The 143,490-nt window shown below is 45.9% G+C and overlaps 3 protein-coding genes across 15 annotated transcripts in view; 2 read left to right on the forward strand and 1 right to left on the reverse strand.

Annotated features, from left to right (window-relative positions):
• Window positions 1-29,058, forward strand: part of LOC146197272 (uncharacterized) — a 296,134-nt gene extending 267,076 nt beyond the window's left edge. The window contains exons 19-28 of one of the 3 annotated variants that reach the window (XM_084599070.1): window positions 1,088-1,177; window positions 1,683-1,748; window positions 4,284-4,384; window positions 4,753-4,821; window positions 5,053-5,070; window positions 8,967-9,130; window positions 10,722-10,751; window positions 19,049-19,215; window positions 20,213-20,667; window positions 27,209-29,058. In XM_084599070.1, the coding sequence (XP_084455196.1) occupies window positions 1,088-1,177; window positions 1,683-1,748; window positions 4,284-4,384; window positions 4,753-4,821; window positions 5,053-5,070; window positions 8,967-9,130; window positions 10,722-10,751; window positions 19,049-19,215; window positions 20,213-20,667; window positions 27,209-27,452 (1,404 nt within the window). In that variant the 3' untranslated portion in view covers window positions 27,453-29,058. The remainder of the gene's footprint in view (window positions 1-1,087; window positions 1,178-1,682; window positions 1,749-4,283; window positions 4,385-4,752; window positions 4,822-5,052; window positions 5,071-8,966; window positions 9,131-10,721; window positions 10,752-19,048; window positions 19,216-20,212; window positions 20,668-27,208) is intronic. The other 2 variants (XM_084599072.1, XM_084599071.1) reach the window with 2 other exon arrangements.
• An 18,570-nt stretch (window positions 29,059-47,628) lies between these two features.
• Orai (calcium release-activated calcium channel protein orai) lies at window positions 47,629-58,542 on the reverse strand. 9 transcript variants are annotated; one of them, XM_084599080.1, is made up of 3 exons: window positions 58,488-58,542; window positions 54,176-54,319; window positions 47,629-49,990 (listed from the first exon to the last, which is right to left on the reverse strand). In XM_084599080.1, exons 2-3 carry the CDS (start codon window positions 54,287-54,289, stop codon window positions 49,484-49,486), a joined length of 621 nt encoding a protein of 206 aa, XP_084455206.1. In that variant the 5' UTR covers window positions 54,290-54,319; window positions 58,488-58,542; the 3' UTR covers window positions 47,629-49,483. The 9 variants fall into 9 exon arrangements, with proteins under 9 accessions (XP_084455206.1, XP_084455203.1, XP_084455201.1 ...); XM_084599077.1 differs by having other exon boundaries at window positions 54,176-54,366; XM_084599075.1 differs by lacking the exon at window positions 58,488-58,542 and adding an exon at window positions 54,799-54,954 and having other exon boundaries at window positions 54,176-54,366.
• Window positions 54,968-104,442, forward strand: Kdm2 (Lysine demethylase 2). Of its 3 annotated transcripts, none has more exons than XM_084599069.1 (18): window positions 54,968-55,175; window positions 59,636-59,774; window positions 60,420-60,498; window positions 61,146-61,192; window positions 62,253-62,425; window positions 62,813-62,919; window positions 65,349-65,442; window positions 71,529-71,682; window positions 73,065-73,180; window positions 73,793-73,945; window positions 74,837-75,040; window positions 75,111-75,203; window positions 75,561-75,641; window positions 78,245-78,478; window positions 79,319-79,573; window positions 87,715-87,912; window positions 100,134-100,244; window positions 100,832-104,442. In XM_084599069.1, exons 1-18 carry the CDS (start codon window positions 55,140-55,142, stop codon window positions 102,125-102,127), a joined length of 3,570 nt encoding a protein of 1,189 aa, XP_084455195.1. In that variant the 5' UTR covers window positions 54,968-55,139; the 3' UTR covers window positions 102,128-104,442. The 3 variants fall into 3 exon arrangements, with proteins under 3 accessions (XP_084455195.1, XP_084455192.1, XP_084455193.1); XM_084599066.1 differs by lacking the exon at window positions 54,968-55,175 and adding an exon at window positions 58,844-58,963; XM_084599067.1 differs by lacking the exon at window positions 54,968-55,175 and adding an exon at window positions 58,844-58,963 and having other exon boundaries at window positions 74,840-75,040.
• The last annotated feature ends 39,048 nt before the right edge of the window (window positions 104,443-143,490 follow it).

Genomic DNA, 143,490 nt, shown 5'->3' on the forward strand with positions numbered 1-143,490 from the left:
CTGCGTTCGACTCGGATGAATTGGTGGATGTTAGGAGCTTCCCCTTTGAAACGGGGTGGTGATAATCACCACCATGCTCAACATTTCGTTTTTGTTTTTGTTTCTAACTTAGATAACTCGTCAACTTTACCGACTTTTCTTTTTTCCCGGGTTATCTTTAAGTACCCGTCTTTAATTTCGATTTAGCTTCGATGCGTCCCCTCTTTGCTATTTATCCACCAATCTTCCAAACGTATCTTGCTTACCTCTACCACTGACTCATTCACGCTTCTTTTGTTACCTCTAAACCTCAGTGCCTGTTTCCGCACCGACATCTGTATGGATACTGTCACACTCCAGTATAAGATGTACAATTGTTTCTGAGCATCTACCGCACACAACACAAGATTCATCTTCTTGATTAAACTTCCTTCTGTAGCCTCGGGTTCTAAGGCATCCTGATCTAGCCTCAAAAAGAAGGCCGCTGCATTTTGAGTTGTCTAGAAGTTTTACTTCTTAATCCGATTTTTCCGCACGTATGTTGTTACAAGCGTTCGAAGGCCTCTCATTAAATGCGTTGTGAGCAGCCAGCGTTTTTTGTTTACTACAAATGCTATTCGTGACTACTCTTCACTGGTTATACATAAATGCGCATATTCTATGTGCTTGTCCGGACACGCACATGGAAATTTATAGTTAGAAAATTATGCATGGCTTGAAGATCTCTCTCGCTTTAGAACACACTAATACAAATAAAATTGAACTATGTTTTACTCTGCCGATATCTCTCGCAGAAAGCAGCTAACGAGGTAAAAAAGCAGGTTCGCACTTTTTCGTAGATTTCGCATCGTTTCTTCTTCAATACACCGAGTGCGCTCTGTGAAGAGCTGTGCTCAACGCCGGCAAATTTATTCCGTGTATTTTTAGCGTATTCAGGCAGTCCGTATGCAGCGTAATGCGCTTCGTATAGACCGGTGCTTCAGTCTGGAGTTCAGTTTTTTTACTGAGAATGCGGTAAGCTGTTGCGTTAATTTTTGTGTAAATTACTGGTTCGCGTGAAATCACGTTTCTCTCCTCCCATTTCCCCTTCGCCCGTGTGTTCATCAAGGGCGCATCCGTCAAGCCGTTGGTAAACTTGCTCAAGATCCGACTGCAGCAGACTGAGGGCGAAAAGCTTATTAGAGAAATCAACAGCAAGGTGAGCCTCTTTTTACGTTCCGATCAGCTAAGCTTGTCTAGTTCCACAGAAAAACGTGGTGACGTTTTACCGTGAGTGGGTTTTTGTTTTTTGTTTTTTTCGCCGGCACGTCGTACAAAAGCGACAAAGCCACGTGTAAGTGCATCATTTCGGAACTGCTTCACCTCTAGCGGAAGCTAGCGAGACTCAATGCTCTTTGTTTTTCTTGATCTTTTTTTTTTTTAATTTTCTTTGTTGTCATGTTTACCCGGCACTCTCCTCCATAAACGTGTAAACTTGACTTACTGGCATGCAGACACCAGGAGCAATTTTTCCAGAGGTATGTTTTTAGCCACCTCCAATCGTTCGATAATTAACTTGCATATCTCTTTAGCACTGAGTTTTACCACAATTGCCACATTTTCTTTTTACCACGTCATTTAGCATGAGTGCTTTTTTCCGTGTATAACACTCACCGTGCTATTTCTCCTTTTCTTTTTATTTCGCCTTGCTCATGTTCTCAAAGCTGGTGGACAACATCATGCTGGGTATTGAAGAAATAACCGGTCATCGTGGCGGGAATTACTGGAAGGTGAGAGAACAGCACCGTGTGACGAAAATGCTGCTTTATAAACTTCGCGACACATATAGTGGGACCAATTCCTATTTCACAATTCGTGCGTTGGATAATCCGCAGGCATTATATTCAAACGAAGTAATTTTACCAATCCTTCAGCACGAGCCCGCTACGGTGGCTCAGTGGTTATGGCGTTCTACTACTGAACCCAAAGACGCGGGTTTGATTCCGACCGCAACGGCTGCTTTTCGATGGAGGCGGAAAGCAAGGCGCCCATGTACTGTGTGATGTCGGCGCATGTCATCGAAATTTCCGGAGTCCTCCACTACGGCGTCTCTCGTAGCCCGAATCGCTTCAGGACGTTAAACCTCACAAAGCAAACTGAACAAATCTCTTCGGTACGCCAGCAGATTGATTGACGCCATAATTTTTTTTTTTTTTTTGACATGGAACTAGAGCTTTCCTTCGTGTTCTGGCTTTGTAAAAGAGCAGTAACCTTTGCTTCAATGCGCTCAAGAGATGCGCACCCGGCAGGTCTCCTCTCTTATTTATTTAATGCTAGCATTAAAAGCCCTATCAGAGAAAAAGCGTGGCATCCGGCGTCGTCTGTCATAGGATTCGCTGGTTGGTCGACTGAGTGTGACGTCATAAGACCACATAACATAACCAATTGGACATATAGGCTGATCCCGTGTTGTGGCAGATCCTGGCGGTGGGCTCGGCGGCTGCTGGCAGCTACGCTTCGTTGTGAGCAAACGTGTCTGAACAGCTTCCGTGTATCATGGTGGAATGAAACCGAAATCAATTCTTATGTCTAACATATAGTAGAAAATCCCGGTAAGCGGAGAAAGCACTTAAGGAAGTATGTGGTTGAAGATGGCGTATCGGCGGCTGCACTGGTTCAGCGTGTGTTCTGCGAGCAACTGTGACGGAGGAGGAGAAACCCAAACGGACTTCAGTGTTTAATTCTATCACATGCTCGACACGTAACGTTATTAAGCGTCCCTTATTCTTTAATGAATTATGAACAAGCTCAATCAAGTGCTTTCTCGACAAAAACTATTACTGTGCAAGTGATGCGCACTTTTTTCCTGACCTTTTTTTTTTTTTTGCCGTGTTATTTTTGTATAATGCACCGAATTGTCTCTGTCTTTTTTTTTTTTTTTTGTCGTATGGTCCTGTCTCATTGACGGCGTGCAGGGAAAAGACGACGCAATAAAGGGGGAAAATTAGCCGTGCTTCCCTCGAATAGTCACTTGGTCATTTAATTGGACTTTCGATTTCACAGCGGCGTGACTGGCGAGTACGGCGTGACGAGCTTGGTACGCTAAACTTTAGTTCCTACTCATGATGATTCGATGCGCGCTGTAGGTAGTATATACCGGGCATTCCATCGAGCTCTATACAATTCCTGAAATAGTGGGTCCAGAATAATATGTATATATTTCTAGGAAACAACTCTGGCGTGGTGGACGTAGTATGTCGTAAAACGCCTCTAATTATCCAAATAATTAACTAAACCCACTAATCAACTGTTTAATTATTGCAGATTAATGTATAGGTCCAGAGGAGAGTTCGAAGCCATAAACAAGGCAGTGCCATACGAGTCTTTGAAACGAATAATAACTCATATTCTAAAGCTTCTAAGCGCTAGCGATTCCGACCCTTTTTCCGCGCGAAACCGAAACTGGGCGCAAAAGAAGCGCAGGAAATTGGTTATAGAAGCGACGTCCGGTGATGACGTCAGAGTGGATACGGCGCTCAGTTCAAGCTGTAATCGCTGTAGCGCCATATCACGGGTATTCTTTGGCACTTCATGTACATCCTTTTTCCACATAACGAAGGGGCATAAAACGTCACAGTAGAGCAGGCAGTTCGAATTTGGCGCCAGTGTTACAGCACACATCATCACCGAACATCGCTCTATTCCGCGCTTTCTGCGCTTCTCTTGTGCTCAGTGCCGGTGTTGTGCGGGGAAAAAAAAAGCGCCGGATTTCTTCACGTTCCAGCGCTTTAGAGTTTTTCTTTGTTTCAGGAGCTAGCACGGCATTGTCTTGTTAGCGGCTCTGATCTCACCATTGGGACTAGCCACCCAACTGCGATAATTAAAACTTAATTGGTGGACTGTAGTTAATTAGATGAATCATTAGAAGAGCTTTGCAGCATATTGTGTCCGCCGAAGCAGAGTTTGTTGCTGCAATCTTTTTTATTTCCTTTTTCGAGCCCACCCCTTGAAGGAATTTTTTAGAGCTTTCGCTGAAACAGCCAGTGTATCTTTTGGTGCCCATTTCTCTATATCTGTCTTACGATGTAACAATCAATCACGCCCATAAGTGCACCGCGTTAGCGGCTTGAGTACTGCGGGCTTTTTTCTTGTTTTTTTTTTTTTCTTTTTATGCCGGCTGGGAAATGTCGTCCTCCTAATCAGTCACTTCTTCCTTCGCGACACGTTTCGATAGCACCGTTCCCCTTTTCAGGCCATTCCTTCCCGGCCTTAATTTGTTTATTGCGCTTTTTTTTTTTTTAACGTGGCTTTCTTCTCTACTGCAGCAAGTTATGGAGCAAATCGACGAGAAGTATCTCAAGCCGTTACTGCAGCACAAGTCGGCACAGGACAGTCTTACCAGGGTCTACACGAAGGTGGTCCTCGCGTACGTATGTCCCTGATCTCCAACCACCAACCAACGACGTTCCTTAAATACGCGACTGGATTCAGGGATTCGCGCTCATGGCTATCTGTTATTTCATGGACATGTTAAAATTATTTGCTTATTGTCAAGAAAGTAAATAAGCAGTTTATATCCAGCAGTCATCGTGTCGGCCATTATTATCTTCAAGCCTTTGTAGCCATTGCAGACCTTGTAGCCATTTTCGCTTCTTATGTAGCCATTGTAGGTTCATCGTTATGTATTTCTTGTATAACAAAACATGTTGCCGGGCTAGTTAGTACTTCTAGTTAGCTGGTTAGAACTTCTTGTAACAACCAGCTGTTCATTCGCATGCTCTCCGGATCCCACAGTGACCATTATGCCCATCTGTACGGCCCAGCGGCTGCTCTGGAAGAAAACATACCCCTGAACATACAGCAGTAAGTATACTTTTGTACTTGTTAGCTTTTTCTCTGAAAGTAAATGTCAGTGTATGCAAGCATCATCGATATTATTTTGACAGGTCTGATTGCGGCCTGCGCTGTATGGTGTAACTCTTATCTTGGTATTTGTTTGCAACTGTATACAAGAAAGTGCTGTTCAGCTAACGTAATAGAGTATGTAGTTAATAGCGACATGCTCATGTTCTTCCCTTCTTTTTTCTTCGATAGTTGTTCAGATATGGGAAGGTGAGTACCAGCTCTTCGGTAAATCGCACCTCTCGCTTAAATAGCACGCTTATAACAGTTGTTTCAACGCTTAACGCGCACCGTAAAAGGCTTCTGTAGTTCAACCAGCTCGCTATTCGCGCTGAAGCTTGGCGCACAGATAGCATGCAACCACTTATCGTTTTTAATATAGTTTGGACGGTGCACTTGCCTGATTCGATGAAAATTAATTCGATATCCGCGTCGTCTGCAGAATCGACGACCCAAAAGAAGGTCGCCGAGGCTGCAGACGACGCGGACTTCAAATTCTCATCGAATCAGGCCGATAAATAATTGAAACTATATTAAAAAACGATCAACGGTTGTATGCAATCTGTGTGCCACATTTCAGCGCGAATATACGAGCGGTCTAACCGACAAACATTTTACGGTACGCGTTTAACGGCAGCTGTTTGTATGTATAGTTAGCCTAAAAGCAGAAACGCCGTAGTCACTGTCAAGTGCGCTCTGTCCGACGACATTTGAAACTTCAGATAGCGCACTCCTGCTTTTTAGTTGCGCCTGCACCAACATTTCTCGCCACACCAGGTTTTTGGTACCGCGCTTCACAATGAACCAAATGGCATCGCCATCTGCTCGCAGTTTTTTTTAGTTATGTCCTGTTCCGTCGTTCTGCAATACCTCCGGTTCATGGGGTTCAATATCGCGGCAGGTAAATGAACCGGGTTCGCTGTCCGCGCTGACCGTCTGTTTGATGAAAACCTCGAATCGAACGCCACCTGCAGAACGCTTCGCTCCCTTCAATGGCTGTTCGGCGTGTTCATCTAATTTTTTCTTTTTTTCTTTTTTTTTTTTCGCTGTCATAAATAACAGGAGCGGGTGCGATAACGCTCATCTGATCGCAGCAGTATATGGAAGGCATCAACGTCGCGTGCCTATGTAGCGTTTTACAAAAAATGAGGCTGGCAGAATTCGTCGCACCATGTGAATCACTAGTACAGATCTCCAAGGTCCTTCAAGTGCGGTCATCAAAGCCCACTCTTGCTCGTAAATCTTTAGTAGGACATTAAGTAAGCAACGCGCTTAGAGTCGTTTTCACCATCGAGAGGTATTCATGTATATGCACACTGTCGCACGTAACTTGAGCCAAGATTTCAAAACTGAAAAGCACTTCGGGCGCGAATAAAACCGGATGCAAGATGGTGACGTTAGAACAGAGTTACTAGGACTGTTATTATTTTCTTCTTACCTTATTAATTATGTTTAATCATTCAACTTTTCTATAAGGTGAATGCAGACCTTTAGTGTGATATGCAAATTTGTATAGAGTACTTTCCGAAAATACTTGTTTTCTGTACCATATGTCTCACGAAATCCTTTTGTTCCGCGTTTGAAACAAATCCCACGAAATATAAAATCAAAAGCCACGTGACGAGGTGCTTGCGGATTGCTTTTGTGCGGCGCTCAACCATGTGATAGCTGAACTAAGTCGGCTGCAGCGTGACTGTAGCCACGGAGAAGCGACGGGACATTATTCCGGTTCACCGTACTCCGTGTAACGGTTGTAGGTATATGGGCCTCACTATTTGTGTCGTATGACAGCTCAAATGAGTGTCCCTGGAGCAACTTACGTTCGCTGAAGCAGGATCAAAGAGATTTCGTTTCTTTCGAAGTTTCGAACGTTTGATCGCTTAGGCAATCGTTGGCCAGCAGGTGGTGGTGGTGAAAAACTATATGCAATGTTGGGAGCCTTAAGTGATTACATCCTAATGACGGGTCGGCGTGTTGTGGCTGGAAGTTGTTTGCACCGCCATGCGACACGAGACCCTCGCCCGAATAGCTATACAACCGGCATAATCCATCGCTTCGGTATGGCATAGTCACACCATAGAGAAACATAACTGACAAGAAGGAACGTTCTCGTAGGGGCCCCTGCAACCGAGCTCCACTCCTCCGCCAGATGGCGATTCATATACTTGGCCTCCGAAATATGGCAGCAAGAGCAGCTATCTTTAACAAGCTGGTACGCTTCGTCGCCTCCGCTATAGGTTCGCCGAGAGCAAAAGTTGCCCGCCGGGGTCCACGGGAGTGTCCCCTCTTGTCTGTTATGTTACCGTATGTCCACACTACAGCCGGCATTGTTCATCTCGTTCCCAGTGCGCAAGTGCCGCAGCACGTGTCCTTTATATATATATATATATATATATATATATATATATATATATATATATATATATATATATATATATATATATATATATATATATGTGTGTGTGTGTGTGTGTGTGTGTGTGTGTGTGTGTGTGTGTGTGTGTGTGTGTGTGTGTGTGTGTGTGTGTGTGTGTGTGTGTGTGTGTGTGTGTGTGTGTGTGTGTGTGTGTGTGTGTGTGTGTGTGTGTGTGTGTGTGTGTGTGTGTGTGTGTGTGTGTGTGTGTGTGTGTGTGTGTGTGTGTGTGTGTGTGTGTGTGTGTGTGTGTGTGTGTGTGTGTGTGTGTGTGTGTGTGTGTGTGTGTGTGTGTGTGTGTGTGTGTGTGTGTGTGTGTGTGTGTGTGTGTGTGTGTGTGTGTGTGTGTGTGTGTGTGTGTGTGTGTGTGTGTGTGTGTGTGTGTGTGTGTGTGTGTGTGTGTGTGTGTGTGTGTGTGTGTGTGTGTGTGTGTGTGTGTGTGTGTGTGTGTGTGTGTGTGTGTGTGTGTGTGTGTGTGTGTGTGTGTGTGTGTGTGTGTGTGTGTGTGTGTGTGTGTGTGTGTGTGTGTGTGTGTGTGTGTGTGTGTGTGTGTGTGTGTGTGTGTGTGTGTGTGTGTGTGTGTGTGTGTGTGTGTGTGTGTGTGTGTGTGTGTGTATATTTCGCGGGCTTTCTTTGGAACGCGTCAAAAAAGGGCTACATTAGAGATGCCGCGTAGGAAATAATAAGTTGTTTTTTTATGGTTCCCTACAACTTTTCGATCACACTTGGGGTGAGCAGCCAATATTTAAGTTGTTCAGTAGTTAAACAAATTAATCAGTAGAGTGAAAAATAGAAAATTGCTTGTTATTCTAGCCTAGTGCCAATATCATGTATTCGCTTCAGTTTATGTCCGAAACGTCTTTCATTCTCCGAAGCCTTGGCCCAAGCTTCTTTGGACAATCTGTACATGAATGGCTTGCAACAAAAATGAAAACTTCTGCCTTGAAATTCAGCCTTTGGCGACCCTAGTTCGTTTAGTGGCCCCATTGCACGAATTTGTAGCAAATTCGCAGTCTTGTTTATATTCCGCTCTTCTTAACATTGGCTGCTTCACCAGTCACTGGTCACCGTTTTTGGGGAAGTAAAAGAGCAGGCTCCAAAACACTCTCCTTTGTTTAACGACAAAGTTTTAGTGGCCTTATACTTGAAAGATACCAGATATAGACCGAAAATTGAAGAAAAGTTCGCTTAATGTGACTCGAGTTTAAGCCGATGCTGATGAAGGGCACCGTGGCTTCGAGGTAATAAAATGTACAAGGGTCCTAATGAGCAACGTGACCTATTAATGTGACCAAAGTGATGACACTGGTTTTGGTCGCCTGACGGGCGTGACGAATACGCCATTTCCTGCGAACGACTGGTCTCCGCGTAAGGATTTAACCACTGCCGCGGTAATAATGCTTTCTGAATCCTGGCTCACATTTTTTTGCAGCCGTCGAATCCGCCTTGTGCCTTGTCTCGTTCGTTCAAGCTTATGTCTGTGTAGGTTATTTGAAAGATAGCGATTTCACGAAGATGTCGTCATCCAACTGTCAGAAGGTGTCATCAGGTTGTTGTCAGCGACAAATATGGCGCATTTTGGCAGCCTAGAATAATCATGTACGATCCTTTTAAGTTTTATCACAGCGTGCGTAGCCGTGTTTGCCGAGAACTAAACGATGCATTGGCTCCTGTCCGCCTGGCGCGCGGGCAGGTCTTTCGACGAAGGCATGCTCGACGCTCTGACCGAAGAGCGCATCGAGGAGCAGGCCGTCGCCGATGACGAAGAGGAGAACGCCGAGGACGAAGACCGGGGCCTTCTCTTCCACACTAATACGGACCGCAAGCCATCCGTAGCCATCGGACAGAACCAGATAGGTGCGTCCGCAGTACCATTTTTTAATCTCTCTCTTCCTCCTCTCTTCCCCAGCCATGTCTTCCGCACGCTTTCATCGCAGATTCGCTCTTGCTAGCGAATGACCACGAAAGTTCGGGCTTCTTTGTGTGTTGTGTTTCGAAACCCGAAGAACGCAGCTCTCCTACCAGCCAAAGGAAATTGCGCTGTGTTAGTCCGGACTTCCCCGTGCGTGTCCTCCTATGCGCTGTTTACTTCAAACATGTCCTTCCTGGCGACGGTTGTCCCTTCGTAGTCTAGATCTAGTTTATACTGAAATGAAAGAACCCGATGTGGGAACTCGTCTCCATTTTTCGTCGGCGCTCTTTGTTATGTCCACTAATTTTTATTCCTCCTAAGATCAGATCGCAGTTGTCTCTCTTACCACAGCTCTGTTCAGCGCGTCTTCTCTCTGACGCTGTATGGGGCATATATCTCTTGTACAAAGTAGCAGCCTTTTTAGCGTTCATTTCCAGCACCTTGTCCGGACTACGGTGCGTAACGCACACACACACAAAAAAAAAATGAAATTCCATGCGTTGCCTTTCACGGTTTCCTCCTTAGGATAATTTTACATTATGTTTTTGCTTTAGAAGTTAAACTGAGATTGATCCGCATCAGTTTATGACCCACCTCGAAAACTTGTGAAATTTACCGCGATATGTAGAGCACGATGCGTAACACGCAAAGACGCTCGTTTGTCGTTCTTTCTGTGTGGCGCTGCATTTTGCCTTCGTTATGAAATACGGGCGGACCCCCTCAACCGCCTTCCTTATAAAATTTAGGGCGGATATTAAAAGAATATAAGATAAAATTAGAAGTTCTACACAAGCCTCCGAGACAAACCTCCCTTTATTCGAAATACGAATTGGGTTCAAAAACTCTACCGTGCGGCAACAAAATCAAGCCCCTGCAGCAGCGGTTTAAGACAAATGCGTATTTTATTTTTGGAACGGAGGAAGGGGACGTAAAAGGGTGTGTGTGTGTATGGGGGGGGGGGGGAGGGGGTTGTTAGGGAGGACTGTGATAAAGCTATAATAAAGAGAAGCTACAAAACATGACACATGTTTGTAGATCCTTGTATGGCGGTACCACTGTTGCGACACATGCTCCCCAAACGTCAAGAATGGGTATAACTGGAGTGTGTCTCTGATGCGCTGCCTTTTGTTTGCGCTTTCGCCAACTGCCTTTTCTTTCGCTGACGCAGCTCAATTATTTGTGCATTTTTTCGCATTTTCTTTCGCGGGGTAACCATGGTAAACGTTTCTAGTAACTGCGTCGCGATGAGAAAAAAAGAATTATATAACCTAGCAGAAATACTAACGCTGAAGGTTGAGTATTAAATGAGGCTTGAGTGACATTTGTCGTAAAAAAAAAAAAAGAAAAAGAAAAAAAAAAAGTTTGGTTTACGCTGGACTTGCTGCCTTAGATTTAGTAAGACGGATAAAATTTCTTGACGCGATTTATTCATGATGCGTGGCGGTGTTTGACACCCATGCACGACACAAGTGCTCTTTCTTTGACTATGTCTTTATCTTTTCCCTTTGTTTTTCTTTCGTTCCTGCCTCTTCACAGCCCCCAGGCGCGTGCGGTTCTCACGATTCGGTAAGCTCCTACAGCTGATAAGGTTTAAATGATTCCAAAAATGAAGTGTTTTTGTGTCATGCAACTTTGTTTCTGTTCAGTGAACACGGGCGGGCACACGAATCACATCGTTCGTCGTCGCGCTCAGCTTTAATCCGTTGCCTGACAGTGGCACGCAAATGTTCCCATTCGCGCACTGCGTGTAATCCGCTGTCAAATCTTTTCTCTTTAACTGCGCAGAAAGCTATAGCCACCAGACGAAATTATAAGCTCAAGAATGTTGATGTATCTGGCTTATTTGATATAATCTAAGCGTTCATTTCGATTGATTACTGTTGTGAAGCGGTCAGCGGAGCATTATAACGAAAGATAAACCACGCCGAATGTAACTTACACTTTACCGAACGCTGTAACCGAGCCAGATACGAAGTTTGCAATTTCTGGTCTTTGCCGTAGTTGATGAATCGCTCAAAGAGGCGCATAGATCTATTTGTAGATAATTTGCGACATTACGTACAAGGCATAAATAAATTAATCTCCCTTACCGAATTTCAAAGGAGCCGCGAGAGCCCTGTAACACCCCATATTTGACCACAGGCCATGTCGAAGCGCGCACGTCACGGCGCTCACGTCACGCCCGCGCCTTATCGCGCGTGACGTGCGCGTTTCGATAAGACATGTGGTCAAATATGAGGTGTTACAGGGCTCTCGCGGCTCGCGCGCGTCGTACTGCTTCAATGAATACGCTAATCGTTCAGAAGATTATCTTATTATTCATAAATGGTTATCTTCGAGCACCAAAGGCTTCCAAACGCGAAGTCTTGATGGGTTTGGTGCAGTGCTGTTCAGAACGATGCAGAATTGTTTTTATACCGACTATTAATGGAATTATTTCGGTGGCGCCGAGATTCCGAAACGACATTGTAATTGAGATTATGATTCGTGGCGTAAAAACGCCGCAAATCCTACTATATATCGCGGTCCACCAGTACGACGTCCCCTACATTCTACCGCACAGCAGCCCTAGCTGGTGCAGGATACCTCCGTCATTGTTTCCTTGCGGAACAATTAAATCGTGTGCACTAAAAGCAGGAAGTGTCGAAGTGCCCGCCCGCGTGCTGTGTGATTATTCAGCAGTGTGTGCCCGCCCGTAATCACAGTGTCTTCTAACACCAACTAACCTGGTCCCGCTTAGTAAAATTCTAATCCGGAAGCATACCTCAAAACGTGTGCTTTTAACGCCAGTAACTCTTGCCTGGGCATAACACATCCAAAAGCGTATTTTATTCATCGGGACCACGGAGGCCAGTTCCCAAATATAACTCGCCGTTTCGCGCCTGACATTCATTGTCTTCTTTTTCTCCTGTTCCTTTCTACATTTCTTGGTTTTTTTGCTGCCAGTATTGCAGCGGAAACGAAACACCTCACTAAGCGAGGATTAAGGCTAAGAGAAAAAGTAGATTCTTAAGAGGACGAAAAGACTCATCTGGCAGTAGTAGAAAGCGCGTTGTCCCTCGACTTATACTGCTCAGGGGATTATACGAGCCATTCTGACATGCTATTATAACTTAACTTTCAGCTTAGGTCCCAGGGGCTGGAATAAAGACGTTATTTATGCAGGGCCACATTCAAGTCTTACGTATACTCCAAATTTTCTCCTGCGAATTGCTTTTCTCCTGCCCAGCCCTACGGAGCATACGTTTTCCCGTAGATCCCACCCTAAAAGCTGGCCAGAGCTGTTTTGTCTGTACGCTCTATTGCCATAGCTTCGTAGAGTGCTCCTTGGTGCTCGGATTAGTTAGCCACGGGAGGCAGCAAGGGTTAGTTCTCGTTCTTACGCTCTGAGTTTTGTTTTGCGTAGTAGCACTTACTCCGAGCTGCACTGCGTTTCTAGGAAGTGTCTCTGCCTTTTGTTTTACTTTTCTTTTACTGTTTCTGGCCTCGCCTGTCAGGCGAGTGGTGGCGGTTCTTTTTGGTATTCTTCTGATTTCGGGTTAGCTGCCTGATGTGCTCAAGCTGCACTCCTTTTTTTTTTTAACTTTGTATTTTGCTCTGTTGGCTGAATCGTGCATTGCGCCAAGCTTTTAGGTTTGTGTTCACTTGCTCGGCAAGAGGTTAATTGAACTAAGCAAACCAGGAATACATACGCTCAATTCAAGAGTCTTCGTCATTTTGTACCGTTGAGTAACTTCTATTGCTAAACGAAAAAGGAACTGGGCCAGCAAAAAAGGACGCGGAAGGTAGGGTCCGGTGATTCCAAAAAGTGGAAAAATATCTGCATATTTTCAGCTTAGGGAACACTTGCGTCGGTGTTTTACGTGCTTACTAGATTTATTTAAAGAAGGAATGTGGCGCGACGTGCGATGTAACCGCGGAATGTAAACGATCTGTTAGGTATTTCTCATTGCTTGTTATGTTCTCTTCCGATAGTAACTGGAGTTAAAGTAATTTTTCATTGGAACAATAGAGGCACAATTCTGTGAAGTAAAGGGCAGGCGCAGTACTGCAACTTTGTTCAGTGAAAAGTAATTTATTCGTAGAGTGAAGAATTTCGTAAAACTTGACTTCAAATTGCTGACATACTGAGTATATCAGGACGCTCCTAAAACGGATTTCTCATGTGTGTGCCTGGTACTGGTAACGCACGCGATAGCAGAAGGGAGAAACATTTAAGGTATCTTTGGTCGGTCATATGACTTTTCTGTCTCGCAATGTATGATTCAGCCGTAAAGAATACTAATCAGTTTAATTCTTCATCAGTCTCACTAACAGTCCTTCAATGCTCGATGTTATCGAGTGACGTCATTCTACATCTCCGTCGCTGATTGGTGAAGCGTTTAGAGCGCAATTTTTGATGTCGTATTTCTGTTTACCAAAAATATGATGCCATTTATACTGACAATGCTACAAAATTTTCTGAGCTCATTGAGGAATACTTGATTAAGAAATAATAGTCAGAGCATTCAAGGACTATACGAGTGCGTCAGTAAGGGTGTGCAAAAAAAAAGCAAAAAAAAAAAAAGACATTCGACACCTTGGGGGTCTGCACTTTGTCTCCTTTTTGTTGTCTTTTTTTTAATACATTCCCACCATGTGAATAACCCTGTGGTCTTCTCTTCCCTTCTCGAAAGTCCCCCGGCTGACAAAAAGTTGCAACGACGGTAAGACACGCGCCGATACCCGTTCGGTGTCGCTGTGCACTCCTGTCGCGCCGGTCGTTGTCTTCGCTCACGCAGTTGCATGAGTGCCCCCGTGTGACACGTTTGCAGTGTTGCGGTATGCTCACGCGCATGCGCGAAACTGCTCGTGAACTGCGAAAACCTAGAACGCTGCGCGAGGACGTTGACAACGGGGAGTTATGGAGCTAGCGGAAAATAGGTCGGAGAAGGCCGCACCAGTGGAAGAATAAATGACTTTCGCAGGTTAGTCTACGTGGCCTTTGGGGCATCGGCGAACCTACTATTACCAAGACACATCTTTCCGGCAACGTTCTTGTTTTTCGTAAGGACTGGGTGGCGGGCTGGGGTGCCTGTTGGCCTGACTGTTGTGTGAACGGCCCGACACACAGGCGGGTGCACACGCACGGTGCATCGTTTCGCGCTATCCAGACATGTCATAAAACGTTCGGCATAATCTGTGCACGAACCTGGTAGAGCTTTGTTCGGTTTTATTTAGATATTTTTAGACCAAATCGTAATAGCACAGCACTCTAGAAACGTTTCCAGGTATCATCCAAACTGTCCCGCAGACGTACAATGCACCTTGCTTCTGTTTGCCTTAGTGACGCCCCGAAGGCTTTATGCAGCGGTCGAATGAACTGCCAGCGTATCGGTAGGTGCCCGATAAAAGTCCTGCAGATAAAGACAATTAGCATAGTGCCTACCACGACCGCTACCGCGCACCGTTAGTGCGCATGCTCAGATTGCCCTGAGGGTCATAGATGGCGCCACATGCCCGTTGGCTGGCACCGCACCCGCCGAGTCGGAGCCAGTTGGGCCAGTTAACGCGTGCGCGCTGACGACGCGTGGCGCTTCCGCTTACCACAAGCCATCAGCAGCGCACGCGCTTATTGGCCCCGGCGAGCCGGGTGCTTCGACGTATGGCTAATTTTACGTATGGCGGGCCCGCTGAGCCATCTGGCGCCCTCTGGACGATTTGAGCATGTGTACTGACGGTGCGCGGTAGCGGTAAATGGTAGCGCTATGCTAAACGTGTACAATAAATGCTATTAAACGCTCACGCGCGGCCGCCATGGCACATGCGCAGATTCAGCCTCATAAAAGCGGAATATGGAAAGTATTAAGAAGCCAACCTTTCAATTTTATTATCATTTTACTGCATCGCCAGCCGTAACGAGGGGCAGTTGAGTTTACCGAGCGGGGACATTGGTCTACCTGGAAAATAATCATTGTGGTTAGCAACTGCGCGCTAAAAGATGCACCGCGCAAAGTGGCTTCCTGGCGGGTCCGTTGCGACTGCGTTCTACTGTGCATTGCACCAAACGCACGCTATCCTTGTTTTGAGCATGGCTGTGACTGTCATGGAATGCAGTATGTTTGACGGTGGTGGATATGGGAATGTCTTTCCTATTCTCTCGTTCAATTCTCTCCCTTTCGTTGTTTGTCTAGTCGCTGCGTTTTATTTGTTTATTATCGCCTACATGTATCGCCATGTGTTTTTCACACCAATCGTTTGTACCACGGCAAGGCAACGCGCGAATACACGATGTGAAAAGTGTCAGTGTTTGTAGTGTGTTTGTGCCATTTGGAAACAACATATGTTATCCGGGCAGGGGCATGTCGCCCAGTATTTGTTATCAGAGTGACCAGACCGATTAAAAATGTTTGCGAGAATTGCTGATGCGTTCGAAAACAGAATGACGATATATTCAAGATAGCCGACCAGGCCGCGAGAATGGCTCTGTTACCTATCGTGGATAGTAACTAACCAAATAATTGTCCATGCAGTGCAGTTGACGAGCGTTGTGTCGTACAGTTTATTGCGATTTTGTCTGTAGCTAATTGGCTTATGCTGTAATAACTTCATTTGCATTCTGTTCAAGTCTACAGCCTCCTGTATCATCTCAAGCATGCAGGAGGCGATGGCTTAAGTTAGCGAAAGTTCCTGCAAACCACCTTACCTATAGTACGAATGCGACGCGCTTATTTCATTGTACAGGGAGCGTAGTATGAGAAGAACATATGCTCTAAGTATTGAGACTTTCGTTACGAGACAATGATCATGCTTTTGCTTGAAAAGAAAAAAATGAATCGTGTTGGTAACTGCAGCCATGGCTGTAACGCATCGACAGACACTGGTCTTGCATTCTGTTGTGTTTCGATTTGGCAAAGAGATGTGCACGCCCACGTAGTAAAAGAAGTGAAATTCCCACCAGCATCACCTTCAGCAAATAAAAAATTCGTGGTTTCAAGTGTCGTGCGTCTTAAAAACAGTGACTAAATGCGTCGCTACGTAAAGTAGCGAAACAGTTAAGGCTATCAGAAAAATTCTGTCTGACCACAAGACATCATCAGCATGTGAATGACTCCTAGTCCTCTGTGACACTGAAGGGCCAGGTGAGAGTGCAGGGATTCTAGGAGTAAAGTTGTTTTTTTTTTTTTTTTTAATGTTAGTTCGTTCCTTCAACGCCAACCGTAGGGTGACGTGGCTTGGAGATATCTCAAGTAGCAGAGCTTTTGCGGCAGAGGAGCACACGTCAGAGACGGAACTTGCCAGCGGCAAATAAGTCTCGCGGACGAAGGAATTCGGTTGTTACAGGAAATTTATACAAAATTTATTTACAGGCAAGGATAAATTAACAAAAAAGGACAAAACATACCTATCTGTCTGGGGAGAGACTCCCGTCTTTGACAAAGCCGATGGTGCAGAGCACTGGACCTTAGAGCAGAAAGCTGAACTGTGACATCACACAACCCGTCGTCCAATCAGTGTCCGGCCATGTCACTTGGTAACTACCGCTATTTCCGGAGCCTTTAACGCTTTCGCGTTAAAACTACAAACACCGAATAACTTCTTCGCACTTGACAAGCACGTTGCCATAACACATAAATAACGGTAACCAACCATCAAATGCATGGTAGTCTTAACTGAGCGTTAGCAAGGACAAAACACCGAAACTTTGTTGTGTGGCTCGAGTCTGTCGAGGGACTGATCCGCAGGAGCAAAGATGAGGCATGGGCTCAGGAACAGCAAAGCATTAAGAGAAGCGTATTAACATTTTTGTACTCAAGAGAGGTACACGTCAGATCGAAGGAGACAGTAAAGGAAAAACACATCAACAATGGGGCCAGGCGCTCTTTTGCAAAGTTCAGTCCTTCATTCCCCATCATTTTTGACCAATGAACGCGCTTGTTCGTCGGCGCTGTCTTTGGGAAGAGTCGAAGAGGCTGATAGGTCCAGGCTCGTTGCTAGGGCGGAGGGGGGTCTTTTGAGTTAGTTTTTCACACACGAACACAGACCAGTGCGTGTAGTTTTCTTTAGCTTCCATTATTGCACGCCTGGAGGCAATCGCAGCTCGGGCAGGTGTCGGATGTTGCCAGGATCCAGACGAAGGGAGAGGGGACATGTGGTCTACCGCTTCCGTCGCGATGGCATTGTTCGCTTCGACATTGGATACCCGTCTCGAATGCCGTTCTGGTTGCGTTGTAGAGGAACGCGCAACTCACAATGGGTGCTACCGCCGCACCCAGGCCGCTGGCGCCACGACGTCGCCTCGGGATGACGGCACGGTACCGCTTGCTGGGGACGCTCCGGTTACTGGGTGGAGCTCCGCCGGCAAACAGCGAGCTCGAAAATCTGAACAGCGCCCTTCCGCGAACGCCGTCAGGAATGCCTGTCATCCGCCTTTCCGATGACGCGGAAGTGCGCACACTCGAGTTGCCTGCACCAAGCGCTGTGTTGTATTGCAACATAATCTCGCAATATAATCTTTGAATAAACTAACTACCATTTTACAGTCGCCCTGGTCTATTCTCGGAGTACGCAGAAGGTCAACTCGTCCCGCGGAGGACAGGTAGCTGACTCACGCGCTTGAAGGATATAGCGCAATTAAGCGTAGATTCATCGATCACGGATGCAATATTATAGGCACTCTCAGTTCGCCAGTTCTTTTGCGTGAATGTACCCTAAATCAGCTACAGTGGCGAAAGCATCGTATGCTTAGAAGCGTCGTACGAAATTTAACAAAGAACGTGTCCACTGCTTTCTGATTCCTCTATGTGAGCATTGTTACGCGCGTTTTATCAAATATACTTTCTTGCCACTGACACTGTCTTTGTTTGTTGGTACCCAGCAACTTCCTTCGTTTTATCATATCTCGATTTTTGAACGTCTCGAGGCGCCCTTAGTGTCCACCTCCATCTCTATCTTCAGGCTCGCTGTTCTGAACAAAACAGTTCAAATCGCGGCCGCTCTACTTATCCATGCCCCCCTGCCTTGTCAGATAAGCTTACGTCAAACAGAGGAATCGCTCCCGGAGACATGGAAGATACACCACCACACAAAATTTGGAGCATGAGCCGCGAAACGAGGGCGCTGATACGTCGACAGAGCGCGACACGGAACATCCATGGCCTTGTGCAGCGGTCGCAGCCATATGACCACAGCCCAGAAATCATTGGACGAGCTAAGTAAAACTGTTGTTCAACGCAGCAAGCAGGAGGATGATCGAGCTCAGTCGCCTTCAAATCTGCGATGATGCCGGTAAAATTCGAACCATAGCGTTAACTGTTAACCAATTCGCAATGCCTTCGAAGGTATTAGGGCGCCTCTGTACTGGAAAGCGGAAGAGTGTGAAACAAGACTCACCGCTGAGCCTTTCTCTGCGCGGGCAGCTGTGCAGTGTTGTGATATATCGCAGAGAGCAATATGTAGCAGTGCTCACCCGACCTATCAGGTATACATGAAGTCAGGCTGCGGGCGTCTTTAAGTTACATTCGCACAGTTACCTGCCAGGCTGTTCATGAACATCTGTCATGCTGTAAGGCGATGTAAGCATAGTGTTTTTTTTTTTTCCGATTGAGGGCTCAGCTTTTACCTTTATGCTGGAAGTGAATCTATTACCGAGTTACATCTGTATTCTGTGCAGCACTAAGGTTTCGCGTGCAAGAGTCAGCGCCGTTTACATATCGCTGTCATTTCTAGGCTGTCTTGCAGTGTCTCGCTATCGAAGCGTTACTGCCGCTGCGCAGTACTTTTGAACGGACTAATGGTGTTTTCTTTGTCATGCTAACTTTGAGGTATTGGAAATAAATAAATAAATAAATCCCTTTGTGGCCCGGCGCCCCCGCCTCTTCCAGCGGATCAAGTTCGCGCCGCGTCGCAGAGCGCCGAAGGGGGCGGGCCTGAGAAGCGTCGGCACACGGTGGGGGCAATGTTCTCGAGGTCCTTCCACCAGGACTCGGTCGAAGCCGAGGATCCAACCAAGCTCCTGGTGAAGGCACTCAACGAAAACCCCTACCACAAGGTCAGTGTCGCCTGCGTACATTGCTAATCTGGGCCTTTTTTTTTTTTTTTATGCCACAAGTGCATTAATTACCTTAGTCCTGGCTTCTCGCTGGACACTGGATGCTCCCACTGCTTTTGCGGTTTTTTTTTTGTTTTGTTTGTTCAGCCACTCACTCTTGCAAGGATGAAAAGCAAATCCTTGATAAATATTTTTCACTGTTAAAGGAATCAACCGAGCCTAAAACTTGCAATTCTCATGAAAGTGGTGGCTTCCTGCATCCATATTGCCATTCACGTCCGCTCGCACGCAAAAAATATGAGTGTGAGAGCCGACCTACGCTTTAATGCGATTCTTAAAGTGCAAACTCGATATATATGGTTACCGTCAGCCGTTGCAGGCAACCTCAAGCGCTGTTGTGCACTACTAATGTGCGCCCAGTACGTTCATGAGCAGCAGGTTCCAGATGCTGGAAGCAATTCAATAACTTAGTCAGTGGGCGCCCAAACAGAGGTGCAGTCTATGAAGAGAAACATATGTGGAAGCTGAAGCAACTAATAACAGACTGCGATGTTGAGGCTCCTACACCAATGCATAAACGGAATAGGAGCGGAGCGTGCAAATTTGTGTTATTTTTTCCTCGTGCAGCGTCTTTTCTGAATGAATTCGGTCCTTGCTTCTCTTCTGCCTCGGTGGAGCGACAAAAAGCCCACACTATATCACATCACGTGGGCCTGTCAAAAATAGACGTGGTCCCCAAAAATTCGAAACCCGAGTGCGGAGCAATGGGAGACTGCTATCCAGCGACCGCTCCGAAGACCAGCAAGGTATGGTACAGCGAGCTCAACGGGCGGCAGTGGCTAGCGGAGCCCTGGACTGAGGGCAACCGACCATTGGGTAGAAGAGACGAGGTCGACGGAGAAGACTCCTGGGGATGCAACAAGGAGACACCTCTGAAGACGCCCAAAAATAAAATAGCGCTAAATAATGTTTTTCCTTCCTTCCTTCCCTCGTGCAGTACCACCAACGCTACAACCCGAACCTTGTGGACGACGAGCACCAGGAGCTGGAGGCGCACTTGCGTGCGCGTCGCCGTCGCGCGCACCGCCTCACGCTGGCCACGATGGCAAGCGAGATGAGCTCGGCCGAGATGAGCGTCGAGGGCAGCCGTGGGAACCTGGCGCCGCCTTCGCCGGGAGCCACGGTGCTGAGTCCCGTGACGCTGACGCCGGGCGCCACCACCCCCGGTGGGGGCGGAGACGCTGCCTCCGTGGCGGCCACAGTCGCCGCCGCCGCCGCGCTGTCGGCAGGCGTCGAGCAGCTGGCCGACGGACGGCCCCTGAGCGCGGCCCAGTTCCGCCGCGCTTCCACCACGCTCCAGAAGAGCGCCTACACTTGGCTCAGCCTGGCGCACCGTAGACACTCCATCATGCGCCGGAACAAGGCCGGCTCCATAGACGGCCGATCGCTCAGGTGGGAGCTAAGGCCAACGCGAAAGAGTCGCGTTTTGTCCAAAATATGAGGAAATGGTTCGTTGGTCCATATTGCAGACCCTGGATGACGTCATCTGTTACAATGACGTCACCCTGTGAGCGCGAGTAGAAGGCTTCCACCAATGTGCTAATCTCGCGGCTCTCGCACGTCGACTATGCAAGTGACTCCTAGTTCACCAAAATAGTACGCGGCCACACGTTCGAGGCCGTAGCGACTCGAGCAATATGGCAACTCGGGGGTCGGAGACCCCCACCATTATTTAGAGGGGCCTGAGAGAAGCAAGCTGCCATCTTTTATTCTTGTCGGTCCGGCAGTTTCTCATTTAGTTTTAATAAGAGGGCATTAATATATTTTCTAAAACCCGAGGAGAAAAATCATTTCTGCCCTTTGTATATATGTGCAAAGCAGGCACCAGCCGCTTTCTTTCTTCCTCTTTATCTCCCTTTCCACTTGTTCTTGAAACACTGGAGGCCCCCCTTCGATGGCTTTCAACAGCAAACTGGTTTGCCTCGTTAGAAGATCGACAAATTTAATCGTAAGTATCGTAAGAACAGCTAGAAGCATTATGAAAGGGGAGCGCATGGCCTCCACACTTTCAAATGCCCTATCACCAACAGGTAAGAACCAGTGGTAAAGACACATCCAAAGTTGCTTTTGTAGCCTTGGTGCCACCCATTCTCGTCTTGTGTTGGTTGGTGGCAGCGCTTTGCAAAGCACAGAGGCCAAGCGCTCCCGTTCTAGCTGTACGTACCGGCCGGGCTCTCAGCGAGTTAAACGGCGATTGTTGCTGAAAGGTGTCTCTGAACGCAACCTAAAGGTAACATGCACTCACTGTAAACGGCGATTGTTGCTGAAAAAGGTCTCTGAACGTAACCTAAAGGTATACACTCACTGAAGGCAGGAAATAATTACGGTGAAGGCAATTGGAAAAAAAAAATATTTAGAAAAAAAGTTACAACACAGGAGTCGAACATATGTTCCAGTGGCATCAGTGCAGAGATGGGTGGTGTTAATCCATTGCGCCACAGAAACGTTTTTTTTATTGCATGGGAAAACTTCCGTAAAAAAAGGAAAAACTCCACTTACTTAAACTTGTCCATGTCTGAAGTTACCGGGCTGCTTAATACGAGCCTGCCATATCCCTAGCCCGACAATGCACCATCATCAAAACATCAAAATTCTCGGAGGCAAACACATGCATCTAGATACGGCGTCCAGTTTGGAGGTTCTTCACGTGCAGCATACACACTCCTCACCAAAGCACACTGCTCCCAAAACTCTGATTTGGACGATCTTGGTGGTTCTGCATGCCTGTCCATCATGCGGCTTTTCCAAAGACTGAACATCAACACAGATAGATCGTAAGGCACAATATTGTTTTTGTCAGGAAGCAAAAATCTAATTGTATATGGTGTAATTTCAAAGGACATTGAAATTGCGCCACAGAAACAACGGGAACAGTGACCTTTAAATGCGTTCTCATTCGTTTAGACAATATATCCATAATTTGTCGCCAGGTGACGCTGCTCAAAGGAATCACGTAGAAACACGCGCCAGAGCGTCGTCTGCTCGAGTGCTCCTGCGGGATATGGTTTGGTAATACGCACCCGGGCCACCCCAAAGTTCAACATGGCTCACCTGAAGATTGACGTTAGCCAAATTGGACCCAAACTGATGTTCTAATTATAACGAATCGTGTTTCGCCATGTGATGTTGCAGACCACTTACCATTCACGTAACCATTCTCTGATGTCATTAGTCCTTGCAATTCTTCCTATCACATCATAAAACCTTAGGTGGCTCCATGCTAAGGTCATCATTTTATCAGTACACTGTTACCTGCAGTTCAAGTTTGCTCATTCACTATAGTTACTTTTTACTAATGCGAGTTCGGTAATCAGATGTCACTATTTAGTCCTTTACTACCTCCATTTGAAGTACTGTTAATTTGATTAATTTAGAAGCATTTTGTACACATAATTTACTAATTATTATTTATTAATTAGTGTCTAATTAGATACTGACGTTTGTACTTTATTTTCTCTGGTTCAATACAGCTCATCTGATTACAGGTGGAGTATTTTTGGCCTTTTGCACTAACTGCACTGACTAATAATGGTCACTAGTTACTTCTTTATAATCTCCAGTTCCAGTACCTTTCGTTTGATTATATTTGGCACTCTTTAGTCATCAAAATTCGCAATTCTGCTACCACCATTTATGAAGATTTGCTAACTCAGCAAGTCTTCTAGCCAGTGCAAAAAATCGCTAAAATCGCCTGCATTCAAGTTGCGGATGGCTTACGGGCACATGGATGAAAAAGCATGCCGTGTGCAGCGTATAGTAGAGTGCCGGCGCGCAAGGAGGAAAGGGCCATGTAGAGGACAGTGTCGCTACTTTATATTATCTAGGGATTCTAGGTACTGCCCAGGCCCGGGCCACCAAAGTCAACATTGAAGTCATGGTCAGGTCATTGCTGAAACTGGTGATGGCTTATGCTTGGCTAACTGTTACAGCATCCTGTGCAACTGCTGATATGCTGATACTTCACAAGTAAGCAAAACAAGATTTACTTGTGATAGCAGCATCCAGATTCTTTTGCATTAAAAAGCGGACAGAAATGCTTTCCCACCCCGAGCAGAAAGCTCTCGCACACTGCATAATAGTATAGGTATCAACTTAAAGCCTTTGTAATCATGTTACAACTAAACAACATAGTTTGTAACTCAACACCCAATAATTCACGGCTGCATGTAGTATTTCAAGCAAATGTAACAATAGCAGTAGTAGTACAATGTGGCCTAGCTAGCACTCATCATTCCATTACTGCATGTGAGGGATACAGATATCAGAGGTCATTGGCTTCTAACATAATTCAGAATAGATGCGATCAAGCTCACATATTCACACGCTTGCTGTTTAAAGTATAAAGCAGAATGTGCAGTACTACTATAATAATTGGCTAAAATCCAATGTGCGAGGCAAGGAAGACTCGGCAAGAGATTCAACACACTGAGCCCAAGCCTATTTTTAATGTAACACACATTAAAGGGCCACTGTACAGGTATGGCCTCTTAAGCAAAGGAGCCCAATGCTTCGATCAGGTACTGGAGATAGTCTGTGCAAAATGCTGCAGCAATACACGCGCCGCAAAGCAGCAAAAATAGAAATCAAAGCTCTCTCATCCTCTCCTTCGGAAGCCAGCTTGCCCGTTCTCTACTCTGGCCTGTCAAGCCGCGAGGGTGACGTAAAGATCGCAATGACATCCATTGGTCTATCTCGCTGACTGACGGTTGAAGGATGGGCGTACGCAACTAACTGTGTCGGCCGCTCACTGCACTCTTTGCCCTCGCCCGTTTCGTTTTCACGCACACAGGGCACAACCATCACCACAACTCCGTTCTACCCGTTCTCCCCAAGACACTTCCCGCCGAACGCGGAGGAGGAAAGGGAATTTGCCTTGCGAAGGCTAGACGACCGGGCAGGAAAGTGAAAAACCTCTGAGAGGGAACAGAAGGAGAGGGAAATGCAAAAATCAGTCGATTGCGGTGGCTGTAACTGAGTTATTATTTACTATTTTCACTTTTTGCAGCCTTGCGTTCTGGGGGCGAAGCCTCACAGTCACCGGGGAAGAAAATATTTTTGACCGGAGGACAGTGGGCCTTAACACTGCTGTTGTGCAGAAAGAATGAGCAGTATCACGAGTGACAAAAATGTACCATTAAGGCGACGTGCCAAAGCCAGAAAAAATTAGATGTTTTACCACACAAACAATGCTGTTCCTTACTAGAACGAAGTCATTTCTGCCAATATTGTGAAGTCACTTTTCTCCACATTCTATTGAGCTCTCCTTCTGGCATCATGAGTCAGTTATTCCTGGTAGTGTGCATGCATCCGATGGAGGAAAAATGCTGTCTCTTTAAATGCTATATCCCACCATCTGGCAAGTGTGTGGGAATGGCTGGCACTCAAGCTGCCACCACATCTGCGCTATGCTATGTCCAGTGGTCTGTATGCAGGACCCCTACTTTTGGATTTTATTTTCTAGACTAAGTAAATCTAGGCAATATTTTTTTACCTTAATAACGCAAATACTAAAGTTATTGGATCAGTGGTAATGAGCGAGCTGATGTATGTGCCTCAGCCGCTCAGAACGTCAACATAAAAAAGTAAGCATACCGCAAGATGTCCTACAATTCGTACAACGAAAACTGAAAAAGAAATGGCAGGATTTATGGGACAAGGAAGTAAGCAACAAATTACACTTAGTGAAGCCAGTGATAGAGGAATGTAAATCATGTACTCACCAAGACCATTTTATCAAAGTAGTTTTATGTCTCCTCTGGATTGGTCACACTCATTTAACACACAACTTCATATTCACAAAACGAGATGTACCTACGTGTGAACTCTGCGGAGAAGTTGTCACCACTAACCACATTTTAATTACATGTACAAAACTTGAGCAACTAAGACGGAAACACTTCCCACATAAAGAACACACCCCACTGCACCCAAGCTTCCTTATAGGAGAAAAGTTACTAATTGATATTTCCCATGTTTTTTTCATTCCTTGAAGAAGCAAAGTTTTTAAACCAGCTGTAAAATCTGTTTCATTTCAAACCTTGCTCTTGGCACATGATAGTTGCAGTAAACGTCAGGTTCTTCTCGTTTCTGCAAATCTTCAGCACCTCTCCAAGGTGCTCCTCGATTCGGCAGGCGACGTGCAGTTCACACACCACCACACAATGAGACGTAGGACGACGAACTTGCAGTAACAAAACGAAAATTAACTTCATATAACAAGAACACGAAGCACAGGGTACAGAAAACTTATTCACACGAGACAGAGAGGCGACACACTTCACAAAAGAGACTGAGCGAAAAACTAACTGCAAACTGAGCGCATCGCTCTTTTAACGACTTCTCAGTCCTCAGTCGGGGCCTGCTACACTGTCTTCGTCGATGGCTAACCTCAGCACAAGAACCAGAACCGTCGATGGCTGCGCGGCGCGCTCTTAAATAGCCGGCGCAGAAGCTTCTAGGCGCAGAGGAGGAGTGGAAAACAGCTTAGCGCTGCCAAAGCTATGCCTCCCCCCCTTGGCCCTCTGGAGAGGTCTCGAATTTACTCGAACATGGTCAGCACTCGCGGCCCTTTGGCGCGAAGCGAGGAGGAGGGCCGGGACCGTGCGGGGGAATGCACGCGCGTGACTCCGCCCATGACGACGAGGATGGATGGATGGATGGATGGATGGATGGATGGATGGATGGACGGACGGACGGACGGACGGACGGATGGATGGATGGATTATAGGAGCGTCCCCTTTGAAACGGGGTGGTAGCAGTAGCTATCATGCTTATTTTTCTCCATATATCTTAATTATTGATTTCGAATGGTTTACTAAACCATCATTCTATTTGATAAATTTTTGTTCCTACATTACTAACATTATGTCACTTCTCTGCTTTTAAGCCACCAATCTTCCAGTCGTTGTTTGCTAGTTTCCACCGCCGGTTTATTCACCCGGCCACTGGTATCTCCAAACCCCAGAGCTTCAGGGCGAGGAGGCGTAGCGCGGTGGCCGAGATTACGTAATCGGTCGCGTCGCGTTCTCGCAGCTTGTAGAACATCCAATCGCCGTTTTCTGCAGCGCGCTCGCCGAAACATTAAAGAAAGGGCCGCGGCCTTACAGTTGCCTATGTGCCATAAAACACAACACCCATCTCAGCATAGCACTTCCATATCCATGCATTATCTGCATGTGTTATTGTACACTGACTAAACAATCATTCAGTGTAAGAGATCCTAATGAATGCAGAAAAGGCTTGAAGCAGGATGTCGTTAACATGTACAGTGCTTTATATGGTGTGATAGTAAGAGGTCCAAGACCAATGCCCGTGTTTTGGCCTTTCACTTCTGAAGCATACTTTTCGAGCTTAACCTCAAATTAGGCCGTGCCAAGATTAAAACAGCACTCTGGGATAAGCACCACATGTTTACTTTTCTGTCCCTGATTTCAGCTTTGTGAGCCAGAAAATGTACTCTGTAAGAAGACGCATTTGTGGGTAGAAATCTGGTTCAATCTAACTTTTTTAGAAATCTATTCACGTATGTAGAACGAAGGGATGGGGGTGGGGATAAGGGGTAAAAATCGTTTAAGAGCAAACAAATGCGTTCTGTACGCTGTCCTTTGAAGTTATGTCTCTTGTCACATTTGTTGTCGTCGAGTGTTACGCAGGAATACGGTTCTGAAAATGAGTTTACTTATAGCCCCTGAAAATATTTTCTGGAGCTTATTACGCACTTGTATTGAAATTCTTTACAGGTAGGATGGTATATGCTGAACTCAGTTGTACGTGGGCTGAAAAGTACTGAATTTGTGCACAAGTATGCTTCTGCATTAAGGGAACTGGCAAACTGCTTGTATTTCCTTCTTCTCCTAACCTAACCTTTTCTCCTCACTCGTTGCTGAATAAACTGGCAACCACAGTCGATCCTGTACTCTCTCCCAAAACGCAGGCAAAGTCTCAAGCTGGAGAGGCAGAGCGCAGTGACGGAAGATGTGTCAGATGACAACGCCGACCACGCCAAGAGCGAGTCGAGCTCGACGCAAGCGCACTCTCGCGAGGGGAGCCAGTCATTGCAGCTGTCCATAGGGCAGCAGCCGCCTGATGTGCGTGAGCCCGAAGTCGACCCTCCCCCGGCGACTGCCCGCGAGAATGGCAAATCGCCAGATGAAAAGACTAAGGAGACTTCCTTCTAGTGCACACGGCCTTGGGCTGACAAGCCCTCACGTGGACTCCTTTGCAATCTTCTGGCCATCGCAGGACTCTCGCCTTCTGTTTTATCGAGAATCTTTTTCCGCTCTCATGGACATTTGCTCGAGTCTTCTTTTAGTCAGAAGTTGCCGCCTGTTCTTGAAGCATTGAAGCATTTGAACGGGTCAATCTTGTTGAAGCTTAGCTGGCTGGGCCAGTTCCTTCAGACGTATAAGGTAATGCAGTGAAAGGATTTGGCAGTGGCTGCACCTGGGTGATCTGGAGCTCAGGCTGCACTTTATATTGTATGCAGGTTTGTAAGACATTGATATCAGCTGATATGAACCACCCCTGGACTGCCATCAGCTTTGTGCTAGCCAGGAGCTAATGTGGTGACAGTGCTCAGGTGTAAGGAGTTAGCATGGTGTCACATGTAAATGAAGGTATGGCCCGTTCACTGTTTATCAAGATGTCGTGTTTGCATTTCTTCTTTTTTCTTCTTCAAGGCGGTATTTTTAATGTCCATATTTCCAGAAATTGGAATCATAAGACTGTGCGCTCATCATCAACTGTTTCATTTTTCCTCTCAGTGTTTTCATCTCCCTTCCTCACAGAGAGGTCCGTCACTAGGCCTGCAAAAACATGCACCCCAGGTGCTGCGCTACACAATCCGCATGACGTGAAGTTAGACTGCACCTGAGAATAAAACAACGAAAAAGCGTAAAAAGAAAGAAAAAGGTTAAACATGATGGATATTTCAGCTGGTACATGTGTAAGGCAAGGGCCGAAAGCCTGTGCCACTGAGTTGGATGGACACTGTAGACGCTCGAGTACTTCATTCTGGCTTCCAGCTAACTGCACCACTGAAGTGGAAACTTGGCTCTGCCCCAGAGCACAGAGCTGTCACATAGGTTTACGACTGCCCCTCCCAAGCAAGCTGAGAGGAGCAGTCCCCACTTCAGTTTGTTACAAACTTTGGCGAGCCTTTTCCTCGAGAGAGCGAGTACAGAAGCCCGGCTTCTGAAGCGGAAGACTAGGACCACTATGCGTGCGACAATATGCCTTGTCATCTGAGAACATGCGTGGCGCACGTTTGAACCCGAACTGAAATTGCGCACAGAACGCGTTGTCTGCCGTAGTTCAATCAAACTTTTTAATAGGAGCTAGCAGAGAATCTATAGGCTAGCTTAAATTTTTCCAAATCTAGGAAGAATGTATTTATCAAGCTAGGCTATATATAGGCATTCAGGAGCAGCCTGTGGTCCAACACAGAGGAAGAGGATATCTATACATATAATGAATACCACCAGCAATACCCCAGGAGCCCCGCATTTCTGTTTGCGCAAATTAATAGGTTCCCAGGCGAATCCGTGTTGGTGTTGCCCACCTCTTGTATGCCCACAGTCAAATCCTGTATAATCCCAATGCACACACACATGCACACATTTACACAGACTGTGTAACATTCCAAGTCAACTTTAACCCAGGTGGAACCAGCTGCGTAGTGTGCGTTTGTGCGTGAGCATGCTTACATATGCTTGTCACTTTTCAATTTTAAGTGTTGGTTTGTTATGTAAATAAAATCATTAAAGTTTTCTATATACACCAAGATGTTTCCTGCTTGTATGCCACTACAAAAGCCTGCAGAAACATCAGTGTAAGGTATTGAATGTGATGAAAACACCAGGAGGAATATCAAAGCATGCATAGTTGCAGGACTCTTCCTATGGATTGGATGCAAAAAATTGCAATGAACAGGCTCGAACTGGTACTAACTATATCTGTATTCATCTGTGAAGAAAACGATGGCAGCTACACCAGTTTTCTCTACCTTTATCATTTTGTAGCTGAAACATTTGTAAGTATGAAGCCTAATTTGTCAGAATGGCCATTATAATTATCAGAGCAAAGGCATACGGTCATACCGGAGACTGGAAAATTATGTGAACCAGAATGATCACTAAATAAATGTACCTACCTCTAAAATTGCACCACCCCCCCTCCCCCCCCAACACACACACATTTTTATTTTTTTGCTATGACAGCATTTCGCTGTGTTGCATGGCCTTTTCTCATTGGACAAATGTAGTGAGCAAGTGCTATCCACTTTTTGTCTGTAATATTGAATTGCTACCCTACATTTTATTCACACTATAAATATCTGGACTGAAAGCAAACATTTAGTCAAAGTATAGATCTAGCTTATTGATTCCGGCTTGGATAACAGTGTTAAACTGCTCTGAATGCGAGACATATGCCTTCAAGTAGACAACTATGAAGGTGAAGTTGCCTGTTTTGAAATGTTATAGGCCATACCAATCAATGGCTCGAGTCACAAAAATGCAAGTGCAGTGTAGAAGGTATATATTTATTTTAATTCGTTATATAATATAACACAAGCCATACCAGCTGCCGCCACTTCAGTGCGTGCATACCTGTTACACTAAACGCATCTAGACTGTAATGAGGCACCAATTAGAGTATAATTGTATTTTTTTTAATGTGTACATGCACACACGTGTAAAAACAAACACTCTTGAACTTTGTTTATACGACAACGAAGGGGCCTCGCCATTTCATTGTAGGCCTAGTTGACCTGGGGTGCTAGTGCTGCACTTCAAGGGGCTTCCAATCGTCGTTTAGACTAATGATAACATGACTGATGTTCAGACTGCTGCCAATGTGTTGTCGAACCTCAGACACATGCACCAAGTGTCCTAATGTTGCTGAATATGAATACACGAGTTAGTCAGCCTTGCCAAAACAAAAGTTTCTTCCTAGAAAATAAATCATGGAGGAATGACGTTGAGGATAAGGTGAAAACACCTATTCTGATTCTATTCAGCTGAGTATACTGATGAAAATAAAAAGTTAGGGTGGGCTAAATTGAGCCTTGGACCCTTGGGTTGCAAGTCAGACTTATGCTACTCCTTGTCCATTGAGGCATGTTCGTTCGTCTTGGCTGGTTAATGGGAAATCATGTGTTTTGAACTAAATAAACAAAAATGGAAAAAGAGAAGTGCCTGTGCTGGCAAAATGATGTGCAAATAAGACTCCAGTCTGCTAGAGAGACTCATTAGCATATCCTTAAGGCAGAACTTAAGTGTACCTTCGTGAATTCTTTATCCCCTTTTTTGTGGATCCTATGCCTTTGCTCAAGTACATAGGTTACAACAGTGCCATTACATAAATTCACCTCAAGGCAGCATTTTTTTTTAAGCGTAAGCTAGACCAATGACTATCACAGCTTTGAGCATGGTTGCCTTCCAGCGCCTTCGTTTTCCAGCATGTGAAACCAGTGGGAAGTCAATATTGTTAAGCGCGCACTCATGACCATGTCATGAAAACGAAAGCTAAGCTACATGCTGCACCTGAGAGGCCAGATGAACCTGCACTGGGCAGTGAGCAAATTCAAAATAAGAAAATTTGAATGAGCTTGGCAATAGTGCCAAGGCATGCGCAGGCTGTGTGCACCATATTGAGCAATATCAACCAGTGAGCCACAAGCTCCAATTTCTGCAAATATAGGTGCAGAATCAAAAATTTATTAGACAAAGCCGGCACTAATGGACTATCTAAAAAACATTCTCTAAACAGGTCCCTCACGGAGCAAGAAAATAATGTGCGTGCTTCACGTACTGCTCAACAGAGGGGACTTGCATGCTGATTTCAACCTGACACATCAAAATGGTCCTAAAACAGCAGCAATGAGTTACAAATCATTGCATTCAGTGTGAAATGGCCAATGAACTTCATTCGCAGCCTGTTACGTCCCTTTGAGGAGAATTTTATTTTTTTAGAAATGGAGACAACATCCACGTGACCTTCAGCAGCAGCTTCCAAATGGAACAGCTTTTGTTTCATTATATCCATTAATTTCTAATAAACCATTTCGGTATAGCAAGGTCTGACTGCATTCTTATTTGTATACACTGTGCGAACAGCAAGTGTATCGCGAATGACGCACGTGCCATGCCTGGCGCGACCGTTTATCATGTTCGTCAAGATTAAGATACGCGCCTTGTTTGCCACACCCCCTTCAGCTATAAAAGCACTGTACCTTCTGCAATAAACGCTTTTTTGGTTCACTGGCCGTCTCGACCGATACATGGTGTCAGAAGTGGGATCACGTCAGGGATCTGCCAACTGAGGACAAACCACGATGGAACAACTGCTGAAGCTTCCTGAACCATTGCGACTATCGGGGAATATCGCCAAGAACTGGGAATTGTTCCTGCAGAAATTCGAGCTTTTTCTGCAAGCGACGGAATCTTCAAAAGAGCCCCGATCCGAAACTGCTGCTCAGCACTGCCGGAGACGACGCACTGGAGGTATTTAACAACTTTTCTTTCCTCGAGAGCGAGAATAAGCAAGACTACGCTACCGTTGTTAAGAAGTTCAAGGATTACTGCCAGGAGCAACAGAACGAAGTTTATGAGCGGTACATATTCCGGACAAGAGTGCAAGGCGAAGGGGAGCCATTTGAGCATTTTTTGCGAGACCTAAGGAAGCAAGCGAGAAGCTGCAACTTTTTGGGGCTTGCCGATTCTTTCATCCGTGACCAAATAGTGTTTGGTACTAACAACTCGAAACTGCGTGAAAAATTGCTCAAGGAAAAAGACTTGACGCTTGTCAAGGCTGAGCAGATTTGCAAAGCGGAGGAAGCAGCTTCGCTACAAAACAAGGCCTGGGGGCCACAGCCTGATAAGCATGTAGCGCTCGTCAAGAAGCAGTCCGAGCAGGTTCACAGAGCGGGGCAAGCAGTACAAAACGCATCAGCCTGGGAACAGTCCGATAAGCAAGGACAGCTAGCCAAGAAGCAATCTCGAAAATGCGCCAGGTGCAACCGTTTTCACGCGATACCCGGCAGTTGTCCAGCGTTCGGCAAAACTTGTTTCGTGTGCGGGAGTGCTAACCATTTCGCAGCCTGCTGCAAAAAGGGCCCGCAAATCAGAGAAGTTGGCGAGGAAGAAGAAATCTTCGATATTCTCGATGTAACAGTCTCGAGCATTGACGCCAAGGCAGACTGGGTAGTGCAGGCAAAAGTGGCGGACCAGATAGTTCATTTCAAAGTGGACTCGGGGTCCCAAGCCAACCTACTACCGTACTCTATCTACCGACGGTGCAAAACGGCAGGCGATTTGAAACCGAGCTCTTCGGTGCTCCGATCATACAGTGGTGGTGTCATTTGGCACTTCAGTGTGGCAAGACTACCAGTGATCGTGAACAGCCAGTCTAAAGACATTAACTTTTACGTCGTGAAAAAGGGCAACCAAGCCATACTGGGACTATTAGCAAGCGAGTCCCTCGATCTTGTGTCGCGTGCTGTGGACGCTGTAAAAGCAGGAAGCACCACCGCCAGCAGCAGTGAGGACGCTCTGAATGAATTTCGCCAGCTTTTTCAGGGAACCGGCTGCGTGAGCCACCAGTACAAAATGGTCCTACGAAAGGATGCGACGCCTGTTTTTCAGCCAGCTCGACGGGTGCCCTTGGCACTGAGGGAGCCTTTGAGGGAGGAGCTGGAGCGCATGGAGCGAAGTGGCATCATTGAGAGGGTCCAGAAACCAACAGATTGGGTGAGCCCCTTGGTTATCGTGAAAAAAAAAAACGGGAAACTACGTGTTTGCATGGACCCTAGAAGCATCAACGAGTGTATACAGCGAGAGCACTACCAGATGCCGAGACGCGAGGACATAGAAGCTGAGCTAGCCGGAGCTAAGTACTTCTCGCTCCTCGATGCAAAGTCTGGGTTTCATCAGGTACCTTTAGATGACGCCACAGCAACTATATGCACGTTCGGTACTCCATTCGGCCGCTACCGATTTTTAAGGCTCCCGTTCGGAATCTCATCAGCCCCGGAAGTATTCCAGGAAATTCTGACAGAAATATTTGACCGCTGCCAAGGTGTAAGAATATACATAGATGACATTCTGATATGGGGCACATCTAAGGAAGAACACGATGCACGCCTACGAAACGTGCTGCAGGTGGCAGAAAAAGCCGGCTTAACTTTCAATGCCGAAAAGTGCAAGATTGGCGTGACGGAAATTGAATTCCTGGGTGATGTCATTAGCCAGGATGGAATAAAGCCTAACCCAGCATTAACTGAGTCACTGAGGGAGACTCCGTGCCCAACGGACAAAGGAGCGGTGCACAGAATGCTAGGAGTAGCCAATTATTTCATCAAGTACTTGCCCAATCTAGCGGAACGTACTACGCTTCTCGAGTGGACCGACAATCACGCTAGTGAGTGGAGGACAATCTGTGACATGCTTAGCAGTGCACCTCTCCTAGCTATTTTTAACCCAGCCAAAGAAACTAAAATTGTGACAGATGCATCAAAGAATGGTTTGGGGGCTGCACTCTTACAGCGTCATGGGGAAAACTGGCGTCCGGTCGCTTATGCGTCGCGTGTAATGACCAGCCCAGAGCAGAGGTATTCGCAGATTGAAAAGGAAGCGATGGGGATAACGCTGTGAAAAATTTCATCACTTCGTGTACGGACGCAAGATTGTAATCGAAACTGACCACCGCTTGCTGATTGGTGTTGCAACAAAAGGAATCAGTAATATGTCACCCAGGCTTCAATGTTTTTTTTGAGGCTACTTCCTTATGACTTTGACCTTCGGTATGTACCAGGCAAGAAATTCTTCCTCGCAGACATGCTATCAAGGGCTCCAAGGGCAGAGACCAAGGACTACCCAAATGACACCGAAGACGTTGAAGTTCACGCAGTTGGAGTCGTGTCAGACCTGGTAAGCGCAAAAACGCTGGGCCGTCTGGCCGACGCAACGGCAAAAGATCCGGACTTGCAGTCAGTGATACGCTATATTAATGGTCAAGGTGAAATTTTGGGCATAATGAAGCCATTCGCATCTGAGCTGTCATTAATTAAAGGAATTGTACTTAAAGGCACCAAAGTTGTAGTTCCGAAGTCAATGAGAAAGGAAGTTCTGCAACGCATTCATGAAGGACACATGGGCTTGAACAAGTGCCAAGCAAGAGCCAGAGGCCTAGTGTTCTGGCCTTGGCTGAACTCCGATCTAAAACAGCTGTTACAGAGCTGTGCAGTTTGCCGAAAATACGCTTACAAACAGCAAAGCGAGCCGTTTATGATCAGACCTACACCGGACCATGCATGGTACCGTGTAGGCGTTGACATTTTTCAACATGGAGGAAGCTCATACCTCTCCGTTTTTGATGCCTATTCCAACTTCCCGGAAGTAGAAAAGCTGACTCATACAACATCCAGTGCAGTCATTGAGAAGTTGAGCGCCATCTTTTCAAGATACGGGATTCCAATTGAAGTCCACACGGACAATGGGCCCCAGTTTTCGTCTTATGAATTTGCTCTTTTTGCATCTAGGTATGACTTCGACCACGTCACCTCGAGCCCAGAGTTCCCGCGCTCGAATGGACTCGCCGAGAAGGGGGTCCAGATAGTGAAAAGGATCCTAAAGAAAACGGATAAGACAAAGGAGGACTTCTGGCTCGGGTTGCTCGGCTACAGATCCACTCCGCTCGAAGATGGCCGCTCCCCTGGTGAACTGCTGCAGGGAAGGAGACTTCGCACGCGGCTCCCAGACTTCCGGCTGCAGCCAAGCAGGCCGGTGTTCAAACGAGCTCAGGAAGACACTCGAGGCAGAATGCTACCACCGCTCAAAACCGGCGATGTCGTGAGGGTGAGGGAAAGGACATGGAATCGCCGCGCTCAAGTAGCCGGAACAGTTGCACCGAGGTCTTATCAAGTAGTTACCGAGGACCACCGCGTGCTACGACGCAACAGACAGCATTTACTTCGAACTGGCGAGCTGTTCCAGCAAGAAGCCACCTAATGTGGCTACTCGGAGAGCGAACCACCAAGTGCAGCGCTGCAACCCACAACACCCGTTGCAACAGGACAGTCGTCTGTGAGCTCCGGGACCTCTCCGCAGGCACCGCCACAAGTGACAACGACTGGACCGTCTGTGAGCTCAACAGCTCCGCAGGCTCCTCCACTGCGCCGATCCACCAGAGATACCAGACCACCCCAACGCCTGCGGTACGACCGAAATTTCAACCAAGTGCTTCGCATCTATTCTGCACAGGAGGGAAGATGTATCGCGAATGACGCACGTGCCATGCCTGGCGCGACCCTTTATCATGTTCGTCAAGATTAAGATACGCGCCTTGTTTGCCACACCCCCTTCAGCTATAAAAGCACTGTACCTTCTGCAATAAACGCTTTTTTGGTTCACTGGCCGTCTCGACCGATACAGCAAGCTTCTCTTCCCTGTCTGCAAAACAATTTTCACAGATAAAATGCATGCAATGCGTGCCTAAAAACTGTTGTTAAAGCAGCCACGACAGTTTTTTGAACATGGTAAATAAAGTCACCTAATTGTTAAATTGTGCCACAATGAACACGCTACAGAAATCTGGTCTACAAAAAGTAGAAATCTGATGATTACTTGCCCTTCTGAAAGCACGAAGGACAAAATAAACTCTGCCTTCATTGAGAGATTACTGTGTTCTATTGACAGAGATGCTTTCACACTGAGGGTGGTTTGGCCAAATGCAAATTGGGAGCGCTGAAACTTTAGTTTCGGGTCATACATACTCATTAGCATTCGTAATCTATGACATTATAGGTAACCAAATCGGCGCTTCCTCAGAGTAGATTTCTCTCCCAGCAGAGAAACGCATCCCTACGTGTATCTTGACTGTAAGTGCAGCTCGTGCAGCGCAAGCACACGTGGAGCCGCGTGCAAAGGCGACGCTTTTCCCCAAAAAAGTGGGATTCCTCATAGTTGCATTTTTCAGCTGCTGGGCTAAGAAAAAATGTATTCGGAGACTATTTTTATCTGCGCTTTCGAAAGCGAGAAATAATGAGGAGTGTACACAGCTTCAGGTCCTAAAAAACGAGCCGCAAACACTCTTTTCAAGATGTGCATGTAGGCCCCATCAGCAATTGAAAAAAATGTGAACACAGCACCACTGCAAGAGATCTGAGGAATTCAAGGTGGTATCTCTTGAGTTGGACAGCCCAATGCAACCTCCTGCCTTGCTGAGACACCAGGGTGCTTATGTTCCTGTTGTTCAATGGGAGGAAAGGTGCAGTCTTTCTTTTCTCGCAGACAACCCATTGATGCGTGTGTACACAATGACGAGTGCTCTGGTGCCGGTTGAGGACTAGGTCACTAGAACTGCTCGTTGATTTCAGGCAGCAGCACCTTAGCAGTGAATTAATTTACACTGGCCACTGTTGCCGTGAGCCTAGGTGTTTACATACTACACCATTCTTAGGAGGACATCCCAAATCGTGCCAGAGGAATGTACTGCAACACCGGTAGCATTCTATGTGGTCGGCACCGAAATGAAGCGAGTGGTTAGTTGTAGGCGGCAACGGTCTCTTTTGTTGACCTTGCTAGGGCTGTTGCTTAAAACGCCTGTCAAAAAGTAAGTGGGCTCTACCCAGTGAATGGCCATAAATAGAAGCTGCCGCCTACTCGTCCATTCACTCAACAGCCGCTTGACACCAGGGGCTGACAACTGCCAGTCAAATTCTATAATTTCTCCCAGAAGTGGCATAAGAAAGACAGGGACTTGCATGGAAGACTGCCATCCATAGAGTCAAGTAATACCTCTGCGACATGGGCAATCTGAATGGCCACTGAAATTTTCGAGGGTCATCAAGATGCACCACTGCCACATGGCAAATTTCAATGACCATTGAGTAGTGAGAGTGCAATCCGAGAGGTGGCGCCACAGGTAACAACATCCAGTAAAAATATGAAGTGAAGCAGGATAAAACGAGGCGGATATCGCACTAAGACCTATTTTCAAATGAAAGTTCATTCGGATAAGGGTGTTCAAATAGCTTACAGCTCAACATAACCCACAGGCACCACAGGCAAGCAACAATGATCAACGATGTGCAATCGCCGCATTCATCTTGTGCGAGCGACGCTGCCATAGCTTGGCGGTCATCTTCGCTGCGTTCCTGGTTGCTATCGTTAAAAGCACATGTGGGGTTCTTGTTGTTGTTGTTGCGACTGAAGGAAGACGGAAAAGAAAATGCACGGGCCTGCTACTGGCTCTGTAGCTGAGCCACCTCCGCTGCCTCGCGCTGACAGAAGAAAAAATAGAGAAAAAAGAAAAGGAAGAGCAGGAGAAAGACTTGCGTCGCAACAGTCGTCGTCCACCAACGAAACGGTAGCGGATGCAATGATGGCTTACAACAAATAAAATATAGTGGCAGGCTAGCCCCCACCGTAAGCGGCACTGACCTACCAGTCCCAGCTCCGTAGGGCCAGGAGAAGCCACCCCCGGTTTTTGTTCTCAGTTGAAAAGCATGGTAAAAGGCAAACATGAGTGAAATGCTATAACATGTCGCACTGCCACAGAACAGTAGCTAGACACCCTAGAACAGCGTCAATTTGTTTACATCAGAATACCGCACATTCTCTAGGGCGATCATTTTGACTCCTGAAAACTAGTTGACGAACTGTTTAATGTAGTCGTGTAGAGTCGGACACGACTGAACGACTGAACTGAACTGAACTAAATAATTTAATCCAAAAGATGCTTTGTTTATTTTATGTTTGTCTTGTTTTTTCACTTATGACTGCTCTCAGTGTTCCTTGGCATTCCAACAGTCATTCACGAACCTCACTGAGTCAATGCCGATCGAGTTCAATCGTCATTGAAAACTACCGTGTGGCAGTGACCGATCCTCATTGAGTTTGACCTCAAGCGAAGCAATGGGCATTGAAACTGCCCATGCAACAGGGGTATAAGTCAATTATCACCTGCCGGCTCAACATCAGAAACACGGGGAAATCACCCATTCAAGTTTCTATGTTTCAGCCGCGGAATAAGCTTTCAAAGTTGGATATACGTATTCTTTAAACTGCACCATAGTTTAAACATACTCATTTCCTTCTTTTACTTGCGATACAACGGCATTGAGAACTGGGCAAAAAAATGAGGCGAACGTACACCCATAGCCTCCTTTATACTCCCTATGTCTGGTAACTCTGTGCTCCGCGACCGTCGCCGCCGCTCCTCCTCCGTTGAGAAGTTACGCCGCTAGCTGCCGAGAGGTGGCGACAGCGACGTAGGTTCACCGTTGCCAGGCGAGTGCCGGGTGCGCCGTGTTGCAAAGCGGTCCGGATTGCCACGCGCTTTTTCAGGGACTGTTTTGCAGTGTGCAAGGTCATGCTTCTACTTTTATCGGCCTTCGGATGCTGCAGGAATACAGCATTGCACCAACTGGTAAGTGCCAGCTTTGCTATACCCTTCCAGCAATCGTTGCGTAGTGTTCAGCTGCTTTGAGGCTTGTGAAAAATAGTGACAGCACCAAAAACTGTGTTTATTAAGCGTCAATGCTGCAATAATAATGTTAGATGTGCACATGTGCTTTCTGGACTGAAATGCTAATTGCTTCCTTGCCTAGCTCGTATGCGTAGTGTGTTGAATGTGCTCGTGCACAGTTTTTTTTCACAGTATATGCTAATTATGAAATTTTGTGATAAAATAGAAACACAAGCTTTACCTATTGTGACGATTACTTTGGAGTGAGCGAAACAGAAAGATGCAACGCTTATATTTGCCTTCCTCGTTTTTCATGTAAAAAAAAAAGTTTGTACGAAGCATTGGATCATTGAAAGTAACAGCTGATACCGAAATTGTTCTCCTTACAGATCTCAACGGCATACTGCGATGCAGTTGTTCCAATCATCTGCAAATCAAGCTGGCTTCTGAAGTGCCCTATGAGTGACAGCAGTCACCGTGAACATTTTTTCCTACTTATGGTAACTATTCATCACACCACTTCTGGTACTCTTGTAGCACAACTGCTGTTGTGAAATGTGTAAATAAATGCTGATGCCTTTCTTCTTAAATTTTGTTTTACCGCAGCGTAGATTAGCACTGCAATTTTTCTATTGCCATTGGCGCTAGCACAGCAGTCATGCAGTTTTTCGAGCCATGCGCAATTTCTTGAAACTGCCTCACATAAAATGTCATAGCGTTGGTGTCATTGCCTAACAAGTATCATGATCACTTGTTATGCTTAGAGGATGTTGGCCTTACAAGTAAATTTGCTGAATATGCACAATCCATGCTTAGGGACAGTTATTCCGCGAGCGAATAACAGCGCTCCCGCCCTCGCGCCAACGTTCGTACTCGTGCGCCTCGACCCCTACGTCACTGGCACCCTCAGCGAGGGGAGCGACGCACAACTTTACCGGACGGCGCCGTTGTTTTGTTCGCGCGCCATGTTGACAGGCACAGAGAGTATAAAGGAGGCTATGGTACACCATATACATGTAAGCAAGCCCCAAAATGCTGCGTGGAGAAAGCAACACGGCTCCGCATATCTTTCTGGTCTTTCCACGAAAGCGCACACTGGTGCAGTGCCCCCTGGCAGAGCTTGTTTTCCCGTTGTGAAGGCCACCTGGCACAGCTACAAAGTCCATTTTAACTAAGAAGTATGAATGTGCCTGTATGGCATAGGAGTAGCGTGTCCTATTCGGGTCCCAGGGGCTCCAGTGTGTTCGATTCTCATCTCAAGGGTGCTTCCCAGGCTGGCAGCCCCTGCCGATTTGGCCGCGACATGTACTCTCGTGACATCACACAAAGTGCCGACCAAGCAGTGCCTGGACATGTCGCCTACCAACTACCAAATACCAGAGGCATGTTCGTGAGGAGGACCAGTAAAGAAAAAAAAACTTCGAAATGCACAAATAGGGGCCTTAGTCCTAGGGCACTAAAAATTGAATGGAGCTGCCCTCAGTGTCCTTTTAGAACCTCAAAAAACTTTCACGCTTCTCGAACACTCCTTTTACTTCTCTGATGATGATGAATAACTTTTAAGGCGAAAGCCTTTATTGCCTCATCGTTGTCGGCAGCAGGTTGTCAGCAGAGGTGTCACGCTGTCGACAGCAAGAGTTAAAAATAATTTAATAAACCTTGTCTCCACTGGGAATTGAACCTCCATCCCTTGGATACCCAGCCCAGCACTTCACCAACTGTGCCATTCCCCGGATCGTGAAACGCTCTTCATAATTCCCCTTGTCTACCGTGAGGATGATAGCGGAATTCCGCGAGTGACAGATACTGCGCTTTTCCTTTCCTGTAAACGAATTATAGAAAGCCGGTGAACTTCGATGCGTTCAATGAAATGCTGGTTGTGTTCGACAAGGGGCGCGCGATGTACCGTCACGACAGGTCATGACATCACCAGGCGATTCATGCATATAAGAAGCTGACCCCGCCAGGCGTCCGATCCAGGCGTCCATGCCGTTCATTTGTCGCTTCCTTGAACACCGCACCACACAGCAAACAGAAGCAGACCCGGATGTCTAGAAGGCGTTAGTACAGCAGGCATCAGCGGCGTTTTAAACTGATTTACAGGATAGAAAAGGCGCAGTATCTGTCTTCTCTGCGGACGCACATACCACACCATAAAGGAAGGGAGGAAGGTGGGAGTGAAAGAAGAGAGGGAGATAGAGATGCTGCAGTGTAGGGCTGTAATGGCTTTTGCCTCATCACACTTTAGTGGTCCAAAGCGCCCTCTAGAATTTTTATTTGAGCCCATCAAAGAATCTTCCTCCCCTTTCAGTAGGTTGGCATCCCCTGGAATTCAGCAGTGCCCTGTGCCAGATGGATGATTTTCTTTTGGACGTCTTTGTTCTGGTTGATCATTAAAACCTCCCAGGACTCCATATTTCTGTTTGGTTCGTTGTAGCTAGGGCATGTCCACACCATGTGTATCATGTCTGCAATTTCGTGGCAATGTTTACACCGTGGGCTCCGGATACCATATGCTTAGTGTAAGTGGGTTGGGAAAAACCCCCACCTGCAACTTACTCCATATAAAGTCTTCCTTTCTGCTCAGATTATTGCCTGCTCGAGGCAGTGTCTGTCTTTCTTATCTGTAATGATTTAGAATATTGTGATATGCTTTCAGCTCCTCACTCTGCTTGATGAGACTGCACTGGTATCCCGGTGCGTGCGTTGTCTCATTTCCTCACAGGCCCTCGTGGGCCAGAGTCCAAACGAGGTTAATCAGCTCCACCAGTGGCGGTCCGGCAGCCAAAATTTTAACTGCTTCAGCAGATACCCCGCCTGCACTGTAGTTTTGGACAGCCGATTGGGAATCGGTTACAATCACTTTTACATTCTGTTGAGTTAGGACCAGCGCAATGGCCATCTCCTCAGCCATTGTTGCGTCCCTCTGTCGAATGCTGCAGCACGAGACTTGGCACCTGTCCTCCCTGGTTGCTAGGGTTATGAAACCCGTTCTGCGTTAGTACTCCACTGCGTCCATGTAAACCATATCCTGTCTGTTTGCTAGTTTTTTTCTGTAGAGCTTTCGCTCTGTCCTTTCTTCTACCCTCATGGTGTACCAGGTGCACGTTCCTTTGAAGTGGTGAGATTCTTATTACGTTCCTGATGTCTGTTGAGATATCCTCCATGAGCTTGTGCCTTGCTCCAGATTCGAAGCCTAGCTTTTCTAGTATTTTTAGCCCCGATCGGCTGCGTATGAGTCATTGCTGTTGTGCTACTTCGGTAGCCTCAATAAGCTTGTCTAGTGTGTTTGAAATCCCCATGTTGAGAATGTTCTGGGTGGATGTGCATGGAGGGAGGCTCAGGGCAGTTTTGACACCTTTCCTGATTAGGATTTCAACCTTGCTCTTTCCTGCTTTGGTAAGCCGTAGGTATGGTAGCATGTATGTAATCCTACTGATTATGAATTAGTTTCAATAGGTTTTTCTCTCTCATTCCCGCATATTTGTTTGCTATTCTCTTGATTAGCTTACACGTCTGGCCTACAGTCAGATTCGAGTTTTTGTATCGCTTTAATGTTCTTCCTGTTTCACTGTATTTGAAGACCCAGCACTCTAATCGTTTTGTATTTTGTTTCGTATTTTGTCCCTGTTTACCATTAGTGTTATCCCGTGTTCCCGGTGCTTTCTTAGTTTATTTTATGGGCCGAGGAAGAGCTTCCAATTTCCCGGCAGAGCATTTGAGTCCCATTTGGTTTAGGTACAAATCCATTTCCTCATGGCTGTTTGGAGGGTTTTCTCGATGTGCGCATCGCTACCTCTAGTAACTCAGAGGGTGAGGTCGTCCGCCTATATTGTGTGGTTTAGTTTTTTAAAACCTGCCAATTTGTTTGGTAGGCTAATCATTGCAATGCTGAACAGTGTAGAGGACAAGCGCACTTGTCATGTGGACGTTGGCCATCCTGCTTTCCTCATCTGTCTTCTTCCTAGCGTAACACACAAATTCGTCAAAATGTGAACAGCTCCTTCACTAGTCACACATGAACAGTGGTAGTGAATTACAAGTGCACACAGGAGCATTCGCAAGAAGATGTCACAAAGCATTGCAGAAAACAATGTCCGGCTTATGCTCAAAACCTCCAGTCCTCTGACATTTGTAAGAACTTGTTCATGGAGCCTTCGGACTGTTTTACTGCTGAAGCATCTTTGCAGAACAGCAATGGTGCCCATGTAGCAAGCCTCGGTTGTGGGAAAGCCCGCGACGGCTGAATCCGTATCACGCTTCAGAAAAATCCGCAAATAATGCAACTTCTCCATGACAGTGTGACCATCAATGCGATAAATCATGCGGCCAAACTATTCCCAAAACCTGCTCCAGAGGCTTAAGTCCAGAGTGAAGAGTAAGACGGCGGGCTTTGGAAGTCTTCTTTTGGAAGAAGTTGCAGCGGCTCAAGCAGAAGTTTCGGTGGGTGAAGTCATCGTGGAAGAAAGACTGCTCCGATGACTCATAAGTACAGCCAGCATACGTATTGCGTCGTCCCTGTATTAGGTGACCATAGCATACTCTTCTGTAAAGGTCGCTTTGCTGCAGATCTTCAAGCTCGTCGTTTCTCTTCTTCAGCTCGTTATTGTTTTCAAGTGCTCGGAGAGGCAAGCCAGCTGGTCAAGGGTTGCGGTGTCAGAAGACAAAAGAGCACTTGTCTCTTTGACAAACCGGGTGTTATGCACCTGTCAAGCTGTCCGCTTGAATTTCAGTCTATCCATGACAGGGGGTAGCCGCACTCCCAGCCCTCACGGAGTCTGGCCAGGCGAGGAATCCTGGGTTTCAGCCCCAAATGTTCAAAATGGGCCACGAGTGGGCACCCAAAGACTAAAGTCTAGGGCTTTCTATGCTTGCAGTGCACTAGGCAAAGATGGCGACCGAATTCAAGAGCCTGTGCTCTCACCACTTCTGCAGCCATTTTTCTCTTTGCTAGCATGGTAATAGCAGTGACGCGAAAGACTTAACACTGTGCTATTACACATACACAGGGTTCCCAGGGAAGCTAAGATGAACCAATTGTTTTAAAAAAATCTAAGCATTGATCCAAATCTGAATAAAGTGAATGTTGCTTAAAATTTAGATAAATCACAACCTTGTACTTTATTTTACTCTACCCACTTCAAAAATTACTCGACTTATGGCTTTAAATGCTCAGGTAAGAAAACGTCAGCTTCTGTGTTTGTCCTAGTCTTTTTGCACTGCTTTCTCTAACCATGCAACCACACCAACAAGCCGAAACTCTGACTCTAGTGAATAGGAAACCTGTCAAGTGCCATGATTACAGTGCACTCATCCGTGATTTAGTAATGGGGTGCCAGATTCTACCGTCTGCACTTTCCACAACACAGCTTCTCGGTGTTGCTGGCTCTGAGATAAGCGCCAGCGGCTGCAGTTGACATGCTCTTGACGGCTACTCATGCTTATCTCACTGCCAGCAGTAAATAGAAACTCAGTCTTGAGCAGCCCCTTACTAATCTCTTGAGTGTGACGCTCAAGCATACTCGAGTATGGCATTCCGTGCGGCAAAGCACTCAAATTCAGTTCAAAAATGGGAAAAGTACAGCAAGTACCTACATGAATACAATAGCGCACTGCAAAGTTCTAAAAAGAAACTTTTTCATGAATATCTTGAAAGCATCATGTGTGTTAACCTCCCAAAGATTCTGGAATCTGGTCACTCGAAGCAAAAGCCGTATTCAAACATTTCATTGGTCAACCAGGATGGCTTCTTACATGTCCCTGATGATGAACACACAAATGTCATGAATTGATATTTTTCCTCTGTGTTCGCGCAAAAACCTGCACTCAATCCTCCCTGAACACCTGCCACTATTTTTTTCCAACATGCTACCAGTTAGCACAACACATGAGGGTATCAGTAAACTCATCGACCACCTCTTAAGTTGTCAAGCGGTCCTAGGCCGGAAAACATAACTGCCAAAATATTGAAGAGAACTGTAAACATTTCTAGCCATTTCCTGTAAACCATTTTTGAATTTTTGATCAATCCATTTCTAATGCGAAATACCAAATGATTGGAAAACGAGTAAAGTAGCCCCAGGCAGGCAATCGATCCAATCCTTTTAATTACCGCTTCATTAACATCCATTCCACGCAAGCTACTGGAGTACATTTTATACTCGCAGATTGCATCACACCTGACCAATAATTATTTTTATAAAAAAAAACACCACGGCTTCAGGTCAGGCTAGTCATGCCAGTCCCAACTTTTTTAATTTACCACAGACCTTCACTTAAGCCTAGATTCTTTTTTTCAATCTGTCGTCATCTACCTTGACTTCCCCGAAGCTTTTGATCGCATTCCGCACAGGCATTTATTGACATAACCCTCGCGCTTTCACACTGACCCTTTAATCTTATTATGGATTGGCTGCTTTTTCTGCGACCGCTCACAATATCCAGGTCATTGGCAACCACAATCCGGAAAGTGCTAAAGTCATCTCTGATGTCCCTCAGGAATCGGTGCTGATACCACTCCTTTTTCTGGTATTTGTCAACAACCTTCCTAATGCCATATCATCTTGTATCTGCTTCTTTGCAGACGATTGTGTTCTTTACCGCCACACACCTGCTAACAATGATCAGTCTCTGCTTAAACGTGACTTAACTCTCATAGAAACTTGGTGTTCAACATGGTTAATACAACTGAATGTTTCTAGATGCAAATTCGTGCATGTATCAAGAAAGTACAATACCGTCGGCTATCCTTACTCATTCAATTCTATACCCCTCTCCGAAGCAGAACCATACAGGTATCTGGGCGTCAGTGTGAACAACAAACTAAACTTTGTACAGATGCTTCCAAGTTGCCTGATATCATCAGGTGCCCTCACCTTTCCCCTTTATTCTCTGTAAACTTGCCTATGAAGCGTTCATTAGTTCCAAACTCAATATACTTCGGCTGTCTGAAATCCCAATCAGACTTGCCTAATCAATCAGCTTAAAGCCATTCAAAATCGCGCTTAACATAAATATTTACTTGATCTGAACACCAAAGAGCGCTCATCTTAGTTGGGACAACCTGAACATGCATGCATGCACATAAATGTGCAGATGCACACCAGCTTGTTATGTGTGCTATTTTTTGCAGTTCATTTTCCAATATAAAGAGAGTGTCAGTTCTGAACATTAACTTTCTTAACATCAAGAGATGCATAGAGGGCTTCAAGAGCTAGCTTTGTGAACTTTTTAGCTAAAATACAATAAAACCTTCTTCAACCGGTATTAATATGCCTGACGCAATCTATATAGGAAAGGACTTTTCTGCTTCATTCATACTTTCATGCCCTGTTTTGGTCAGCTATCAGTCCCTTTACAAGATGTGTGCATCACTTTCTTGCTATGGTATTGTGGGTGGAACAGATTCACAATGTAGACAAATCAACTGCAGACGCTTCATTACAGTTTTTTTTCAAACAGCTTTAGTAACTATAACAAGGGCTGTACATCATGCATGTTTGTATTGTATACATATACATGTGTGTGTATACACGTAACTGAGAGATTCCCAAAGAAATCGAGTCTCCGCACGGCACAAAAGCACGATATATACACTTGTACAAGAAGTACAAGGAAGGAAGCCCCAAGGAACCATATACTATAAAAGCACGTGGCTGTCCTCAATAAATACCAGAATTAAATTTTTTTTTTAGTGGGGTTCACGTGGCAATCCTGACAAACACTTAGCTGTTAAGAATTTCACAGCATGGACAAAAAGCTACAATTCCTGCCCCAGTCCTTAGCAAGTGCTAAAACTCTCGTGTTAACGCAGTGCCCGAGAAACAAGTGGGCTCATGAGAAGCTCTTCCTATTCTCGTCTTTCCACCACGCAGCTACGACTGAATAATGGCACACAACGATGAGAGAATCGCTCCAGCGGAAAATGCATTTCAGTCATTACAGCACAGTCATGCTGATGAAAAACAATTGTGCATGACATAACGTCAATACACAGACCCACCGGGGTTGCGTGCGGCACTCAAATGGTGTGCTGAAAAATGGACTGGCGAAGTCTACATGTGATTACAAATTCACTGCAACTTCCTGAGGAGTGTGTGTGGCGCTGCGTGGGTAGTGATTGTGATACATGTTAATTTCTCATGCTAAAGAAACAATCCACTTTATACAAGCATGACAGGAACTCAGCTTTGCAAAAAAAAAATTAAAAACTAATATGAAACAGCCATACTGGCTGTTTCATATTATTTTTTAATTTTTTTACTACTTTACACCCATGAACACTAAGGCTGCCGCAACACAACGCGGCAAAGAGAGAAAACTGTGGCTTCCTGTATTGCAATAATCCTCTTATACAGCCAGTAATGCGAAACTTGAAAAATAAAAGAGAAGAACACAAGAAAATTTCAAATTTTGTAGCCTCCCACTGAATTGTAGCTTAAACTATGGTAATGGCAATTGTTTATCATTTTGGACAACCTCTTGCAAGCAAATCAATAGTTTAATCTGCAAATTTTCCCTAAGAAAGTCATCATCAAAAATTTTTTAAATGTGGAAGCATACTGCCAAGTGTGACAAAAATGCCCTAGATTGGCGATTCAAAACTGCAAGCTGTAAAACTTCAGTAGAAGACCGTGAAATGCACTGAAAGCTGATGGTATCAGCCTGTCCAGTTCACGCACCATTGCTACAAGAGAGATATGAATAAATGAGGTGGTCCTTCACATCATTAGGCTTGGTTGGCACGCAGCATTTGAACCCACCAAACAAAAAATTAACAATGAATTTCAAAGCAACAGAACTGCACTGTACACACAAAGCGATACAATCAGCAGAGATATTCGTTGATCAAGTTTACAATGTAAAACCACCTCCCTACGATGTGAAAAAAGAAAAAAAAAAGAAAGCCAAAGACTTGTTCTACATAAAAGAGCTGCTTGACGTGACTGATGCATGCAATCTTCTAGCAGACTCAAAACTAATGTGCACACGAAACGTTCACTTTTTAGTCCACTTTTGAAACTTTAAATGAAACCTATAGAACAACAATGGCCACCCTTCTAATTACACTCATTATCTCAACCAATCATGACTCTTGATAACCCACAAAGCCTAATACAGAGCTCATTGTTTTAATGGGAGGAAGTCTCTGAAGCTGATGATTGCTGCCAAATTTCAAATCAAACAGCCTAAAAGAGACAGTTTCTGTTACAGCTTCTTTCACATAAAATATATAAGAAATCTATCCCATACTGCCTTGCTATTTAGCCCCTCTGAAGCTTCATCGACTTAGGCTTTCTTCATGTGAGTGTTATGTCAATGTCCTATACATTCTAGACGCCTATGCCAAAACCTCTTCACGTATTGCTAAGCAACTGAAGTAACTCGCTAAATATCTTGTAATTATGTGCATGTGCATATGTGACTGGTGTCGTTGAATGTTATAATCCATGGTTTCATGTAAAAGCATAAAACACAGGTACAAAGTACCTGCCTAAAACATTTGCAATACTGTGCGACTTGAGCAACAGTTAGGTAACAGACTACTATCATTTGTTGATCTAAAACTGCTGGGAAATGTAAAATTTAAGACAGAAAGCAGCTCACTTATAGATAATGAGTGTCAATGCCTGGCAGGACAAAGCGTATACCTAGGTACGCAAAATGCAGGTACAAAGCTAATGCTAAAGGTGCTTAGTGATGCCGCAGGCTCGTACATCATAGACGACTGCAGTACTAATTCTCAAAAATTCTAACACAGGCTGTTGGAGCTGGTATTTGGCCCAAAGTGAATGCAGTCACCATAACTATGCACTGCACCAACTAATTATCAAAAAAGAGCTACTAAACACTAGACTGGAAAGCATTCTGCATACAGCCTCTTAGCTAGCCTGTGTCACACAGCCAACTGTGTAGCAAAATTGAAACTAAACAAGTTACAGCAGAAATGTAGTAGTGAAGAACAAACACTTTTTTCCTGCCAATGGTAGCTAAGCACAGCCTGAAGCACTGAAGGACTCTAACATAGCCCAGGCAAAATAAAGCAAAATAAAACTTGCACTGGCCACATGAAAGGCCACAAATTTAAATGGCTTTAACAAAACACACTAAGAAATGAAAATGAAATAGAAATGCAAAGAAGTACAGTATACTGAGGCTCTGTGCATCACTTTGTGCACTGAACACAATGAGCTGAGAAATCTTCAAATAAAATGAGAGATACATTAGCACAGTGGCATATACTGTGGTTATTTAGCAATATGTGTATCAACTTTACAGGCCGGGACATGTGTTGGTGGCGACGCAGCCAATAAATAACAGGTTAAAGTTTACTTGACATAATACTGCCTTCTAACTTTCTGTGCATTCAGTGCCTTGATAGGCAAGGAGGAAAAGAACGAACTGGTTATGTGGCAGGCAACACTGTACATAAATGTTGTACAGAGGAAGAAATTTGTCGGAGCTAAATCCTCCCACCGAGTCATTAACCTAGCTGGGCCATTGCACATTTCCCATCCAGAAATTCCTGAACTGCTTCAAAAAGTCCTTGAAGTGATACACCACATGAAAACCGTTCTAGCCATAAGAAACAAGTAGGCAGGTACCCGCGATTGCCACAGCACATTTTATGACGGAGGGCTCCACAGCCTCAATAAATTACAGTCATCGCACAATGCCCTTCGCGTGCTTGCCGGCATTGAACAAAAGAAAAAGTAACACCGTCCATAAGGTCACACCATGCTCACACGTTAAGGAGAGATGCTCCAGTATCAGTTCCCCCTGCGCTGCCATCCTGCAGTTGGCTCACCATGTTCTCGAGCTCCTTGACACTCATCACCGACTGCTCGAACTTGTGCGTGACGAGTTGCCGGTAAAAATGCACCGCAAAGATGACGAACACAATGGCAACCGGTATGAGGATGATGGTGGCCGACAGGGCTGCATCGCGGCTGTAATCGTAGAAGACGACCCAGGAGAGGATGGCAATCTCTGCCATGAACAGCAGGATGCCGAAGACTGTGGAGAACGCCCAGGCTGTTTCGATGTAGAGGTGCATTTTCTCATGGGGTGATTCAGACACAGCTGCAATGCCGTGCACACTGGCCACTGCCTCCAGGTTGGGAAGGATGCACGTGGAGATCATGAGGGCTAACATGTGCACAGACACAAGAAGGGTGGTGCATACGCTGAATGCAATCAGCAGCTGCGAAGGGATGCTTTTGCTTAGCTGAATCTCCACCAAGGCCACCTGGAGAAGGGAGGCAAAGGCATATATGACATGAGACCTGCAGGGCAGGACAGTGGTGAAGTTAGGACTGCATTCCTTTTTTCGACGGGAACGCAATGACACACTACAGCATGCATAATTAAAAGATAACATGAAGGACCAAAACAAAAAAGACCCCAACAGTTCCAAGGTTGACCAAAGCAACATGAGCCTGCCCTTCCTCGGGTGAAATCTCTCTGAAAGGGCCAATGAAAAGCTATTTACTTTTCTGAAAACTATAAGATGCGCACAAGCAATAAGGACCGTCATGCTGGTCCTTAGTGGTAGAGTGAATGGAATGGTAATGAACAAATTGCCCTCATCTTTTGTTTCTATACATTACATACTGCTGTGTTCATATTACAGTGTATTGCTGTGAGCTGTTGCACCCTTATAAGGGCAAGGAACTCGTTAGGCAAGCATACCCTTAATCTTTGCCTTTTCCCCCCTAGAAGATAGCATTACTGAGTGGCTCACATTCTTTGCCCTTCTTGAGCATGAAAAAAAAAAAGCTTCAGCAACTTCTCTGAATAACTGCAGTTTGAGCTCGAAAAACACCCTTTTTATGCTGAAGTAGTGGAGTGTAATGGCAGCTAGGGTAACGATCAGCCAGTGCCATTTCCTAAATAGTTATAGCGGTCTTTCAGGCCTGTGGTAAGATATTAGCCAGCCAGGCCAATGTAAGCAGTTCCACGCTAAGTAGAAGGCAAAGAAAAAGCTTGCAGCCGAGAATAGGGCACAAGTCGTACAACTGTGATTTGCGGTACTTTGTTTTCACCCATCCCTGCTACAATCTCTCCGGGATTTGCAATACCTCAAAAATAAAAATAAAAATGCACATATATATATAAACAGTGTATTAAAATGCATGAAGTGATTCTTATCAGGCGATGTAAGACAATGCATCAGAGCGGTTTTGGAACTGGGTGCTTTGAACTAGCACAGTTCAACCATTGCCCTTTTGGTGCGCTATGCTCCACAAGACCTGCCTAATGTGGTGAAACAAGCAGACAAACACTATTGCTCTCAAACAAAATAACATAATTCTATTCTTGTTAGTACTGCTTCATGCGTTTAAGTCCAGCATGACAGAACAAGGACAAAAACAATCAGAGGTTTGAAGTTTTCTCCTTTCTCAAGGCAAATCAGCAATGACGAAAGATTTATAGCCCCCTCGTTTACGCAGATGAAGATGTCCCAATCACTTTGCTACCGAAGTTTGTGCCACTTATCAAGGCAGTGACATTTTCAGTTTCAGCAATCTAGAGTTCGCTCCTGGCCACCCTTTGGTGCACCTTCGAGGTCCCTGGAAGTAATTCAGTAGCTGAAAGCCTCTTTCTTGCTCCTAGTCAGCCCAGGGCCGTTACTGTACGTGTGTGTGTGCTTTGCTTTTGATGCTACAAACATGCATATATACAGATGGACAGCTCCCGAGACACACTAAGGGTAGATTTTATGGTTGCTCGCACGCAGCGGTCACCTGTGCTGGTGCTATGCTCAGAGTTACAACAAAGGCCTACCACAAATACGCTCGAGAATTAGCCGGCTGAGTGGCAGTGCAAAATCAAGAACTGGAACCCTTCGGTGAGAAAGTCGTATCATACCACGAACTTGCCGCACATTACAAAGCAATAAGAACACTCCCACCACCCCATAAAGCACTCACCTGACAACAGCAAGTCATATGGAGACAGCTACGGACGGGGACCCTCCCCAACCCAAACTACATATCAAAATTCATAAATAAGGATACGAATCCTTCTGCTGGTTTTGCGGGGAAAAAGACAACTTCGATCATATGATCTGGGCATGCAAAGCCCTTAAGCCTCCTTCAGAACTCTTGCCTGATCCCTCTAACGAAGCTTGGGATAAGGTAAGGTCCAGCGATGACACTGACACTGAGTTCAAGGCCGTCGAATGGGCCGGCGTCGCCAAAGGTCTCCACAGCCTGCGGCACGCTAGCTGACTTCACACTATTCCTCCATACTTATTGTGAATAAAGTTTTATCAGCCTCTCACACATAGTAAAAAGTGCAGCAGCTATGGGCACTCTAGAAGGCAATGAAGCTCAAATAAAACATCTATGTGAAGCTGGATTCCCGGAAACCCTCATTTCCAGCCTTGACTTCAAACTTTCTAAAGGACTTCCCTATACAAGCCAGCTGAAGAACTTGCAAAAATGAAAAAGTAATTGAGAAGAGAGCCGCCATGCTGTATGTGCACAGGATAATCCATGCATTGAAGAAAACAGTAAGGTGAGACAACAGACAACACCCTCTCTATATCCTTCAATTTTATGCACCTTGCAGACATGCGACTTGCAAGGCAGCACTATTCTCCCTCTCCCTTTCCATCTTTTTCTCGGCGACAAGCAGCTGTCTTTAGGCGGTTACAAACTGACACTTTCCCTGCTACCCTCTTTTACTTATGCCTGCACCCCTCTCTCAGTCTCTTTGAATGCCTGCACTGACGTCCATCCCTACATCCCTATTCTGCATGGTATGGAAACAGCAAGCCAAACGCTCTGTTTCCTATATTCCTAACGCTTCGCCAACCTCTTGGGTGCAGCAGCTAACTGACCTCACTGCTGCTGGTCAAAAATGACTGGTAGTACGAGCGGAGTTGGTGGCAGACACCTATGGGGCCCCTGACTAGGGATGCCACCTGGAAGGCACATATATACTGACAATAAAATCGCTTATTTCCTCCTCCTCCTCTGCTTACTGTACCAAGACCCGAGGGTAATATTCAATATCAATCAAGAATAGAGGTGACTAATCACAGCGAGTCACTACCTCATTCAAATATAATGAATACTGTTCCTGTGTTTTACAGGTAGGTGCATTTCCAGCCAGCGGTCAATGCCAGAACCTGATTTTTTAACATTTGTGTGGGGAACAGTACAACATGAGCTTAACATGACACTGATTGTTGACATAAAAGTACAGGCTGCCATGACCAACACTTTCAGATGGCAGCCAGAGATTACTTCCCTGTCTGTTGTTTATTCCTTCACACCTTCGAAAGTGGAAGACTGTTTGCTCATTGCAGGTTGCTACCATTTAAAAAAGGGAGTAAATTCTATAATTTAACAACTAGTGCAATTCTACTGAGGTGATCAAAAATGGCACCAATAGGGAATCAATTCACAAGCTCCCTTTATGCCCTTTATGCACAGAGACTGCCAATATGACACTTTCTCTGGGACAGGTACCATCCCCAGCTTGCCATTAAAAAATTTGTCCTAGGCTCAGACCATGAGGGCTATGTAGAGCTGAATGTGGGTGCATTCAAAGAGGCTCAATCTGGAGCTGCATAAAGCAGATAGCTACTGGATGAGCAGTGTCGTGGAGGTAGAAACAGAGCTAGTTTTGCCATTTCTTTGCGCCAGCGAACTATTCCCTTATTGTTTTACTCTCAGAAGCAGCTGTCAACACCCAAGAAGGGAACTCGCAATTCACAAATACTTTGTATACTTCAGTACCAGAAAGAAAAAAAAAAGAAAAAAAAAAAGACAAGAAATGAAGGTCAATGTAACCTGATATAAAGACAAAGTGCCAGAAGTCTCCAAATATCTGTACATGGAATGACCAACGCAGTTGCTGATCAGAATGCATACGAAATAACAAGCATAAAGATAAGACAAAAATAATAGGAACCAAACGTTATTTCCTACGAACGGTACGTGTAAACTGTACAAGCATAAAGATAAGACAAAAATAATAGGAACCAAACGTTATTTCCTACGAACGGTACGTGTATACTGTGAGTCTGATGTGCCACTAGCGAGGTACATCCTACGATGCAAATGATGAATGTAGTAAATGATTTCGGCACCACTGCGGTGCCAGATAACTTGAGCGGTGCACGTCCAAGCCCGAACGCCGGGGGAATCCCCAAATGCAGCTTTCGTTTACGTGCGAGTGTTAACAGGTCGCCCTGTAGGATAAACGAAGCAGAAGAATTTAAACGGTTATTTCAAGGAGACGTGATATCATCTTGCATGTGAAACAAGAGGAAGTGACGCTTAAATAACGATCTGCCAGGAATTACACATAATCAGCAACTCATCACGCACCTAGGAAGCGCGTGCAGCACGATTTCAGTCGTTCAAATACCAGGAAATTCTAAAAAGAAAAAGGTCGTGCCGCGAATCGAGTTGCTTACCATTGCGAACCCGGACAGAAGAGCCGATGTTCTGCTGGAGGCCTTGAGTTTAGCCCTGCTGAGATGTAGCCGCCGCCAAGACAGCGCGTTGATGTTGTTCTCCGGCTTGCTCATTTCCTTGACCAAAGATTGAATGACCAGTTCCTGTACAATATTGGGACGGTCTCCGATCGAGTCAGTCCATAAAATCTCTGCACCAGGAGGGATATTCATGAGGAAGACAGCAATCGCACGGACACGCAAGCGCGCGACAGCACAACAGCCACTTGCTAGGTCCAGTAGCCGAGGCGCAGTTAGAAGGCGCACGACTACTGCACCCGCACTGGACTTGTTTACTACGTGGACACGCTAAGAAACCACGCAAAAGGTGCCACGCGCAAAGATGGAATGAATCGGTTGAGCACAAGGAATGTCGTTTGCTTCACCCCAACCCGTGACATACCCAGAAAGACAGTGAAATTATCAATTTACGCTGAGTACTAATTGGCGGAACCCTGGACGCCTGGACCCCCGCGAGGAAATTATCGATTAGCGCGCACCTATCCTTACACTTGCCTAATGCACGTGGTACTTCCGTGTGGCTCGTTGCGTTTTGTCAAATGAAGTGTTTGCTTCTTTCCAACCTCAATAAAGGCCTTGAAAAGATCGAAAGGCCTATCCCGGCGACGTTCCGAAGCCAGATAGACGCAGTTTGCGGTCCACTGACTACCGAGCAGAACATAAGCGGAAGTCCGTGCATACGGCACGCAGCAAAGGCAGCCGCGCAGGCGGGGACAGGTCACGTGACCACGAGAAGGCGTGTGAGTGAGAGCGTTTGCTGTGTCGTCATGATGCACACACTCGCGGTCACGCACGCACACCAACAATACACTGCGGCTGTGTAAATTTTGCGAAGGGCCTCGCGTGCTATCTCGGATAGTTTTTCCTGAAAAACTTTTCACGCTTTCGCTCCTCAAGACAAGTCATGGAGACAGAAGACACCGAGGAGCGGCGAAAGCTGGTGCGTATCGTTCAAGCGTTTCTCCGAGGCCAATCTCTCCCCCTTGTCGATGCATCGAAAGTGATGGTAGTTGAGCTTTGCAGCCATTTTGTCGACTTTTTTTGTGTTCGGCCAGAGTTACGACCTGTCGTGCGCTCACCTGCACGTTGCGTGCACCGTCCCGCCTCGCGCGGAAGCGCTTGCAAAGCGCATCGGCGGGTCCAGTTGTGCATGGGTGTCTTTGTCTGCTTGTGAGATATCTTGCCCGAACTTGTGCATGGCACGCATAGCGCACAAGGAGTTTTGGAGGCCGCATTTGTTCGGCTTGTTTAGCATGACTTAAATTTTGTTGACTACACCTGGTAGTGCACGCTGTGTTTATAGACAAACCATGATTAGGTCTCGCAGAATTTACTTTTGTTTATATAGTCCGCGCTTTGCAGCTTAACACTTTTTCTTCGTTCTTTTTCTTGTCATATTATGTTCAAAATTGAATGTTCAGAGCGCATTAAATTGGCTGTTAACCGACCTACAGATATGCTATATTCTGAGCACTGAAATTTGCAACAACTTGTTTTGTTACCCACACACTGCAAAACAGGGTCCCAAGTGCATGGCACAATGTTGCAAGCAAAATGTTCTTTAGGTCGGCCCAAGATGCTGTTACCTTTTGTTTTCGTGTCATTATTAATCTGCTTTCCTAATTGCATGTATTCTCTCGCTGAAATTGTAGTAATAAATGCGCTTTATAGAATTTTGTATATCGTCAGGGACGAAAAATTTTATAGCAAAAGCGAGTTTGAGGCCAAACGGAACATTTTACGGCTGGTTTGCTTCTGTCGTTTCTCCTTGTCTGTAAACCTTTTGGAACAACACTTTAAATTTATGCGATGAATTCAAGTTTTATCGCTTTCAGGTGAAGTGCATGAAATTTTGCATGTCGGGACCTTCTCAAAAATTTCATCAGCGTTGAAATGCACGCGGAAAGACGCGTTGGTGTAAACAAGCGTTCATGGTTTTCATCCAGAAGAAACCCGGGAGCTGCGTTTGCGGCGAACGCTGATCGCCTCTCAATTTTCCCGCCCGACGAGTCTTCCTTATCGCGCGTTCAGCGAATCGCATTGTTAACAACCTGGCTAGCGCTCAGTAATAGGGCGCGAATTCCGTTTTCCAAAAGTCGCAGGGAATTTGTCTAGGGCACACCAGCTTCCCTTGTGCATTCGTACTTTTGCCGCCATTTCAGCCGGAAAATGCTGTTCCTTTTGAAAACGAAACAAAGTATTTTGAGAACAAACGAAGGTCTACGGCAATTTCCTTCAGCAGTCAGGGCACGAATGGCTCACGCGGACGTTTTACCATGTTCTCTCTCTTTCTTTGAACCGAGTTGTAAACTTAACCCTCCTTTTCTGTGTTGGTGTCCGTTTTGTAGTTTTGTGCGTGGGAGGGGGGAATGTTGTGACCACCGTTCGCCGTCTTCTATTCATACTTCGCGTGTACAGTGGAGGTCGTAAAACTCGAGCCTTCGCCACTGTTTGGAGGCTTCAATGCCGCTTTTTAATCTTCGCCGCCAGTCGAAGAGCGTCAGCAGTCTTGCATGAAAAAAAAAAAAAAATCTGGCCCTAGGCGTTTGCTTTTTGTCGAGCCATGGCCAGTCTCGAGGGGAGCTCGCGGCTACCTCTCGAGACCTGCCGTGGTTGAGCGCGGGGAAGGTACTGTCACTTGACTCCTGCGGAGATGTCTGGGCGAGACGACGTTGCTCATGGCCGCTGTGTCGTAGAACCGCAAGCGAACAAATTATTTATAAGCAAATAGTGCCATGCACTTGAATTGTACTTTCGTATTAAGGCATCTGTGTCTGTGCTTCGATTACATTTTCGTTCCCGTTCTTTAATTCGGGATTTTTCGTGAACCCGAGTGCTAAGACATACTTTCTCTTTCACATGCGGCAGTACCCAATTAGCCGGAACAAAAGTTTTGTGTTGTTCTTTTCGGCGCGCGCAAATGATTGCATAACACTAAGTTTTTTGTTGGCGCTTTTTCGAATTGTCCTCTGTAGATTTTTTACCTTTTCTTCCTTCCTTCCTGACTGAAATGACCAGTCGTAGAATGGTGGGTCTACATCCTACAGCACCGTCAACCAGATGTCAAACTAGCAAGCTAAGACCATTTTCGAAAAATCTTAAGTCAGCTTCTCTGCAAGGCCTCGATCGCAGATGACTGCCACTTCCGCGATCTTTGTGTTCGGATAGCGTATGTAGGGATTCCAAAGCATCTACTTTCACACTTTGCCAGTTGCTCGCCCGACTTTAGCCGACCATTGCGGTTTCAAATGTTTTTCTTTTTTTTTTTAAAGAAAAGCAGCGAGGAAGCGTAACGAAATGCCCAAAAACAGTCACACCAGTGGAGACAGGGGGACGATTCTCATTTTGAAGGCGTGGTAACTGAACCGTGGAACCCTTTGACACCTCTGGAGCCCATCTTTGTGCCGACATTTCAGAATTTACAGAAAACGTGAAAATCCCCCTTCATTTTATAAGCGGGGTATTATAAAGTGAACCATTGTACTACCTGGGCACTTCTTTTTGAACCTATCTTGGTCATTTGGCGAAATTGCTGTGTTTGCACAGAAGGGGAAAACGTTCCGTCCTCATTTTATAGGCGTGGTATTAAATTGTTTACTGTACCCTTTTCAACTCCTCTTTTTTCCATCCTGGTCAGCTGACAGCATTCCCGAGTTTACGCAGAAAGGGAATTTGACTCCTCTTCGTTTCCAGTGCGAGTGTCGAGGCCTTTTGGTTACAACGAAGCCTTGCGGAGAAGCTGAGTTAGATTTCCGCAAATGGTCCATAGGTTAACCTTGGTAATTAGGCAGTAAGGTTCGTGGTGTGAGGTATGTCGCAAGTCACCGTCACGATCACTTAGGAAAGCGGCGCTGTTTCTTTGGCTGTTTCATATATCGGGGTTAAACAGTATTCGTGCCATCCTCGAGAAGCGTGGCGGGGAGGCAGAAAAGGGCTTTAAGAACGATTAGTACCGGTGACCTAATGCGATTGTCGGCTTGTCTTTCTGTTTGGAAATGCACCGTAACGCCGTTGTCAGTCCCTTACGGAACGGTATTGTTGCTCACCTGTTAACGATAGGCCTTCAGCTAATTTTCTAATTCTTTTTTCCATATCTGCTTTTATCTACTTTTAGTTTTGCCGTAGCTAGTTTTATGTACTGTGGAGAGAAAGACTTCGTTGATCATTTATTCGTTTTATTGTTATTGTTTCCCGCGCCTGAAACCTGCTGAAAGTAATCGGCTGGTTGCTTAACGAGTAATAAAATGATTACCTGTGATGATGTGATAGTGTGAAGTGCACGTTGCGGCAGCCTAATCTTACTTGTTTGCAGGAAATGGGGGTAGAAGAGGGGGGGAGGGGAGGGGCTGCTGAGAACTCTGAGTGTAGTAAACAAAGTGAAACGAAAATGATTTCTAAAATATTCACTGAATTTTTAATTTTCGCTATGCTCAGCTGATTATCTTTTGATACAGCAAAATTTACACAGCCGCTTAAAAGTTTCGCTTCACTGCTCACGCTTTGCCCTCTCCAGATTTGACGGAATTCGTCATTCGGTTGCGTAGTAGTTTGTGGCGCTCCTTTCAGGTGGCAGCACGAGTCTCGACGAAACCTGAAGTATTTTGTGTTTTGCTTTTGCTTCTTTCGCTTCCCCCAATCAAAACACCGTACCCGTGACAGACGATCATGGCGGATTCCGACGTGAATACCGAAAAAGATCCTTCGGGATCGGCGTCGCTCTCGTCAAAGGTATTTCACTGGCCACGACTCGGCGATCTATTTCTCGAGCTTGTCGCTTACTGCGACAGCCTCACGCTTTCTTTCCCGGCAGTTGTCGCGGGCTTCTCGCTTCAGATCTGATACGTGACGCGATCGTTTGTGTGCGCTCGGGGGCGACGGCTTTTCGCGAGCAGGTAGCTACGCTGTGTTTACTTTCCTGGGTTGTGCCAGGTGCCTTGTCGCTGCTACCTTTGCGTGTCACCCTGCCGACGCTATCCGATTTTCGCTAGCGTCATTTCGCTATTCGTCGCTGTAGCAACGTGCTCGTCTCTGGGGGGCCCCCCAGATTCACCAGCTGTTCGGCCTGCGAGGCACCCGTGCACTAGGCTTGGCTCGCACAATTCACCTCACATTCGCCCAGCGTCTTCCTCTCCCCCGATTGTTTTTCCTGCCAGCTGTGTTGGGACCCTTCTCGTCTTAAACGTCGTCAAGCGAGCAGCAGCAGCCTCTGACGAGCGCTCACATTGTCGGCTGGTTCGCGGGTTGATGCTGCTCGCCCCGTTTTGTGTTCGTGTTAATGCCGTCCAGGGTCCGACATTTGATCTCGCCTCTTACGTGACGCGTTGGCTTCTTCCTGTTCGTATTAATTGCCATCTCGCATCGTCTCTTTTGTTCCCATCGCTTTCCCACTTAACGTCATAGCGGGTGAAGGAGCGCCGGCATTATACCGAAGACTGCTTGCAAGACGACGAGATCGAAGGGCGCAGGATGTTCACCATCGAGGACAAGTTGACCAGCCCGGCGTTCACCTCCTGCTTCGTGAAGGAGATGAAGGGCGAAGGTGAGGCAGTGCATCGCGTATGGGCGCCGATATCGTTTTATTTGCTAATTTCGTCGACTTTGTTGGTTTGTATATTGTTATACTTGTTATGTAGGTCGTCGTCAGTGTCACAATCTTTATTGTAGAAGTGGGACAGCATGCTTTTTCACAATCTTCTGGGGACTCTGTCGATAAAGTAGGATGTGCGTGCCATGCTTTCTTTTATGCCAGATGTTTCCCATTGGCTATAATATGCATTGTGTCTTGTATAATTGTGATCAAGAGAGTGCAGTCAGAAACAAGCTGCCAGTGCTGTCAGCAGTAAAGGGATACTGGGACCATATAGAGTTTGACATTCTTTTTCTTTTATGATGTATGCTGTTTATCTATGACAGGCTTGGAATCGACAGCTCGTTGTGTGAACTGCTGTGGTAGCATGGGATACATGTTTGAAATATTTTTATTGATATTTTTCTGTGATTGAAACTCTTGTGCAGTGTCTGAATCTTGTCATTTTGTCTGAGATGAATTTTAAGTGTTGCGACCTACACTAATATACCAGATGCGCTGTAGGCTTATCAGTAACTAAGGTCATGAAGTTTCGGTAAAATCAGGAAATGTGTGTTCATCCGTGTTGCTGACTAGGATGTGATGTTTTTTGGGCAGACTTCACTCTCAAGTACCTTCAAGAGCATGGTTTCGAGTTCCCTATACTGTTCAAGAGCAAGGCAAACATGGGAATGAGGCAAGTGATTGCTTTGTATTTGTAGTAGCATGATGTAAATGCACGCATGCAGCCTGTGGTTCACAAGTTAACTTTGAGCCGGGCAGGCATGCCTCCTTAAAATCCATCTTCTACTCTGCTGAAAGGACTAGTTCGTAGCTTTTGGCTGAAGAACGAAGCCCCCCCGTGCATTAGCATTACTTCCTTCGTGCTGTTTCATTTCTGAAAGTATGCAGTCCTTGTACACTCAAACCTATGTTGCAGACATCAAGGGAGGAACATTGGCCAAATCTGTTTTACATTGTTCAAAAACATCCTTGAACGTTTGTCAAATTGTTCTTTTCTCTGTACTATGTCCCAGTGCCAGGAAAAAGGAATACATTAGAAATTTGCTTTGTGTGATGAGTAATGTTGTGCAGAGTGGTGTGACTGAGGTGATGGTTATTTTTTGCTTCTTACAACATCCTCTCATCTATATGTTGCAGTGCTGACCAAGAGTGTAAGGAATATGCTCAATGTTTTCTTTCACAGTTCTTAAGAAATTAAGAACATTTGCCGTATCATTTATAGAAAGGCTTTGAGGCTGGCTTTTCTGAACCTTGTGTACAATTGTTGATTGTTGTGCTGAGCTTAATCATGTAAACTTTTTTTCTTTTTTTTTTTTCCAGGTTGCCTAGCCACAATTTCACGTGCAATGATGTTAGACAGTGTGTTGGTAAGCACTTTCTTGATTCTGTTATTATTTTAGTAACTTCTATTGTTCTGTCACTCTTCATAGCAGCTGTCTGTGGATGTATGTCAGTGTTCTTTCAACATGTTACAAGCCTTTAATGACTCCTACAGTACTTGTGGAATGTTTATTATGGACTATTTTTATCGAGTGCTCTGTGGAATATTTATGACCAGGAAGTTTTGATCACATCCTGCCTGTATCGACATGAAGCATCCAGTACCACCTGTTTTCGCTATGGCATTATGCCTACACATTACTTTCTCTATTGTACGTGAATTAGCCCTAAAACATACTCGTTCCTTGTTATGTTGTCATCATTATCTCCAGTTTGGCAATATCATAATAGCCTTAAGATAAAGTAGTGTATGTTAGGCCAGAGGCACTCCTTTTTTATCATCTCAGATCCTTTCATTGACTTAAGCATGAGATATATAGCCTTATGTCTTGATAAAGGGGCTGCCGAGAGTTCGAAAAACTCATTTCTAAGCATGCCCTTGTTCCAGTGAAAACAAAGTGCCATGTTTCTTTGCTTGCTGCATCTCAGTACATAGCTGAAAGGAATTTCACATTTTTATTATTATTCATCTTCATCTTTATTTACACTGTGAGGTACATGTACATGGATTATTAGTATTACAGAAGGAGGTCCCGAAGTATAAACTGTCCGGGGGACCTCCTAAGTATAGTAATTCTCTTTGTGTTTGGCTACTTGGGACAGGCTTACAAATGATAAAAACTTCATTTATTTTGTGCTAAGCGTATGCAGCTCGTTTAGTCGAAAAGACTTCACTGCCGTAACTCAGAATTGAGAAAAACATATAAAAAAAATATGCTCATGATTTTATATTAAAATTGTGATGCAATTGTTTTTTTGTGTTTTCTCTATTCTACATAGGACTAGCTGCCGATTTAGATAGCTTTTTCTTTTTTTCATGGAATATTAAGGGGGGGGGGGGGGGTTGCAAACCGGCGTGTTAAGTTTTTTTTCTTGCTTTGTTTTCAGTTTAATAAATTTTTATGCCTTTGTGATGTTTTACTTCAGGGAGTCGCAGGATTTTGGATGTCATGGATGTGACAACCCAGAAGGACATCGAAATGACCATGAAGGACTGGTGCCGGTATTTCGAGAACCCAAACCGAGACAAGCTGCTGAACGTGATCAGCCTCGAGTTCAGCCATACCAAGCTGGAAAACTATGTGGAGTCTCCTAGCTTGGTGAGAGGCTGTCTACTTCGTTAGTGCATCAATAACATGGTGCTTTTTTTTTTTCAAGACTATGTGGAGTCTTCTATCTTGGTAAGAGGCCGTCTACTTCGTTAGTGCATCGATAACATGGGCCTTTCTTTTTTTTCCATGTAAAAAAAATGGATTTGCTCGTGGGCTTAATTTGCCATTTTCTGAGCAATACTGTCACCTTCTCAACCAGAAAATTTTCTGACATTGTTCTCATGGTTTGATCTATCAGTCCAGTCAGCTTCCTGGTAGATGAATTTTTCCTTTAATACTCCCATAAGGTAGGGCTGTTGGCGACTGGTTCAGTGAAAAAGGGCACATGCATCAAGGTAACTACAATTCATGCGTGCTTGGGAATTAACTTTTCAGGTTCGACAGGTTGACTGGGTTGACGTTGTGTGGCCAAGGCACCTGAAGGAAAGCCAGACGGAGGGAACAAATGCCATCGAGGACATGCGATATCCCAAGGTGCAAAAGTAAGACCCCTTTGCTTTGCCGTTTTGATCTTAAAGTAGCAGAGGCGCCAAAATTATTTTGGATGCATTTTCTTTCTCTCTTTATCTTGTATAGTGCACTGAATAGTGACGCGTGGGCCACAACCTGCAATTCACCCCTGGGCAGCTAAATAATTTACAATCATATTTTTTCTCGTGCCGTTTCAGTTTCAACTCCCGAATGACTGCTGTGAAATTACAGAGCGTTCATGCGAGTCATGGAAAGACTGCACTGTAATTGCTGCTCATTCATTATTCATGATTTGAGCTCTTAGGCAAGCTTGCACAAATGTTGCGAAATCACATCAACAAAGCAGCAAACTTGTCGCAAATTTTGTATGCATCGCATGACCTTGGCTAGTCTGATGTCAAGCGTTGCCCGAAAGTTTAAACTGAATGCATGAGAGGAAAAAATTTAGTTGTAAGATATTTATTGCTATTTGGTGCGGTGCACATTTCTGCCTATGTTTTCAAATGGGCTGCGAATTATTATTCTGAGGCCAGAACTCGCAGTTAAATTTGACGTGCCCTTTCCTTGAAGGCGCGCGCTGCTTCTCGACTGAATTGATAGGGCATTCAAACATTATGCATTCGGATGGTGATTGTTGCGGAAATTCTCTTACCGAACACTTGTGGTGCTGTCAAGTTTTTGAATTTGATTGAGTCTCTGTTCTGTGATGAGCCAGCGCACTATGTGGCCCATTGAACCGTTCATACGTGTTTCAGGAAATGCACTTATAGTGCGTACCCCTGTACCATCTCTCATGCGCTTGTTACCAAATGCCGTGCCTTTCGGCTGCGCCCAGCTATGTTTGCTTTAGTGCTTTTCAGTTCTGAACCCCCTGGCCTTTGAATCTATTTCTTGCTTACTTTGTTTTGCATGTTCCTGTATCCTTATTTTCTCTTATCAGAGCGTGCACTGCATCTGTTCGAAACACCGCAGTACCATTCAGTGCACTGGTTTTGCTCTCTGCTCGCAGTTATTTCAGAGGCAGCTGCGTGGGCGAAACAAGCACAGCTGTTCATTCCTGACATTTGCTTTCGTGTCATGTGCGAGCACTGGATCTCTTGCCCTTTGCATTCCCTTCTTTTTCACCGCCACCTTGCTGTAGGATTTATTTTGAAGGCTCGTTCCATGTTGCTGACTCACATCTGCTTACTAAAACATGTCCACTGCCTTTCATTTGGAAGGTGCAATTTAAAATTTTCTTTTTAACCTCGAGTGCCTTGAAGTGGCGTTGCAAAGTAGAAACAGTTGTGGTGTTATAACTGCCCTGAACAGCAGTTTTCCCCAGCTAGTTTTGTTTTGCTGAAGCAGTCTCTAGCTTCCTGGCAACACAGACAGTTCTGTAGTGAGCCTACCTTACTCTTCGTGCTGTGCAATCAGTTACACGTCGTTTTATTGTAGATGAGCCTACGTGTCCTATGTGTATTGCACCTTTTCAGTTCGCTGCTACCTTTCATCTTTTGCTGCATTATCTTGATAGAATATATTGGAAAGCTGCCATTTGTGAGATTTTTGCAGTCAAATCCTTTCTTTAGTTGAGCAGTATTATTTATTAGCTAGTGGTATTATAGTTTGGCTCTTTGGGTGAAAGTTTCTTTTTTGTGTGATGTTGTGCTGTCAACTGGCTGAAATCTATGCAAATCCTTTTTTTTTTTTTTTTTTTTTTGCTTCGAAGTAGATATGTGGCTTTAACTTATTTCTTGCTGCAGGAAAGAAGGGTTTGCAGAAAATGCACCTCAGGCATTTTTCAGCTATATATTGATCCTAATACACCGGATAAAAATGTAGCTAAAAAATAAGACCGGATTGTCACTGCATGCTTGGAAAATTTTTGAAGCTCTTTATTGGAGAAAATTAGCAGAAGCCGACTTGCGCAGCAGACGCTAGGCTTTAAAGAATAGTTTGCCCACTGTCACTGAGAAGATGTAATTATTGCATGAGAAAACAAGAAATGATAGAGATGGACTAGGCAGCCTGGAATGCTTGGTTTTTATAATAAACCATGCATTGTGAACATGGCTTGACAGATAGGCCATCACCTAATTTAACTGGGCTGCCAGTTAAATACTGCCGGCAGCCAACTTTGAAGGTTAGCAACATAGTTATGAGCGTGATGTCTGAACTATGACATCAGGAAAGGAATGTTAATGCCAAAGTTGACGTGGCTTTTCTGATGTGTGATGAATAACATCTGCATTTGCCAGGAGTTTCTAACTGACATGAGCGGATGTTCATATTGCACATCAGCACTAATGCACAGCTCTTTTTGTTGCTTCAGTTCAAAGCCATAATGACCTGATGATACTGTATACCTTAGTTTCGCAAACTAGAAGGAAACAATTACCGTACTTGTGACCAGTTCAGCAACTGCTTTTTATTTTTCTTTCCCTGCTGCCACCTGTAGGTATTGCCTGATGAGCGTCAAGGGTTGCTACACAGACTTCCACATCGACTTCGGTGGCACGTCAGTGTGGTATCACCTGCTGCGTGGTCAAAAGGTGGGTGCACTGTTGCTGGCATTGCTGTGGGCTATGTAGTGCATGCTTTGTGGCTGTGGTGCACTGTAGTACATGTTCATTGCATGTCCTTGTTGGTTTTGCCATTTGCTCGGTCTGAAGCTTGTCCAGCAGTGAGAGATGTTTGCTCATGGCTGTAAAAATGTAATCATAAATTGTTTCTTCCCTCCCCCTGTCCTACTGTTCATTCAGCGTAAACTTATGACATTGGTAACGAACAGGAATCCCGTGATTATAGCGGAGTATCCTAGTCAGAGAGATCTGTATGCACACGAAAAAAAAAAGTGTGCCACATCGTCGCAGATTGCGTTAGTAAACAACTGTCAGCGGTGATGCCTGTATTTCATTGGGGGAGGCTTTTTAGTATTTAAAAGGGTAACCTCTATGTTGCAAGAAAATTGTGACCTATTGATATACAGAGCTTTAAAAAACTTGAAAGATTGCAGCGTATGAATGATAGTGCTCGAAATGCTGCACCAATGTGTGCAGGTGGTAATATGTTTGCAGCCTAAAAAGTCTTATTCTGTGTGCAGAATTTATTGCATTTTGCATGTTCTGATGAAGCCCAAAGCTGTCTGTTCCAGAGCATTCGGTGAAATTAATTATAGTGGCGAGCGAAAGACGACTTGGTCACAAAATGGAAGCTTGGTTGCATACATGTTTCTTCATTCACGCAAGCGAGAGGCACTTTAATTTGCCTGAGATTACAAGAACTACTCTTCTTCTACGTATGGTATAGTTCCCATTTTGAGATTCCTTCCTTAAATGAAAAGCAAAATTGAAAGTGTCGAAGTATAGCTACTTGTAAAAACGCAGCAAGGGTTTTTGCACAATGCCTGTGGTCAGGCAGATGCTTGGTTTTATATTGGGATGCTTATATTATTAGCTTTTTTTTCTTCTTCCTACATTGGTTAAAAAACTCTATGCGAAGTTGCGAGACATCGAGTAATGAATTGCATTTTTGACTGTAGGGTCTTTCACCGTTTGTTATTTATATTTTCACCACATTGCGAATGGCGAATAATAGTTGAGCTCACTGTTGCACTCTGTCTGTGCATACGCATCTTCTAAACCTCCAGCGAGAATCATCCAGCTCGGCCATTACTTCCCTAAAATGTCAGGTGTATGCAGCTGCAGCGCGAAATCTTTGCTATTGTGGGTCCGTGGCGTCCAATGCATCATTGTGACGTTCTTCGTGACAGCGGAGGAAGAATGCCACCTGGCAGTGGACTGCGCTGATGCTTTTTAGAACTCGGGCTGAATGTTTTGTTCCTTTTTGGTGCCAGGTTGCTTTTATTTTGTCGCGAAGGAAAAGAATAATGCGTATTTGTGTTCATAAATGTGCTTGCTGTGAAAGTTTATTGCTCTCGAAAGGCGAGCTACTTTCAATAATAGATTTGGAGCAGCTGCTGTGTGTATAGGTTTATTGCTTGCCTTAAATTCTTGTGGCAGATATGGCTGCTGAAGGTGTTCGGGAAGAAAGTGGTTCTGTGCAAACACCGAATTTAAATAACATGCCTAGCCAACTCTGCTTGCAGTTTGTATAGTAGTAGTAGTAGCGGTAAAAACTGCAGTCGCTACTGTTCTAGCTGAAATATTTGGTTAGGTATGTAGGCAGTGTTAAAGGAGTGCAAGCTGCCACCAAATCTTCGTCATGGGTAGTATGCATTTGCTGTCCAAATTATGTAGCTCATTTTCCAGTTTCAACATTACCTCCCTCTTCTTTTTTATTTATTGATTTATTTATTCTTTTGAGCCTGAAAACTTTATGCAAGTTACAGTTGAATGCAGGACTGAAGTGCTGCAAGGAATAATCCTGCCTTATTGTTTATCTTATAGTCTAGGTGTTACCGAACTGCACCTAGAAACAAGGACTTCCTTCTTTATATGTATTACATTTGGGATGCTTCCGGCATTCCTGAAACGATAACGTAATGTGGACTATAACCATCAATTGAATCCTTTACGCTCCTTCTGAAGAATATTGATGTTTGTTTCACTGTTAATAGTGTTTGTTAATGGCAGTCTGCTGGTCTGATACCTCTAGCAGTAGTGGTTACGTAGGAGTTATTAAAATGTAATTGGGGCCCCTTATATGAACTAATATAGTGGCACTTGGTCATTATATATGCGTTTATCTTTAGTGACAGTGCAACCCTTAAGCATAGGAAGCTGCTGTCCATCGATTATATATAAGCTTGTCTCTCATTATTAATAATTTGTATTGTATTGTATTGGTTTTAATGGTGCATAAGCAGCTAAGGCTATGATGCGCCAAGCACAAGGTTGGAATTTGTTTCTTGTATTACGCTTCATTTATTCTACAGTTTGTGTAAGAGATTTTCTCGTTGTAGAAAACTCGAAACACAGGACAAATCAAGTCCATTCTCTCCTAAAATTAGTTTTGGGTGAAAAGGGATGTGTTATTTGTAATATATGGTGAAATATTTTTTCCTTAGTGTTTTAAAACAAGGCCTGTGCGCGACAATAAAACATGGTTAACAGCTAGTTCCCCTCCACATTTTCGCGCTGGGGTTTGTCTTCTTTTGTTAACAGAAAATTATGTGTCATGTGTATGTGTCCAATACGGAGACGGCATAAAGTTACTTCTATGAAACATTCTTGATGCCGGCATGACTTCCATTCTCCCAAAATGGGCTTTATTAAATGTAGCGAGTTTATTATCCACTTCATCATTCCAAGAAGACTGCCATTTGTCTTTTAGTTTGCAATGCACAATTTGTCTTGTAGTTTGCGATGTACAAGATTCATACAGTCTTTGTGAGGTATGTTTATGTTCTTCATTTGCCTGTCACCGACTTTAGCAGCACATGCGTCTGCTTTATCATTGCCTTTAATGCCCATGACTCGGAACCCAGCAGAATTTTATGTTATATCCTTGAGCAATGGCTGTTGTTACATTATATAGGATGTCTCCGAGTAAGGGGGCGACAGCATTTCCGGAGCTGTAAGAACGCTTAGGGAGTCAGTGTAAATAATGCTGTTTGTGATGCTCTCTTGTTATTTTTTCTACGGCAACAGAAATGGCGTATGATTCAGCAGTGAAAATAGATGCACAATGCGGAAGTCTTATTATTTCTTCAAAATCTCCTCGCACAACTGCACTTCCAGTGTACACAGCTGTTTTCGACCTATTGGTATAAAAGTCTGTGAAGCTACTGTATTCCTCCTGCAGTTTAAGGAATTCCTGAATAATGTGCTGCTGTGGGGTTTTGGTTTTTATGCTGAGCCATGTGATATGTTTGTCAAATGAAATCTTGTGGATTTGAGCTTCCGGCCGTATAAAACTGGTGATTTGACCCTATAAGTTCCATTTCTTATTACATTTTTTCTCTTTTTAATTTCTTTTTCAATTTCAAATTGTTAAAATTAAATTGTCTCGTCACCGCACTGACTAGAGATCTTCCTTTGTATCTCGTTGCTTTAGTAGCGTGTTCAGTCACGCTTGTGAGCCTATTCTTTCCAGATAGTCTTGTGCTTTTATTTTCTCTCGGCTGCATTTCTTGGATCTGAACTTTGCTATAAGGCATTTGCACACTTTGCTTGCATTGTGATTGGGCTCGGCAGCTGCGCAGTTTTTTATTGCTCTGCCTGCCTTCTCTTCCTTGAAGTGAGCCATGGCTTACAACTTGTAAAGGTTGCCTTGAAGAATGCAAGCAGTGTTGCTTCTTTAACCTCAGTGCAGTCTGCTGTGCATTTAATGTGCTGAGTATGCAAGGCTGCTCTGTGAAATTGGGGTTGCATTAGATTAACCCTTTCGCTGTCGGGCATTTCTGGCCATGACACACCCCCAATGTCGGCTTGGTTTCAGGGAACAAGCATAGTGATTTATATTTTATTATGATTGCTATACAAATAACATAGTCAACTGAATCTGCACCTTTCAGTGTTCTGCAGGTGTTGTTAGTTAACATCATCATCATCATTATTACCCTGATTATAAATTAGATAAAGGAGGATAATATATAAGAAAAAAACTGCTCGATACTTCTTGAGAATCCGAATCTAAGCTCGGCTTGTATTTATAATCAAAAGAGCTATCGCTCCAGTCCGCAGTAAGGTCCCGCGCGGTCAGCCATCCAAAAGTAACCGTGCGCACGGAGAGCACACTTTCGGTGTCCCGAACAACGGATAGAAATGGCACATTGGGAAATAAAGATTCAGAGGGAAATGAAAAGAGGCTAAAACAACCTCCTTTGCTGCTGCTAGCCGCAAGCAAGGGCGTGGCAAGAGAGAGCGAAAGCAGTTTTGAGCCATGTGTCGACCTGTTGGAGAGGCAGCAGCTCAAGCCCCTGAACATGACGCTTCGTAGCAGACATGCCAACATAATAAAAATAAAAACCTGCAAACCTGCGGCAGGTAGCAAAACAATCCTTGAGCCCGTAACCCCACGCACGCGCTGCTTAACGCGCACGCCGCATGATCACTTGGCGAGGTAGAGAGGTGCACGCGGATCGACCGCGTCTCTTGCAAAGAAGGGGGTGGGCGCGGTCACTCCATACTTTTCAGTATATACGTATCAACACAACGCGGGACGAAAATACGAACTTGTAGGAAGATATTACAGATGGCGCAGCCTGTCCGAGCACACTAGCTTCGCACTCAGGCACGAAGTTTTGAACGCACGATAGAGAACGGACCAGTATGTCGGTGCCACTATGGGGGAGGAAGTGCAAAAATGTACCGGTATGTTCGTGACAGGGAAAGGTTTAAGTGGCACTTTTCTGAGGGCCGTCATGGCTAACAGAAGTAGTAGAGGTTCTTTGTTAATGTGGTGGGAGTTTTGTCAGAGTTTGGTAACATGCGGTTAAATTAAGCATGAAATTGTTCATTCCTTCCGCGCCTGGGCAGGCATTGTATTAAGCTGAAAAATGCCATGCACATGTTGCTGTTTCTTTCTCTCTCATTTCTTTTTTTTTTTTTCGTTCAAAAAAAGCTTCGAAAATTTTTAATTTATTTAATCAAAATATTAAACATTTTGTATGTTTTTTTTTTTTTTTTTTTTTTTTTTTTTTTTTTTTCTGAGAGGCATGGCTACTAAGCATTTTTGTGTTGCCCACAAACTAGACAAGGGGATTTCGTGTTTTGAAAATTGTGTATGGTGTGGCTGCCTGGCTGAACAGTTTTTTAGCACGTATGTTGAGGTTGCCTGCTGTGAGCTGCCCAGTCATACTTAAACCAAAGACCCAAGTGTGATGCAGTAGACAGAGAGAATATTGTTGTATTCCATGTAGGAATATTGAACATTGAAGCTTTCGAATGGGAATCGAGCATGAACACGGGGAATTAATGCCTTCGAATGTCGAATCAAATATTGAATATCTGGTTCGTGGAAAAAATGAATGGAAAATTAAATATAGTAAGTTCATCTTGTTCATTTCAAAATTCACGTGGTATTTGCAAATAAAATTAAACTAGAATTTCACAGAACCGTTTATGTTACTGAAAAATGCAGTTACATTTTATACAGGATTTTATATAATTTTTTTTCCCTTTTGTATAGAATGGACCTGCATAAAACTGGGTGTAGCTGTCATGTTGCTGCTAAAGTACAGTAAACTTCCATGAATTCAGCCTTCAAGACATCAGAAAAAAAAAAATTCCAAATACATGCACAGGATTTTTTATGGAAAGAAAGCTCCTCGGGTGGTATTATTCTTCAGGGCAGTCTTTGCATCCTGGCATGCAGCATTTCTTGGCGCAATTTAGAGGTTACAGGTTGGTGACAGGTAGCTGTTGATGGGGGACCCGATACAGGGGAGAGTGCTGCACCAATGTTTTGCGCAATGCTTTCTGCAGAATTCTGTTCGAGTTGTGCTCGTAACCGCATCCTGCATGAATGGTGCGAGTCTTGCGGTCACGGTGCAGTGGTTAGCCTAATTGACAGCTGAGCACAAAGAGTGTGAAATTCACCTGAAACAAAGAAATTACTGTTTGGAGCAGCCCACTCTGAGGAAAAGTTCATATTTTCTGCGGTAGCTGTTTGGTGGGACTTTTCCTTTGCTGTGGGCTGTCAAAAATGTGATCGCTGCGGTGTGTTTCCCCAGGTGTTCTGGCTGATACCCCCAACCAAGCGGAACTTCCAGCTGTACGAGCAGTGGGTCCTCTCCGGGAAGCAGGGGGATGTCTTTTTTGGCGAAACAGTGGAGAAATGCGACCGTGTCACCCTGAACGAGGGCGACACCTTCTTCATTCCTACAGGTATATGCCTTGTATTTTGGCATGGAACACTTGGTGTTTGTAGCAGTCCCTGAAACCCTTAAAAACCCTTAAATTGGTAGAAACACAAAGATGTTCTTGAACTTCACCGTTGATGATGTTTTGAGAGCTGTCATTTTTTCACCGTTTGCACAGCATTGTCTTCATTAGGCATTCTCTTAATAGAAAAAATATATGCGCATATATATATATATATATATTAGTGGATAACTAGACCTAGGTCACTGCCATGCTTTCTTGCTTTCTGTGGCGACTGCACACTTGCTAGGTGCTGCTAGGCCTAAGGTGATCCGCACTGGAGCCACGGGGGAAGGACACTCGAAATTGCCACCTCTGATCTGAAAAAGTTTAATCTTGCTGCTAGTCAGTGCCAGGACTATGAATTCGTGCTGGAAAGGAATGAATTCTATAACATTTCCGCCAGTGATGCGAGCGAAAAAGTCGGTGAGCTAGGCGAGGGCCTTGTCACACAGATGGCAGTAGGCCACACGTGCGGTATCCGGGCTGTTGGCTAAACCTTCATTGCAGGCAGTCACGAATTGCTTTGTGGCAATATTTGATCAGGTCTCCACCTCAGTTTCGATTTCGAATGCCATGGAGGTCACCTGAAGTTAGTAAAGCACTCCACCACTTTCATTCCCAATGGATCCTGCTGGCTGTCGTGTGATGTGTGTGAGGCATGTGGGATTTCGCATTGTGTAATCGAGGTTTCTTGCATTAGCCCTAGTGGAGAGTTGTCAGACCCACATCAGTGTGTCATTAAATGCGGGTTGTGGCATGAATGGGGATTTCACTATATATTGCAATAATGAGCAAGGCTAAAAAGGTGCGTAAAAACTATTATATTCAAGGCTTGAATTCGTTCTCTCTTTCAGGACAAAATATGTTTTTGTCGAACCAGCTGAATGCAATATTGCTTTAATGTCCTTGAAATTACTGGGTCAGGGCCTTCAGTTCCTTGAAAACACTTGATCTTCCTTTGACGACATTGCCTACATAGAAATTTTCGTTGAAGCTCTCTGAAGATATCAACAACTTTGAATGTTATTGCACTGCTGGCACATGGTGTAATCAAATTCCCTTGCGATTTTTTTTTTCTTTTCCGGAAATCTTTTCTAACTTTGTATTTTTTAATAACTTTCTACACGGAATGGATTGTTAAAAAACGGCTAAGGAAAGGCTGCAGTTTAACATCTATGGTTTGTCTTGAGAGGGGTCAGTTGTGCATAACTATAGAGCAAAGGCATGATTGAAAGCCCTACTTCATAATGATGCCTGCTACACAGCTGTTGTGCTCAAGCTTTTAGAGTGCAGATCAGATATGAGACAGCCTGGTCAAGTATTGTGCCCTGACATACCTGCAGGATGGATCCATGCCGTCTACACCCCCGTGGATGCCTTGGTGTTTGGAGGAAACTTCTTGCACAGCTACGGCATTGAGAAGCAGCTGCAGATCTGCCAGATTGAGGACGCCACTCACGTGAGTGTTTTTTCAGGTCCTAAGGAATCTGTGGCCTGTAGTAGCCCATCCAATGAGTGATGCATTTGATTTCTTTTTGTTCAACTTTTGTGGCTATTCAGATTTAAAAGGTAAGTGTCAAGAAAAAAACAACTAACAACTGTTTGGGCCATGATTATGGATAATGTCAGTGTACACGACAGCTGAATATTTGTCCATTTCTCGACTTCATGTGTTTTGCAGTTGAACGAGTCCTTACTCTTGTGCGTGCGTTTGTCCTCTTTGTTTTCTTTTGTGTTGCCCTTATTCGGCAGTCTGGCAAACTTCATTGATTATTGATTGGATCAAAGAGTGAATAATTTTCTATTGTTACGCAGTTGGTTACTGCTATCCATAACTTCAGTTTCGTATTAGATAGATCAGGACAATTGGACGGAGTGTTTTTAGACTTCAGCAAAGCGTTTGATAAAGTTCCCCATAATAAACTTCTTGAAAAACTCAAATTAATAGGTGTGCCCTTGACCTTGGTAAACTGAATTGCTTGGCAAAGAGTCTTGGCAAGTTAACATGTGGAAACAATCTGTGATGCTCGAAGTTAAAGCATGTCTTCTACGTCTCAATGTGCTGCTGCAGGTGCCTGTGAAGTTCCGGTACCCATTCTACCGTGAGATGCTGTGGTATGTGCTGCAGAGGTACGTGCAGTGCCTTCTGGGCATCAACCACCTCACCTGCAACGAAGATGGCGACCCGATTGATGGTCCCAAGAGGGGTGCTCAGCAGGGCCAGGTAAGGTCGAAACTGTTGTCATATTAGCTTTGGGGCCGGGCAGTTGGGACCACGTCACTTTGAAGCTTGAGGGAGAGTGGAAGCACACACAAAACAAAAAAAGAATACTCATGGAATGCTGTACTTGTCACTTCTTTTTATGTGATCTTATTTATCAAATGTAATAAAGGAAATGGTACAGTCATCTACAAATTTCAACTTTCGAAAATGGCTGCCCTGACTCCTTTTGTAACTTGTGCATACTTTCCTGTTGTCCCTCTTGATAGTGGGGAGATACTGTTCTGACATTTCAATTCTAATAAATGGGGTGGGTGCGGTTAAGCATCAAGACACAAGGGTGTAAACCTTTGCTTGTCTGGCTTCTGTCCTCGCTTGCCTCTACTACCATGCTGCTTATCTAGACAGCCTGTAGCAAACCAGGTGATGTACTGTCATTGCCATCATACCAACGAACCAAACCTCTCCTCGTAGTCCACACCTTCAGAGAGGCACAGAAGAGGGAAACCGGGCCAGCGGAAGGGGTCATGCTCATAGCTGTCTCTGCACCCTGTGCTCGGGCCAGCTGGTGTTGCTAAACATTTTCCCAATTTTACAAGTAAAGTTTGAACAACTTTGAAGAAAGGCTTTGTGTGTTCAGATTAATTTCCTCTAATATGGCTTTCACTTTATTTTAAAAAAAAAAGAAAGAAGCTTGTTTCGCTAGCAACTTTGGGCTTCAGTTGATCCTAATGAAGGCCCCAGTTAGAACGGACACAATGTGCCTGCCGCAAACTTGGAAAACACAAAAAGAAAGTGCATAATTTAGCAACTGCTGGGCAAGTTAAAAGTCAGCCATGGGTTGTAGGGCCTGTCAAAAAGTGTCATGGTCTGTCATGCCTTTTCTTATCACAGCAGCAAGGGGCAATGGGTACTCGCTCCTTTGACGGCAGCTCCTTCCTGGACCTCAGCACTCTGTCACCAAAGCCAAACGGGGGCAGTGCTGGCAGTCCCACTGTCCCCAACGAAGACTCGCTGGACTCTGCAGAGGAGCCCTGCCGCCGTACTTTTCCCGCAAACCATGTGCACCTCACTCGGCGAGAGGTCGACGGAATTAGGGTCAGTAGAGCTGGGTTGTTTTCCCGGCACTTTTTAATCTCTTTCTTCACCACTATGTGTTTCTTTCCAGATGATAATACGCTGGCTTCAAAAGCTGCCGCCTAACAAGAAGTTCGTCCCTGATTTGGTGAGGGACCCGGAAGCCCTGCTCGCCGATGCCAAGGTTTGATATTTGTGCTTGTCCGTTCTTTTTTCTTTTTTTTTCCCTAATCTGTTACTTGTATCACCCGGTGGCATCTTGATTGCAATGCTACCAGCCGTACTGTTTCAGAGGACTTTTTTTTTTTTTATTTATTTTTAATTGAACTTTGTGTTTCTGAAGACTAAACTTTGTTCCAATACAATTACAGTGATGAAGTCCATTTATAAGCTGGCTTCTAAAGAGATTTGTTACGTGTTACGTAGCTGTTTGCATGTGTTGGGATTCACCGATACCTATATGTGTCTGTGTGTCACATCCCTTTTAAAAGCTCTTGTGTTTACTCCGTGAGTAAATGTTTTTTCCATCTTTCCCTTGCAGCGCCTGGTGAAAGAGCACAAGCATGATGATCCAGTGCTTGCAATCACTGACAAGCCAGTGCTGTTCTGGTCAGAGAGCAAGGTGTGTATTGTTAGGAAGGACGGCAGTTTTCTCGTACTATTTATTCTTCTTTCGCTTCATTGCCGAGTTCAGCTTACAGCAAAAAACCTGGATATAATGAACCTCCATACTGTGAATTCCTCAGTATAACCAAGTTTCTCAGTTCCCCAGCATCGCCCACATTGAAGCACGTGCATTTACGAATGTTGTGGTGGTCGACTTTCAACGATTTTCCTGCCAGACTCAAAAGCCAGCTTGGTACATGGTGTTTGTTAGTGCTTGGCTTCAACGATTTTTCGTAACGCCCTTTCCTAGCTTTCTTTCTTTCTTTTTTTCCTCCTCCATTGCGACAGTGGCTTGCACTTAAACGCCTTAGCTAAGCTACTGGGTTTGCTGCGTAATTGTGTATGCCTGTATTACTTGAAAGGTGGCGATGGTTACGGAGAAAACGCGTAACTATTTCGCCTTGAGGGGATGCCGGCTTTTCGATGGAGGCAAAAACCAGGGTGTCCCATATTGTCTGACGTCAGTGCTCGCTAAAGAACCCCAGCTTCGCTGCGGCGTTTCCCATAGTCCGAGTCGCTTTGGAACGTTCGACCCTACAAAGTTAACCATTTTGAGGAATAACCAAAATAACAGTGGCGGAGGAGGAGGAATAAAGAGACTACCGTATTTACTCGCATAATGATCGCACCCCTGAATTTTGAGGTCAAAATTCCATTTTTTAAATTCCCCGCGTAATGATCGCACCCCGAACATGGAGCCGCCTGGTGGTTGATCTGCAGTCATCCCGCAGCGAATGCATTCCGACGAGTTCCCAACCTAGTCTAGTAACGTTGGAGTTCCCATGATTCCATGCTTTGCGGCGTTTGCCATTTTGCAATTCGGCAGCGTCGTAACATACTTTGTGTTTTTGTGCGAGTTTACGCCATTTCACCATGGGGCGGTATGCCAGTTACACCGCCGCGTTCAAGCTCAAGGCTGTCGACTATGCACTGGAGCATGGCAACCGCGCTGCTGGTAGGCATTTCGGCGTGGACGAAATGAGGATATGCTATTGGAAGAAGCAGCGCGAGAAGCTGATGGCTACGAACAAGACACGGCGGGCTTTCCGTGGACCCAAAACGGGCAAGTTCCCTCGTGTTGAGGAGGCGGTCCTAGAATATGTGAGGGACCTGCGCAAGGATGGTTGTGCAGTGTCATTAGAAATGATACAGACGCAGGCGCGCAAAACTGCCAGGAAGCTGAGAATCGCCGCAAAGGATTTCTGCGCTAGCTCCGGTTGGACGACTTGCTTTATGCGACGGAATGGACTTTCCCTGAGGCGGCGGACGTCGTTGTGCCAGCGGCTCCCAGCCGCGTATGAAAGCAAAGTGATAGACTTCCATCACTTCGTCACTAGGCTTCGCGAAAAATGCGGTTACCTCATGTCGCAAATTGGAAACGCCGATCAAACTCCACTGACGTTCGACATGCCCCGGAGTAGAACTGTGAACGAGAAGGGTGCTCGGAGAGTCTTTGTGAAGACGTCTGGCGCAGAAAAACAGCGATGCACAGTCATGCTTGCTGTGACGGCCGACGGGCGGAAGCTGCCACCATACGTGATCTTCAAACGGAAGACTATTCTGAAGGGAAACTTTCCCCGTGGCATCCATATACGTGCACAGATGAAAGGGTGGATGACTGCAGACCTGATGGTCGACTGGATCAAGACTGTTTGGGGAAAAAGACCAGGAGCATTTCTGCTTCCCTCGCTTCTGGTTTTGGACAGTTTTAGGGGTCACCTTGTGGACAGCGTGCGTGCCAAGCTGAAAGAGCTGCGCACGGACATTGCAGTCATTCCTGGCGGCCTGACTTCGCTGCTGCAGCCTCTCAACGTGTCTTTGAACAAACCGTTCAAGGACAACGTTCGACGACTTTATGCTGAGTGGATGGCGATGGGCCAGCATGATTTGACGCCGAGCGGAAAGATTAGAAGGCCATCCGTGGAGATGCTGTGCTCGTGGATCACAGAAGGGTGGAGCAGTATCCCCGACGAGGTAGCGGCTAAGAGTTTTAAGAAGACAGGCATATCTAACGCTTTGGATGGAACGGAAGATGACTTCCTGTGGGATTGTGAAGATGCTCCCATCGACGACACTGCCGTTTCCGATGAGTCGTGCGGCAGTGAAAGCGAGGATGGCGAGGATTCAGACTTTGATTAGAGTACTGACGAAAAAAAATAAATGGGCATTGTGCACTCCATGTGATGCTTAATGTGCGTGTTTATTGCGAAGGTAAGCCTTACTCAGCTTTTATTTTTGGTTGTAATCGAGATATATGTTCTAAGACGTCTGACCTGCAACTTGTTTGCGTTTTCGGTGCTCAAAACTTTTTGTAGAAAATTTACCCCGCGTAATGATCGCACCCCGAAATTTGCGTCAGTATTTTAAAAAACAAAAGTGCGATCATTATGCGAGTAAATACGGTAGTCTTCACTGGTGCCAAACAGCAGAAACCTAATTGCCTGACAGCTGTAGTGTTCTCTGAGAGCGTGAAAATGCGGGAGCAAAATTAGTTAGCATTCACCTCTGTGCACCCTCTTTTCCATGCATTGATGACACACATCTCAACTGGCCTTGCAGAAGAAGAGCAAGCCGCGTGTGGGCCTCCCTCCACTGGGGGGCAAGGGTTCGTCAAAGGGAGGCCGCGGCTCGGACAAGGACAAGAACGGGGCCCGGCGGCGGCGTACGCGCTGCAAGAAGTGCGAGGCCTGCCTGCGTGCCGACTGCGGTGACTGCCACTTCTGCAAGGACATGAAGAAGTTTGGTGGGCCCGGCCGCATGAAGCAGTCCTGCATCAGCCGCCAGTGCATGGCTGTGAGTGGCCACCCCCCTCATTTGTTCTGCCGCTTAGCGCACAGAGGCTGTGCTCGATAGTTTTTGTGAAATTATTTGAACGAAACTGAAGCAATGCTTGGTGTTTAAATGATTGGGCTCGTTATTATTTGCTCCTTGTCAGTACTTGAAGCATTTTGTTCAGTACCTACTGTTATGTGCCTGGGCATCAAACAGTTTAGTAAGCAAGGTGTTGGAAGTGTTACTCTGAAAGCACATCTACAGAGGCCAAGTAGTGACTGCAATTCTTTGCCTTGGAATAAACTGTCAAGGGAGTAAGCATTATTGGTTTGAAGTGGGAAGGTTGAACAGCGGCTTATTTGTACTCTGGATAAAAAGTGTATGACGGCTTAAACCTAGCTGGCACTCACCTATGAGGCTGAAAAGCTTTGTACAAAAAATGAAAAAAAAAAAGAATGATAGGGTAACATGGCAGGCAGGAAAGCAATGTGGATCCGATCGGCAAACATAAAATGTATTAAGGTTGGCTTGTGCGGGTCATCAAGTGCAGCGGACAGATCAGAAGTGGTTCGCTAGGGCAACAGGGTAGATTGCAAAGGAAGAAGAGAAGGCTTTGTGGGACAGGGGCGGGGGGGCTGATGAGGGGCAGGGAGATTTGGGAGAGCTGTTGGTTCAGTCAGCGTATTAATCTGCATTTGGACGGTGATGTGACTCAACAGTTAACCTCATATGACAGCAGGACACTTCGAGTATATGGTTACATTGTGCATCATTTTGGCATAGAACAGTTTGAAAAATTCTTCACTTTTTCAAGAGTTCCAAGATGTGGTGCTGATTGCATTTGGACATGCGCGTACGCAGCCCGTACTTCCGCACACGGCCTGCTGCATGCTGTGTGGGCGGGACGGCTGGGAAAAGGGGGCGCCACAGCCGTCGGACCAGGAGGCTTGCTCGTCGCTCATGGAGTGCTCCCAGTGCTGGGAGATTGTGCATCCGGCCTGCCTGGCCGAGCGCAACCCGCACCTGCTGGGGTTGCAGGGCAATGTCAGCGACGACCTGCCCAACAGCTGGGAGTGCCCCAAATGCTGCCGCGACGGGAAGCCCGACCAGGTCAAGGTGGGAACCCGTTTACATTATTACCTTTTCACTGTACATGGGGCCTCTGACTTATGTAGCCAAATCTTGACGCTGGCATAGACGAAGATAAAAGGAAAAGCTGGTAATGGGGAGCAGTGAGATCAGACGTAATGAATGGACGTGGTATTGTAGCACCTAAAAACGATATGAAAGAAGATGCTTAGCCTGTGCCATTGATAACTTGGTTGAATGACCATTCACGCAGTCGTTGCAGACCGATTTTTTTGGACTCCCAATTTTTTTTAGACGCCTAATTTTCTGGATCTTCCCAATTATTCATTCTGCTATGGAAGCACCATGTGCCCATAGAGTAGATGTATAGCACTGACCAAACTTTTGGACATCTGAAACTTTTCTCGTTCAATTTTCCGGGCCTTTTGTGTCGATCGCAGGTAGAAAGCTATAAAAAATTTCACATCGCTGCCATTTTATTTTTCTGCAACCTTGAACCCGCGTTGCACGCATTCTCAACAGCAGGCACAGGTAACTGCGCACTCCTGCACACTCCACCTCATGAAAGACTGGCCAGTCAGTGCCTCCGTGATTTTATCACGTGACCATATGTCACGCCTTGCGTGTAGCAGCGAACGCAACAGCCAGCAGCCTGGGCTTGCTTCACAGGAGTCCATTTGCAGATGGCAGACGACTTGCACTGCTCCCATGGAGACCACCACCACAATCGCCGAGGACAGTGTAGCTTTTTGGTGTATACGCTACAAAGGCAAATGCAGCATGATATCAATTATATTATTATAGATACAGTAAAAGCTCGTTAATTCAAATTCCACGGGGCCGCCAGGCCAGTTCGAATTAACCAAAATTCGAACTAATGAAAGTGAGCAAAAATGAAGGCGTTTGATGCCCGGAGGGCACGAAAAACATTTATTTAGCAAAAAAGTCTGTTATCATCTTCTGCTTCTTCTCTCTGAGGGCTACCGTACTCACTCGGTCTTCTAGCATGCGAATGCGACGCAGGGAGTCTTCTTCCCCCTCTTCAAAGATGAAGAAAAGGCGCGAGACATTCAGCGCTCCCATAACTTCTGCCGTGGATGGACGCACGGGCTCTTGCTCCTCGTCGTCGTCCTCGTCTTCTGCCTCTTCTGGGACAGACTGCGCCCCATCAATTTCAGCGACAATGTCCTCATCACTTAGGGCACCGCACACTGCTGCATCGCTGTCTACTCCAACGTAATCATCAAAACTGACGTCCTGCAGCACAGCCGCAGGCAGAGGCTCCGGACTCCCATCGTCGCCACTTTCTTTCATACTTCCGGCAGCAAAGCCACAGTGGTGGAAGCAGTTTGCAATTGTGGACGGCGTGACCTGCTCCCATGCACGCACCAACATGTGCATTGCTGTGAGCAATGTGATGGTGCTGGTCTTCTGGTTTCCAGTGCACAAAGTCATGCGCTCGATCATGTGGCGCCTATAGAAACATTTGATGTTTCTGATCACCCCCTGATCCATCGGCTGCAAGGCCGCAGTCATGTTGGCGGGCAAAAAGACGAGCCTTGTGGCTTTCAGCTCGGCGTCGACTTTGTGTGCCGAGCAGTTATCCACAATGAGGAGAACTTGACGCTTCCCTAGCTCCATCCTCCGATCGAATTTCAAGAGCCATTTTTTAAACAATTCGCCCGTCATCCACGCCTTGCTGTTGGCGGAGTATTCCGTCGGCAGCGTCCTAATGTTCTTGAAACATCTAGGCTTATGTGCCTTGCCGACAACAAAAAGAGGGACCTTCTCCGTCCCGGTCATATTAGCGGCGACCAGAACAGTAATCCGCTCTTTGCTTCGCTTGCCGCCAGCGCAGCTGTCCCCTTTAAATGTTACTGTTCTGTCGGGCTGGAGCTTATAAAACAAAGCCGTCTCATCAGCATTGAATATATCATGTGCCGAGTAGCTTTCTAAGTACTGCTGCAGAGCACCGCTTCGCCACGTGGCACAAGTTTCTGCATCCACTTCTTTGGCTTCTCCAGACAACACCCGGAAGACAAGATTATTGTTGTAGCGGCGTGTGCCGCAGATGTACACGGACTGCCAAGCAACCAAGAAAATCCCCTTTATTTCAACATGCAGTCACTTATATACACAGAGCGACACTGGTGCCTCTGGCGGCCGGTGATCACAAACTCAAACCGAAACCAAATATACAACATATTCCCTTCCTTATAAAAACGGCTACATTGGTTAGTAATTTAGTAGTGGTAGTACGTTAGTGCTCGTGTACAGAATTATATTTACAATAATGACAACGTGCTTGTCCTAGCACATAATACAAAAGTATATAGAAAACAAAACAAACAAACAAAACAAGATACACTTCAATAATGTCCACATCTTTCAAACTCAACAACATTCGTGCGGAGAGTGACAAATTCATGTTCACTGCAGCACGAGTCCTTCTGCACTCAGTGTCCATAGCGGTCTGGGGGTCGCCTGTTCCTTGGTGGCTGTACCCTACGCTGTGGTCCCGATGCTTCAGAGAACCCACTGGCTGCAGGCGAAGTCTCTTCCGGTTCACAGCAGGTCACTGGTGGCATAGGTTGCTGCTTAGCAGCAGCCACAGCTGAAGACCCGGTTGGCGCTTCTGAAACGGGTCCGTCCATGGTAGGCGGTGAGCTGCTTTCCGTAGCGGTATCATTTGTACCATTCCTTTCACCCCACCCACAAAGGGATGCAGAAGCTTGTGGCATCCTCGACAATTTTGAAGCGTTCCACGTTTTTCCATCATCAAGGTGAAAAGACGATTGCCCCTGCTTTCTTATCACTTTCCTTGGGCTGCTAAAAGCGAAGTCACCTTTAAATGCAGTTGTAGGTCTTCGTACCCGTACAAGGTCACCACATCCACTTTGGTTTCCCTTGCGGCCCTGCGAGCGTCTGTGTAGAGTTTACTGGATTGTTGCTTTTGCTTCACCCGCTCGCGTAGGCGGTGGAGCTCTGCACTAGGGTCAGTCGAAAATATGGCTGACGGGTACCCAACCACATCAAGCCGAGTTCTTGGCAAACGTCCATGCAGGAGAAGTGCTGGGGCAACAGCAGTTGTGGCATGTGGCGTGCAACGGTAAACGCCCAAGTATTCTGTTACCGTCTGGCGTAAGGGACGCTGCTCGAGTGTAGCTACTTGAACAAAACTTTTAAAAACTCTGTTAAACCGTTCTACTTGACCGTTTGCTTGGGGGTAGTATACGGATGAATGCCGCAAGCGGATGCCGCGATCCTGCAGAAAAGCTTGGAACTCTCGAGATGAAAACTGTGGCCCGTTATCGCAAACGATTTCTTCTGGGTAACCTTCACGTGCGAACACTGACACCAAGAAGCTTGTGACTGTGCGTGTTGTGGCTTGGTTGCAAAAATATACCTCGGGCCACTTAGAAAAGTAGTCGACCAGCGTGATTGCATATCGGCAATCGTGTGGCGCTCTCTCAAATGGGCCAACAATGTCCATTCCCAGCTTTAGCCACGGTTCCTTTGGTAAGGGGACCGGGTTCAATGGTGCAGCCCTAACCTTCGAGCTTTTGTCCGCTGCCTGACATATAATACATGTTTGGATAGCTAGCTCGACTTGCCTGTCCATGGCTGGCCACCAAAATTTTTCTCGCAGACGTGCTTTCGTTCGTACAATTCCAGGGTGGGCCTCATGAGCAGCGGTAATTATCCGCGGTGTAAGTGATGCGGGGACCACAAGGCGTTCGCCACGCAAAATCAAATTGTCCACCACTGAAAGCTCATCGCGAAGTTTGAAGAAAGGTTGAAGCTCACCCGGCAAGGATTTGTGCGTAGGCCACGACGATTCAATGTAAGCCTTGATTTGTTGCAGTGTGCCGTCTTCCGACTGGGCCTGTTCAAACTCTTCCCTGGTAATGCAAGAAGATACAAAGGCAACTGATACAGTTTCATCTGGTAAAGTCTCTTCTTCCTGAGAAGATGACGCCGGGAGACGAGAAAGCGCATCTGCTACTCGATTTTGCGAACCCTTCCGGTACTTTACTGTATAGTTGTACTGCAGTAGGCGCTCAGCCCACCGTGCTATTCGCAAAGGACGCCTTCCTGGCCCTTGGGTAGAAAGCAATGCGACCAAGGCTTGGTGGTCAGTAAGCAATGTGAAATGGCGTCCCCACAAGTAGACATGCCACTTTTCGCACGCCCAAACACACGCAAGTGCTTCACGTTCTCCTACTGAATATCTCCTCTCTGCGGATGAAAGTGCTCGAGAAGCAAAGGCGACTGTGTGCAGTTCCTCTCCATCCACCTGTTGGAGAACCGCTCCAAGCCCACAGTCAGAAGCGTCAGTGGAAACTACAACGGGAAGGGATGCATCGAACATCCGCAGGACTGTGCTGGACGCAAGTGCCTCTTTGATCTTTCGAAAACTGGAGTTTACCTCGCCAGACCAAACAAATGGTTGCCCTTTTCGAAGAAGAACACGCATCGGTTCAACCATCTCGGCAAAGTTGGGAACGAACCTAGAGTAGTATTCGACCAGTCCAAGGAACGATCGAAGGCTGGCTGCATCGGTGGGTGCCGGGGTATCCTTGATGGAAGCAACCTTTTCCTCCAGTGGAACAATACCACTTGCTGTGATCCTGTGACCCAAAAATGAAAGTTCCTGCGTATCGAAGATACATTTCCTGTTCAACTTGAGTCCTGCCTCTTTAATGCGTCTAAGTACTGATGCAAGGTTATCTATGTGCTCCTGCCGGCCCCGCCCGAAGACTATAATATCATCTATATAGAAAAGCACGCCCTTACATCCCTGCAGGACTCTGGACATCATACTCTGAAATGCAGAGGGCGCGGAAGCCAGCCCGAAGCACACTCTTTTAAAACGAAAGAGGCCTTCGTGAGTAAGAAATGCGGTCAAATCGCGACTCGCAGGGTGAAGCATGACCTGGTGGTAAGCTGATGCGAGGTCTAGCTTAGAAAAATGTGTTGCCCCCACTAGACTATGCAATAGCTCTTCTGTATGAGGAAGGGGAAAGCTGTCAGCTACGACAGCTTTGTTTGCTTGTCTAAGATCTACACAGAGGCGAATACCGCCCTCTTTCTTTTTAACGACCACAATGGGTGACACCCATTCAGATGCCTCCACCCTCTCTATCACGTCAATATTTTCCAATCGACGGAGCTCTTCCGAGACCAATGGTCGCAGTGAGAGCGGAAGGCGCCGAAGTTTTGATTGGAATGGCTGCACTGTGGATCGCGTTTTGACGTGGTGCACAAAACCTTTTACGAGGCCAAGACCTGGATCGAAAAGAGATCCAAACTCTTCAACTAATTCCTTTGGGAGGTTAATTTCCTGCACGGCTTTTGTCGGCTCAGAGCGCTGTTCCCTTCGAGAATTAGACGTTAGCGTCGTTTCAAGGCATTGAAGAGATGACCCATCAATCTGTAGACCGAGCGCCTTGATGGCATCGATACCCAAGAGTGAGGTGCCTTGTTCTACAACATAGAAAAGAAGACTTGTTGTGTCAGCTTTGTACGTAACGTCAGCGAAGAAACAGCCACGAACCGGAATTGGCTGTTTTGAATAGTCTAGTAACCGAACTGTTGGGGCAAAAAGTACGTGGTCTCCAAAATGCTGCTTGAAAAGGTCCTGTGTAACAATGGAAACAGATGACCCAGAATCTATAAGGAAAGTTATGTCCGTGCGACCAATCGAAACTGTGACGTGAACTGCGGAGCGAGCGGCCGTCGTCACAGCCAGAATGCTCAAAACTTCCTCGCTAGAAGAATTTTGGCTGTCTACCTCACGAACCGGAGCGGAGCCTCGTTTCTTGCAAACAGAGCGGAAGTGACCCATAACACCGCAATGGTGACAACGCTTGCTTTTGGCTGGACAGCGAAATGATGCCGCACTGTGCTGAGATGAACCGCAGCGATAACAACGCGATTGGCGGCTGTGTGACTGCTTCGAGCTCTCGTCGGAATATGGTGTGCGCGTAGGCGTATTTCCACGAGTATTTATACGTCCAACAACTTCAGAAGGAAATTCTTGCAGATCATTGTACGCCTGCTCAAACTGCCTTGCCAGGAGTACCGCTCTAGCGAACGAGAGAGACGATCCTTCAAGAAGAAAACGTTCGCGCAAGCTCCGAGACGAAATACCCGCAACGAACTGGTCACGCAGCGAATCTTCCTCAACAGGAAACGAGCATGTAGCAGAAAGCTCCCGTAATGCAGTGATGTACTCATTCACTGATTCACCAACTTGTTGGACACGCCTACTAAAACGATGCCGTTCGGCAACAACATTGCTTGTTGCCGAAAAATGAGCATGCAGAGCGGCCACTGCGATATCATACGATGATACTTCAGGCCTTCCATCGCCCGAGCCCGATGCTTTATCAGTAGCAATTTGCTCACCGAGCTTGGCGTTGTCCAAAGATGGGAGGGTGTAAAATATGCGCTGACCTTCTACCCCAAGACTGTGAAGAAGTAGTGCCTTGCGACGATCCGGTGTGCAGTCGGAGGCACCCGAAGCAAGCAGGTAGTTCTCGAAGATGCGGAACCATTGCGGCCACGCAACAGCAGGTTGGCCAGGCGCGGGCAGGAACGGGGGCGGTGGCGCGAGTCCCGAAACACTCATGGCGCCGAAGAGCAAGCGACGAAAGTCACGCCCCCTGAAATCGGCCAATCCTCGTCGCCAATGTTGTAGCGGCGTGTGCCGCAGATGTACACGGACTGCCAAGCAACCAAGAAAATCCCCTTTATTTCAACATGCAGTCACTTATATACACAGAGCGACACTGGTGCCTCTGGCGGCCGGTGATCACAAACTCAAACCGAAACCAAATATACAACAATTATGTCTGTCCCTAAAGCGGTGAAACCATCCTTCGGAGGCGACAAAATCTTCCACATTCAAGCGCAGGGCGAAATCGGCCGCCTTCGCCATGATAATTAGGTCGCTCAGTGGAATGTCAGCGCTTCTCATTTCTTTCACCCGCGTGATCACAGCGGTCTCAATTTCCGGATACTTGGCTAACCAAAGCCTTTTTCTGTTGCTGGCGAAATCTTCGGCTTCATAGGCATCCTCGATGGCCTTCCTATTTCGGACGTACGTCGACAACGTGCTTGGTGGAATCCCGTGCTTTTTCGCGATTTCCACTTTGCTGGCCTTCCGTTCATCCACCTCGCGTAAAATAGCCACTTTCTCCTTCACCGTCTTGGCACAGTATTTCCCACGCGAACACATCTCGCGGACACAAGCTCACAACAAGCGGCGTGCAAAACGAGGGCTCACGAAATGCAACACGAAACCGTGGTCGATAACACTAAAACGTCGTTCCTCGAAGGAGTCGCGGCAGGAAAGACTGTTTAGTACTTGTTCCAGCACCTTAGCGGCGCCCCGATGGTTGTGCCATCTATCGTTCTGCCGTGAAAGCTTCCAACGATGGTTTTTAACAGCGCTGCTTGGCGGCGCGCAGTTCGAATTATGGGTGGCGGCGCCAATTTTTGAGTGAATTAACGAGCTGTTACGCGCATAGACTTCTATGCACTGCGGACCGGACCACGATGACTATTTCGAATTATCCAAAATTTTGAATTAACGAGCTTTCACTGTAATACGAATTCACCAAAAAAAAATTTGCGTGCAGTGTGGAAAAACCGAGGTGTTTCCAACACTCCTGCGGCACTGCAGATGATGCAAGTTGGGTGGGGAGGGACGAACGGTCTAAGAGCAGCTTCCTTTTTTTCAGACATTGTAGGCTGAGCGATGCACTCCGCTTATATATAGAGCAAAACCCAAAATTTCATTCCGATGGTTTACCCACTATCGGTTCATTCGCTGGCCAGCCCTGTGAGATTAGTGTCATCAAGGTTGTACTACATTGCTGTCAATGGGGGCGCCATTTTTAAGGAAGAAAAATGCAAGGTTCCAACTTCCTGCCAGTTCTAGATGTGAATGAGGACATTTGTTTGGCTCGGAGAAGCATTGATACACCCATCAGCCCTGAGCAACACAGCATCTGATACGTTGCTTGTTGTATGAATTTAACTGCTTTCTTTTTTATTTGTTTCTCACTCACAGTCATTTCAGCTAGACCTATGCTTACACATACATACATGCCTGATACCTATTTCTTGCGATGGTGTTCTAAAAGAAATGCATTCCGCAGCCACGGCACACTCGAGGGAGAATGTCGAAAGGTCCACAAGATGGGAAGTCCGAGTGCGAGTACGTGCCGGCTCTCGATTCAGTGACACCAGCACCTGGCAACCCTGCACTCAACCTGACCCTGAGGTCGCCCTACGAGGCCTCCGGCGAACTTGGCGCAGGCGAGTCGGATCCATGCGGTGCTCCAGCTAAGAAGAAGGTAAGGCTGCACTCACTGTTGCCTGCGCTTTACAGATGCAGTGCAGATTGCATGTTGCAGTGTTGCTGAGGGGCCATTCTCCCCTCCATTACAATGCATGAAGTTGCAATTTGATGCTATATCACTAACAAAGCTTTTCCTGCTTGGCTGAGCGTGGGGACACGTTTGTGTATAGACAGTACGAAAAGGGAATTGTAGGCATGCATGGATATACAGTAGAACCTCGGTGATACGAATCTCGCGGGGTCGCGAAAAAATTCGTATCATAAAAACGAACGAAAATAAGTATGCAAAAGCATGGCAAAGGCAGTCGTACAGTTTTGTTTACGTCCGAGAAGGTTTATTATGGTAGCGGGGTCACAACTCGGCGCACAGAGCGCGATAGGTGATCGCGACGTCAACTATGCGCGGGATGCGTGCTTCCGCGGACTTCTCGTGGCACGTACAGCACGACAAGGGATGGCGACGTGCCAGCCGCGCGGTGCCGCAGACTACTCACGATTAACTCGCGATGCATACAGCGCGACTAGCGGTCGCGAAGTCTACGATGTATGGCCCGTGCGCGCCCGCCGCTGCGTGCGCCGCTGACAACTACTCACAGCGGCGCGGCGCTGCAAACCTTTCGCGGCATGGACCTTTCATGGCAATCCGCCTGTCTCAGCGTACTCCTCGCAGCGCGTACAGCATGACTGGAGACGGCGACATGCGGGCCGCACGGCGCCGCGAACTGCTCGCGGATTGCGATCGCGGAGCCAGCGATGTCCGGTCCATGCGCACCCGCCACGTACGCCGCCGCCAGCTACGGTGGTTGCGACATCTGCGGTTTGTCGGCCACGCGCCGCTGAAAGCCCCGCAGAAAATCGCAACGTCGGCAAGGTGCAGACCACGCATCACCGCTAACTGCTCGCGATGCGTACACATAGCGCGGCTGGCGATCGCGGAGTCAACAATGTGCGGGCAGTGCGTAGTGCTCAAAGTTGCGGTCACAGTTCACGCATTCGTGTCATCCGTTGTGGCGCGGGAGAGTGTTCGGACCATCAGAAGTTTTGCACATTGTAGGCAGTGCACTCTGTCCGGGGAATTTTGCGAATTCGTATCATGCCGAAATTCGTATCAACCAGATTCGTATCACCGAGATTTTACTGTATATTTTTTTAAATATGTCTTTACTTCTGCATTAGATAGATATGACCTTGCGGCAGAAATGAGATTTCTTCTTCCTCGAGGCTGAGTGGTCCCAAGGTTGGTTCCGCGAAGAAGTTACGAGGTCCTTCTTTGAAGTTGTCCAGGAACACTCATCATAGTCGCAGTGAGTCCATGGGTTCGATGTGCAACGGCGGATAGGTCCACTCCCGCAGGGTGCCGGGGCATGAAGTGTTCTCTCCTGGATCATGTTGAACGCTGAACAAGGCCACAGGTGGTGTTCAGCTGTGTCTTTGGCCAGCCATACCGGCCACTTAGGGCTCTGGTATGAGTTTTTTGGTGTAGCCTTGCCGGTGACAGAAGTTGGCCATTCTGGGCTCGGCAAGGGAGGATCACCTCTATCCTTTTTAATGGGCTTTTGTTTTCTTTAAGTGCTTTGTCATGCACTGTGTAGACACCACATATCTTCATTGAATTCAGTACCTTGAGCCATACTCATGGAGTCCAAGGCTCTTCAAGTGTGCCTTGATACTTGTATGGTTAGCACTAGGGCACAGATGGCATATTTGTAGTCAAAGGTTTTACAGGTTTAATGCTTAATATTTGTGTTGCAGTTCTTTTACATTGAACTGCGGTCAGCAAGTGCATAAAAATGGGTGACATGGTTTCAAGACTCCTGCGTATTTTGTTTTTTTTGTTGTTGTTTTTTTTTTTCTCTTTTTCTTTCTACGAGCCTGCTTTCCAGTTTTGTTAATTAGTACTTGATTGATTGCCAGTTACTTGTTTAGAGTACTGTATATTGCCGATTATAAGTCTACCCTTTATTTTGTTTTTCTAAATAGGACCTTTCTATGTTGGAGTTCGACTTACATTCGTGGTCGGCCTATATGCGGGGTCAAAAGTAGTTTTGCCCGAGCAGCTGCAATGTCATGTGCGTTCAAGCATAATTCCATAATAGTTGTTGGACATAATACAAAAAAGCGGGGCTGCTTAAAAACCAGGAATCTGAAGATGTGCCCCAAATGTTTGTTTTTGTACAAGAGAAATGCTTTGTAGGTAAACCGGGAGCATTCCATGTAAACACTAGCAATGCTGTGCCTCAGATCCAGTCCAATCCCAAACTACGGTACCAGTCACGCGCTCTCAGAAGGGTCTTCACACTTTTTTTTTTTTTTCTTTTTTTTTTTCATCCCTTGTCGCCGTTTCTGCGTTCCGCTTTGTTGGTGCCAGCCACCTTATGCCCGATCGTGGACCATCAGTGGTGAGCGTACATTGTGAGCCCGACGGACCGCCAGCGTGCTGCCACAAGCTTGGGAACAATACAGTGCGGCTTTGAAGTGGCAAGTGATCTTCTGTGCGTACTCGGAAAACAACTTTGCAGTAGTGTGGAGGAAACACCATTCCTTTCGTGGACCAAAGTCTGGACGTTGCCCTGCTGTTGAAAATGTGGTTTGAGACTGGGTTCACAACCGAAGAAGCAAGAGCCTAAGTCTTTGCTGTAGTTGACGGTGAAGCGAAAGCACTTGCTGTCGTGGAGATGTGCATACCGCGCACCGGCTTCAAAGTGTCCAAGAAATGGGTAACAAATTTTATGAGGAGAGACAGTCTGAGCCTAAGAAGATGCACAATTGTATGCCAGAAGCTACCCGAACCACATGAAGAAAAAAATAACGTGTTTTTTCGCTATGTGAATGACCTGAAAGCAAATTGGCAACAGCTGGCCGGACTGGTTAGACGTGCCTAGTAGGCGAACAATGTCCGCGAATAGGGAGCGCCAGGTTCACCTGCTGACCGTGGAAGCGCGCAAAATCGCTTTACAGTGGTTTTTGTGCTGAATGGCCGATAGGCATTTGTGCCATCCTTTCACCTTTTCAAGGGGAAAACGGTCACAGTGAAGAAAAAGTTTGTGCCCAAGGTTATTGTGTAAGGGAACAAAAATTGTTTTTTTAACGATGAAATTGTCCTAGAGTGTGGCGCAGGCATCCTGGTGTATTGCTGAAACCCCACAGTATGCTCATCCTGGACTCTTACCGAAGCCCCGTCACCAACCAGGTGAGAAAAAACCCTATTAGACGGACTTGTTCATTATTCCGGGCGGATTGACATCTATCCTACCGCTGCTAGACATGGCGCTGAACAAGCCACTCTGAGACCGGGCCGGTGCATCCTGTAAAGAATGGCTCCAGCAAGAAAACCCAAAGACACCAACTGGGCGGCTGAAGCATGCATCTCTGAGCCAAGTGGCACAGTGGGTAAACAACACTTGATGTGGACTGCCAACTGACATGGTCTCTGGGGTGTATTCCACGTGTGGCATCTCATCACCGTTTCCAATGGCCACTAATGGCTCAGGTGACCACGGCTATGTCCTCGTGAGCGAAGACAAATTGTAAGAGGAATTTTGTGTACGAATAAATTTCTGAATCACTTGGTCTTTTGAATAACTTATCAGCGAGCTATGGCAGCATCGCAATTTAGCGCCAACCTATATTTGAGTCAAACTTTTTTTTTTTTTTCTTCTAATAAGGTTTCTCATGTTGAGGTGTCGTCTTATAATCGGCAGTATACGGTAATACGAACAAATTTCTTTTTTAATTGTATTGTGAGGATCAACACTCGTCTGTGCTTAGATTGACTGTTTTACATCATAATTGTGCAACTCCCTGCATGGGTTTAATATAATGGCTTTGAATATGTACACATCGGAATGCATAGTGCAAAAAAAAAAAAAAATGGAAGGCATAGGAGTACTGCTGCAAGAACTGAAGAGCAGGAACATAGCTTAAACGTGAGAGGGCTGGGCTTAGGTTTGCTGTTCTCATTTCACAATTGATGTTCAATGAATCTTTAGCACAAAATCAACAGAAGTAGTGTTCTTTTATCATAGTGTGTTGTCATGGTTGTCACTTTTTCTTTCCCTTTCTCCTCTTGTTTTACTCAACATGTTACAGGTTGTCTTTGGTTGTTTGTGTACAGCAGAATGCTGATCTTGTTGCTAATGTTTGTCGAGGTCCTGTTGACATGCTGTCATTAAGTGAAAGCGCATGTGAATTCATCCATGTTTGCTGAGAATATTGCGCATGTTGGTGTTTACCAGTGCTTGAATGCTTGTGGAACAGCTGAAGGGATCAGTTAGTATATACGCCCCAAATTTTGGTCTCTGTATGCCTTTAAGTTCCTGTTCACTGGCAAAAGAAAATAAACATCGGGGGCCATATGCATCATCTTTTTATATGGTGGAAACCTGGATACTGGTCACCTGCTTTTGAGGGGGAGGCCAACTTGCAATGTTTTTTTGCAATTCCTTTTAATTGCTTCACTACATGCCCACTGTTGGGAATTCTGAAGCAGAACTGCTCCAAAATGGCGGTGGGCTCCATCACGGTGCAACACGAGAGCTTTGGGGCCTCTTCACAGGAAGAGTTGTCGCGTTTGAAGAGGCTCCACCGCACAACATGTGAACAGCAGGGGACAGGCCTGCAGTTGAGCATACTAGAAGGATGGAAATGGGAGGAAATGTATTGCCATATGAAGCAGCCTTGTAAACGGCGCACAGCTGTGCTTCGTTGTCTAGCCGGTGCGTGGCCGCTAGCCTCCATGGACTGGCACAATTCGAGAAATGTTGAGAAAAGCAAAACTGTTTGGTTAGAGTGCTTGACAGCAGGTCTCTGCCCTGCGGTTGTCACGCCTGTCATCGTGCTGCGCACGTGAGAGGTACGCGGGAGACATTGCGGCACCCCCTTCATCTCGTCAGTGGGCTGGCCACACTAACCAGTGTGCCCCTGAAACACTAACCAGTGTGCCCCTGAAACTATGTGGACGTTGGTCAGGACAGCGCTCACAGTCGAGGTTGTTTAGACTTCCGAATTGGCTAAGTTTTGCTGAGCAACTGATCACAGGCACTCAAGCGAGGCAGTCAGCAATGCATTCTGGGACTAACAACAGTGATGTGAATGACCAGCCGCATTCAGGATGACTGAGTGATTTGGGCTGGCTGATGTGTGTGAATGGGCAGTTTACTACCAAAAAAGAATGCCCCTCGAAGGTGGCCCTCCAGGCAGCGGAATTAACCTACTGTGATGTCACAGTCAACCACCTTGCACTTGTGAGCATGTTCCGGCTAGCAGTTGTGACAAATGTAAGAACCACACATTGTGGCAGTAGCGTGATAGCATCCTTTTGCTGCGGGGCCTCCAGTGATCGGTGTTTGTTGCTTCATTTTTGAAGTGCATCCGACCACTGTAGAATCTCTGGGTACAGATCTCACAAGTTTGCAAAAGATACTTGTATCTTTAAAAACTTGTATGATTAAAAAAAGAAAAAAAAAGGCAACCAAATCTGTAGCGTGATAGCATCCTTTGGCTGCGGGGCCTCCAGTGATCAGTGTTTGTTGCTTCATTTTTGAAGTGCATCCGACCACTGTAGAATCTCGGGGTACAGATCTCACAAGTTTGCAAAAGATACTTGTATCTTTAAAAACTTGTATGATTAAAAAAAGAAAAAAAAAGGCAACCAAATCTGCATTAGGTGCACAGAAAATACGACAATCCAAAAATTACTTCGCAGGTGACAGCATTCGTGTGCTGTCTCCTGACACACACACATGGGTAGACTGTCCAGCAGGCAAAAAAGGCCACGTGTAGACGTGCAACACATATGCCTCATAAGTATTCCATGCAGTGGAGCGTGATTGGCAATTGGCAATACAAGTGCAGTGCTTATAATTTAGAGGTGCCACTATAGCTTCCGCATTTGCGTCAGACATAGTGTCACGGGACAGTTTTCTGAATTCTGCTTATGGCACCTTTGGCCATATGGGCCCTTTTGCCAGGAAAATTTTTATGCAGTAAAACCTTTGTACAAGAGACACTCAAGGGACCTGAAAAAGATGTCTCTTGTAACCAAGGTCTCTAGTAACCAAAAATTCTTACCAGCTCGTATGTGCGGTAGATTAGGCTAAATTTTGTTCCATTCTGTGCCAGATTCCTGTGTGACTGAAACGACAAGGAGGCACTCCTTCTCAATTCCTGAGATATTGCAACAAAAAAAGGAAATTAATATGGAACAGAATTCAGATAAGGAAATGTAAACTTCTGCATATACGGTACGAGTCTGCTTCATTGCATGAGCATACCTGATTTATTGTGTCTCTTCTAAATAGTGAAGAAGTTACTTTAGGGACCTGCAAAAGTTGCCCTTAGTGTCTATTGTAACCACATCTCTTGTATGCAATGTTAACATAGCAGACATAGGAAAACCAACCAAACCATTTTCATGTGTGTCTTATAAACGAGTGTCCCTTGTAACCACGTCTCTTGCAAGGAGATTTTACTGTAGTTATACCCCGCTGAAATTCTTATCAGCTGTGACTGTACCATCGAGATTCTACGCTACAACTGTGTGGTGCTGCTGGATGCGTGCTTCAGTTTGTTCAAAACATTGCTTTCAGCGCCGAAATGTCCCTAAGTCTGCACGTGGTGGGACTCCAGAATGCTGACACACGGGTAGAAAGCTCATCAAGCACAAGCAGCTTTCCGGGAGTAGGAGGCTAAAGGTGACAGTTCCCGCATGAGTGATGAAATGTGTTGTTGCCATTGTGAAACCAGGGTCAGAACAGTTGTCCATGTACCACTGCGGATAAAGTGGTGCGTGCTGTTTCTGGGATGCAAACTGTTGGTGTCTTTTAATTTTTGGAGGGGTGATTTTGAGGAGCATGAGAAGACTTTCAGAACTGAAGGCGACCTTATAATCCTGACTTTGTCAAAAAGGCCCAGGTTTGGGTACTGGCAATATTGCCTTGCCTCATACCAGTGTGGAGATAATGCAGTAGAGTCGAACCTCATTATAACGAACACAAATATACGGAATTACTGGATCGAATGAAGTAAAAGCAAAGTTCAGTTTATCCTTGAAATGAAAAATTTGACATTCAATTGGTTGTAACAAAACAGTTTTTCTATATTCACATGGCTCAGAATGAGTTAAAGAGCCCACAGCTGATCAACAGGCAGGTACAGACGCTGGCGTCACTGTGTTGGAGGCATGAGACTGGCACATGATCAAACCATTGACTCTCCATACCTTGCGCCCCTGCTGCTACTGTTGCAAGCCCGCACAAACGCTACGATCCATGACATCGCTGACTTCATAATCTTCATCTTGTAAAGGGACTATAACACGCAAAGGAGTTTTGCTTGAGACAGATTTTTAGAGCGGTGAGCAGTGGGCACTGTTGGCAATCTCTTCCAGCAGTGCTAGGCAAAAAACGAAGACGTTCACTCACAGGCATAGTGAAGAAAAGCGTGTTATGCCTTGCCAAACTGCCGCTTTCAAATGTTATGTTTATGGACTTCATCTCTGCTGATGGCAACTTGGCTGGGACAGCGTGGTGCTTGAATCGACCAGCCAAGAAATTGAACATGTGTACTGGTTGCTTCCCTCTTAGAGGTAAACTGGCGCTGTTTTTGAATTGCTGCTGCCGGAAATCTGCAAGGGTTTGGGGTAAAGACGCGTGCGAAATAAGCGCTTTTGGGCAGCGAGTGCGCCTGGCGCCGGCAATCTCAGTGGCTCAGGGGAGCAGTAATTCTGAAAGCACGATGGTCAGGCACTGTCAATTCCCCTTAAGTGTGAAACAGCCTGTACTTCCAATTGCATGCTTTCAAATTGATGTTTCGGTGATTCCTGCAGATGATGCAAGTAATGAAGATGACAGTTGCCATCATCACCGCCATATAAGCCACTGCTGCTGCTGGCTGTAGAGGCCATGTGTTTTGACAGTTCGTACCAGGCATCGTTGGCCCACTATGTTCCTTTTCTCAAAGAAGCACGCTTTAGCCATGCAGTCAGTGTTTCAAGTTTTCCTGCTAAAGCCAATTTATTCTAGAATGCTCCAATGCAGTCTTGACTGGCTTGTTCAGTACCATATCTAGTGGCTGAAGGATAGATGTCAGTCCGCCCTGAGTAATGACCAAGTCCATTCGCCGTCTGCTGCCGTTTTCTTCACTTAGTCGGGGATGTGGCAGCAGAAGAAGCTCAAAGTGACCATGCTCGGGGGCTTCAACAATGCATCGGATGCCTGCACCGCACTGAACAAAACCACTAGAGAACAGTCTCATCTTTAAAAAATAGCCCTTTTGTTTGCCTGCACGAGAACCTTGGGTGAAAGCTTTTCCTTGGTCAACCGGAAAACCTGGAGAAAGCTTTTCCTTGGCCAACCGGAAAACCTGGCGCTTCTCTTTTTCGAACACTGCTATCCTTATAGGCATGTCAAACTAGATTAGAGTCTGGTTAACATTGCTGTTGAACGAGCATAAGGAAGTGGTTCACCCTCAGGTCATTCACATAGTGCATATGCTTTGGGAAATTTTCGGCATACTGTAGTGCGTCACCTTAGGCTCGGGTCATTTCGTCTCTTAAGATTTATTGCCCATTTCTTAGGCACTTTAACTCTGTGCATGGGGTGCGCATCTTCCCCATGGCAGAATATGCCTTTGCTTCAGTTTCACACTAACGCTGAGGCTCTTGCTTCTTTGGTCGTGAACAGTCTCAAACCGCACCTTCAACAGCATGGCATTGTCCAGACTTGATCCACAAAAGGAACAGCTTCCAGCAGTGCACTCAAAGATCTTATTTCTTTTGTTTCTCGAATTTCGAAGCCCTCACACATTTTTCCTACCTGTCAATTTAAACTTTCTCTCTTCTAGGGCATTGTTTCACCAGTACGGTACCAGTACCAGTATGTCCGTGACAGCGAAAGGGTTAAACAGCCCGCTTTTGTATGTGAAATTATGTGAACACGTAGGATATTAGCTGCGGCTCTGCCGAAACTGCTTTCGACCATACATATAAAGTATCTTTAAGACTCTGCGCTTAGGTCAACTTCGGTTACAAGTCGACTGAGTCGCGATCTTCAGGAAATCCTTTTTTGAGAAAAAAAGAGGTAGGCTTGAAATCTGTAATTAAGGATATTTACTTGCCACTGGCTGGCCACCAAGGGGTGCCAGTTTTCCCGACATTCGCATCACAATTGTAACGCAACGCAATTATTTTACAGCATTCTGGGTGGTGCCATATGATTTCTTGTTTCATATAGCATACAGCATACATGTGTCAGTCAAGTTCAAGGCCAGCTTGTGACAAGGCTTCAAACCAGCAATGCATGTCCCTGCAATTTCAAGCTTTCAAACTGAGTTTTCAGCAAATTTGGCTCCCAGATTCCGCATGAAGCATAGAAGTCTAAGCGGAATATGCTAACATATGCACTGTATACAATACCAGCAGAAGAATATACCTCAAAAAATTTATTTCTCCCATGGAACTATAATGCTTTTTGCATTCACACATGTTTAAGCAGTCTGAAGGGACTCTGCCATACAATTTTTTATTTATGATTGCCTTAGTTGCCAATGTGCTATAAAAACCAGCACAACACATTTTCACCCTCTTAACTGATGAGCACCTTAAAGTTTGTGCCACTTTTTAAATATCTTTTATCCACGGAGTCAGTACCCCTGTTTGTTTTTACTTTCGCTCTCCAACATGGGCAGAAAGGAAGAGACTCCACATTTTTATACCAAGCTTTCATTTCAAATGTTGTGTGTTTTCTAATCTTTATGTTGTCCATCTTGCTTTGCCCTCTCTGCAGGGATTTGTGTTCATACTTTAAGACAAATGTCAGGTACAACAAACAAATTTTTGCTTTGAGTTGGGATTTGTTGTAATAAGGTTCGACTGTACATAGCCATTCTTGAATGGACCTTGCTTTGTAGCCAACATGCAGTTCAGATTATGAGTTCCATCTTTTCCGTACAACAAAAGATGAACGATGTGACAGCAACGATGTTGTTATGTATAACAGCATTGAGTCTCACCTGCTCATACGTGCTTTTACGAGTACAGCATATACTATGTTTTAATTATGAGTGAGAAAAAAAATGTCCAGCCATTGTGAAACTGTGCCAAAAAAAGGGTGAGGAGCTGTAGCTGTTGAAGGGTCCATGAAAAGCTATTTGCAAAAACTAGAAAACGTGCACGAGATATAGGTATCCCATCAGTTGTCACTGCAGCTACTTTAATTAAGCTACCTTTATTAGCATTGAAGATATGCTCCACCTCTTTCTCCTCAATTCATCCCACGCTGGCGTGCAAGGAAAAAAAAAAAAAAGCAAACAAGTCACAATCGCGCCCCATCACGCCTCGTCCCACCTGCTTAACTTGGGAGCATCCAATGCCCGGGCATGCGCAGCAAGCCCATGTGATGTCATATGGGAGGTTTGTGTGCAAGGGTGTTTTGCCGCAATCAGTAGTGAGCAGTCACCAGGAGCCCTTCTTAAAAATTATTTGTAAATTTGACGCTCCACCCAAAGCTTTGCAAAGACCACCTGTATAGATTGCATGCGTTAGAATATTAGTGCAAGTAGCATTTCAAGGACCCTTTAATGTGCATTATGAAGACATGTTACCATACTATTTATACCTGTTGCAATTTCTCAATTAATTTGATGTGAGGCACAACTTGCGAAGCACTGTCACGTTTCCTTGGGTGCCGATGGCTACGCCTTCCGTTCGTTGGGGTTTGCAAGCGGTAGTCTTGCCAGAATATGTACAGTCTTTGTCAAAAATATACGGCCCAAAGGGTTCACTTCTAAGCCCTGTAGCGGAGCTCCTGGAAGATATACTGAACGATACAGGTAAGCTAGAGAAACATGAAGATGAGAGATTTGTCATCTACGAGATTTAGATCGTTGGAGATGCGCAAAGAGCCCCGTTAAGGCTTCGAAGCAAAACACTTGGGCCGTATATTTTTGGCAAAGACTGTACATGCCTACCAGTAGTAGCAGCCAAAGTATCATTTTATTCTAGGCCAAGAGTAGAGGTTCTGAATACAAAGCCCAGAAATGTAGTTATTGTTCTGCCTGAAGCAGAATGCTGTGCTAATTGACGGCATTGTGCGTGGAAGCGTCCGAACGCTACTACGACACGGGGCAAAGCAGCAGCAGTTCCAGCACAACAGTACAACGATAATTGATGGACAGCACTACACAGCACTAGGACAAAAACCAACAGGGATCGCCGCCAGTCACACCTCCAACTGCCTCCTGCTCATCTTGCTGCTTGTCGGTTTTTTCATTGCTGCGCAGCTGGGAAGAATGGTGCAGTGTCGGGCACCATCCACAACCCTAATTCCAGCAGCTGTGTTTTCGCTAATCTTTCATGGACTGCTTGTTTGTACTTATCTGGCACCATCGCTGTGATCACTGCATGTACACCTGCTTACACCTGGGAGGGCAGGTTGGCGGGGATTAAAGTATATATATATATGGTGCGCACAGTTAAAGTGTGTGCATTCTTCGCACAACTGTAAAAAGGCAGTGAAGTCCATAGGTAGAACCATATTCCTTTTGGCTGCAGAAGGGCCTGCACGTTGCTGTTCTGCACATGTTAAAATTCGGTATCAAATTTACTAAATGCATTACTATTATAGGCAAACTATATTTAGCCACCTCACTTGGCAACTGTACCTTCCATCACTTACTGTGGTCCATCACTTACTTCAGTAACTCTCTCAGTCAAGGAATAATTACTGAAAATATTGAAGAAGACCGGAAGGAATTGCGGTATTTGAAAGCGTTCGCACAGAGGGTGGTGTGTTAGGAGTAAAACTGCTGACTGCTGGAGTCCGCACAGGATAATAGACTGCAGAGGCAAATGCAAGAGCATACAGCAGAGTCAGATAAGTTTTCAGAGCATGGTACCAGAGTGATGACACACACATTATTGCGCTGCCTACTTCTGCTTGTGGTAGGCAAGTATTGTAATATAAGACACATGTACCTGCACTCTGGCAGTGGATGACCATGTACGTGGCAGGGATTTTGCTGCCAGTGATCATGCTTTTCATTGGTCTCTGTATGGAGTCCTGCCACTTTAAGTGTGCGGTATGCATCTCTTGTCTGCCTCTTGTATTCTTTTGGTGAGCCTCGTGCCTGTGTTTTGGCTTGTGTAGTTTAACGATGTGGTGTTGCACCTAAGAGTTGTTCCTGAAGGATGTCCCTGTTTGCCGGCACCTTCACTTCCAGATCAAAGTGGAAGGACCTCAAGAACCCCTCGAGTACGAAGGCGTGCCTTTGCCAGACAAACCAGTCCAGCAGTTGTCAGGAGCAGTCAAGAATGGAGACGCGAGTGATGAGGTGAGCTATTCAGCTTCTGGTGGAGGAGGATTTGCAGAAGAGTGTTCCCAAGTTCTTCCCCTCTTGCGTTGTAGGCTATCACTTAGAGATCTGGTTCATTATTTTGAGCTGCAGAGAAGTGCTTCCTTTTTGTATATATATGACCTTGCCACTGTTCAGTGGATAAGTAAACTGCCCAATTTTTTTAATTATTTTTCCCACACAACATTTTTCAAGTGTAAGATTTTACTGTCGTTCTTGTTCAAAAGTTACAGATAAATTAGTTGAGCCTTTTTGGAGCATGCCAGTGACTGTTGGCATAAATAAGCAGAAAACCTGAATTAACACATTCGTTATCAATAACTGAATAAAGATTACTTTAGTTGCATGGCATGACTTGACAAATGGATAGCAATGCTTTTCTTTGGAGAGAGTAGAGCGTTGAACTTTGACCCCCCCCCCCCCCCCCCCCCCAAAAAAAAAAAAAAAAAAAAGTTGCTGTGTTCGGCCGATGAAAGTAAGGTGCACGTGCTTTTCTACTGATATGTTTTCTGTTACCCTGCAGGGTTAAGCTTTTCCTCCAACTGGCCCCTTTTGGTAATTTTCAGGAAATGTACGAGAGCCCCGAGACAGCCTTGAACCGGTCCCGCAAGGACGACTATGTTCGATCTTGCTCCCGGCTTACCATTGTCCCAAGTGACAAGATCTCACCCACGAACTCTCATGACCAGGTTGTAAAGTCAATGCGTAGCTTGCACAAGGGTTCAGAGCCAGAGTTTGCTGAGGCGGCCGTTCCTGCAGTGCCTGCTGTGTCGTCCATTCCCAGCGAGGAGCCTGAAGTCAAGAATGGCTTTTCGGCCGTTGCTGCGAATGTCCAGAGCAGCGACGATAAGGGGGGTCTGAACTCAAGCGCCACTGCAAACGGAGCCACGGCACCAAACCTGCACATCACAAGCATGACCTGTGGGCAGCCGCCTGATTTCAAGTTCAAGATGACTTTGCGAGACCGCGGCAACTTGCGCAAGCCTATGCATTTGGTAAGGCCAGCTCCACTGCCTGAAGATGTCGAGAAGGTGAAGGACATCAAGAGGGAGCAGCTAGAAGATGGCACCATTTGCTATGCACTGATGCGCGAGGTGATGGTGCCCGTCATGCGCTACCTGGGGCCTCAGGACCTGTCCCAGTGCCAGCTGGTGTGCAAGGCATGGAATAGGTGGTGCGTGGAGCCCGGCATGTGGCGCAGGGTGGATTTGTCGCGCCGCCGGGTGACGGCACTGGCACTGGCCGGCATCGTGAGAAGACAGCCCTGCTGCCTGGATTTGGCCTGGACCAACGTGTCAGCCAAGCAGCTCAGCTGGCTGCTTCCCCGTCTACCGCACCTGCGTGAGTTGGGGCTGAGCGGGTGCTCAGCAGCCGCTGTGGTGGCCGCGCTGCGCTCCGGTGTCTGCCCACGCCTCCGGTGCCTGGACCTCAGCTGGGTCGAGGGCCTTGGCGACCAGGCAGTGCGAGACTTGGTTGCTCCCGACGCTCGTTCCAAGCCACGGCTTCTTGTCGAGGTACGCCTCGCGGGCTGTGACATCTCTGACGTGGCAGTGAGACTACTGGGGCACCAGTTGCCAAACCTGAGCCGCCTGGACCTGTCCAACTGTCGTGGTGTCACAGACATGGGCATAGCAGTGCTGGGAGCGGCCAAGGCATCGCGCCTCACGGCACTCGACGTGTCGAGATGCGCCAATGTCTCAGACACAGGCCTGGAAGCATTGCGGCGCTGTGTAGGACTGCGTCACTTGGATCTCAGAGACTGCCCACAGGTCACTGACTCGGCCTGCCGCCGTTTCGTAGCACAGAGCCGTCTCCCCGTCATCCTCAAGGAAAGCAAGCTCATACAGGTGGCCTCAACCTAAACTCTGCTCCCCATTTGTCACTGCTCTTGTTTCATGCATCTTTGGTTTCCATGCCTTCATGTAATGTAAATTGCCATTAGAGTCCTGCTCACATACATGCAAGCTGTTTAGATTGGCTTAGTTAAGGTTCATGGCACATGTATGCTTGCACAAAGCTACCTGTAAACTGCGGCAAGCATTCTGCAACAGTGTTTATTGGATATGTTGGCAGCCTGGTTTATAGAGTCCTTGCCTTATGTAGTCGTCTGCTAAATCCTGCGTGAAATTTTTGGGTTCACCTTCTGCTCTCGGGGCGTGCAAATTGTCTTTGGTAGTGTGAACTTTTACAACTCCCTAAGCATAAGCTTTTGCTGAAGGGTGACAGATGACTTTGTAGCAATTGATCAAGTTAATTTCCTCTGCCTTGAGTGAAGTTGAAAGCTTTCAGCTATAATTGCCATATACTTCAAATGCACCTTTATGGCTGTGCATTTAACATCGAGTTTTCTCCTGCACTGAGGCAGTAGTGCATCTTTCTGCTGAAGTCCTTTTAACTGTGGTCTCTCTTTTTTTTTTTTTTTTTTTTTTTTCGTTCTGTATGCTTCTTTAATTTCCTAGTTAATTTTATGCAAGTAACAGTTTGACGTACCGAAGTTTTCAAGCAGCATTTGCATTCTGTACATTTACTCTGTGACATTTCATTTCTGCTGCAGCAAGGTTCTTGCAGCTGGCTTTACTGGTGCGTTATGCACTTTAATTTGTTGATTTGTTGCAGTCTTGGCAGCCAGGCTGCAACATTAGAGTTTTCTCCTGCACTGAGGCAGTAGTACATTTTTCTGCTGAAGTCCTTTTAACAGCGGTTTCGTTTCTTTTTTTTTTTTTTTTTGCTTTTTTTTTTCGTTCAGTATGCTTCTTTAATTTCCTAGTTAATTTTATGCAAATAACAGTTTGACGTTCCGAAGTTTTCAAGCAGCATTTGCATTCTGTACATTTACTCTGTGACATTTCATTTCTGCTGCAGCAAGGTTCTTGCAGCTGGCTTTACTGGTGCGTTATGCACTTTATTTTGTTGATTTGTTGCAGTCTTGGCAGCCAGGCTGCAACATTCGAGTTTTCTCCTGCACTGAGAAAGTAGTGCATTTTTCTGCTGAAGTCCTTTTAACAGTGGTTACGTTTTTTTTCTTTTTTTTTTTTCGTTCAGTATGCTTCTTTAATTTCCTAGTTAATTTTATTAAGTAACAGTTTGATGTTCCGAAGTTTTCAAGCAGCATTTGCATTCTGTACATTTACTCTGTGACATTTCATTTCTGCTGTAGCAAGGTTCTTGCAGCTGGCTTTTCTGGTGCGTTATGCACTTTAATTTGTTGATTTGTTGTAGTCTTGGCAGCCAGGCTGCAACATTAGTATTCTCCTGCACTGAGACAGTAGTGCATTTTTCTGCTGAAGTCCTTTTAACAACGATTTCATTTTTTTTTTTTTTTTTTTCGTTCAGTATGCTTCTTTAATTTCCTAGTTCATTTTACGCAAGTAACAGTTTTCCGTTCCGATTAAGTTTTCAAGCAGCGTTTGCATTCTGTACATTTACTCTCAGTGACATTTAATTTCTGCTACAAGCAAGGTTCTTGCAGCTGGCTTTTCTGTTGCGTTATGTGCTTTAGTTTGTTGCAGTATTGTCATATACTTCAAGTGCACCTTGTCTGTGCATTTAACTTTTGAGTTTTTTTCCTGTGCTGAGGCAGTAGTGCATTTTTCTGCTGAAGTCCTTTTAACAGCGGTTTCATTTTTTTTTTTTTTCATTCAGTATGTTTCTTTAATTTCCTTGTGCAAGTAACAGTTTGGTGTCCCATTTCAGATTTCAAGCAGCGTTTGCATTCTGTACATTTACTCTCAGTGACATTTCATTTCTGCTGCAAGCAAGGTTCTTGCAGCTGGCTTTTCTGTTGCGTTATGTACTTTAGTTTGTTGCAGTCTTGGCAGCCAGGCTGCAAAGTCTGATGTGCAGTATAGTTTATTTTAGCACATAACCTAGAATTGATAGCATTGTACTTTTATTCATGTAATTTATTGAAACTTCACAATCATTTTTCATACGTTTTCAGTTGTTCATATAGCAACCCAGGACAGGAACCGTCTGGCGCCTTCATTATTTTGTATGCAAGTTGAAACTTGTAAATAGTATCAGGAACCATTTCAATATTTCAAAAGCACAAACCACTGGGTGATTGTATGTTACTTATGTTTGGTTGTTCTCATCGTGTTCATGTGTTGTATATATAGATACTTGCGTTGCTCATTCATGTAAACAAGTCTTTACTGATTAAATGTTTGTAGGTAAATGCCTGTCCCCTTTTTGTTATCGGTAACCTTGAGCATATTTATGCGGAGCAAGAATACTGAATTATATGAAGTGTGACAGGTATGGGGCTTTACCAATGGAAGGCAGGGTTCGTGCGGGACCTTGAAAACCTTTGAATTTGGATGAAGTGTTTTCAAGGGCCTTGTGAGTCCTGGAATTTTCATGGGGCCCTTGAAAACCAATGAATTTTAGCAGATGGTCACGGAAAAACGCTAGTATTCTTTAAATTTTCTGTTTTCACAAGTCATACCAGAAGGCTACCATGAGTCAACAGGTGTTTTGTGTGGGTGTGTGAATGTGGGTGTGTGTTAATGCAGGTGCCCAAGAGCATGGTTTGTATGTGAAGTGAAAGGAGACAGTACGAATGTAGTTCAGGCATGGCACCTAGTGCGCCATAAGCGTGCTGAGCCTACACAGTAGCGATGCAAGTGGTTCACTAGCACACAGTAAGCATGCATGCGTCGCTCTGCAAGAGCAGTGCAGGCTTCTCCTAAAGCCATTCTATAAAATTTTCTTCCCACTGTAAAAGAAAGCAAAATCATATAGGTTTCAGCACTGCCAACAGCTGTGCTGCCACATAGGAAAGTTTTCTCCATGCGTGTAGCAGAGGTCGAGCACTGCTTGGCCGTAGATAGGGGCTGGACACCTTGCTCTCTAGTCTGTGCATGCTTTTTCACAATTCTTCGGCATGTAGGAGAGTCTTTGTTCTTGTTACTGGACAGACCCTGTTCCCGCGCATATTTGTTTGTTGCCCACCGATGGATCGAGAATGTTGCAGTCACGTTGCAGTTACAGCTGTGGTATGCCAGGCTGTGTCTTTGGTCAGACATTCATAAGTATGTGGAGGCAGCAGTGAATCTTCCAAACTGCGTAGCATTTCAAAACATATTAACATGCTATCGAGAGCCACTTGTGCCAACAAAGCTAAACTTTGCATTAAATTTAGCCATGGTCTTGCAGCATTTTCTTCTATTGTACCAAACAGACAAGTCATTGGTATTCTTTTTGGCAGAAGATCTTATCTGTGCAGTTGGAAAGCTCTTGCTGAAATTTGTCAAGGCCTCAGTACTGCGTTCATCTACAGGGATAATGAGCATTTTTAAGATGACTGTAGAGCATCCAAGAAACCACACTCACTCGAGAAGGTTGATAGAGCAGAGGTTCTGAAAAGCTGCAAGTTGAGCTCGAAGGAGGCGCTCACATTTAATATTGAATACAAGCAGTTCCTCTTGGCAGTAACGAAAAAAACCCCACTGCAATCTTCTCTAGTTGCAGGCCTTACCTCGCTAGACCAAAGGCAGATGTGCTCAAAGCCTGAAAGAGCTTTGGATGCATTGATTGCTGCAAAGAGGCTAACAGAAATGCAAAGAGACACTGCACTTTCAAAATATAGTGATATTCTGCAGCATTACAAGCACAAGCTGATACTTTTCAACAGAACTTCGCATAGTGTGGACAATTTTTATTACAATTGAGCGTAACTTCGTGTCATGGTAAATATGGAAGGTGTTTCTTATATATCCCAACGGATTGTGTGCGATGCTGTGGAAAGAGTGGGTGGCATAACTAACGTGAACATCTCTGAAGAGTTGAGAATGTGCGTGGCTTCTGTAAGACAACATTACCGTGCTTTTCTGGAAGCTAAAAAGAAGCAGGAAGACGAAAGTGTAAAGCAGCAGAATAAAAAGATACCTCGGAGAGACTGTCGAAGATTTGAGAAAAAAAGAGATTGGAAGTGGCTCCTGCAGAGTTGAATGCTTCTGCGGACACCTATGCTAAGAAGGCAGAAGCTACCAATGAAATAATGTGGATTGTTAAAGTCAAACAGTAATAGGAAGACTGGTAAAGAAAAGGCAAAGGAGATTGTGAACGTCAGTGCTGAAATTTTAAAAAAGGCCGAGCTTTCATGAAATATTGAACTAATGTAGAGGAAACTAGCTTCCTTGGGTCTTGTGAGAAGTCTTGTGAAATCAATGTTAAAAACTTGAGATGTAAGAAATGTTTCCTTAAAAAAAAAAAAATGATTTGTTTTTAAGACATTGAAGAAAATAGTCTTGGGTCCTTGGAAGGGGAGAATGTTTTTGCAGGTCGACGATGCGCAATCACATGACACATAGGTGACGTAGCCTACACGTCATGTACGCGTATCTCGCGGAGTCTTTTTTTTTTCTTGTAAGAGGAAGCGCTCGCGGTTTTGTCCACGCCATGGCTCCTCCTCCAACACAGTCTTCTCCCCTCCCCCATGGCTCCAAGCAGTAAACAAAATTTTCCTCCTCCGGGGGAATGAGTGAGCGCAGATTTTGTGCGTTCGCAATCTTTTGCTTTCCTTCTCTTTCTTCCGGTGGTCTGGCGGGGTTAGAGCTGGTATTCGAAGCGACGCAGGGACTTCGAGTCGCGAGTCTGCTTCTTCGCAGCGCGCTGCAGGGATTGTGATTGCTTCCTCACTACAATGAAAACGTGCAAGAGTACTGACCTTATGCGGGGCCTCAAATATATTGAGTACCTGCGCAGGAGTTATTTGCACACACGCGCGCCCACACACACTCAGTTTTTTAGTGGCAAAAAGCAAATAACTTTACAGCATCTTGCGGCGCGTAAACGTTGATGTTTGGAATTAAGCTGTGAAATTATACAAGATGTTACTTAGCTTACGGATACGTCACTACATATATATATATATATATAGGTGTTGTATGTACGGAATTGAGGCTTAACTTTTAAGGTGCAAAAGCGGCTGATTGAGTCAAGTAATTGAAAGCAAATCTTCAGCACTCCCTCCGCTGCCTCTCAAGCCAAACCAGCCCATACCTCACAGCTAGCGAAAAAGAAGAAAGGAAGCAAGCGTGCATACTGCTTTACCGAGGGCAGCTCCAAGCCGTCACTCGTTTGAAACCACGCTGTCTACGTTGGCTAGCCTGCCCGCCCCTAAAGCCCCTTTATTGAGGGGCTTTACCCGCCCCTCCTTTCAACCTCTCCCTACTAATAGGGAAAAAAAATACAGAAGAAAGCGTGCGGACGGCTAGATGCTCTCCCTCCGCCAGCTCGAAGCCGCGCTCCGACCCAAGCGCTTTTCTCACTGCTCCAGTAGAATAAAAAAAAAAAGAAAAAAAAAACGTCGACGGGACACGCAAGCGACGTAGTAGCTTCACGTCACTTCTGTCGTGTGATTGCGCGATCACGACCTGCAAAAATACCCTCCCCCTTGGAAGTCCTTGAGAATCCTTGAATTTTGTGGCTGAAAATCAGCATGAACCTTGAAGGTAAACTGTTTTCTTCACATCATTGGAAGGTCTGGCACAGATCCTCGTAGTAACTAAGGGTAGACAAGTAGGAAACTAACAGTGTAATCTAAGACACACATATAAAGGAAGAAGGAACAGCAATGTTTTGTTTATATTTTTCTGTTGTGTGCATCGCAGTTCACACGGTTCCTTCAATGCTTCGAAGAGGTGCCTGTTAGGATCGCTGAAGCGTACAAACCATACTGAACTGGCATTGCTCAAGAAGTGTCTTGTCATTTGTCAAAAAGCATGGTGGCTTGCAGATGTGCTTTAACAAAACCTAACGAAAGGAAGTTTATATAAAGGAAGAAGGAACAGCAATGTTTCGTTTACATCTTTCTGTTGTGTGCATCGTAGACCACACTGTTCCTTCGATGCTTCAAAGAGGTGCCTGTTAGGATCGCTGAAGCATGCAAAGCATACTGAGCAGGCATTGCTCAAGAAGTGTCTTGTCATTTGTCAAAAAGCATGGTGGCTTGCAGATGTGCTTTAACGAAACCTAACGAAAGGAAGTTTATACAATTATGTTCATTTTCAGTTTGCAGTCTAGCACCTTTATGCTGTTACTGATGAGAAAATTCCTCCTGTAGAACCTTAGTGGAGACAGAATTGTTCCTTTGTTAATTTCATGCTAGTAACTGACTAATGTGATAATGTTTTTTGTTCAGCTTTAATTTCATAACTGCTTGTTAGCTGATAACGTTGCCTAGAATTGGTTAGGAGGGCCTACATAGAATAGATTAGAGTCTATATTGCTGCAGGCATTGTGCATTGCTATCCCTTAAATTTCATCAATTATCGAGCCCGATCCTGCTTGATATCAGGCCAGTTGCTAGTAACTGACTAATGTGGTAATGTTTTCTGTTCAGCTTTAATTTCATAACTGCTTGTTAGCTGATAATGTTGTCTAGAATTGGTTAGGAGGGCCTCCGTAGAATAAATTAGGGTCTATATTGCTGCAGGCATCGTGCATTGCTATCCCTTAAATTTCATCAATTATCGAGCCCGATCCTGCTTGATACCAGGCCAGTTGCCAACGATAATTTTTCCACCGAATCAATGGATGGTAATTGCTGTTCTCGTGATTGGGAAACATTTAATAGGCAAACTTAAGGCAAAACTGGTTGTGCGTGATATGAAAAGTGAACTGCAGTATCTTGTTTCACAGTGCGCAGTGTATGCGGAAGCTGCATGGTCCTGTACACTCTCACCATGGCAACTATTACTGGTTCATGAGGATAGAATGTTGAAAGAACAAAGTGAACAGACATGTGCTGCAACACTTACCTGTCTCTGTTTCATAAGAACAAAAAAGAAGTCGGCCGTTGCTGCAGTGCACGCTTCTAAGAGTAGCCTCTACTATTCCATGGGCACAAACTCTGAAGTCAACTGCATATCCTGCTTTGACCTGAAGCCCCAGTAGAGGTCCAATCGACATTGCACCTTGCCTAATTCAAAGGTACACGACCTGTCGCACTTCTGTGTAGACACCAGAACTGCGCCATAAGGAAAGGGAAAAAGGCGCGACCAAAAAGAGGTACCGTAGTGGAGGACTGCGTATCATTTTGACTGAGGGGCCAGATAACTCATGCTGACAGCACACAGATGCCTTTAAATTTAGTCTCCATCGGAATGCAGCCGCCGCGGTCGGGTTCAAGCACAGATACTCCGGTTCAGTAGCCAAGCAATTCTAAAATGTATAGTTTAATATGTCGTAGCTACTGGCGAGAGCAAGTGTAACCGATAGTTTAGTTAATTAGGGCAATTGGCACTCAAATACAAGCACATTAGTTACACCATCACTTAGTCATTGCCAAACCATGCAAAACAGCTTACGACACAGAGTAGCTATTCCAGGCGTTTGCGCCACAAAACGTCAGTGGAGAGACAAAAGACGGTAGTTTCCGTCACACTTGGATGGCGCCACTGCTAGGGTGCCCCAAGAGCGCGCTTTCGTGACGGGAGAAGCATGAAGTGTGCAGACGTGCAAATGCATTTGCGTGGTGGTTCCAAGGAACCCATACGTTTTGCATTGGGGCCGATATAGAGTAACAAGGACTTCGCCATTTTTATAGTCTCCTTGCACAAAGGGTGAGGACCAAGGTGCCGTAGACGTCGGCGTTTAAGTACGGGCAAGCTCTATTCCACAGGACCAGCTCGCATTTTCCCTCTTAAAAGGAACGTTCCTGTGACCTGAACAGCCTTCCAAGCAATGGTTTTTTCCCTGTAGGCGGACCGAATTCGACGTAAGGACGAGTCCAGATGGCTACCTTCTCGCGCGTCTTTCTTGCAGGAGCAACACAAGACAGTGAAATGAAAGTTATTTCTAAAATTTCACATTAAGCTTTTTTAATGCTGAAAGTGCCTTTAACAGAATAGAACGTGTGCAAAGACCGAGAAACGATGTTTCGAACGAGGGCTAGCAGGTCGTCTATGCTATTTGTATTACGTGCCCGCACGCCACACGCGCGTTTTCTAATTTTGAATATCTTGCAAGCCCGAGAATGGACTACTTGCCATACTCTTTAAAGGAGTATAGACACCAATTTTGGTGGCATTTTTCTTGTTAATGATGCGTAAGTCATTACTGTATATCAATCCGCACGCAGCTTTCGCTTATGATTGCTACATAATTTATAACTGAATTTTCTTTTCTCATCAGTTTCGGTTATGTTATCCGAGAGATGGCTAGCTTTATCACTGTAGTGAATTCAAATGACACAGCAATGATTATATTGCTGTATTTTCATCCCTCGCGTGACTATGACGACTGCGACGTCACAGCCATCGCTCGCCTGTTGAAACCAAAACCGGTGAGAAACGAAATTCGATTATAGGTTATTCAGCAGTCGTAAGCGAATGCGACGTGGTGATCTGTGTACAATTATGTCTTATGCATCATTACAAATGATAAAACACGATACCGAAAATGAGGTGTCTATAGTCCTTCAAGACAGCTTCTATGCAAGGCTTCTTTTCCAACCGAAAGATCTCATTCCCAGACGCCACTGTCGCATTATTTGAAGAAACGAGCAGAGGTAAATTGCTTCTAAGAAATCTCGGGGATGTTTCCAGGTAACCTCAAGATGACTCGGGGAGAGGTGTCGGAAGGGTACAATATTTAGAGTACCTCCTCCTCATTGTCATAGGGGTGAATGGTGTGGGGATTGTCCTGCGCTCTGCTTCTGGGGCGCGACTGGGTTTTCGGCCCGTTCGTCGTGCTCCCTGCGACACGTTCGCTACAAGACTGCGAGTGTCGTTTGGTAACAAGACCTTTTGGGTGGAAAACAAGCCTTGCAGACTTTCGCAAGTGATGCTCGCTACTTCAACCGCTCGCGCGCGCCGCGTCGACTCTGCCGGCTGCCGATCACAGGGTATGAACGGCCACCTTGACGTGATCATCGTGCTGTGGACAGCAGACAACATGCGTTTCTTCCTAAAGAGCATCACGATATCGTTATTGCCAAAGAAGTACTGGACACTGAAGCAGAAACAATCAGTTGCAAATGTGGGTAGTACAATACCTCGCATGCATCCGTTACTGTTCTCTTGGGGGTATTGCGCCAGCATTCGTGTTTTTGTAGCGAAAGCTACATTGGCCGCGACGCAACGATTTGCCGTGGCACCAATTTCCTTCGTGGTTGCACCGCTTTTAACACCGCAGCTGCTATAGCAACCACCTCGCCATCTAGCGTGGGACCAGAGCCGTTGCCTAACAACCGTCGATGGAGGCGAAACGAAGAGGCGTCCGTGTGCTGTGCGATGTCAGCGCACGTTAAAGATCCCCAGGTGGTCGAAATTACTCCGTAGCCCTCCACTATGGCTCCTCTCTCTCTTTCCACTTTCAGTCCCACCTTCCTTCCTTCCTTCCCTTACGGCGCGGTTGCGGTGTCCACAGAAAACAAGTGAGACAGTTACCGTGTCTTTCCCTTCCTATAAATAAATCAGGCAGGCAGCAACCGCCGCAGCTGGCGGACGCCGCTAGGGCACCTATAGACGCCGCGCGTTCGCAGCGTCATCTGGCATGACGTCATAAAGCTGGGCCGGTCTCTTGAAAAAAATAGAGGGTCGCTTAGATGTCTCTTAAGAGGAGGATGACGCAAGCTTACCCTTCCTGTAATTTGCTGCTCATTGTTTGCCTTTTATCGGCGTTAGTTGCAGTACTACATATAATTATAATTGGTTTACAGGAAAGGAAAGGCGCAGTATCTATCACACTTTCTCCGACAAGTGTGCGTTTGGACGGTACACCATCGCTCCTGTCGCGTGGCGTTCCTTGGCGCGCGTTCAAGTGTGGGATTGCAGATTACAGGAACGCCAGACTTCTGGTTGGTTGCTTCAAATTTGGCAGCTGGTGACATCACTTCTCTGTCGACCAATCAGGTGCGCCGCTCGCGCTGACAGCTTTTGGCTTTACAGTATGAGTCGGAGGGTGGTAAAGGGTGGCTGTTCCTGGCCCTGCGGGGCTGGGACGGTGGGTCGGCGCCGCTTGCGGCTAGGGCTGGCCAGCCACCGAATTTTTACCTGTTGTAGGCCGTCATTGCACCCGCCACCGCTTAGGTGGTGGACGACGGCTGTTGTTGCGGCGCGTCTTTCTCTCCCTCTTCTTTTTCTTCTCTATTTTCTCTTCTGTCCGTCCCGCCGGGGTGGTGCAGTGATAAGACGCCCGACTACTGTGCCGGAGTACCCGGGTTCGTGGTGGTGGTGAAAAACTTTATTTAGTGGAGCCGCGAAATACTCGTTACAAGGGCTGGGCCGGCTCCTGATCACGGGTGGTGGCCAGCAGGCAGTGCCTGACGGCGACCGCTTCAGCCCAGTCGACCAGTCTCCTTTGTGGAGCCGGTTCTGAGCTGGAGACCGCGATCTCCCAAGCCTCGTTGTCCGTAAGGCGCAATTCGGCCGGTGGTTGAAACTCCGGCCATCTGAACATAATATGTTCGAATGTAGCTCTCGGGGCCTCGCAGAGGGAACATTCGGACTGATGAGTAGAGGGGGAGAAGAGTGCCAGCAGTGCTGGGGAGGGAAAGGTACGGGCTTGAAGGTGTCTCCATGTTATTTGTTGTGGTTTAGTTAAGGAGGGGTGTGGGGGAGGGTAGTGAAGTCTTTCAGACCGGTAGTGTAGTGTAATGTCGTTGTAGGTGATCAGCCGATCTCTGGCACTGCCTAGGTCCTCGGTATCTGTTGCTCGGTCGACGTATGCTCGAGCAGCAGCATTGGCCGCTTCGTTACCGGGGTTGCCCGAATGGGCTGGTACCCAGACAAGGTCTATGGGTCGGGGGGTTTGAACGTTGGTAGTTAAGATTTTGTGAGAGGCAGCATGTAGCTGGCCTCGGGCGAAATTTTGTATGGCAGTTTTAGAATCGCTGAGGATAAGGGTGGCAGTGGAAGAGACTATCGCGATGGCTATAGCGGATTCTTCCGCTTCTACGGACGTTCGGGTAATGATCGAGGCTGATGTGATGTGTTCGAAGCGGTTGGATACCGCGCATATCGCATAAGCTGAGCGTTGTGGATATTCTGCGGCGTCCACGTAGACCGTGTCGGGTTCGTTCGCATGTGCTCTGTGTAGGGCACGTGCTCTCGCTTTTCGTCTGGCCTGGTTATGAAGGGGATGCATGTTTTTCGGAAGTGGGTGGACAGTGAGGTGATCGCGGACTGTCTTTGGAACTTCATAAGTTTCTACTGGAGGGGGACCTAATGGTCTAAGTTGGAGAAAGGAAAGAATGTGGCGACCAGTTGGGGTAGTGGAGAGCCGTCCTAGTTGGGCGATGCGGTGGGCTTCCACCAGTTCGCTGAGGGTGTTATGAACTCCCATGCCTAAGAGTCGATAGGTTGGGGTGCGCTTAGGTAAGCCGAGAGCTGCCTTATAAGCGTGTCTGATGAGAGCATCCACCTTGTCTGTCTCTGTTTTTGTTAGATATAATTACGGAATCGAGTAAAGAATGCGGCTTATAATAAATGCCTGTACTAAGCGTCTGAGGTCATGCTCGCGCATTCCACAGTGCTTGTTGGCTATACGTTTGATTAGGCGGGTGATCTGATGTGTTGTGTTAGTCAGTCTGGAGAGTGTATCCGTGTTAAGGCCGTTGTCTTGTATGAACATACCTAGTATTCGAAGTTTGTGAACTTGTGGTACTGGCTGACCATCTACGGTGATGAGCATAGGGGGTTGGTGGTGTTTCCGCGGGCTTGGGTGGAGTATCAGGAGCTCGGATTTGGTGGAGGAACATGCAAGGCCTATTGAAGCTGCGCATCTTGACACCATGTCTGCCCCCTCCTGAAGAGTTTCTTCCATGCTACCTACATTCCCAGTGGTGGTCCACAGGGTGATATCATCTGCATACAGAGAATGGGAGAGGTTTGGGATCTGTGACAGCTTTTTAGCCATGGGGATGAGTGTGATGTTAAATAAAAAAGGGGAAAGGACTGATCCCTGCGGGGTGCCTCTATTACCGAGGGTAAAAGTGGGGGATTTTAGGGGACCGAACCGAATTTCTGCTGTGCGATCCCGGAGAAAGGCTGAAATGTAAGCATGTGTTCGGTTTCCCACATTCAGAGTGGATAGTGCATCCAATATAGAGGAGTGATAGACATTGTCAAATGCCTTTTGCAAGTCTAGAGCCAGCAATGCTCTTGTGCGTTTGCAGTGTCGGGGATGGAGAATTTCTTCTGATATCTGTAGCATAACATCTTGGGTGCATAGGTGGCTGCGGAAACCCAGCATTGTGTGAGGAAAAAGGTCGCGGGTTTGCATGTGTGTATGTAGCCGATTCAAGACGACGTGTTCAAAAAGTTTACCAAGACATGAAGTTAGCGAAATGGGCCTAAGGTTTGAAAGAGTGAGCGGTTTGCCGGGTTTAGGTATAAAGGTAACCTGAGCGTGCGTCCACTCTGAGGGAAGCGTTCCCTCTTGCCAGTGTTTGTTAAAGAGTTCCGTTATTGCCTGGATGGAGTTTTCATCGAGGTTTCTAAGTGTTTTGTTCGTGACCTGATCGGCTCCTGGAGCAGACGTAGTGCGGAGTTGGAGCATGGCTGCTCTGACTTCATACTTTGTGATGTCTTCGTCTAGCTCATGGTTTTGGGTTCCAAGGTACTGTGGTAAGGGTGTCTTCGGTGTGGTTGTGAGGTATGTATCTTTTAAGGATTGAATAATGTTATCGTTGTCCATGTCTATGCCATGGATAAGACGCGTCACATTTTTCTGCTGTACATTCTTGGTGTGATCGGGTTCAAGAAGGCATCGTAGCAACCGCCACGTGTCCTTAAGTCCTAGGTTTCCAGCAAGGCGGTCGCATACTTGACCCCATTGCTGGTGACTGAGCTGTGCCGCGTGCGTCTCCATTTCCCTTGTGAGAGCGGAGATGCGTAGCTTCAGGGCGCGATTGTGTTTGTTTTTAAGCCATCGCTTCTGTAAGCTCGAGTGAGCTTCCCACATGTGTAGTAATCGGCTGTCAATCACCTCCGAGGTTTGTGTGCACGGCATTTCCGATGTGGCCATGTTCACGTCCTTGTTGAGGTTAGCCAGCCAATTTGTAAGGTGGTCTATCTGCTTCGGGGCCGCGGTACGAAGATCGCGAAAGCGATCCCAGTTGGTGATTTTGAGTTTCCTCTTTACACGGGGGGTTAGGGAGGATAGTGAGAAAGAGGTCTCAATTATATAGTGATCGCTACCAAGAGAGGTTTGCGTGTTTGTCCAGTAGCATTGTGTTATGTTTTTCGTGAGTGTAAGATCGGGGTTGGTGTTGTTCTGTACACTGTTGCCGATGCGCGTGTGCTGTTGTGTATCATTGACAAGGGTTATGCCCTCATTTTGGAGAAGTGTCCAGAGTCGGGCGCCTTTACTGCAAGTCGTTTTGTATCCCCATGTGATATGGCGGGCATTAAAGTCTCCTGCCACTATCAATGGTTGGTTAGCGCTGATCTGAAGGGCTTTTTTCATGGCCGCCATTAGAGGAGCAGTTTTCCCTTTCGGGGGGCTGTAGATATTCAGAATGAATAGACTCGTTCCTTTCCGCTCTTTGGGAAGCAGCTCTATCAAATGGAAGTCGATATCTGCAACGTCCATGTTGTGATCAGTTGCTGTGTAGTTGCGGTGAACCAGCGTCGCCACTCTGTACTGAGGACAGTTTGTTGGTGTATGAGGAGTGTAATTGAGCAGTTTTACAGGGGAGTTTGTTTCCTGCAGTGCGATTACCGCTGGTGTTTCATCGGCCGGAAGGGACTGAATGTAGAGCTGCAGATTACTACGCTTGGAACGAAAGCCTCTGCAGTTCCACTGCCACACCTTAATGTCCTGTCGACGTCCTGCCATTTTGGGGCTGAGATTCGGGTGGGATCATTTGAGATACTGTGGTAGAGAGTAGCTTTTCTAGAGCAGTTTGAATCTGGATCTGTTGCTGCTGCATCTGCTGCTCGAGCATCGCTATCCGCGCGTCTACTCCAGCTGCCCATGCGTTCGTGCTGGTGGTCATAGATTCAAATTTTTCCGCAAGCTTCTCTTCGAGTAAAGCTATGGAGGCGACCAGATCAGGCTTTTGGGAGTCGACCACTGTAGGAATGTCTTGGTGAGGTGCCTTCCGTTTGGCGGGTGTATGAGTTTTAGTTGTAGATTCTGTGTTGTTGCATGTGGGAGGAGGAGGCGGAAGTGGGGTGGAATGACCTGGGAGGGGAGTGGAAGAACTTTCCATTCCATCTGCGGGGGAGAGCCTGTGAATTAGCGTTTGCATTTGCTGAGTGAGCTTTGCAATATGATCATTGAGTTTTTTTATTTGATCATTCTGTTGTTGAATTTGCTTGCCCTGAGTTTCTAGCTTTTCTTTAAGTTGCTTATTTTCTCGGACAAGGGAGGAAGATCGTGGGCCCCAGCTCACCTTATTTTCCGGCGGAGGCTGGTCGGTCAGGGGCGGGAAAGATGGCGAGCGGTTCCTGGCGTTGGTCGAAGCGGCGGACGCGGCGGACCTGGAGCGGACGCGGTTAGTGGAACTCGTCCGGTGCTTGCTTCGGGATTGCCGGGTTGTTTGCTCGGCGTCTGCACCAGCTGTCGAGCGTGTCAGTCTCTTGTTGCCCGGTCTGTTGAATCGCTCCGAGCAATCGCGGGAGCCCGTAAAATGGGGGCCGCCGCATAGAATGCACTGGGGTGGACACGTTGGAGGGTCGGTCGGTACATGGGTCTCCCCACATCGTTGGCATAAGTCCTTTTTGGGTGCCGTGCACACGTCGCTGCGATGTCCCGGACGACGGCAGTTGAAGCAGGCTTCTGCTTTGGCGATGAATGGATGGCAGTGGTAGACCGCTCCATAGAAGCGCAGCTGTTTAGGTACTGATTTGGTATTTATGAAGGTGACCAGAATTGATTTGGTTTGGCCGAGTCGGCGTGCATCGGTGATGAGATAGGAGGGGCTTTGGTTGAACGTTTTTAGCTCTGTAAAAATTTCTTCAGATGTCTGGTCGTAGATAGCATTATAAATGATGCCTCGAATGGCGTTGTCCGGAGGAGCGATATACGTTTTCATTGGGTAGACTTGGTCGATTATCTTTATGGATTCTAGTTGTACATATCTGCGGGCACGGTCTTCGGCTGGCGTGCTGATCGTGAATGAATTGTGCCTGGGGTTGATTCGGATGGCGTCTTGTGTTCGCACTGCGTCTATTGGTAGCTGCAGAGCGCTGGTGACTAGAGACAGCATATAGCCCCCGTTGTGTTTACTTAGGTCGAGGCCTCCACCGGGACGGAACACGATTTTAAGGTCTCGTGTCGGGAGCTTGGGCAACGGTGGCGGACGCTTTAGAACGGTGGAAGACTTGCCTTGCGTAGGCTGCGTTGGTGTGGCTGTGCCGGCCGGGGGCTGATGAGTCGAGCTCGTGGGGGCTTGCTGGGCAGAGAGGACATCGGGGTGAGCCATACGTCGAGCCTCCATGGCTCGGTCCCATCTTGATGCAGTATCAGTAGTCCCATCTTCAGTGCGTACCATGCCGCTGTTGGTGGGCCGTGAAGTCGGAGGAGTGAAGGGTTAGGCCTAGGCCTAATGTGGCGGTGGCCGGCTCCCAGAGCAATCTCAAAGTTTATCCGCAAATTCGGGAAGACGGACCCGAAGAGAGGGTGGACAGGTGCTTAACACCTTCATGCGTCGATTGCGGCTATTCGAAACATCTACCCGGGTTCGAACCCGACCTCGGCGGCAGCGTTTCGATGGAGGCGAAACGAAGAGGCGTCCGTGTGCTGTGCGATGTGAGCGCACGTTAAAGATCCCCAGGTTGTCGAAATTACTCCGAAGCCCTCCACTCCGGCTCCTCTTTCTCTCTCTCCACCTTCACTCCCACCCTCCTCCGTTTCCTTACGGCGCGGTTGAAGTGTCCACAGAAAACAAGTGAGGCAGTTACTGAGCCTTTCCCTTCCTATAAATCAATCTCTTCTGTCCGCACGAGGCAGTGGAGGTGGCTCAGCTCCAGAGCCAGTAGCAGGCCCGTGCATTGTCTTTTGCATTTTCTAGCACGTTGTCTACGGGGGCACGCAGCATGTTGTCTTGACTCGCTAGCGGCGCCAGCGGCATCAGTCAGTCGCTGCTAGCGCTGCCTCCGGCGACCCCTCCCCCCCCCTCCTTTCCTCGTGTTCCCCGGTTGCTGCGCGCGCTCCTGCCCCCATCGTTCACCGCTGAGTGTACCCCCCCCCCCCCTCTTTCGGCGAGGCTCTGGTTGCCGAAGCGCCGGCTCGAATTGGGGGACTGAAAGGGGGCGAAACTGGTTACGAGGCCGACGACGCCGCCGCGAAACCCAGGAACGGGCGCCAAAGAGCTGCGCTCTAAAAGAGAACCCGCAGCTAATGCTTTTGCTCAATATTTGGTTCAGCAACATTGAACCCTTGTAATAATTTTATTGACGATAGGCCTTCTAATAATAATGCCTTGAAAAGAAACGAAAAACAAAATGCAGTACTTTTTTATTTTTCAGCGATGTGTATATCGAAAGCTGTAAGTCTTTTTTCTTGGGGATCCAATGTCATGATCATCATCACCTAGAATATTGAATGCGGAATACACTGTAGTTGCTTTCCTCTAGACACATACCCACACAGGGCGATCGGCCAAGAACTGGGATGTAGAGATATATTTATAGATGTATATTTGCATCGCCAAAAATTATATATATATATATATATATATATATATATATATATATATATATATATATATATATATATATATATATATATATATATATATTAAGGATGTATATTTACGTCGCCAAAAATTAAATTTTTTTTTCAGGCAAGAGAAAAGTAAATCAATTAAGGAGAAATCATAACGCACGCATGATGTGAACACTGTGACATTTGTAGCCAGTGATTAAAAAAATATAAGCAAGGCGACGTTTACACTCTATTAAGAAGTTTCGAATGACGGTAAAAACAGACCTTTTGCTATACCAAAATATAGTGGCTTTGAACGACAATAAACAGCGCACGACCGGCCAAAGTATAGAGCAACACCGATCTGTGACGTAAGCACGATGCGGTGGCGCTTCTATCGCCAGCGTGGTCTGACTGGGGGTGAAAAATAGGCTTAGCGCCCATAGGAATACATGGAAGCGAAAGATTTCATTTCAGTTTTCTCATTTCAGAGAGCGCCTATGATGTCGTTATTCGGTACAGAGCAACCATGAACATCATAGAACAGATAGTGAAAGTATGAAATCTCATTACAGAGGCGAAGTATTTTAAAACACCGCGAAACGTAGGGGGGTGCGAGTTGGGAGTGTGACCCTTAGAAACACATGTAAACACAACTTACCGCAACATTTTACTCAGTTCAGCAGCGTTGAACCCTTCTCATTTTTTGGCTGCGGCGCCGCGAGCGCTCCCTTTGTTTGTAAACATGGTGTTAGTCTATATTCAGGGCCCTAACCACGGTAGTTCCTAGCTCTTCCGCGTGCAAATCTTGTCAAGCCTGGCGGAAATCCATAGCATGCACAGTGATCACGATATCTGCACTGCATGTTGTATACACAGAGTACTCCATCCAACTTGAACCAAGAATTTTAAAAGAGGCAGTTCTCCGCAGCAGTGCGCAACAAACAAAATATTGCATCGCACCGCGTGGCTCTTTTGACGCTAGTTTTAATCTGGTTAAGCAAATATCTGGAAATATGTTCCGCTAACTTGCAGAAGGTTTAGAAAACTCTAAAGAAATTTTTTTTTTCTGGAAATATATACTATACGAATCCTCGAAATGTAGAAAAGAAAAAACAAATATGATCGCACTCTTGAATCAGCAAAACGTGCGTAGTCACGTGCTTCTGTTTCGTATTCGTTTTTTTTTTTTTTAACGCCAGAAGAAATGACTACGCGGAGGTACACTGATAAAGAAAAAAAATTGATCGGTGATTGTTTCTTAGCCGTATGGTACGTATACTGCTACCTTAACAAAACGCATTTTGTCCTTGTGAGTATTTAAAAAAGTGCGTCATTACTCTTAGTTAATTATCTAATTAAGCGGACTTTAAAAACTCTGGGGAGTGCCTCATGACGGCAAACAATGTACAGCCTTTAAGCCCTCTAGCTGAGATTCTAGAAGCAATAGTGGAATATATAGATAGGTACGCTGGAGTAGTGAGAGGACGCGATTTCTCATCTACGCAATTTCGAACGCTGGAAGTTCAAAAAGAGCCTCGCTATGTGGATTAAAAGCGAAATCGTTGGGCCGCATATTTTTTCAAAGACTACATTTAGCTTCGCCCACCAACGGTGTTTCGTTATTTTTAAACCCATGGCTCAAGTCATGCGAAGCATCTCGAACGCGCACAGCCGTCATTATTGCATTAATAAATAGTTATAATGGCATCGTAATCAATGTGGCTGGCTCACAATTCTCTACAGATGAATTTTAATTGCAATTTTTGGTGCATGACTAATTTACTGGCTTTCTAATTGTTTTTACAAAGTACCTAACAATGAGTAAGAACCTCACAAGAGTTTGAGGTAAGGTTGAGTGAGGTCGCTATAGTACTGTGCGGAACATTGAGGTGAGTGGACATCAGGAGACCTTGCAACCTTAACTGGTGAAGTTGAGCTCGAGTGAGGTCATCAAATTTCATTTGAGATTGAGATAAGGTCGAAGTTTTTGAGCTCGAATTCCCACCTCTGATAAAAACTTGGTGGCTTACGTTTGATAAACTAGGTTTGACTGTGTTGAGCTCCACCAATTGTTTTGTTCTGCGCCAAAGTGCGAAATACATCAATTGATGCACCCATACCTTAGTCATATGAGCAACCACGTGCGCCGACAGCCATCGCGGGCTTAACTCTCCCTCATTCACACGCTATTGCACAAAATAATACGCAATGCACCCATCCTTTGTGCTTCTCTGTATTGCAGCTTATCTAAAAAAAGGCAAAATAACACAGGAGTGAACAAGCAAGGAAAGTTTGCTACACCTCATGCGATATGATTTGCTAAAGTGGGCCCATATAGCTGAAGATAGGAGAAGCTAAAATTGTCCGTTTGTATAAACATGTTGCCAAGACTCTAATCTTGGCTCGTTATCGGATGCTTTTCTCGCACCCGTCTAGCGCATCCTTCACCCTTCCGCGGCCGAACGTATATAATGAGCACGGATGAGATGTGAGGTTTGTTGTTTGGCTCGAAATTGCGCTACGCGACATAATCCAGCCGTTTATCCGTGACAAACTCCTATGATTTCTGCACTGCCGTGCTGCCGTAGCTGGAACCCATTAGAGGCGCGCTTCATTCCGCCGTTGTCCGCGTCAGTTCTCGCCCTGCTGCGTAAATCTGTACGGGCGAGTTCTCAACGACAAAAGGAAGGCGGAACTTCATCAGCAAGGACTACACGTAGAAGCAATATGAAACGGAACGCCTGCGCTGATAGGAACCGATTGTGTGCTTGTGCTTTAAATATTGGAGTTCGATCTCACGGCTGACATTGAAGGATAGTAAGTTCACGGCTGACATTGAAGGACACAGCGAAAATGAAATAGACACAGGAAAGGACAGGGCGCACGTACCAACCCTGGACTCAATTGAGAGTGGGTATACGTAGAAGAGTGCGAACGTGGAAATGAGCCAATGCACTAGGGTGACTCGGCGCGCTACATCGAGGCACCCTACAATGCACAGGAGTATGTTGCCACCTGGTGTTCCTGGTGTTCTCAGGTCGTGCCGGCCGACCTCCGCGTCGATATCCTTTTTTGCTTGCCACGATGAGCTTACCTCCGGCCACTTGGACTTCGCACGCACACTCGCCCGAGTTCGTCAAGCCTGTTATTGATCTAAACTTAGTTGCTGACGCCGTCCATCGCTACGTCAGGGGGTGCCGCGAGTGCCAACGTCGAAAGGCGCCGCCTCTCACTCTCACTTGTTTGTTCCAACCTATTGCGCCGCCTCGGATGCCGTTTGACCAAGTCGGCATCGGCCTTCTGGGCCCATACCGACTATCTCAAATGGTATGCGGAAACCAAGGCGGTGCAGCGTGGTACGTCATCTGCGACCTCCCAGTTTTTTTATGCAGCAAATCATGTTGCAGCATGGCGCACCGTCCCAAGTCATCACCGATCAAGGCGCGGCGTTTACGGCACAAATCATGCTCGACGTGTTTGAGCTCAGTCACAGAAGCCATCGCAAAACCATTGCATATCACCCACAGATGAATGGCCTCACGCAGACTCAACAAAACCATCGCCAACATTATGGCAATGATACGTAGACTCGCAGCACAAAACCTGGCACGAGGTTCTCCCGTACATCACACATGCCTACTACACGGCCATCCAAGAGATGACGCGTTTTACACCATTTCGCCTGGTCTACAGACGTGACGTTTAGACGATGTTGGATGCCATGCTTCCGTGCTGCATTGATGATCACTCGCTCACGCCAGGCACCGAGCAGTTTCCCAGCGCACCGAGGAAGCACTTCAACTTGCTCGCGTTCACATTCAGCAACAGCAGGGCACGGATGCACGCCGCTACAGCTTCCATCAACGACACGTCACATACCATCCTGGAAAGCAAGTTTGGGTGTGGACCCCGGTGCGCCGGCCCGGCTTGTCTGAAAAACTGATATCACATTACTTTGGACCTTACGAAGTTTTGCGCCGTGTGACGGAACTGACATACGAAGTCCTTCCAGTCGGCACTGTGCAGCCCTCGCGTCGGCAACCACGCTCGGAGGTCGTGCACGTTGTCCGCACGCGGTACAGTGGGCAATGCGTTTGTTTCGTTATCGCGTACAGACACTTCACCCCGTCTCCATTATCTGTTGTGCTGATCCTCTTGTTTTCACTTGTACCGCCCATCGCTCGTGCTCAGCCTCCGAGTGAGTGAGTGAGTGAGTGAGTGAGTGAGTGAGTGAGTGAGTGAGTGAGTGAGTGAGTGAGTGAGTGAGTGAGTGAGTGAGTGAGTGAGTGAGTGAGTGAGTGAGTGAGTGAGTGAGTGAGTGAAGTAGGCTCGCGTCCTATCTGCGGAACGCTGCTTACTTGTAAAGCCTCACCGCGTCTTTTCGTGAAGTCTAGCCCTGCTTTCCGCGACAATATCACAAGCAGTTCCCTGTTGTCCTTGCACGGCACGCAACGTCGTGCTTGCGTGAGGTATAGTTTATCAAGGGGCTTGGCCACTGTTCCCTTTTGAAGAGGCTTGGCAATCTGCTCGCTTGGTGCGTATCGGCGAATTGGAGGCATTTTTCTTGTTCCTTTTACTGCTCATAAAATCACGGCCACATTTTGTTGGTGGACATGCCAAGGGAGAGAGAGAGAGAGGAAAAAAGAGGACACTCAAGCTCCGCTCGAGCTAAGTATATAGACGCGAAAAGCACTACCTTTTCAGTCCACGAATTTCTGGAGAAAATGAAGGCACAATAGCTCACTTGTCAGTGGACACCTGGACTTGTTACATGTCGTCGGTTCGAGTCCCCATCGCAAACTGGCCTTCAAATTTACTAGAAGACTGATGCTAAATGGAGAGTGAATTAGTATGACGTCACATTTAACGCTGCGTAAAGTACGGCTGCGTCATAACTTTGATACGAAATCACGTGGCTATTTTTTTTTTTTCGACACGGACTTTCTTAATTTGGGTTGCGGCGACAATGCTGTACACGCTTCGCATATAAACCAGCACAAATGGACTCTATAGCTACCGCTTTTCGCGTTCAAAAACGCATTTCTAATGCATTGCGCCACATAACTTTTTTCCTTTACTGTTTTATTTCACAAAACAATGTAAACTGGTCAAATCGTCAAAAGTGAACCTGTCTACCTTCAACTCATCTCATCGTAAAGGTTCAAGTTGGTCACATTCTTCCTCGGTTACACACGAGTGAGTTTTTAAAACAACAATTATTTGCCGAACAGAATCTCCAAAATAGTCTCAGGTAACTCATCTGATAAACACTGATAAGTTGCACGTTTGGCTACGCTGTCGCTCGTTTTCATAAAATAACGGAATAACTGCGGGCCCTGAGACTGTACTGTGGACAGAACGGACGCAAGCTTCTAGCTTGCCGGTCACGCCGCTGACGACAAATGCGCCAAGTTTTCAGCTGCGCAAATATTTCACATTACCGGGTATATTAATCGTCAGCGTCATTTTATACCTAAATAATGTGGTTTTCCTACGGAGATTTCTCGTTTGGGAGAGGCCAAGGAAACGGTCGCCTCCTCATCTTCTTTTGCGCCTCGCTGGATTTGACATCAAAGTAACGTTCTATGCTATACATTCCATGGAAATGTACGCTTCCTTTGCGATTACGCAAATCTGTCCCGTTTGGAGACGTCACTAAAAGCGCGTAAGGCACATGAACGAGTTACGGTTACATTGCTTGGTACGTAATTTTCTGATGACCAGAACAATAGCCATAATTACCGGGGTGAAAATTGGGGTGTAACCAGACAACCGAAAAGAGAAAGCCCAGTCACGCTGGGGTGAGTGGATGCCTATGTGGGCCTTTTCTTCGCGTGCGAAGTGTAAGTATTAATGCTATTCTGAGATCGGTATTGCTCATAGTGTTTCTGCGAGATTGTAACTAAGGCAAGCGCACTTTACATAACTGGGGATAATGCTGTCAAAAAAAAAGAAAAAACGAGCGGATGTGGAGACACTGTGAGAAAAAATTTGCAGCACATTTCTACCATACTGCTATGGAAGCGTTTGAAGGAAAACTACCTACGGTTTTCCGAAGCGAGGCCAGGGTAACAGGAAAGCTAAATCAGCAGAATGAAAAGATATATTTTGCGAACAAGAGAGGCAATAATTACATAAACTGTATGATCGCTTTCTTTATCACCCTTGTCTACAGCCTCATTCCTTTACCACTCCCTGATGCCATCCTGGGTAACATCGTGGGCTGCTGTGTTTCGATGGAGGCGAAACGGAGAGTTATCCGTGTGCTGTGCGATGTCAGAGCACAAAATAACCCCAGGTGATTGAAATTTTCGGAACCCTCCACTACGATGCCTCTCATAGCCTGAATCGCTTTGGAACGTTAAATTTGTATAAACCACACTTTTGTTTTTCTTTTAGTGTGCTGAGAAGTACACTGTTAGGATCACCCAAGCTGAGCAACGAAATTGCCTGTGCCGGCGCACTAATTGGCTTAGATATTTTGTGTCGTCACAACTACGTAGCTTCGCGCAGGTAATTCAAGCTACGGCCGATATACCTTAGTCTATTTTTTATCTTAAAGTGCCTGGTATTGCAATGAACGATTAGACACTGAACAAGCGTACCTTATCAGTTACTGCTGAACAACAGTAAAACAAAGGTAAACCATGAGCCAGACCGGTACCCATCACACTAACATTAAGACAGCGAGGTTAAACCTCTGCTATATATATTTTTTGGGGGGGAGGGGGGGGGGGAGAATTTCTCATAGAAATAGTTGCTGATGACGTTGCATGCGTAATGACTCAAGTACCCACTGGGAGGATTGGCCAAGTCTCGGGCTGTGACGTCCCAGCAGTTTATTGAAAAAAGGGTTTGCCGCGATAGACAGGAACGAGACGACGAAAACATTACAGAGGTTGGCCACAAAAGGAATCTGGAATGCTGGAAAACATCCTGTAATAATGACATTAAGGACGAAGCAGGCCGGTGAATTCTGTCCAGATTATCCCGGCACTAAGTTTATAGCATAGCAGCTATTCGTATTTCTTGCCAGCATCTCTGCCCTTGAACTCAGTGACCCAGTCTATCCTCATCTTCTTCGTCCACTATTCATATCTCTCTCCATCTTCTATTCCAACCCATGTAGAAAACAACGACAACGTGGCCTTGGGTGCCATTGGGTGCTATAGATACTATACGCCTGCGATATCTTTCGAGAAAAAATCCTAGGCGATATCTTTACTGTTTCGAGAAAAAATCCTAGATGCTAAGACTAGAAATTCAGGCATCAAATGCATTCTCGTCTCGTTCCTCCTCCTCGCAGTCATCATCATCACTGTCATCGTCGTCCTGCTCCTCTCTTATTAAAAATGACCTGAAATAATTCAAATAACCCTGCCCTGCGCGCGCAGTCGTCAATCTGTCCTGGAAAGCTATAGGGACGTCTGTGTTTTCTTGTACAGCGCAATTCTAATTTTCTGCAGGGATATCGCACATCCACGCAGTTGGCTCAAGAAGGCGGTGCGTACATAATTTATTTCAAGTTCGCGATTGTATCTTGATGCATTACACAACACACGGAGCAACGTACAGATTGGAATGCCTTACGAACCAGGGCGCACGTCACGTTTTGACTCAGCCAGGCCTGAAATCAGGGCAGCGGAGGGGATCCCCCATTCCGGACTCTCACGAGCGCTACGCACGTGCTGCCCGGCGACCTGCGATGAGTCACATGTAATTCGGTAAGAACGGGGTCGTCGTCGAGGTTTCGGCGGTACCAGGCGCGAGCGTAACACGGATTCGTTTGCATCATGCAACACAACCACGGGTGTTTCGTCTGAAACTGTGCCGGACCCACTACGTAACGAGCAAAGGAACGTCACAAGCCGACCCCATTGGTTTTAGACAAATTGACCCCGGGAAAACTTCCAAACCGGAACGGAAACTGTCGAGTGGAGGATACCAGGGGCAGCGTATTATAGCATTCGAAAGGGTTGCTTTCTTATCAATGCTTTACATCGGCGACCGTATCGATGAAGCGTTTCATGTAAGGTTATGCAGCAAATATCAAAAGAGGTTGTTGCCGTTTACTAGACAGGTGCTCAATAACGCAAGATGTGGCTTCCTACTGTGTTGACGTTACTAGGCTTGATGTCATAGTTCCTTTGCCTTGGAGATATTATGTCATCGCGGTGGAAATGTTGCAACGCCATTACTGCAAAATTACTTAGATTGCGTGATGCCTGTAGGGAGCAAGCATGTCAGGGATTCGGAAGATTCTGTTACGTAGTTGTTGGGCTGGTCGGTAATCTCGATTTAAGTTCTTGACTTTTTGAAACGTTGTATTCGTCCTACTTCTTTTTCTTTGGCCATGTGCCACTGCGATGGAAACTACGAGCTTAAATTTTGTTACGCTGTCTCATGAGGTACGCGAAAAATGGAACATGGCTGCCCCGTAAATTTTAAGCTCGTTTTGTGAGGTCTCTCAAGGGACGCAAATATGAAGTTTGCTGTCCGATGTCACTGTAGGTTAAAGGACACCAGGTAGCTGAAATGAACGCGCAACAAAGGCCAGCGACGAGTGGGACATGCAATCCCGAGCCGTGGCATGGGCCTATGTCTCCGGGATCTTTAGTCTAGGGGTCACGTGCTTACCATCTTCCCAACCCCCACCTCTTTCTTTCTTTCTTTCTTTCTTTCTTTCTTTCTTTCTTTCTTTCTTTCTTTCTTTCTTTCTTTCTTTCTTTCTTTCTTTCTTTCTTTCTTCCTTTCTTTCTTTCTTTCTTTCTTTCTTTCTTTCTTCCTTCCTTCCTTCCTTCCTTCCTTCCTTCCTTCCTTCCTTCCTTCCTTCCTTCCTTCCTTCCTTCCTTCCTTCCTTCCTTCCTTCCTTCCTTCCTTCCTTCCTTCCTTCCTTCCTTCCTTCCTTCCTTCCTTCCTTCCTTCCTTCCTTCCTTCCTTCCTTCCTTCCTTCCTTCCTTCCTTCCTTCCTTCCTTCCTTCCTTCCTTCCTTCCTTCCTTCCTTCCTTCCTTCCTTCCTTCCTTCCTTCCTTCCTTCCTTCCTTCCTTCCTTCCTTCCTTCCTTCCTTCCTTCCTTCCTTCCTTCCTTCCTTCCTTCCTTCCTTCCTTCCTTCCTTCCTTCCTTCCTTCCTTCCTTCCTTCCTTCCTTCCTTCCTTCCTTCCTTCCTTCCTTCCTTCCTTCCTTCCTTCCTTCCTTCCTTCCTTCCTTCCTTCCTTCCTTCCTTCCTTCCTTCCTTCCTTCCTTCCTTCCTTCCTTCCTTCCTTCCTTCCTTCCTTCCTTCCTTCCTTCCTTCCTTCCTTCCTTCCTTCCTTCCTTCCTTCCTTCCTTCCTTCCTTCCTTCCTTCCTTCCTTCCTTCCTTCCTTCCTTCCTTCCTTCCTTCCTTCCTTCTGTTTATCTCTCGCTCTGTTTCTTTTTTTCACTACGGCACATTTTTTCTCTGTTGCTTCTTTCAATTTCATCTTTTCCTCCTCGCCACAATTGATGTTTCCATCGAGAATGAGATGGTTACCGCTTCTTTCCTTATCATTCATTCAATTTTAAATTTTTAGCCTTAAGTGTCTTTTGCTTTTGACTGAAAAGCTAAACAGAACCCTTTCTCAAAAGGCCCCTGTCATTGCTTCCGCCGCCACTAAAAATCACTATCTTGCTTTCAATAGGACAGTAAAGATCAGGCATCCGTACCTGACGTATCTTAACGCGTGACAAAAAAATATTTTTTTTTCTTGCACATTGGCTGAACAGGTCGGAACTAGATACATACGTGAAACATAGAACAAAATTTTAAATAGTGACTTTGTAGTGTCGTTATTTGGTTATGTTTTGTGTCGAATATCAAAAATAACGACCTGGTATTATTATACTAAAAGCATCTCTGCGTATTCTTAAAAGAAGGAGACGGGAATTTGACACCTTAGAAGCATTAGTCATGCGCTAAAGAATAAATGTAAAAATATAAAGTATTGTTCGGGATCACAGAACGATAGAAAATTCGTGAAACGGGACCGGCAAAGATTCAAGCCCTTAAGAGTGCAGCCAAGGTATTCTTCATGATCACCAGCCTGGGTACACCTCCTGGAAAACAAAGGCATGTCCCATATATCTCCCCAGTTACCCAGTTCTGAGCCGGTAGGGATCGCCTTCCCATAAAGTTTCTAATGTCGCCAGCCCACTTGTCCCCTTGTCGCCCCAAGTATACGCTCACCTTCTTTTGCTCATCCATTCCGTTACCATGAGCGATAACCTCTTATCTTACATTCGCATTACATCCCCTTGGTTTGGAATAGATAATCGCTAACTCGCGTTTGTCCCCTGACTTACTGTGCCCGCCCCCACGCTCGTATAAGCGTTACACCTATAATTTTTCTTTGCATAGTTCGCTGAGTTGACATCGATTTAGGTTAGACCTTCTTCGTTACCCGCCATGTTTTTGCCCATGGGGTGAGTACTGGTTAAATACAACACACTTGCCTCTTGAACACACTGGCGAACTGCTATTCAGTATCTGAGAGTACCTTTTCATTTCATTTTATTTCGTTTATTTCACGTACTGAAAGCACATGAGGGGGCGAGAGAAAAAAGCTGTCTTGTCGACAGCTTGACAAGCTCGCGCCCCCTAATACATAAGGGCAAGGGCAGACAGTAAAAGCGTTCCGGGAAACAAAATAAAAAATAAAAACACAGATGTGAAAAACACAGCTACAATTAGAAATAATACAGATTAACAGCAAGTACATGCAAATTTCTTTTGCTTTTCACCTCATTCCCATTTTCCTAGCTATTTCACTCTCAAGGTCCGGATGTGCCGTCGCGATTAGCTATTCCTTTTTACTTCCAAAGCATCATTGCCTATCGTAAGCTGCCCTTCCGAGACTGCTAAACATTACCTACGTTTTCTGCACAATAATTTTTTGACCCACGGTTCTGCTTGTCTTTCGAAGTGCTCGATCGTGTTATGTAGTTATTTCCCTGACTTACTTAGCAAGGCAAAAGTTGAAATTCCACAGTGCAAACTAGCAGAGCCGAAGTACCTTAAGCGATCTTGTTAGTAAGTGGGACATGAGAAACGCAGGGGTCTTTTGAAATTTCGTGAATTCGAAACACTGTGCGCAGACATAGGAAGCCGCCAGGCACTAGTGGATAAATTTGTGCTTTCGGTTAATGCGCTGATGGATATATGCGTGATTTATCAGAGGTGCTATATAATAATGGATACATTCACGCAAGAAGAACCTTGCCAGCTTGTGTCCTTGAAGCCACAACGAGGGAAAACTATTCGCATGAAGAAGAAATCACGGATGATTTAGTTTGGCTCGCACCCCTAGCGCTTCAGCTTTCACTTCGGTTTTGATTCAAAGCTCAGTTTTCAAAATTAAGCAGGGTTCAGAAAACGATCTGTGAAATTGATGAGTAGTGGCCTTAACGGTAGCGCACTATAAAATTTCAGGGTTTTGTACCTAAGAGAGCAATGTGATGTCTGTGCGTTCTCTATCCACTGCGCGCGGATGGAAGTTGATGAAGACAACTACCCGCAAAACATAGAGAAAATAAGGCTGATCAACACACTGGTTGTTCAGCTGCGGAGAAGGCGTAGTCATCTGGCCAGCGAAGCTGGTCTGCTCGCGCCACCCCGTGTTTGAAACCCGCTTGTGGCCTGAAAGTGTTTTTTTTTACTTTAGTTTCTCCTCAACTACTGACTGCCAACTACCCGCAGTTATCCGCAGCAGAAATAAAACTAGAGTACTGCGCTTAAGTCTGCTTAAGCGCGAAAATGGCGAAGCTACTTTACAGAACCATTTTCACTGACTGCATCGTCATTGTCATCCCTACTGTCATCATAATCCACTAAATGCAAAGTCATTGTAATTGATGCTACCATCATCATCAGTATCACAAATTGCATAGTCATTGTCATCGCTACTTTCATCCTTACGCTAGACAAGGAGAATTACGATTGGTTTCTTACGAGCCCAGCGTGGAGTAGGGGTTTGCATGCTCGGCTGGCGATCGGAGGGAATCGTGGTTGGATTCGCGTTGGAGACATTTTTTTTTTTTTTCAGTGTCAATTCATGCGGATATTCCCTGTGGTCATTTCCTGTCGACATTTCCGCCGCCAATGAGGCAAGAAAGGTTTTCACCTTAAAAAACGGCGGACGCGGGTTCTAACTGCCTGCCAACTATCGCCTGTTAATACCACCTGCAAGGACCGGACAAAGATAAGCGAAATCGCTGAATGTGGGCTATAGCGTTCACACGCTGAAATACTAAGCCATCGTCATTTCCTTGTCTCATTCATAATTTTTCGTCGCGATTTTACACCGCACTAAGTTTCACTAATTTCATTGAAAATACCAGATACGCGATGGCTCTTGATTTTTTTCTTATACTTCGTAAATATTTTTAAGGCATTTTACTTCTGCATCTGATGCTACTGCAATAATGCATCTTTATTTTTTTCACCAAGACTTCAAAAGCATTCAGTAAGTTTAGCGATCCAACACAATATGCTTAAATATCTAATACAGTGTGTAGTTTTACTCCTTTCGGAGGAGTGCCTTCACTCTATTGCAGGAGGAGTACAGTACTCCATGAGGTGGTGTCTGATCACTCTATGACTAGAGAGAGTTCTTTTACTCTGGAAAAAGGAGTGATATATGGGACAAGCGAAAACTCCTCCAAAGTGAGTTCTAGTAATCCTTCTGTTCTTAGAGTGTACGATACTTTTCCTGATGACTGTTTCTTTTATTTTCCACATGTTATGTTCTTTACAAGTTTAAGTTCACAATTTATAGTTCGCTCCTTTATTATCAGAACAGGTGTCGTGTAAGGTTATTCGATAAGTAATATTTGATACCATGAATGTTTTATAGACTGTTATTTTTAAGTTAATATGAGCTTTTCGTTTGAATTTATACATTCTGGTCTCTGCAGTCCGTATGTCCTTTAGCCTTAAATATGGAGAGTCCACATTCTGGTGGGTGTTGTTCCTCGCATCGTATAACCCCAGGGCTCCAGAACTAGCGACGATGTCAAAAGCACACCATGTTTTACGGAGCGCAACTTTCAGGCGCCTGTTGCTCGATTGCGAGTCGTCGGCACAACCAGTCACCTCAAGCAGTAGCAGGTGGTAGCAGAGCGAAGTGCCACCTGCCACGACTAGCAGGGGGAAGGATGGCGAGACGGCACTCCCCATCCCACATTTGGGGGAGAGAGAAGGCAGAGAAGGCGAGAGGCAATGGGTGCTCAGTGCTTGAGCTGTGTGGCAAAAGCGAAGGAATGCTCAACATAGAAAGGGGCTGCCAAGAGAAAGAGCCCGTAGTGTGACTACCGCGGCAAGGAGTAGGTTATGACTAAGGCTGAAGAATGCGCAGCCTGGAGGTGGCACTAAAGTGTGACTATCGTGAAAGCAGAATGTTATGGCGAAAGCGCAGAGATACACATCACAAAAGAGCGAGAATGAAAGGCGGAGTATAGAAAGATGCGGCTCGCGTGTGTCTTTTTAAAGCTGACAGTGAGGGGATTTAAAGGTGCACGTTGCTTTCCCAAAGCGAAGCAAGCAGCCTGGGAAGCCAAGTAATAGGTCGAGTGGTGCCTTGCCCATTTGGGAAAACCGGTGTGTGTCAGGCCGGCAGCGGAAGTCGAACAACCACATCCCGAAGCCGGCGTAGGTGCCAAAGCGGTGGTATGGCGGCAGATCATTCGTCTCGCATTCGGGCGGTACCAGTTACGACCCCTGGTGCCACCGGGAACCCACCGACTTCCTAATAGGTAAAGACGTCCCCTGGCTCAGCTCAAGCGAAATGGTACCAAAAAAGGATACTGGGTGCCCTTTCCCAACCATGGACAACATCATCGTGCAGAATCCGCTGCGGCCATCAGAGACGCCTGTCAAAGGAAAACGCTCGCTGCCGCTGTTACACATAAGCGCTCATAATAGCATTTTATATTGTGACGGATTACCTTGCATTTTCTTAGTTCACTTCTTCTGCGACTCTTCTCCTTTTCCCTGTTCTTCTTTCCAGATCACCTGGATGGCAGGAATAACCTACCTTTTACTTACACGGCATACAAAAATTATAAAAGAGATGGATGCCCTGGATAGTTATCCAAGAGTCATATTCTGTGACGAGTCATTTAGAAATACTTTCTTTCTTCTTTTCTTTAACGTCGCCTTTAGTGCCGTAGACGGCGAATTACATTGCTTGCGTAGGTGTCAGATGTCACAAGTCGCTGCCACCAATGGTCAAAATATTAATGAAGAAAAAAAAGTTGTTTCTCTGGTGATCCTGGACCTATAGATTGTTATCTAGTCGAGCATTGCAGCTTGGACGAAAAATAGGGCGGTGAGTGAAGATCAAGCATCCAAGCAATGGATGGTAAATTCTGTAGTACAAAAAAAAAAAAAAAAAAAAAAAAGTTACATGCGTTTTCTCTTGAGTTGTGGCTTCGCATTCGGTGTTAATGACGGAACTGCGCTTGTTCCGTTGGAATAGTTCGTTGGCAGAGTAGGGGTGTACGGTATATATAGCAGTCCCATTGAAAAACGTTTGCGCGTTACATATGTTTTGGGCTGATTTGCCATGTGCAACGTTTTGGGACTGTGTATAAACACATATAGCGTGTGTATAAACACATATAGCGAAGTTATTGTTCTGCAAGAACGTCCTCATGACCCGGGCCCTAGGTTTACCGTCATTCATCGAAAGAGGCCTTTTTTCCTAGCAGGCCAAGCCTCAGTTCCATTAGTGTAACGATCCGTAAGGCTTTTGTCACTGCACGTGTCCGCAGCTTCGTAGCCACATACAACTAAAAAAGGGGAGGCAGATGCCACTCATATAGGATCCTTCCAACCAACAGCCTCGACCTGTTGTGAAGACGTCGTGGTCAACTGCCTTCTAGCGGTCATAACGGATGGAACGTGACCTATTGTGGAGTTATGACCGGTCGCTGCTGTTGTTTGGAGGGCTTCCTTTAAACGGCATTCTTCTCTTAGTTCTTGACTTGAACCCAATTATAGCATTCTGGTCCTTGATGCATTTGGCATGCTCACGCTCGCACCTGTGTATTGTTTGTTCCTCAAGTCTTTTCTCCCACACACGTCCACATCTTCTGTATTGTGATCTTGGCGCATTTGGCCCTGCACGCGTCTATACCTTCAGTGTTTTGATCCTTCAGGCCTCTGCCTGTTCACACGTCCAAATCTGAATCATTCTGGCCCTATAGACGCATTTGTCACGGCACATGTTCACACCTTCTCATGACCATTGAAGCCTTTATTCCTACTGATGTGCGTTCCTTTAGTCTTACAGTCATTGGGGCCTTCGTTCAGGTGGACACGTATTCGTACCGGCGCACGTCGTGCGAGCGTGTGCGGCGCGTGCTCTCGAAGGCTCCCCGCTGAAGCACGAGCGAGAAAGAGCGAGCTGCGTTGTTTGTCGCTGGCTGGGATGCCCCGCGGCCTGTCTGAGAGACGAGGAAGCAGAGAACGCACCTCGATCGGCCGCTGCGGTTTCGTAAGAGCCTACGTCCGGTTGACACAGTTCGCCATCCTCGATCGCCCACAGGGCCGGCTACCGCTGTTGGTATGGCCAGCAGCTCGCTGGGTCCTTCGATATAGCCGCGCTGGGAGCAGAAACTAATCGCGCAGTAAACAGGTAGTGAGGGCCCGGGCTTGGAAGAGTAAAAAAGCGTCGTCGCCTCCTTGCCTTCCGCTGGACGACGCGGAAAGGGAGGTCACCGCAGGATCGAACGTTCGAGAAAGGACCGATCGCACGCCTTCTCTGGAAGGCAGCGAGTACCGACGCCCATTGCGGACTGGAAGTCCTGCTGTTTCCGTGAAACAGTTCTTGGGAGTCGGTGGAGCAGTGGAACGCGCTAAAGCCTTGCCACAGGCATGGAATGATGCAGTGTATATAGCGTGTGCGCATAGTTTGCTGACTGGTGTCCGCGTGTACGTGTGTGCGCTTGCACGCACGACAGGCAAGTGTCCTCCTAATTTTACATTGCCATACCACTGTCGAAACTCAGGCGTCCATAATTTCAGCCAAAATCGCCATGTGGCTCTCCGTTCCTTTAAATTTGCCATTTTTACCGGGCGTGTCACTTTACCAGGTGCATAAGTAAATAAGGCAATGAGATGAGGTTTTCCCTCACAACAGTGATGTCTGTGTGCTGCAAAGGGGGGTAGAGGATAGCGGTAACTTAATTTTACGGTACGATAGCCCAACCATAACGAGGTGCATTGGCGCTACCGGCTTTAAAGCTTTGTGTATAGACACTGCCAATTTGAAGGACAGGAACAAGACATATGGGTTTATGCATTGAAATACAGCAGGCAAACCTTTGTTAATTGCACAGGTTTTTTTGGGCCGATATTACCTAAGAGGAGAGTAAAAAAATTCAAGCAGCTTGCGGAGGTAACTTGACGTCTGGACGACGAAGAGCTGCAGGAAAGCGATCCTCTCCAAGCGATAACAAGGGGTGGCTGCACTCGAAGAACGACCACAAAGGTGTGCAAACAGAGCACAGTTGATTTATAATGGCGTACGATGCGCGGGTCCACTCCCAGGGGAACAAATCAAGCAACCACTTTAAGTATGCCGGGTGTTTCAGCAAGCACTTTTGAATTTAGAAAATTCTTAAAATATAGATCTATTCGAAATGGAAAATAAGTATGCATAGAAAAAACTTCCAACCTCTGCAGAGGTAGTTCACTGTTAAAAATTGACTACACAGATAATTAACTCTACTTCGTTAATTAGCCTTTTTAATTTACATAGCTTGGTTGTTAGTACAAGTGGGAGCCCGAAATATTGGACAAGATGATGTCATATTAGTTTTTAAAACGAAGAAAAAAACATCGTCTAAAGCACACCAACGTGCAAGAATAGAGAGCTTTCTTCCGCTCTAAACCGAAACTTAGCTCATTAGATGCGCATTAAGCCTGGTATTAATGTGACGACAGCCGATGACCGTCCTTGCTGAATCTGTAGTCGTTATTAGTTAGAGCGATGTAGCAAAAGAATATTCATTGAAACGCCTGCTCTATAGGACAGGCAATTCGATTCTTGCGCCGCGGTAACTTTGACATTGTCATGAGCGGACATAGCGTTCCCATCAAGTTTCCCGCGCGTCTCGTGCGCTATTTTAAGGCGAAAACGGCTCATGAGTGTGGACAGGGTTTTTGTGCGTCTGCGGAGGGTGTCACACCGTCATGGTCGAGAAATGAATTTATTGATAAGTAAAATAATGGTTGTGTGATATAGAGGGCGAAAAGTGTGTGTGTGTGTGTGTGTGTGTGTGTGTGTGTGTGTGTGTGTGTGTGTGTGTGTGTGTGTGTGTGTGTGTGTGTGTGTGTGTGTGTGTGTGTGTGTGTGTGTGTGTGTGTGTGTGTGTGTGTGTGTGTGTGTGTGTGTGTGTGTGTGTGTGTGTGTGTGTGTGTGTGTGTGTGTGTGTGTGTGTGTGTGTGTGTGTGTGTGTGTGTGTGTGTGTGTGTGTGTGTGTGTGTGTGTGTGTGTGTGTGTGTGTGTGTGTGTGTGTGTGTGTGTGTGTGTGTGTGTGTGTGTGTGTGTGTGAATAAAATTTAGTTGGTATAGTGTAATCAGTTAATTAGTGAAAAAAACGTCAATTCGACGTCAAGATAGCCAAGGACGCCGATAAAATGTGTAGACGTCAAAACATCCACGGAGGTAGATTGTGCAAAATACGTCGAAATTGTGAAGAAAAAAAAAACGTGCAAAAGGGTCGCAAAGCTTTATGTCAGGCCACATCATTGCATTGCAACATCAAAAACAGCCAGTTCAGAGTAAAATAAGGAAAACGTCTTCAAAGAGAAAAAAGCAACAGTAAAAGCACGGAAAAACGAAACAACCAGAAGAGAAAAAAAGTAGAAAAAGTAAAAAAGAGCTAAAAAAGAAAGAAGTACCCCCCCCCCCCCTCCCCTTTCCAAAGGAAAGAAAAAAGAAGCAAATGAGTGCAAAGAGCCGCAGGAAAAATTTTCGCCTTACCGCACTTAAGAGAGATGTAAGTGCTTCCAAAGAACTTCTTTTGGCTTTGTGCGAAAAAAGACGCCGTATTTCCTTATGCCGCGTAACTTTACTAAATAAGTTCTTTGTTTCAAAACCTGAGCTGTCACTTATCATTCCATGCATTCGACCTCCCCTTCGGCACTAGCCATCTAACTTGGTTATTATAAAAAACGCACATTTGCGACGTTAGTGCACGTTAGTGCAAGTTAAAGACCCACGGTGGTCCAAATTATCCGGAGCCCTTCACTAAGCCGTTCCTCATATCATGAGTCGCTTTGGGACTTAAGGACCCTAAACAACACCACACCAAACCAAACGAATCAAGATCAAACCTAAAAAAATAAAATTGTGACTTTAATTCTTTATTATAAGAACAACTCTCATTGCAAAAAGCAACCGCCGGAGCCGCCGCGGCTGCAAGTATGTTCCTGAAAGCATTTCTTTTTCTATTTCTAACTTAAAATAATTAAGAATTTTGATAGACCGTGGTGGAATATCTTAGAAACAACTTACTTACAAAAATGCAACTAAATTAGCTAATTGTGCGCATTGTTCTGCGACGTCAAGTCCCGGAATATTTGTTGCATCACGGAACATGCGTTACCACGTATGGGGGCATGTGATCGAGCTAATCCTCTGGGCACGATAGCTATTTACTGCTCACCATGAACATCCAGAGAGCGAGCACTTTAGGCAACTGCCTCAGGCAGAGACCGATAGGCATCTGTTTCGTCGGCTCCCCGTGTTGCGGCCGCCGTAATTTCCATTAAGTAAAGGTGCGGATTTTGGCATGTCTAGATATACTGTGATATAATTATTTTACATATCCTACGGGGAAATGTCTTGTTAGGACACAGATTCAGGGCCGGGGAAGAATGAAGGCTTTTCTGGATGGGGTCAGGCAAAGCTTGCATATACGCAGACAACAGCTTTCTATGAGTGTCCACGCGATGGCATGAAAAAGGAAGGGAGATGAAAAGACTTGGGTCTTTCGCTTAGATAAAACGCCCCAGTAATTATTATGTGCGACTTACGTATGCGCGACTTTTTGCTTCTTTCATGGATATTCGTACGCATCTATAGTATTAACCACTTTGATCGGAGGTCAAGCTTATATCTGCCTGAGTCCAGTTGAAGTAGCTTTGCACTGACGTCAGTCCAGGGTTACTAAACATATTGCAGCTTATATTTACAATTTTTTTTTTGTTTTTTAGGGTACACACACATCACCACTCTACATGTCACTTACTAATCAAAATTCGCTTTTCTTCATCCTACCCACCTCCTCCCCTGTATTCCTTAACTCAAAGGAATAAAATCTGTGGTTTTCATATTCCATCTCAAACGGAGCATTTTGCTGAGTGAGTGAGCGAGTGAGTGAGTGAGTGAGTGAGAGAGTGAGTGAGTGAGTGAGTGAGTGAGTGAGCGGAGTGAGTGAGTGAGTGAGTGAGTGAGTGAGTGAGTGAGTGAGTGAGTGAGTGAGTGAGTGAGTGAGTGAGCGGAGTGAGTGAGTTGAGAGAGTGAGCTAGTGAGCGGAGTGAGTGAGTTGAGAGAGTGAGCTAGTGAGCGGAGTGAGTGAGCTCGGCAGACTGTGCGTTCATCTTTGGTTAGTCGCATTGACCCTCTAACCTTAAGGAGGCATTTCAGTGGCAGCGCTGCTTCGTTTACCGTTTGGAGACATCGCAAACTCTCTTATCCAAAACCAAACACGCCTTGTTACTAAACTGTTTTAACCCAATTAAAGGGTGCCAGATCGCACCGTAAATATACTACAGGGGTCGTCCTGCAACCGTCTTCCTACCGTTTGTGTCTGAATAGCTTCTCCCATTCGCCACGGGATATTTCTTGCATCCTTCCGTTATATAGCGATCGCGAGAATATTTGCAATCAACCGCCTCATTGCGGCCGCCGTCTAAGTGTCACGCTGCATGAGTGCTTCAAGTCCACACATACACACGAACTTTGGCGCATTTGGCCCTGCGACTCACAGACGTCGCATGACTGGTATTGGGCTTCCCCGCTTTCCCTGGAAAACGGTCGCGCGGCTTCCGTGACTCGCAGCTGCTAACATGTCCTTATTCCGGACCTGCTCATCGTCTCCCGGTCTCCGAGGTCGGTGAAAGACGGCGTACGTCCGCTCCGTTGGCGCGTACCCTGCTTGGCGCCTGGGTGGCCGCGGAGAACGGGGTTAGGGACGCGTGCGTTGTTCAGTCAGGTTAGGTAACGCCAGCCTCCGGGCCACAGGCCTTCGAAGACGGCGCGCGTACGTGACCCTCGCGCGACAGTCGGGCGCCGCTCGCGAACCACAGGCCCAGTGGCCGAGCAGCGGCCTTGGGGCGCCTGCCATTTGAAGAATGTCTCAACATGTTCTCGTTTTGCTCTTGTATTCGCGAAGCCGGCAAGCACTGGGGGGAGGCGGGCACAACGAAGGCGCCCGATACGTGGCCCAAGGAAGCCGGGGGAAGCAATTGTATATAATGTTAAACGCCTTGCGGCTGCGCCCTGAGACTGGGAAAAAGGCTTTTTACTTTCATACATGAACTCCGCGTCCTTGCACGTGTTTTCGCAGAGGGATCTGGTTTCTTTTCTCTTTTCTTCGACGGCCGGTCCTTCTCTCCGTAGGTGCGAATATTGATGTGACATGATATCCGTGCAGCTAGCTCCTTTCTGCTGGGTGCCACGCGTTCTTGACATCGTTGATTAACCCACTTTGTGTCCACCTGCGGCGGAGCCCCCCGATTGGCTAGTACGAACCACGTGGTCAACATGCCGGCGCGAGTATCGGGGCGAGTTTAAACCTGTCTGTATTGTGCTGGTGACGTCCTTCAGGCTCACACACACGGGGCGTCGGTGGTCCACATACGAAGACGGACGGCTGGCGTGCGCGTGTCGCCTGGTACCGCTAGCTGACTTCAGCAGGACAGCCGACCCCTGATTCCCTTTCCATTCTGCCACGCGTGTCGCCATCCTGAGTCTCTACGACGAAAGGCTAGAGGATGTTCCGGAGTGCAGGGGACGCTGAGGTAGTGTACGTGGCACTATACGACTTCAGCACTGGCGACTTCAGCACTGTCTCATGGGTCGAAAAGGTGTAGGATTTCCTAGTTCTTGCTTCGAACGTTTGCATAGTGCCTGTGAAGCACTGTAGCGCTTCCTTTGTGACAGTGTGAGCTAGGTGTTAGGCATCATTCTTGTGCCGTTGTCTTTCAGAAAAGGAAAAGTTTACAGTAAGACAGAACGCTGTTTTTATCACAGCTATGCAGGGGTATTGCTCAGTGTTTGATTGTTTGCCCCAAAGCCAAGTACGCACAATAAATACTTGCACCCTATAACGGTCCTCTTTTATGTCCTCTTTCTATGTTCTCACTGTCTCTTTCCGCCACCGCAGCTCAGGTGCCTCCGAGCGCAATGACATATGCCACAGTTGGAACAAACCTTTTCTTTAATGCCTACTAAATTATTCTTCAAAAAACCATATGACAGTGAAGGCTCCAACATGGTCATTAGTAGGCATTATAGCGATGTTCACGGTGACACATGTGCGCTAATAAAAAGATTGGTGCGAGTCGAACAAGGACATCTGGTGCTTATAACGATGTTGGCATGCAATAACATATGGGTACCGCTGCCAGGGTTCTGGGGTAAAAACTGACCTCTGGAGGGGCCTTCGCCAGCATGTTTGTGCGGAAACAATATAAAAGAATTACTTGAGACCACATTTATATAGTGAGAAAATTTATGCAGATTTTATTTTAGTTCAAGAATAGAGGTTGGGTAATGAAAATAAGGTCAGCAAATCTGATAATGAAGTCTCTGCTCACACATTCGCAGAATTGTCATGAAGAAATTACGTCATTGATTTTTCTCAATATTAAGTAATGTTGCCTGAATGCTAAACGCCGTCTGACAATCAAATTCATAATTTTTGCCAGGTAAAAAAGGCGGTGCTTGCATCTTCGTGGCACCTTCCCCTACGACATTCATGGTCCATTTACAAAAGTAAATCGTAGCCATAAAAATTTCCCTGGCAGAAAAAAAAAAACTGTCGGCTACGAAAGAAAAATAAAACATTTTTTCCCGCTGACTGCAGCAAAATTAACAGCATTGCCTGCTCATTCCTGGCAATAATTGTGCGATCGCCAGCAAGTGAGTTTTCTGAGCTCTTTGAGCTCCTTGGAAACTATATCAGAGATGGCCGACTGACTTGGCTCAGCTTTTGCCAGTTCTACTATCAAACATATTTCTTACATGCGTATTCCTTGCGCGAAGCCGTGCCGTTTATAAGTGAGAGTTTGCGCACATTTACGACTGCAGTAATTGTGACATTTCCCGGTTATTATAGAGCACAGCACGGATGACCGAATGGCCAGCATTTAAAGACAAAATGCTGAATTTCAAAGCACGCTTGTTGCATGCGTGCATTTTCGTCTGCCGGTATGGCGCGTCATTACCATGACTGCAGTACAACCATTCACCGCACTGCCATTAAACTGAACGTGTAAACACTGGATAGAAAATTCCGACAAAGCACAGCAAATTACTGCTCTTGAAGAATTAAGAGGAAGCAGGGGGAAATGAACTGGTTCTTTCGGAGTTTAATTTTTGACACCGCACCTTAATTAAGTGAACTAAGATAATCGCAGACGGTTCTCAAACATGTATTACAGCGTATATACCCTTTGTTTTTGTTTATTTTAACCTACCCTGTCCTTTCGCCCTGCCGCTCACAAGTTTATTTCTTTTCCCTTTCTCTTCGCTATCTATTTAATAAAAAACCTCGTACTATACTACTACCACTACTACTGCTGCTGCTGCTACTACTACTACTGCTACTACTACTACTACTACTACTACTACTACTACTACTACTACTACTACTACTACTACTACTACTACTACTACTACTATCACCACCACCCCCACAATCACCACTACCACCACTACTAATACTACTACTACTACTACTACTACTACTACTACTACTACTACTACTACTACTACTACTACTACTACTGCTACTACTACTACCACCACCACAATCACCACTACTACTACTACTACTACTACTAATAATAATAATAATAATACTATAAAAATATAGAGTGCTTTGCAATGCACGTACATACATACAACCGTCTCTAAAATTGTTTGCCTCAATATATTGCAAAAACGCTTAAATAGCTGCGTACAAATTTCGCATCAGGGAGTATCGTAATCGTCCTTAGATTTTTTCTTTTTTACAAAGAAGGAACCAGGACTAAAAGCTATATTGAACAGCTCGACGAGGGCACTGGAACCTAGCAAAATGTGGCATTGCAGGGAAATCAAAGGCCACAGCAGCCTTTACAAAATGTCATATCAAAACGCGCTATATAACGCAATTAACATATGCCACTTTTTTGCACACGAGAAAAAAAAGTAACATGCTTCGTATCACATAGTACTAAAAGGTAACAGAGGTTAGAGGGAAAAAAATTATGACAGGAACACTTAACAGACTGCTTATACTCATGACCCGGGTCAAAACATTCCATTGTCAATCTATTTAACAAAGCTGGCAAAGTATAACATAAAGACCGTGTATTGTATTGTTCCCGGGGTGTGGAAATGTGACATTTTTCTCTATGCCATGGTTGTCGCACGCAAAGATTCTCCTGTAGTTTCGCAAGGAATATAATGACAGTCACCTTCGACAGCGACGATTTTGCAGAAAACTGTTTCTAAAGCGTACAGGGTTAACAACAAAAGGTCTCAAGTCGGCTGCCATAAATTCTTCACTACGATGCTCTTAAGTTGACTCTTAATAGTCTTCGCCACGCTCCACGTCGGCATTTTGTAGCTTCTTAGGCTCGGCTGGTCTCCGTAGACGAAAACCAACTGTCCCTAACCTTCTCGTTTACAGGTATATACTATTTTCGAAATAGTAATGAGAGAATGCGGCACGGCTACTCTCAAGGTAGGTTAACTGTGGCAAATTACGAACAAACGATATTGTGCCTAGGTCATAGTGCGAGAAATAATCTTCACAGATCCCTTTTGCTCTAAATTATTTCGAAAGTGTGAATTAATCAACGCGATAGATTTAGGCATAAATGACAGAACCAATGAAATCGGTGTCATCCCGGTGTTATTGGCTTAGTTTTTATACCCTGTCGTCGTATCTTCTTGCTTCTACAATCACGTTTTTAGATAAATGTACACATCTTCTTTTCCAAGCCGCACTGAGTGAGTCTGAACTTGAAAATAACTGCTAAGCAGCTTTTCTGCACTAGTGAGAGTAGCACGAGAAATGGGGCGTTCGTACTTTCTGCAGAGGGCTACGCAGAAAATATAGTCTAGTCATGTTACGTTTCGCTTTCACTTTCGGCTTTCAATCGAGAATACTCTTATTCATATATGGCTCTAAAAATAAAAGGTCCAACCTTTCATGACGATCAGTGTAAGACAACAGCGGTAAAACGCCAGGTCTATTGAGTGAGCTACAGGGGGAAACATCCATCTATGAAGAACAGAAAGCTGGGCAAATTGGTTTTTGTTATCCATACTTAAACAGCGCGAAAAAGACGAATACGGAACAAGCACAATCATGGAGCG

This window comes from Amblyomma maculatum, chromosome 3, assembly GCF_055883805.1.
Source record: "Amblyomma maculatum isolate TAMU_Amacu chromosome 3, ASM5588380v1, whole genome shotgun sequence".
NCBI classification, from domain to species: domain Eukaryota; kingdom Metazoa; phylum Arthropoda; class Arachnida; order Ixodida; family Ixodidae; genus Amblyomma; species Amblyomma maculatum.

Bases quoted from the DNA above. Each gene is read 5' to 3' on its own strand.
- Orai (XM_084599081.1), bottom strand. From the start codon at position 54,914: ATGCACGGACTTCCGCTTATGTTCTGCTCGGTAGTCAGTGGACCGCAA. The intron at 54,367-54,787 runs GCAAACACTTCA...CTCCTGGTGCAG, and splicing joins TTTATTGAGGTTGGAAAGAA to AGATTTTATGGACTGACTCG. The intron at 49,991-54,175 runs GTAAGCAACTCG...TCCCTTCTCCAG, and splicing joins TTCTGTCCGGGTTCGCAATG to GTGGCCTTGGTGGAGATTCA.
- Kdm2 (XM_084599066.1), top strand. From the start codon at position 58,901: ATGGCGGATTCCGACGTGAATACCGAAAAAGATCCTTCGGGATCGGCG. The intron at 75,041-75,110 runs GTCAGTAGAGCT...GTTTCTTTCCAG, and splicing joins GAGAGGTCGACGGAATTAGG to ATGATAATACGCTGGCTTCA. The intron at 75,204-75,560 runs GTTTGATATTTG...TTTCCCTTGCAG, and splicing joins CCCTGCTCGCCGATGCCAAG to CGCCTGGTGAAAGAGCACAA.